At 35.4% G+C, this 144,179-nt stretch overlaps 8 protein-coding genes and 1 long non-coding RNA gene across 11 annotated transcripts; 3 read left to right on the forward strand and 6 right to left on the reverse strand.

Annotated features, from left to right (window-relative positions):
- Positions 1 to 18,571: 18,571 nt before the first annotated feature.
- On the reverse strand, positions 18,572 to 20,177 carry LOC120079794 (photosystem II reaction center W protein, chloroplastic-like). Its single transcript, XM_039034191.2, has 2 exons — positions 19,936 to 20,177; positions 18,572 to 19,090 (listed from the first exon to the last, which is right to left on the reverse strand). Exons 1-2 carry the CDS (start codon positions 20,018 to 20,020, stop codon positions 18,774 to 18,776), a joined length of 402 nt encoding a protein of 133 aa, XP_038890119.1. The 5' UTR covers positions 20,021 to 20,177; the 3' UTR covers positions 18,572 to 18,773.
- Positions 20,178 to 21,107: 930 nt separating this feature from the next.
- On the reverse strand, positions 21,108 to 27,604 carry LOC120079792 (E3 ubiquitin protein ligase DRIP2-like). Of its 2 annotated transcripts, none has more exons than XM_039034190.2 (7): positions 27,103 to 27,604; positions 25,352 to 25,448; positions 23,822 to 24,158; positions 23,196 to 23,698; positions 23,061 to 23,111; positions 22,481 to 22,553; positions 21,108 to 21,474 (listed from the first exon to the last, which is right to left on the reverse strand). In XM_039034190.2, exons 1-7 carry the CDS (start codon positions 27,215 to 27,217, stop codon positions 21,301 to 21,303), a joined length of 1,350 nt encoding a protein of 449 aa, XP_038890118.1. In that variant the 5' UTR covers positions 27,218 to 27,604; the 3' UTR covers positions 21,108 to 21,300. The 2 variants fall into 2 exon arrangements, with proteins under 2 accessions (XP_038890118.1, XP_038890117.1); XM_039034189.2 differs by having other exon boundaries at positions 23,061 to 23,117.
- A 2,865-nt stretch (positions 27,605 to 30,469) lies between these two features.
- Positions 30,470 to 32,048, forward strand: AIP3 (ABI3-interacting protein 3). The gene is made up of 3 exons (XM_039034560.2): positions 30,470 to 30,591; positions 30,704 to 30,814; positions 31,585 to 32,048. The coding sequence occupies exons 1-3, from the start codon at positions 30,583 to 30,585 to the stop codon at positions 31,843 to 31,845; spliced, it is 381 nt and encodes a 126-aa protein (XP_038890488.1). The 5' UTR covers positions 30,470 to 30,582; the 3' UTR covers positions 31,846 to 32,048.
- A 4,831-nt stretch (positions 32,049 to 36,879) lies between these two features.
- PRA1.E (prenylated RAB acceptor 1.E) lies at positions 36,880 to 38,278 on the reverse strand. Its single transcript, XM_039035311.2, has one exon. The coding sequence runs from the start codon at positions 37,943 to 37,945 to the stop codon at positions 37,304 to 37,306; it is 642 nt and encodes a 213-aa protein (XP_038891239.1). The 5' UTR covers positions 37,946 to 38,278; the 3' UTR covers positions 36,880 to 37,303.
- A 1,439-nt stretch (positions 38,279 to 39,717) lies between these two features.
- On the forward strand, positions 39,718 to 41,137 carry LOC120080104 (uncharacterized). Its single transcript, XR_005482422.2, has 4 exons — positions 39,718 to 40,096; positions 40,188 to 40,253; positions 40,338 to 40,381; positions 40,962 to 41,137. It is a non-coding gene; the product is annotated as an uncharacterized LOC120080104 (long non-coding RNA).
- A 1,741-nt stretch (positions 41,138 to 42,878) lies between these two features.
- LOC150035758 (uncharacterized) lies at positions 42,879 to 46,166 on the reverse strand. Its single transcript, XM_090314806.1, has 5 exons — positions 45,442 to 46,166; positions 45,213 to 45,362; positions 43,634 to 43,957; positions 43,525 to 43,561; positions 42,879 to 43,443 (listed from the first exon to the last, which is right to left on the reverse strand). Exons 2-5 carry the CDS (start codon positions 45,255 to 45,257, stop codon positions 43,433 to 43,435), a joined length of 417 nt encoding a protein of 138 aa, XP_090170932.1. The 5' UTR covers positions 45,258 to 45,362; positions 45,442 to 46,166; the 3' UTR covers positions 42,879 to 43,432.
- A 1,545-nt stretch (positions 46,167 to 47,711) lies between these two features.
- TPR10 (ankyrin repeat family protein) lies at positions 47,712 to 66,970 on the reverse strand. Of its 2 annotated transcripts, XR_016530176.1 has the most exons (14): positions 66,772 to 66,970; positions 66,572 to 66,634; positions 66,280 to 66,450; positions 65,586 to 65,717; positions 64,981 to 65,120; positions 59,266 to 59,352; positions 52,485 to 52,610; positions 51,663 to 51,815; positions 50,988 to 51,056; positions 50,151 to 50,252; positions 49,857 to 50,027; positions 49,631 to 49,710; positions 49,003 to 49,111; positions 47,712 to 48,407 (listed from the first exon to the last, which is right to left on the reverse strand). XR_016530176.1 is itself a non-coding variant. In XM_039034420.2 (13 exons), the coding sequence occupies exons 1-13, from the start codon at positions 66,800 to 66,802 to the stop codon at positions 49,057 to 49,059; spliced, it is 1,380 nt and encodes a 459-aa protein (XP_038890348.2). In that variant the 5' UTR covers positions 66,803 to 66,969; the 3' UTR covers positions 48,827 to 49,056. The 2 variants fall into 2 exon arrangements, 1 of the variants encoding a protein (XP_038890348.2); XM_039034420.2 differs by lacking the exon at positions 47,712 to 48,407 and having other exon boundaries at positions 48,827 to 49,111; positions 66,772 to 66,969.
- Positions 66,971 to 86,913: 19,943 nt separating this feature from the next.
- ANX1 (Malectin/receptor-like protein kinase family protein) lies at positions 86,914 to 90,336 on the forward strand. The gene has a single exon (XM_039035140.2). It carries the CDS (start codon positions 87,485 to 87,487, stop codon positions 90,050 to 90,052), a length of 2,568 nt encoding a protein of 855 aa, XP_038891068.1. The 5' UTR covers positions 86,914 to 87,484; the 3' UTR covers positions 90,053 to 90,336.
- A 19,788-nt stretch (positions 90,337 to 110,124) lies between these two features.
- LOC150035759 (uncharacterized) lies at positions 110,125 to 110,595 on the reverse strand. Its single transcript, XM_090314417.1, has one exon. It carries the CDS (start codon positions 110,593 to 110,595, stop codon positions 110,125 to 110,127), a length of 471 nt encoding a protein of 156 aa, XP_090170543.1.
- Positions 110,596 to 144,179: the final 33,584 nt, after the last annotated feature.

The following is a 144,179-nucleotide window of genomic DNA, read 5'->3' on the forward strand; positions in this document are numbered from 1 at the left end:
TTTATTTTAGTTAGGTTATGCGTTGATCCAAGCGTTTTACCTTCGTTGCTTGCCCCCATGGATGTCATGCGGACATCCAACTATGAGCAAATCACCTTTCTCATACTTAACTCATATCTTGGCAAATTTTTCTTTGAATCATAGGCAGTCAAGGTGTCATCATTTCGACATTAATCATGATTCCCACCTTCATTTTGGCTTGCTCCAGGGTGTCATGCGGACATCCAACTACGCGAGCTCTAATCTCAAAGCATTCTTATATGTATGTATGCATGTATGTATGCATGTATGTATGTATGTATGTATGTATTTTATTGAAAAAATACGACAATGAGATATTTAAAATTAACACAAATTTAAATGCATTAAGCTCAAACCTCTCCCACCCCCAAATTTACAAAGCAGCAAGGTCCTCATTGCTGAAAAATTAAATTAGGCGATGACTTCAGAAAGTTATTGCAAAAGAGGTTTGAGATAAAGCTTGCTCGCATACTATTGTCAAAAAATATTTCCTAAGGAAAAATCCTAGAGCTAAGTACTAAAAATTAATCATAACTAATCATCACATGGTTTAGCATGAGTATCATCATTAAGGTCATTTGTTAAACACACAAAGCACATAAGAATATTAAGAATGCAGTAAAGATATGCTGGAGACAAAGGTAAAGAAAAGGCAAAGAAAATGGAGAAATTGGCAAGAATTTCAACTATTATTAATTAATTACTGTGATTAAAGCATACAAAATGTGAAACTGAAATTCAAAAATTCATAAAACACCCCCAAATTTAATTTTCACCCATATCATTGTTTGGTTCTAGAGGGGGTACGTCATCATCCTCTGGCAATTGCAAGGGATTCTGAACATGTGGAGAACGAATGATTTGACTATAAGGCATGCAAGAACATCCTGAAAGAATTGAATCATCAAGTGGAATTGTCGTGTTGTCACTGGGTATGTTGGCGAATAAAAGTTTATGTGGTGATCTGTTGACGCTGAACCATTTGAACTTGATGCTAGATGAATCCGCGAAGCTCTTTTTTTTTTTTTTGTTAACAAGCTCTTGTTGTTACCGCCTTAAGTCGTTAATTGACTTATGATCTCGTGTTGTTGTCGTGCAACTCATTGAAGCCTCCCACGAATGGCTCTCGGAGGTCATCATAGAGGAATCTGCACCATTCATCATAATCCCAATTTGTTTGAGTGTCTTCAGTTCTGTTGGGATTATGGCGTTGACTACTATCACCAGCTGAACTCCCACCGACCTCACTGATGCCAGATCTGCCGCCTATTTCATATGCAAGAAGTGGATGGCTCAGGTCATTAATGGCAGGCTTTGTTGTGTGGACTGCTTAGGCTTTAGGCTCGTCAAGAATCAAAGTCTTTCCTTGTTCTGGGCGGAGGTGGAGGCCTTGATGGTTTGGGTGCGATCAGAAGAGAGGATAGAGAAGTATCGTCAAGAGGAGGAGAGCATTTATTCAGATCAACGCCTAACTTGAGGGCTCTCTTAGTGTTGGCAATGAAAGTGCTTCTACTTCAGAGTTGACTTGATGTGAGGAAGTGTTCTACCCATGCAGAAGCGGGGAGAATTCATTATGGCTGGGAGAAGGTGACCTCTCATCTTGAGATGTGACCGTCTTTGTTGGCGTGGCGATAACTTTATCATCATCCGTAGCACTAGGCATTGTGGTCACCTTTCTTCTCTTAGGCTTCGAGAGCTCGACAAGAGACGGAGGCTGTTTTTGCTGGGCACTTAGCTGGATGTTTCGGCTAGTTTGCCTCAATTTGAGGTGTTGACAATCTCATCAAGCGGCGGAGGGATTAACTGATAAAAACTCCCTTCACCGCCATCTCTTGCTTATCTGCGAAAAGGTCTTGAGCATCTTACAACCTTGTTGGGAAGAAGAATTGTCCCCTTGGTTTGAAGAATGAATTCCATATTTGCAGAGTGATTGTGCAACCGAAATCAATGGGGATGTGCTTCATGATGCAATAAATTGTCATCACGCGATCTCTTGACACTGATTAGTTATGCGTCTTCGAAAGCAGCTTCTTTTTTTATGATGTATAACCACACGTTCGCTTCAAGCATCAGGTTGTGCAGCAATAATGTCTTCATTCCTTTAGTGGAAGTAATTCACTTCATTCCAGGCTCGGCTACCAACTTCAGTGCTTCCCTTTGTTCCTCGCTAGTTGGCTCCTCAATGATTTTATTACCTTCTGCATCATGAGCGTCTTCTAACTTATAAATGGGGTTGATTTTCTTAACTCCAAAGGAGACCGTCTCTTTGCCGATTGTGCCCTGTATTTTGTGGTATGTGGCTTTTCGTCATAAAATGCCCTCATTGAAGGAACTTTATGATGAGAGAACCTTGAGCAGAAGAAAGATCGTCCCAAATCCATTTTTCATTGAATGTAAGTTTCACAGTAAATCAAGAACAATATATACATTTACATAAACTATAGCATTCATTAATAAAGGAAAACTTAGGGTTTCAGAAACCCTTATCTTTGAAGACTATTATTCAAGAATCCTTCGAACAAATCTCCTTCTCCAAAAAAGACACCACCAAATGGAGCCTCCTGTGTTCTCCTTAAGGATTGAGAATGGCAGGAGGTGTGGGCTCTGCCTTAGGGTTTTGGAAGAGGGAAGGAGATGGAGAGGAGGAGAGGGAGGAGAAAAACTTTTCTTCTCTTTTTCGTTTTTTCTAGAGAGAACTATTCTCTCAATGTTTCATGGAGAAAGATGAATCAACACCATCTCTCTCTCTGACCCCTCTCATCACGTATTTGGCCGAGAGAAATTAAGGGGAGAGAGTCTTGAATTAATTAATATTAATTTAATAAATTTAAATTAATAATAATTATACATATAATAACAACTTTATTGTATGTATATAAATTATATTTTATATCCTACATAACACATAATCTATAGTTACATATTGTATCAAATACAATATAACCTATAGATGTATTTTCTCTCAACCATGCATGACATTTAATATACATCACATTTATAGTAAACTCACTTATATGAATCTCATTCATATAATTGATATTTGGATCATATCCAAATATTTAATTCCTCTCAACTTATTTATGATATTTAATATAAATCATATTTATATTAAATTTAATTATATGAATCTCATTCATATAATTAGTATTTGAAGCATATTTAAATTCCTCTCATATTACCTTATATTATAATGTATCAAATATATTATATTAATTATATCACATATATAATTAATTTAATTAATTATATCATATATAATTAATTCTCTCAATTACCTTCAAATTAATCCAAAAATAATTCTCAATTAAATCTCTGTTGAGTTACAGAGAGGACCTTATGGACATGTAGATTGAAGTTCCAACAGTAATTGGATAATTAATTAACCTCTTTAATTAAATTACCCAACATTTGTTAACTGTTGGTCATTCCACTAAAGACCGACAGCTACACTCTTCGCACTACAGATAAATTTTTGTGTCCATTGGATGTAACCAATAAACAGTGCGAAGACCCTTCACAAATTGCTCGTAAGAACAACTTGGTCAAAATTATCATTTTTCCCCTACAGTTACATCTAACTCCTTAAGTACCATTGATTCCTCTAATGAACAATAAATCATAGTCCAACTATGAACAAGTCCCTCTCGGGCCAAGAGAGGGTGTGGCTACTATGTTCAAACCCCAGAATCATCCCTTAAGGGAGCAATTTATCTATTTGCCCCTGCATCGGGGAATGAGTGAATTCTGTCTCGTGTAGTTGTGTTCCCAGCTCCTCAATCACACGAATCCCTAAAATGATAGGCTTGGCAATCTGGCCACACTCACCCATATAAATCAAAGGATCGCCTTCATGAGTAAAAGTTCACAACTCACTCAAGATTCATGTCATGTCACCTATGGTCATCCTAGTGAAATGTAAGTCTCTATTTTTAACGACGTTATATAAAGAGACTAATCATTTCGTGGTCCAATCTTATACAAACTTTTTTGTATAGGATACCCCGGCTCACATGTCTTTATATGAAAGTTCAGGATCAGATCATTTGTAGCACTTTACAATACTTGTAACACCTACAAAGTGGCCCATATTAGTAGTGTCACTAAGATAAGGTACCCAGCCTTATCCATCTACTACAACCCATTTAGGTTATTATTTAAATAAGATCCACTTGTATGTCTCTACATATTTGTTTAAATTACATAAAATAACCTAGGATCTTAGTTTATTAGATTAGGCTTATAAAATAACACTCATTTTATTAACAACAATATACAAAGTTTACAAACTACGAGATTACAAGGAGATTTAGAACACCAATCCCAACACTCACCATGCTAGGCTTTACCACTTAGGAACCTTTACAAAATTCCCTCCACCTCATCGCATCGAATACTTCAGTGTTGAAAGTGGGTAAGGGTGCGCTCTCAGGGAAGAATCCCATTTCGAGGAGAATTGGTGATCTTCTCTTTGGTACCTTCTCCCCATTTTGCACCATGGGTGCTTTTCCTTTATCTTCTTTTCTCAGCACCACTTTCTTGGGCGCCGCGTCCTTCTTTGTCGCCTTTTCCACTTATTTCTCTAGTTGTTTTCTTTTTGTCTGTTGCTGATGCTTGATTTTATGAAGTGAATTATGGATGATATGCGATGGTAAAATTGCGTTGTGTACTCAAGTTTCCTCAGTGGAATCCAAGTGTAAATTCCACTGAGTTTCCTGGTAAGTCTAGGGTCGAACTCAAGGACTTGTGAAAATAGATTGCGATGGTAATTTTTATGAAAACCTTGCGGTAATCGGTAACTCAATTAATTGGGGGTTTGTTGTTGATTGCGTTGATGAAAAATATACAAATGCAACGGATTTGAAAAATGTTAGTTGTGTGATAGATGCACTGAGTATGCGGATGAACGGGTTGAGAAGATCTTTAGTTAGCGTTATTTGGGAATGCATCAGACTATGCGATCATGCTACAACCATGCACAGCAAGTCATTTTCCAATGCAAATGCAATGCTCCTAAGTCTAGGACACATATGTTGAATGCAAAAGTGTCCATAGAGCTTATCCCTAAGTCTCTATTCTTTTCCTATGCAATGATGCAAAATGCATAAAGGCAAGGTGACCGCATACAATCATATCCTATCTCTAGGATGATGCGATGCGTTGATAACAAATAGTGCTTATTCTTAAGCTTCTATCTTTTGATTATGCGTTCTAATCTGACTCTCCCGAACCTAGATTATAACCTGACCTTCCCAAGCCTAGATCACGTCCTTAGACTACCTTCCCGAGTATCTTTAATGAACGAACGAAGCATACATAATACAAGATAATCGCATAGAATGATGATTCCCTAGTTGTGCTAGCTAAATGCTTCTCAACCCATTCAACAGATTTAGCTACTCATGCGTAAATAACAGAGAGTGAATAGATATAGAGAAGGAAATTCCATTTTTATAAATGAGTTTAAGTAAAAAAATAACAATGGAAAATAAAGGCAGAGAGCCTGGTAGCAATTCCTTCCTGACCAAGGCTGTTACACTGTCAATCTCTATTCAGTTCCAAAGATATTCCTGCTTCCACAGACGTCGACCCTCTCTCTATTCTAGCAGCTTCCAGCGCTCTCCCAAGCTTACCGGAACTGCTGAACACCTTCCTCTCTCACGTCCGCCTTAAAACGAAAGGAAAACTATGAACAAAGACGTGTGAACTAAAGTATGAAATTTCGAACTGCTGAACCCCTTTTCTGAAGGTTGCCTCTGGTATTTATAGAACATCCAAGGTGAACGGCGGCTTCTCTCTCATGATTTCACCGATGGAACGGCTTTAATTCCCCTGAATGATGCATTGAATATTTGTCACTGAAAAGCTGAATGTACTTGTTATCGTTAATCGGCTGTCAACTTAATTCGGATTCGACTGTCATCAGTTTTCTGTCCCATCGCGATTAATTAGCCTTTCACCCAGATGCACCCACCATGTTATGCTGACTAAGTTGCGGCAATCCTTCTTGGGCGAATATTTGCGAGCATGATCACTACAAAGCCTTACAGTAATGCTGCCCTCGACCAATGATTTCCTATGATCGAAATTTCTGCCTTGCGTCATCGCATATTCTGCACAAAAATACAAAAATCAATTGTTCTAATGCGATGAACGCATGCGACCGCAATATTATGAAATTGATGCTTAATGAACGCAATTTAACATGTTTTATCAACGCAAGCCAATATTGTTTAAGAACTTAGCACTATGATAACATGCATTTCTACCCGTTATCATGCCCTCAAATTTAAACAATGCTTGTCCTCAAGCATAAGCTAAAGATTTCTTTTAGCAAATCGACCGCAATGTTCTTTTCCTAGATTTCTCAAGGATACTTCGTTCAATTCCTATATACCAAAGTTTCCTTAAGTCTCGTTCAAACCTCCTCTCAAAATATTTCTAAGACCTAGGGAACTCAAGCTTAACTTTCAAAAAGACTTACTAATTTTTGGAACATCTCATGATTTATTTCAAAAAGAAAATTTTCTACCGGGGTGTCAAATGATTTTATCCTTGCATATTTCTTGACATTATTATTTTTTTCTGACCTTGCGCTGATCCAAGTGTCTTGCCTTCGTTTTGGCTTGCCCCCACGTGTGTCATGCGGATATCCAACTACAAGCAATGCACTCTTTCTCAGACTAGACTCATACCTACTTGGCAGTGGAGTTGCGGTCATTTATTTATGCATTGTTCCTGGTGACTTACTTTCGTTTTGGCTTGCCCCCACGTGTTCATGCGGACATCTAACTACGGGTAAGTGCCTTTCACAACTTAACTCTTATCAACATGGGTTTCCTATTGCGTTGACAGTGGAGTTCTTATTCTAAAATATATATATATATATATATATATATATATATATATTACTTTTATTATTATTATTATTTATTTGACAAAATAGCAAGGTCGAAAATAAATACCTCACCCCCAAATTTAAAATGCGGCAATATCCTCATTGCCAAAAGATTGAGATAAGTCATGCGATGTTCGTAGAAAGCTTTGTAAAGAGAGTTTGAAAGAAAGCTAGTAAACCCCTAACTTCTAGAAATATTTCATGAGGTGACTTTCTTAAAGTTAAGTTGACTCTAGTATATATGAAAGAATTAGAAGCATATTTTTCATCATTGAAATCATAATTGGCAAAGAGACAGCATGCAATAACTTACTAAATTTATCTATGTCAAATGATTGCGGTAATCAAAGAGGATGCGGTGATAAAACTTTTAAAACTAAAATGTGATGCAATAGTGCGAAATTTGAAAAAAATATATAAGGAAGAATACACCCCCAAATTTGCATTGTCGCCCGCATTGTGTATTGACACATCCATCTTTGCGGCAATCTATCTTCTTTGGACTGCGGTGATGGAGTGGGATAATTTGTTGCTTCATGTAACATCTCCGTAATCCTGTGCCTTAATCGTTGTAAACAAACAGAGAGAGGGTCAAATTATTTTAAACAAAGCAAAATTTGTTATCGCAAAAAAAAAAAAAAAAAAAATCTTTTTATAGATGGAATAAGACCAGTAAGAATAGATAAAGACTGAGAAGATATAGTGAATTGAAAATTCTGAGTAACAGAGAAGAATTGAAGATTCCATGATTCCTAAAACTTACGTCTCTGCTGGAGTTGAGTCGTATAATAATTCAGGGACCACTTATTCCAGGCTGGCTTGTTCACGTCCATGGTGGCTTTTCTCTCTTTTTTTTGTCCTCTAGGATCTTTACTACCTTAATCTGGAGTTTTTCCCCATGAATGCTCATTACAATTTCTCCCCTGCACACATCAATTTGAGCGCGACCGGACGAAAGGAATGGTTTTCCTAATATGATGGGTGCATCTTCGTCCGCTTTATAATCCAAAATGAGGAAGTCTGCCGGCAGGATGAATTTATCGATTGTGATTGCGGAATTTTTCAACTCTCCTTCAGGGTGTATTCAAGATCTGTTTGCGAGCAGGAGAATTTCCTTTGTAGGCATAAGTGTAACGGCATTCAATTGTTTGAAGATTGATAGTGGCATTATGTTTATACTTGTCCCAAGTTCGCATAGTGCTTGGCCACTGTAGGACCCTCCGATAGAGCATGGTATCGTGAAGATTCCTGGGTCACCCATTTTAGGTGGGATCATAGCATTTTGCACTACAGCCAATATCGCGATCTTTTCTTCCTCATTTTATTCCTCTTTCAATCTTTGCGGAGTTGTTGGTGGTTGGACTTCTTCTGTTTCAAGATCTAGAGGCTTAAGGGTGGACGCAACTTCAGGGTCTATTTTCTCGGGCTTTTCTAAACTATAAGTCAATGTGTCTTCGGTTGCCACCGCATTCAAGTTAGTCACAATGGGCTTCTCTCCTACTTTCGCAGCCATGTTTTTGCTTAGCAGAGAGACTGCTAAGCATTGTTCCTTCCCGTTACCCCCAGCATTGCGAGGGAGCTCAGTTGAGCTCGACAACGCTCCTTGCGATCTATTTTTCAGCTCGCCCGCAATTTTTCCCATTCGAATTTCGAGATTTCTAATGGATGTAGCTTGATTCTAAAGCACTGATTCATTTTTCTCAATGTATTGCTTCAACAAACTCTCTAAGGATGAAGATTGCGGTGGTCATGAGCTGCTAGCTTGGCTATGCGCTGGACCGTTTGTTTGCAGGAAAAATCTGGGTGGCCCTCCTTTTTGTGCCACAGGTTAAAAGCTTTGTTGTTGATTTTTTCCAAGCAAATTTTGGGTGGTTTTGCCACCCGGGGTTATATATATCGGAATAGGGATTATTTCTCATGAAGCATACCTACTGCAGGTTTGTTGCGTATTCTTCCATCGGGTGAGCTTCTCCGCAAATGACACAACTTGCGGTCGTTTGAGTAATTACACTGACCTGCCCTTTCTTCGCTCCCGTATTATTAATTGTGATGTCTTGTATCAAACTCATCATCGCAGTCATTTGATTTTGCAGGGATGCGATGGCCCCATTGTTTGCGTCATTATCTTTTATTCTTAATCACTGATCGCTTTCCCGCCAATCCTCGTTATTTTTGGAAATGCAATCAAGTATATTCTTTGCCTTCTCATATGTTTTTTCGAGCAGACCAACAGCGGCTGCCGCATTGGCAGCGGTCTGCGAAGAGGGATTCAGTCCTTGGTAGAAAATCTCCATTTGTAGGCAATCTGGTAAGCCATTATGTGGACAGTCTCTTACCAGCCACTTGAACCTCGCCCAGGCATCGCTGAGCGATTCATCATCTTCTTGCTCAATTTTTTTTATTAATTTTCATCTCCTAGCATTCTCAGTTGGTGGGAAATACTTCTTCATAAACTTTTCCACTACTTGTTCCCACGAAGTTACCTCCCCAAGTTCGAGAGAATATGCCCATTTTCTTGCTTGATCGCATAAGGAAAATGGGAACATAGTGAGTCGAACTTCCTCAGTTGAGATATTCGGGAATACAAAAATGTTGCAGATTTCTATGAAGCTCTAGAGGTGGGCGTGCAGGTCTTCGCCACGCCTTCCTCCAAACTACCAGCAGCTTGGATCATCTGCAATATTATCGACTTCATTTAAAAATTCGATCCATCTAATGCCGACCTCATGATTCCTGGAGAGAAATCATAGAGGTTAGGTGACGCATAATCCCAGATGGGTATATTGCGGTCATTCGCCAGAAGGATGAGGTTGGCCATAATATTGTTCGCGTTAGCGGCCCTTGCTTCCGGTTGCTCCGCATTCTTGGTGTTCTCTCTTGTTGTTGGCAGTTGTCTCTTAGTCTGCGTCTAAATGTCCTCTTAATCTCCGAGTCGTAATTCGCCAGAGATTGAGAGTCTGGAAAGAAATCAGAAAAATCATCGTTAGCATATTATTTTGCCGAAGTCCCCAGCAACGACGCCAAAAACTTGATGTTTGATTTTATGAAGTAAATTGTGGATGATATGGGATGGTGAAATTGCGTTATGCACTCAAGTTTCCTCAGTGGAATCCAAGTGTAAATTCCACTGAGTTTTCTGGTAAGTTCAGGGTCGAACTCAAGGACTTGTGAAAATAGATTGCAATGGTAATTTTATGAAAACCTTGTGGTAACCGATAACTCAATTAATTGGGGGTTTGTTATTGATTGCGTTAATGAAAAATAAACAAATGCGGTGAATTTGAGAAAAGTCAGTTGTGTGATAGATGCACTGAGTATACGGATGAACGGGTTGAGATGATCTTTAGCTAGCGTTATTTGGGAATGCATCAGACTATGCGATCATGCTACAACCATGCACAGCAAGTCATTTTCCAATGTAAATATGATGCTCCTAAGTCTAGGACGCATGTGTTGAATGCAAAAGTGTCCATAGAGCTTATCCTTAGGTCTCTACTTTTTTCCTATGCGATGATGCAAAATGCATAAAGGCAAGGTGACCGCATACAATCATATCCTATCTCTAGGATGTATGCGATGCGTTGATAACAAATAATGCTTATTCCTAAGCTCCTATCTCTTGTTTATGCATTCTAATCTGACTCTCCCGAGCCTAGATTCTAACCTAACCTTCCCAAGCCTAGATCTTGTCTTTAGACTACCCTCCCGAGTATCTCTAATGGACGAATGAAGCATACATAATACAAGATAATCGCATAGAATGAAGATTCCCTAGTTGTGCTAGCTAAATGCTTCTCAACCCATTCAACAGATTTAGCTACTCATGCGTAAATAACAAAAAGTGAATAGATATAGAGAAGGAAATTCCATTTTTATAAATGAGTTTGAGTACAAAATAACAATGGAAAATAAAGGTAGAGAGCCTGGTAGAAATTCCTTGCTGACCGAGGCTGTTACACTGTCAATCTTTATTCGGTTCCAAAGATATTCCTGCTTCCGCAGGCGTCGACCCTCTCTCTGTTCTGGCAGCTTTCGGCGCTCTCCCAATATTACCGAAATGATCTGTCAGCACCACCTTCCTCTCTCGCGTCCGCCTTAAAACGAAAGGAAAACTATGAACAAAGACGTGCGAACTGAAGTATGAAATTTCGAACTGCTGAACCCCTTTTCTAAAGGTTGCCTCTGGTATTTATAGAACATCCAACGTGAACGGTGGCTTCTCTTTCATGATTACACTAATAGGACGGCTTTAATTCCTATAACTGATGCACCGAATATTTGTCACCGAAAAGCTAAATGTACTTGTTATCCTTAATCAGTTGTCAACTTAATTCGGATTCGACTGCCATCAGCTTTCTGTCCCATCGCGATTAATTAACCTTTCACCCAAATGCGCCCACCATGTTGCGCTAACCAAGTTGCAGCAATGCTTCTCAGGCGAATATTTTCGAACACAATCACCACAAAGCCTTGCGGTAATGCTGCGTTCGACCAATGATTTCCTATTATCGCAATTTCCGCCTTGCGTCATCGCATATTCTGCACAAAAATATAAAAATCAACTATTCTAATGCGATGAATGCATGTGACCGCAATATTATGAAATTGATGCTTAATGGACGCAATTTAACATGTTTTATCAACGCAAGCCAACATTGTTTAAGAACTTAGCACTATGATAACATGCATTTCTACCCGTTATCAGCCGCCTTTTTTCATCTTTCCTTCTCTTCTCATAACTTTTTCTTTTCTTTTCTCATATTTTTCATGTTTCTACTAATGCGTTGAACCTTCTCCTTTTCTTTCCTCTTCTCCACTATCTTCTCTCATCTCTTCCTCAAATGCTATTGTGGCACGATTCGCACTGTCCATTGATTCTTCTGTTTCACGCGTCGCAGCACCAGCATCTTCAATCTCTTCGTCGCGTGTCTCATGATGGAATTCTGTTGTTACGATGAGGGATTTGGTTTCTTTCCTTGTCTCCTTGAAGCCTTCTCTAATCTTCTTTACTTTTATGGTCACCTTGGCCGCCAACTGCTTTCCAGATGAGGCAAGCAGAACTACTTCTTCCTCTAGGTTTATGTATAGTGTCGTCATCCTTTCCTCAACGCCTTCCTTCAGCCTTCTCGTCACCTGCTTTTGCTCAAATGCGATGAACATATTTTTTTTAAAGATCGTTCCTTGACCCTAGCTAGGCTTGGTGCATTGGAAGCTAACACCTTAGGACCGCTTCCAGCCATCGCCTTGCTGGGCCGCTTCACTACTCCTTCTTCATTTAAAGACTCAAATTGCTTAAGATTCATAAGAATTTCCCCATAAACTCCACGCTCGTCACTCCTTCTCTCTTCACTAGTACCCTCCATCTTGATAGTGCATGAAGTTTATTGTTCCTCTTTTCTTTTATGGATGACAATCGAGACAATGCCTACTCTTGGTGAGGTTTTGTGTCAGGCGTGAGAAGGTTGAGGTTAAACGGTGGAATTTCTCCAACCATGGGTGGTGGTGCATAGACAAGTGCGGCCATGATCGAAATTTTGATAGGGTTGAAACCTACCAACAACATTACTACTTCGTATAAAGACAATGAAGCTTCCGCAGGGTTGGATGAAGCAAGGCTGAGTTAGTGGGCCATTTCGAAGATTTTGGGAAGAAAATGAAGATGTTTGAAGGTTTGGAAGGTTGAGGGTCTTTGAAAATTTCGTCGGAATCTGAAGGCTTTAGGGTTCTATGAAAGTATGAGAGGATGAAAAGGGGAGAAATGGGGTTTAAAAAAGTTTGGGGAAGACACGTTTTGAGGCTGACATCACCCTAATGATGGATTATTTAATAAAAGCGTGATATGACGGAATTTCAGACGGCGTGCGTGATGGACATCCTTTCATGTACTATCAACGGTCAAATTTAGACGTTTTAGGTACCCTTTCAAGCGATGATGATATAAGATACGTTGAACTATGCATTCCATACTCATCGCAGCGCCCATTCATTTTCCAACCCTAATTCTAAGTGATTCCCAAAGTAATTCCAACCATGTGAAGCAATCATATTTCACAAAAGTTTCAAATAGAAATAATTAAATAAACATAAATTAAAATTCAAGCTAAGAAAAAAATACAAAAAGATGCGATACGTCCCTAAAAAGATGTCGCCTTTGCCATCAAGGGACTTTTCCACCGCACCATTCAGGTTTTCCCAAGCCGATGGAGGTCTTCTCATGATCAACATTGCCTTCATAGTATGGCTTGAGTCTTTGACCATTAACCTTGAATGGGTTCGATCTGTCCTCTTGTGTTAGTTCCATCGCTCCATAAGGGTAGATCTTCTTAATTACAAATGGTCTGACCATCGTGATTTCAATTTCCTTGGGAACAATTAAAAATATGATTTATGTCTAATCTCAAAAATTTTATTACTTATGCGTTAGTCGTGCCAATGCTTCATGCACTCTTTATAGATTTTGTCATTCTCGTACACCTATAATCTTCATTCATCTAACTCATGCAGCTACAATTTTCTTCCTTTCCCTGTTGCGTCGATATTGAAGTTGAGTTTCTTGGTTGTCCAAAACACTTTATGCTCAAATTCCAAGGGCAAATGCAAGATTTACCAAATACGAGCACGTAAGGAAACATTCCAATAGGCGTTTTGTACGTCGTTCGGTAAGACCATGATGCCTCATCCAACTTATGTGCCCAATATTTCCGTGTTGCATCAATGACCTTCTTAAGTATGGACTTGATTTCTCTATTGGACACTTTAGCTAGCCCATTGGTTCGGAGATGGTAAGCTGTCACAATTTTGTGATGGACATTATATTTGGGTAAAAGCTTCCAATAATGCAATTGATGAAGTGGGTGCCCTTATCACTTATGATGGCACACAGAGTGCCAAAGCGGGTGAAGATATTTTTTTAAAGGAATTTTGATTCTGTCGCCACATCATTTGAGGCACAGGAAATCGCTTCAACCCATTTCAAGACATAGTCAACAGCTATTAAAATGTAGCTGTGACCGTGGACGGTGGGAATGGGCCCATGAAGTTTATTCCCCAGACATCAAATAACTCAACTTCTAAGATAACAATTAATGGCATCTCATTTCTTCCAGAAATATTTCTAGTGCATTGCCAATTGTTGCATCTCATTACATATTCCCTGACATCTTTGAAAAGCGTTGGCCAATAATACCCACTTTGAAGTACCTTAGTTATTGTACACTGATGGTGACTCATAACATTGATATAAGATGCGTTGATATGCAGTCTCCGATACACATTGTCTGAAAATATGGTTTGGACCTCGCTTGTAAAGGTAAAGCTCGTCCCAATAATAGAATTTGCATTCATGTACCAGCTTCTTATTTTGTTGTGAAATGTATTCTTCTGGGAATTGCTTGCATACCAGATAATTGACAATATCAGTGTACCAGGGCAAAATGTCATCAATCTTCAATATCGCCTCATCAGGGAAATAGGCGTTAATCTCTAGTTGTAGTCGATTGTATTCAAGGTTTTTAAACCGCGATAAGTGGTCTGCTACCTTGTTCTCTAATCCCTTGCTATCAACATTTTCTGTATCAAACTCTTACAACAGCAAACCCATCTAATCAACCACAGTTTGTATCCTTTTTGGTCATTAGATACTTGATCGTCGAGTGATCTGTATGGATAATAATTTTGAGCCCAACAAATAAGGTCTGAATTTCTCAATTGCAAACACTACTGCAAGTAACTGTATATTTCATCTGTGCACTATCAAGAGTTTCTTGCATATGCGGCTGAAGAATTCTGTCTTTGCATTGTGCTAGGGCTTCCCCCATCGTATAGTCACATGCATCGCACATTAATTCAAATGAACTTGACCAATCAAGTGCGATCAAAATAGGCGTTGTGACTAGCGCTTGCTTTAGTTTCAAATTCTCTCAAACAATCATGGTCGAATTCAAAAGTTCTAGTAACTTCCAACAGCAAGTTCAAAGGATGTGCGATCTTTAAGAAGTCTTTGACAAATCGACGATAGAACTCAGAATGTCCAAGAAAGCTTCGTAGTGTCTTAACATTTGTAGGCGGTGGCAGTTTTTCCAACAGCATGTTCAAAGGATGTGCGATCTTTAAGAAGTCTTTGGCAAATCGACGATAGAACCCGGAATGTCCAAGAAAGCTTCGTAGTGTCTTAACATTTGTATGCGGTGGCAGTTTTTCCACGGCTTCTATTATCGTTTTGTGAACCTCTAACCCCAACTTGAACACCTTGTGCCCAAGCAAAATCCCTTCTATTACCATAAACGATCGTAGTGTTAGAAAGAAAGAACACAGGAGTTTAAGTAGTTCGGCCAAAGTCCTACGTCCACTGTGCAAATCGGGAGGGTCTCTTTTATTACTTCTTCTTCAAAGTTATTACAGAACGAATGCCTTGCTCTCTCTCGTTTTCTTATTCTCTCTTACACTCTTCTCATATTCGTTTTTCTTTTATATACAGGCGCAATGGTCAACGATGAAGCTCTGGTGGTTACAACACATAACAAAATGATGTCGACAACGGTTCAACTGCCTGCAACGATGTTCTTCTTGTTTTCGAGTCTTTCTGTAACACATAGCCCAAAGGACATGCGTCGAAAGGCAAATGTCCCATATGGGTAGGTAAAGGTTGTTTTCTTTTAATCCTTTGGTGCAATCATTATTTGATTGTACCCTGCATAGACGTCTAAAATGCAGAAGAAGTCATTCCCTGCTAATCTATCTAGCATCTGATCAATAAGAGGTAAGGGGAAGTGGTCATTCTTTGTCATTGTGTTAAGCTTTCTATAGTCCATATAGATCCTACATCCCGTGACGTAAGGATGAGTTCATTGTTTTAATTAGGGATTACAGTGAAACCGCCTTTTTTTAGGAATGCAATGTATGAGGCTTACCCATTTATTGTCTGATTTCTTTCTGTATAACTTCCTTCATCGTGGGATTGAGCCTGCATTGATGTTCAATAAAGTCGTCCTTTCCATCTTCAAGTCGAATTTTATGCATGCAATAAGAGGGGTTGATTCCTTAATATCTGCTAAGGTTCATCTATCACCTTAATATACTTCTTCAAAATCTTTAAAAGAGAATCTCTACTCTCTTCAGAGAGTGTGGCTGGGATGATGATAGATAGAGTGTCATTTTCACCGGGAAACGTATACTTTAAATGATTTCTTTTATCTGAATTTCTTTTACTGCATAACATGATTCAAGTTGTTGAGCGTTCATCTTGTCTTTCTCTTCTTTCATCACTTTATTGATTTCAAATTCAAGCCTGTAAGGCCAATCTTCTTCCAACTCAATTACATGACATGCATTGGTTTATTTAGGATATTCCATCACTTTGAGAATGTTAAACTTCATCTTCTGATCGTTTACCTACATGGTGATTTCTCTTTTGTATACATCGATTTGCATTTATCCTTCTTCCTCTACTACAAGTGTAAATCTTGAACTCTAACTCAAGATTTCTCAAATGGAAAACTTGGGTATGTTTTGGACAGAAATCGTGTGGTTATTTATAGGCATCGATGGGGATTTTTTGCGTCTCTCACTAATGATTACACTAACACCAGGCATTAATTTTCATACTTTGTCGTGTCGCCTTCCTCGCGTCAATAGTTCATTGGCTCTATCGCGAACCTTTCATGTAAACTACCAACTTTGATTTGACCTCCATCACTCATGCATCAGTTATATTTAATGTCTTGTCTCCTCTTATCGCATTTAACTTATGTGATTCCATTTTGGGCATCAGGATTTTCCATGTGCTCCGACGGTAGCAATCGCTTCATTGCTTTAAGTAGATTTCTGTGTTCAAAAAACTCAAATTTTATAATTTACGAGGAATATGAATTTTGCATGCTAGTAATCGTGTAATTTAATTAATTGCGTGATTTTCTTTTTAAGCTAACGCATTTTCGATGATTTTTCTTAATTGTTTTAGATAAAAGAAGTAAAATAACTTATATTTCTAAAAGTTATCATCAACCATTGTAAATCATTCATTGTGATTACCTTTGAAAATCATCCATGTATTAATTCTAAAATGTGTGTAAACTTCATCAAATGATGGTTTTACAAAATGGATTATTAGACTAAATGCATGATTTATTTTCAAAGGAAATTTTGTCTAAAAATCTAAGTTGATCCATTTATGAAAGTTTAACAGTTTAATTGATACAATTATAAGCAGGAAAAAAAAATAAAGTTTTACATTCTTTTAGTTTAACAAGGAATCGAGAGTTCCAAACTTTTTATCGAAAGTACACCTTTTATGACAGTTCAAATTCAGCTATGTTCATCAATTTTAGTGTTTTAAATTATTAATATCATGTAAAATTGTTGTTTTCAACAAAGGTCATTGTTTAGAAACAATAAAATTTAAAATGAGATGTCGAAATGTTATAATGGAGTTTTTTTCTCATCAAAATTGATGGTGACAAAATTCACAAGTGCACTTTATCATTTCAAATATCTGGTAAAAGATTGTCAATTTAACTAAACTAATCCTATTATTTCCTTTTTTTTAATACGTGGGATAAAAGGATTCAACTTCAGATATTAAATTAATAGTATAAGTTTATTTCATTTGAGCTATGTTCTAATAATTAATTTTAGTTTAAAACATTATCCAACAATAATTACTATTTTTGTGATGTAATACTATATATTAATGAAAGAATACACATGAACGAACGACGTTAATATCTTTATCATTTAACTCATAATATTACTTTCTATTTAGGTTGAATCTTCAAACGTTTATCCTATAGTTTTTTTAAGTATTATTTTTATCCTTATAATTGTAACATTATGTTGTAATTAAAAAATCATATTATAATATCATTAAAAACATAATAAATTATTATGAAGAAATTACAAAAATAAATTATTATTGAAATGTAGAAGTCTCCATTAAAATTTTTATTATTAATATTATATCCATATTAATGATATTTTATTTATATATCTGTTAAATTTTGTCTTTTTTTATATATAGTGAAAATTTTGATATATTCGTGTTGAACCATGACCACATAGAATTATCAATAAAAATATCGAGAAAAATTTAAACTTTCATTGATAAGAAATCCTAGATTTGGAAGTTAGAGCACTCCGAATGTCAGCTATGATTTTGTGAATGGTTAATGTCCAATCCTCTTAGCAAAAAATGAAAGAAAAGGACAAAAGGATTGTGAGATGATTAATAAACTTTATTGTCATCATACTCATTAAATTACAATTAATTCTCTATTAAAGATTCAAATCTCCCTATCTTTCTATCTCATCATTTTATTAAAATCAAATAAAATATTAAATATTTTATCTACAATAATGAATTCAAAATCTATAAAATAGACATTGACTTGGATACATCTTAAATTACACCTATCTTTTCGCAGATCACCCCAGTCACGGAATAAAAAGAATTCATAAATATTAAAAATATATATAATTTGTCACATGACAAACTACAGTTGAACAGTCGAATGAGTTACAAAAAGATAAGTTTAGCTCTATATTATAATTAACTCATAATTTATATATCTAGATAAAATAACAAACATTTATTATGCATTGAATTCAAAATGTATAATCTATTCTGTACCGTATCCATCTTTTCGCAGCTTAGCCCAACCATACAGCAAAAGAAATACAAAATTAATATTAAAGGGATAAAAATTGATACATGAAAAAACTATAGTTTTAGATGAACGACAAAAAGATGAGGACGACTTAGAATGCACCTCAATATTTATCTATCTTAAAACTCCATTGGATAACGATTACTACCTATTTAAAAATCATTCAATTTTTTTATTAAGAAATTTTGGTGATGGATTCAGAGTGACAAACCAGAGTCTTCATCCTCATCCAAAGATGAAGCATAGACAAAATATAGAGCCCAAATTAAAGCAAACACCCCAGCCAAAATCCACCCAAGAAGGTTGTTGCTTAAACCAAAAGGCAGCCCTGTCCCTTCTGTGCTCAACCTCTCATCCACCAGTGCCACCGCGGGTCCCGCCGCTGCCAATGCAGCCATCGCCACCGCCGCCATCGTGCCTGAAACCAGGCTTTCTTCTGACTTCTTCCCTTCTGGCTTCTCTTCCACCCTACACTTTATCCCTCCCTTCTTCATCTTTTGCAACATAGGCAACCCTGAAAAGGTTTACTCCCCTTTCAACTTTCTTTCCCATCAAACTCAAACTTATCAACTGACACATTGGTTAAATCAGTTGAGGAAATATGCTTAAACCAATTGAGTTATGTTCAGATAAAAGTGTGTACTCAAACTCCCTCTTACCTATTTCCTCGTAATTCGATGACGAATATGATGTTTTCTTGTTTTTTTTCTTTTACATAGATTCAAACTTAAACGATCAACATGACCTAAACTTCAGTTCGTCCGTCGATCGAAGAGCGACTAACAAAAGGGAAAAGGTAGGATGAGCAAGAGTCAATCCAGTTTAACCTTTTGCATATATTCTTTATCAAATCTAACCTTATTACCTGTCTAACCATATCTAATCAAAATATGACAGTTGATAAGAAATTAAAGGCGTATTTAGGAATGATTTTGAAATTGCTAAAATCATTTTTGTTGTATTCAAAATCATTCACAAACATGCTTTCAAGTTTCAACTATTTAAAATCAACTAAATGTTTGTTTTCACACTTTTAAACATTATTTTCATATCATCAAAATTGTTTTAAATTGATTAAAAATGTATTTTAAAGTGATTTTAACCCTTTCAAAAACAATCCCAAATATGCCATAAACAATGTAGAAATTTGGAAAAGCTGCAATAACTGAATTATGGGGACTATAATGCTACTTTTACCAGCAGATTCAGTTTAACCAAAAAGATAATTAAACTATAAAAACAGAACATTGAGTCAAAACCCAGTTCGTTCTTCAAATGAAGAGAAAGAAAGTTGAAGTTTTTTCTGTAATTGGGTAATAAAAAGTAGTGAAAAAGCTGTTTGGAATTGAAGAAACTTACTGTGAGCTGCCACTGGTGGGGATGGAAGAACCTTGGATGATCCTTTGAGTAAAAGCCTGGAGTGAGAAAGCAGGGTGGAAGCCATTTTTGCAGCCAATAACACCTGCTTGAGAGTGAGAAGGCTTTGTTTGGCTGTGATATTTGGATCTAGAGAATTTTCTTCTATTCTTTTGTGTTCTTAAGTTGAGGCGGGTAATGGAAAGTTTTCATTTTCATGCACCACACAATTTGGATATGGGAACAGCCAAATAGTTTTCTATACTCAATCCTTATTCATCCAATCTTTGCTCTCCACGTGTCCATCCCATCCCATGTGCATTAGTGAAATATTGAGTCGTAATCTATGACTCTATGATGGTTGTTGATTGTTTGGTTGGGAGAGAAATAAAGGGGGGGAAAAAAAGGTATTTTGTACTGATGACTTAAATTGTGCTCAACTAATATTTAACTGATTTTTTTTAAAACAAGCTTTTCTAATCATTCACTAGCGTTCTGATTTTTTTTTTTTTTTTAATTTTTATCTTTGAATTCCTCTTTTTCCTTCGTAGGAAGAAGATAGGGAGAATTGGTGACAACTAAACACGACTGAGAGGGATGAAGAAAAAGAGTCAGAAGTTTTGCACAGTAAGGCAGGAGGAGAGGAGAAAGCATGAGGAAAGAGGAGAAGAAAAGCTAAAAATTAGGTCAAATCTAAATTGGACACAATTTTTTAATCTAAAAAATTTCATGAAAATGGGGTAGAAATCCTTTCATTTCTTCTTATTTAGTACAATTGGAAGAGTGAGAATTTAGACCTCTGACCTATCTAAAAGATAGTAAATGCCACTTAGCACTTCAGAAGAGATTGATATGATATTCTAAATTATCATTTTGTTCCCTTCTTTTTATTCAGTCACAATATTTGGCAAACTCTAGATTGTGGTGTAAAAGAGCCCCATTTCTCAAAATCTATCTGCTGTTCCTTTCCATACAAATATTAACATTTTGTTGAAATACACAAACTGAGCTCAACTCTCAAGACATTAGCAGAGCCTCCAATGAGGCTTAAACTGGAATATTCTATCACAGAGAAAGATAAAAACTACATTGTGGGCAGATAAATTTGGTAAAATGAGTGAGACCTGAGACCTATGACTGAAGTAAAAGGAGTCAAAAATGGAATGAGACAGCACTGGACCAATGTTCATTCTGTATGGGTATACCGTTGAAATAAAACAATCAAAGAATTCGGATATATAATAATCACCTGCATGTTCACACAAATATGACGAACCCGAAGGGTTCGGGTCCCTACTCTGATACTCATTAAACATAACAAGAAGATGCAAACGACGTACAGAAGCAAAAACAGGATTTTGAAAATTGTCAAGGGGTCTGGACTTTTCGACAGTACGATAGGACCATAACAAAGTCCTTGGCAGATGAACCAACAGATGCTGGAATTTTCTTTGCTGTCGATGCCGTTCGAAACCACAAGTCGACCAAGTTCTGTAGCTGCTGTGTTGGTCGTACCGGCTGACCCCGACACAATATTTCCACCTGAAACGTAAGATGATTTTTAAAAATATATATCTATATAGGCAATGTATTTGGGCACTTTGAGATCAATCAAGAATTCAAGCTCATGTAAACATTTCAAGTTTTAAACACACCCCCCCCCCCCCCCCAAACAAAGATGTCATTTTGCATTATGCTACAAAAGTAAAATTACCCAGATAATATAATCAGCAACTATTGAAACACCAGGTGGACCAAGATTTTCAATGTGATCAAATCTTCACACCAAAACTAGAAGAAATTTCAATTTCTTAGTGTAGAAAAGAAAAGAGGGGAAAAGTAAAAGTGAGACCAGAAGCAATTCTAGAGACATGCAAAATCTCATTTATGTATGCCATGATTAAGTGGATGGAACATTATTTCTCAAGGATTAAACAGTAATTCCACAGAAGGAAAAACCATGCTGAAACACTTTGTTAATAGGAAATGGAACATATTTTGAGAAAAGCTATGAGGCTTTTCTAGATAAAGCCAACATATTGCATTGATAAAAGCTACCATACTCTTGAGTTCAGCCAATAGTATATATTGTATCCAGGGAAGGAAATATCAACTGCTTATATAGTACAGGTTCAACAATGAGATCAAAGAATAATTGATATTTCTATTTCATTGTAAGAATATCAATGAATTATAAAAATATATATACCAACAAAACATCGCTAATGTGAAGATGAATTGCATTTTAGTTGTGAAATGCTTATTTGTTTCCAAGACTAATACTAATAATAGTTTTGATTTTTTTTCTTTTTTTCTTTTCTTTTCTTTCTTTTTTTTTTTTTTTTTTTTTTTTTTTTTTTTTTGTTTCCATGACTTATTAAATAACATCCATTCATCAATATTTTCATCGAAAATTCAATGACATTGAGATCGACATGTTTATTGACATCGAAATTAAATCTGTGATTAAAATACATGTCCAAGAGGTTAAAATTTTATAACTTTGGTTAGTTTCCCCAACTTTTTTGGAAGGTAACAGACAACTCACCTCAGCTTCACTCTTAAGATCTAGTTTCTTTACAAGATACTTTTGGATAGAAGAAACAGGCATTTTCCCATCCCTGTAATGTAATAAATGATTAAACAAAAAGTCAGAACACCATAGTTATCAGCAAGTGAGAATCAGTTACTTCATATATCTTAGAGAAATAACTGAACTACAATTGAAAATAGAAACAGAGTTAAAAGGATGTCACAGAGATTTTGGACATTATGCCATATGAATTACATGGAAAATGATTGGTTTGACCATACAAATTCCAAAAAACTACACTACAAATTACAAAATACAAGGAAAAAAAAAACTTCATGCTTTCAAACCATGATTTTAAAACTTAATCAGCACAAAAATTAATACCGATCAAGATCATTTTCTTCCTGGGGAGTTGTAACATTAATGTTTTGACACAACATAGAAAAGTATATAAAGATATCACTGTCTATATGCAGTCTTCTGAACGTATTTGATCTAACAAGATTCATACAAGGTATGCCTTTATAGTGTCAACGTAAAATAAAATTTAATAAACAGACAAACTAAATGAAGTAATAAGACGCGAGGAACTTACTTTATTCTCAAGTAAGAAGTTGATATTTGAGGCAACGGAAAACCTCCTTTCCTAAAACTTTTAATAACAAATCAGTTGCACAAAACTTAAAAACAGATTCCACTTTACAAAAACTTGATAGTTGGAGTATAATACCTGTCTTCGGAAGCAATTAATGTGAACCAAATTGGACTATTTCTTCTACATTTAGCAGCTGATGCATCAAGCAGGACTTGTGCTGGAGAACCTAGCTCACCAGATGCAGCTGCCTTGTTACGAGCAGTTGCCCGCAACCTTTTGCGTTTCATGGATTCCGGGAGTGATGTGGTCCCGTTGTTATGGTTATCTTTTGCCTTTGGGTTGCTTCCATGCTCCTTATTTCTTGTTTTGGGCATATATAATCCATAATTTGGAGCACCAAGGGACAGTGCTTTCTCCTTACTTTCTTGTGCATCAACATCACCATTGGCAACATTGGATGGTTCTAGTTTGGCCACCGATGACCCTTGGAAATTTAGCTTGCTAGACTTTGTTCGGTTAGCCGCCTCAACCAAACAATTCAAGGGTGTCCAGAGATCAGCTTTTCCTTCTACTGCTTCAACATTATTCTCAAGATGCTCATGTCTTAGACTGTTAGACGGCTCAGCCATAGATGAGTCCTGCAACAATTTCGTACGTTTATCACTATTGAAAGTTTTCATACAGCTACAAATGTGGGAATTTTTCCAATATTCTAACAAAGTTTCTACAACACAAACCGCCCATCAAGTAAATCCCCTTACCTGTCTTCTGTGCCAGACACTTTTATTCATATAATCGGAAGAGCTGGAACTAGGTGTATGATCTTCTCCAGAATCTTCTTCTTTCTTTAGCGGTTCCTCACTGCCAAAACTACATCCTCGTAAAGCAGCAGCCTTTCTTCCCACATTCTTGGATCTTCTTCCAGTCAAGCCACCACTCTGCATTGACACTTTGGGAGTGTTTACCACCAATGAAGATAGCGATCTCTCCTTCCTTTTTACAGGCAATGAAGCCAAGGGTGAAATTTCAGGTGCATTAATCTTTCTCCTCTTGAGAGGAAATATTTTGGCCCTTATATCTTGCAAATTGTGGTCTGGCCTGCAAAAGATAAATAAAAATCTAAATGTGGCTGCTGAGCACATTTAAATCATGCATCGTCTATTCTTCTTTGTGGAATTACTCCAGCACCATATGGATCAATATTCAATAATATGCAAATCTATTTTCAAGCATATTTAAAAAAGAAGAAAAAGGCACTGTTTTCAGTCTGAGCACATTCAAGATTCTTATAAAATTAAATGCCTGAGCAGCCAAAAGAAAGTGTCTAAATTTCAAAATTACAAAGTCCCATCCAAGGAGACATCAAATTGGAGTCCTTTAAACTTGTTAATCCATATTGATTTACAGGCAAGAGAAAGGGTCTAGACGTTAGCAGTAAGAAATCAAATCCAAGGAAACAACAAACTGAAGTCCTTCCAATAGATTGTGGATCTTAAATGAGTTAATTTACATCTTGAAAGCCATCATATTAACAGCACGTTGTCTTCCTGTCTTGCAATGGTAGTATGAGAAGTTCTAAGAAAGAAGAAGACAATGAATATTTTTTCAGTTCAGCAGCGTTTGGACAAAGTGCGATGCCTCCCCACATTCAGCACAAAGTATCACATATATTTCCAGAATTCTTCCACTAAATATTTCTGTAGAAAAGTTGACATTTTCTTTGAAATCCTCTGTTACGCATGAAAACAAAGAGGTAGTGTGTAAATAAACCTATGCACATCTTGGCTACTTCAGAAAACTAAATTTTAGAAAACTTTGATTGGAAGAGCCCAGGCGATGGTTTTAAACCATGTAATACTGTTCTATTTCTGGTAGTAGTCTAGATCACACTTCACTCCTTCATTTCCTTAAGTGATTGAAGGTTGATCATTAGACAAAAGGGATGAAACCCCCTTGAGGACGGATGAAGTGAACCAGACTAACTCTTCCATAACCAATTTCCCTTTCATCGTCTGTGCTCCATTTCTGTTTTTTTCACTCTTTCTCAATTTCTCTTCCTTTAGGGTCAACCACTAAATTGTCCCGATATCTCAAGCAACACTACACTACCACTGCCGATAGTATCATCAACACTCTTTATAACAAAGAAGAGCATGGAAGCATAAACCTTGATAATTTGTTTAAGAACTTAAGGCAGCTCTTTCTTCCCAACAAAGTACTACATCTAACAGCTATATGCTCAAGAGATGTCAAATTAAAAGGTGAAAAACTGCAAAATTAATATAACAGACCTCAGTTTTTCCACAGGAAGACATCCCAGATCAATGTTGCATACAGGACAACAATCAACCTCGTCTGAGAGTTTCTCAGATATGCATTTCCTGCAAACTGGTGTACAACCAAAATTTAAATGTATTAGAAAGCAAGCATTTGAAAATCCACCAATATATGAGTTTGAGTAAGTAATGGTATGTTATTTAGATATATTCACAAAAGTCACAAACAAACACAGTATGAGAGGTGCAATTTCAGAGTTTGCAGACGAACATACACTTATTTTAGCTGGCAAACAAGATCTTTAAGAACACATTTGATGAAGTTTTTTGTTTTGGTTTTCTGTTTCATAAATTAAGTTTATTTGCCAACAATTTTCTTCTTATTCTAATAACTTTATAAAACAAAAACCTTTTTCCAATAAATTTTGAAATTATTAAGAACATTCGTTTCCAAAAATCTGTTTTTTGTTTTTAAAATTTGGCCAAAAGTAACAAAAAGTGAAAACAGAACAAACAAAACATTAGTACAACTATTTTTCATAAGAATAGGTTTTAAAAACAGAAAATCAAAAACAAAACTATTATCAAATGGGACCAATAATTTTCAAAATTGAAAAGTTACTAAAAAAATATACAGGGAAGTCTTATTATCCCATTTGTAGCAGGAGGCTTCAATAGACAGAACAAATTCGATGCAACAGCATTGTTGGGCGTGTCAATACAGAAAGTACAAAACACAATCATCTAAAAACATATGCATTATAACGTCTGACGAATAAAAGATCGATTTTGAGAATTCCAAACATATTCGATAACCATGTAGAGTTAGAAATTGCTTGATGTTCGATAGGCAAACACAGAGACGAGAAATATTAATGTAAACATCAACAGACGATATCATTGCATGCATAAATCCATTGATCTGAAAAGTTTATATTCTTAGAAGATTAGGATTAATATCTCTAGGACTTCTAATACAACACATCTTGATCTTAGTTCTTAATAATATGTGAAGATAATTATCCACCACATTAACAATAACCCACAGTACCACGCAAAAACTACAGTCAATTTTGCAATTTTTGATTCACATGTAAACAATTAGGCATCTAAGACAAAGGCTCGCATATCCTTAAAACATCCCGAGCAACTATCACAATATTAGCTTATTAAGAAACACAACATCATCTAAAAATTCCAGTATTTAGTTATTTAAGTAGAATGCAGAGCAACTGAAATCAAGTCAGTAAAGATATGAATTCAGTTAAAATTTTGAATCTTTGCAGTGTAACCAAATGATCAGCAAACAGACTTGTTGAAGGACAGAAGAAAAAACAACCAAAATCAGCTAAACCCAGCTGGAGTGAACTGTTCAAAGAAGCCATGAGAAATCAAAGAATTGGGGAAGAGAAGAGAGAACACTAAACACATATATTGATCCAAATATCATGATACGAGAATCAAAGCCATAAGATGAAAAATTTTACGTAAGAAATTTGGAATAGTTCAATCTAAAGAAACAAAAAAGCTCTGGCTATATCACATTAGTTCACATGAATCAAAATGAAAAAGCTCCAAAAAGCCATCACAAGGAGCAAAATTGGGAGCAACCCAGATCATAAAACAACTAAAAGAGACAAACCCAAGAAGGGGAAAAACATGCAGAACAAAAAGAAACAGAGAGAGAGAGACATAAATGGAAGGAAAGATCAAAAATAAAGAAGAACCATTAAAAGGGAAAAAAAGAAGAAAAGAAAAGAACTTACACGTGTGAAGGCAAAGAGATATGGTAGTAGCTTCCTTCAAGAGCTTGTTGCAAAGAGGGCACGTCATGCATGCTTCAAGAATTTCCCTCTTCACTCTCACCACTTGACCCGCCATAACCACACCTTCTTTCTTCCCTCTTTCTCTTTAAACCCTTTCTCTAAACCACATTGAAAGAAACACAGAGAATCACAAATCCACACAGAATCAAACCCAGATTGTGAAGGGCAGAGTTTTGATTGAGTTAAACGACTGAAAGCTATGGATCTGAGGTTGAATGCGAGGCAAAAGGGAATTTGGGGGAAATTCAGAGATGGGTTTTGATCCGAATGCGGAAAAATTACGTGGGGTTGGGTTCTTGGTTTGATTTCGGACAAGAAAGGTATAGGAGAAGGGGAAGGTTTGAGGTTTCGATGAAATAGCATGGTCTTTAAGAAATAAATGTATATATTTTATGTATATCTTATAAATTATATATATACGCATCAAAGGGGGAGCGGGTGCGAGCACTATTTGGCAGATTTGTGCATTGTTTTAAGGAAAAAGTGAGTTGGAGATCGAGTTGAAGAGTGAGTTGGGGTTCGAGTTTGGTAATTAGGTAGGAGAAGTGGATAAATTGCGCCGTCAATCCTTTGCCCACGTTATCCAAAATAACCCTATTTTTTCACCATTTGCAAAATTCTCTCCTTTTTTGGGTTGTAAATTCTTTTTCCTTCCATTCATTTTGGTTCTTTATGTTTATTTTAAAAAAGAAAATACAACTCTACTTAAATAAATAATAATTACGTATATTTATCTTCATATATCTCTTTCAATTACAAAAAAAAAATGATAAATTTGTCACATAACGACTTGTGATTGAACATTTGGATGGGCCACATAAACATAGTTACAGCTCATAATGCATCCAAGTAATTTTGCTACTCATTTTTGTGCATCCATCCAATTGACAAACCTTTTATTTTTTAAAAATATTTGTTAATTTTGTGTGTGTGATTTATGAGATGCATAAAGATGGGTACATCCTCATTTTGATTTTTTTTTTATCTCTGTATATATATTTTTATTGTACAATATGTGAGGTGAGAGAATCGAACTTGTGGCTTTATAGTTGATGGCACGAGGTGTATATCAGTTGCGTTATGCTCATTTTGACTATCTTTATATATTTTAGTACATATGCTTTCAAGATGTTCATTTAGTATTTTTAAGGTTTTTTTTTTCTCTACTTGCAAAATTCTAGCTCAAATGTTATACATGTGGGTTGTTGTTAATATAGAGATAGGTAATAGTTTAACATTTTCAACGAGTATCTTATTGTGTTGAAATTTTGATCAAAAAACAAGATAAAAAAGAAAATAAAATGTATTGTAATCATTATATTTTAAAATATAAATATCAAACCATTGTAGGTTGGGCTGGTGGTAAAAAGAGAGACATAGTGTCAAGTTAAAAGGCCAAGGTTCAATCCATGATGGTCACACAAGTTGTCCCATTAAATTAGTTGGAGTACGCTTCAGATGGCCTTCGACATTCATTAAACACTCATTATATATATATCAAAATAGACTTTTGGTTTTAAAAGTATGCAAGACTAAAATAGGGGGCCAATTGAATATTTGAGTTATTAAATTGAAAATATATGTCAAATTGGGATTGTTTTGTTTGGAGCTTAGATTTGTTTCCATTTTTTGTGTTTTTCAATTCCTAGACAATATTTAGCTTTGGTTGCATTTATGGTATTATGTTTTATATTTGAATGGTAAAGAAAAAAAATATTTATAATTGGTATGGTATTTTTGTTAAATTTTTAGTTAGGTTGGTAGATTTAAATTTCCAATCATATGTTCCACCAACTAAGGTCTTGTTACCAATTCTCGGCATAATTAGGTCTAAAGTCCCTTCATTTGAAATTTCTTCTTTTTTTTTTTTTCCAATTTGAGTTCAAATATATAAATCCATCTTTTGAATATTTAATGGTAATTGATGTCTTTAGTATATTATACTTAGGTTGGTCTTTCATTTGTAATGTTACACCAAAAATATAGTTTTTTAATCGAGAAAATAGATAGATAATTTTTATTTTTGAATTATCAATTATATAAAGAAAAATTAATTTTTTTTGGTCTATGAGATTTTTAGGTTAGATGGTACAAGGGTCCATGAGTTTTCATTCTCAACGATTTGCTGCCTTAAAGTTTAAGTATCGTGTCATTTTAACTAATTAACGAAAAAACTATGAAATTGTTAAAATAAAATCAAACATAAGCTTCATGGGTGAAATCGTTGAATTTGAAAATTTAGGAACCTAAATGCAACCTAATACAAACTTAAAAACTAAAAGTGTAGGGCTCATTTGGTAATTATTTCATTTTTTGTTGTTGGTTATTGAAAATTAAGCATATTTCCTTATATTTTTTTTACAATGATTTACATTTTTTTTAAGTAAAAGAGTTGAATTCTTAGTTAATTTTGAAAAATAAAAATAGTTCTAGAAAATTTTGTAATTCGTGAATTAAACTTGTAATTTAACCTAAATATATATTCAATAAAAGTTGCACATACCACCATCCCTTAATTATGGAATTTGTTACAATTAGAACTCTTAACTTTTAATTTGATCCATTAGTTCCCTATAATTTTTTAATGGTTGAGATTGTAATCAACCCAGATAATTTGTTAAATTTTAAATTTCATTCGATAGATGCTATTCCAAAATATATAAAATTTAAATTTTATAAATAAAATTGGCAAAAGAAATCGAACTAGAATAAAAATAAAATTGAAAACTTCTAATTAGAAAAAATTAAAAGTTTAAGAATAAAATTTTACATTTATCCTTATTAGTAAGCTATAAATGTATCTTTAATTTTTTTTTTTTTTATTGAAGTGGCATTCAATAAAATTTCAAGTTAAAATGTAAAAATAAAATTTAAAAATTATTTATTCAAAAAAATTAAATAATTAATAAATAACATTTAAAATTAAAGATGAAGTCGAGGTCAAGTATTGATGTAAGTTAAAATAAATTAAAATATGGACATGCAGTAAGTTGATATGTTTTAACGATTATTATTTGAAATCACTATAAAGGAACATTCAAAATTATTGATTAAAATATCAATATCAATCTCAAAATTTAAATTTTACAAATATATTGATATTCTTACTAATACAGGAATTGTACACCATTATTAAATTATCAAAGTTAATTGATGAAATTAAAAATTTAAGAAGGTAACTGTAACAAACTATATAATATATAATTTAAGTTAAAAGTTTAGAGGGGTAATACTAGCAAATTTCATATTCCTAGGGTGATTTTGTGCAATTTTTCTAGTGTAATAATACCCTAACATAGTAGGGTTAATTTGGTCATTTCAAGCAGGACTCGTCTCCAAGTGACTAGTTCGTTCCATTTCTCTCTTAACCGGGAGAGCTTTCTTTCTTATTTTTCACTACGAGCGATTGACCGTTCGAACATGCAGCAGGTAAACGAAAACCCTAATCAAATTCCTATTCAACCACAATTTTTTTTTTTTTTTAATTTCTCTTCAATTTCCGTTATTTTACAATGTTGGTCTTGATACCTAATGTGCACAGGGCGGAGGATCTGAATCGGAGGTCACATGGGAGGACCAACAGAATATTAACAAATTTAGTAGGTTGAACAATCGGTTCCACGAGCTTGAAGATGAGATTAGAACCGCCAAGGTATTGATTGCATTCGAGGGATTGGATATTTCATGATCTGCTCTTCTTGTTATTTTTACTTTAAATTTCTGACGCCCTTTGCTGAATTTCTGATGGGTTTTGATTATCAATGTGATATGAACTTAGAGTTTCTCCTGAAATATTATTAAAATTTTCAATTGGGTTGTTTCTTGATACCATTTCCTATTTAGATTTAATTTTTTTTTACTTACAAGGAGGCAAGTGGATTTAAACATGATGGAACTTTTGTCCTCTTTTTTACTAGAGGGAGAAAAAAGCCATATAAATGGGGTTGGATAAATCAAGTGATATAAATTCCCTAAAAGATTGATTAGTTTGCTTTTAATTTGTACAATGTGTTTAATTTATTCACCCCCAGATTTTTCTTGTTTTGTTCTTCAGCATAATGTGTTTTCTTCCCCACCTTTACTTTCTGGTGGTATTTGGGAGACTCTAGTTAGTGAAGCGATTCTTCAATACTCAACCTTGTGTCTCCCACAATGTGCCCTGCAACCAAATGTTTATTAGAGTGAATGAGTGTGTATGACTTTTGAGGGTAATGCTTTTAAGGGTTTTTTGTTTTTTCCAATAAGCAATTTGGAAAAAAGCACTGGTTAGTTTCTTTCTCCATAATCATCTCAAAGTGCCTTCAAGGGGAATTTTCAAATTCACTTTTGAATTCCATGAAAATTTTGTGAACTGCTATAAATTGGCTAAACACACTTCTGGTTATTCATATTGAACTCACCTTCAATAGTGACTTTTCATAGGAGACAAATGATAATCTTGAGGATGCGAGTAATGAGTTGATTCTCAGTGATGAAGATGTGATTCGTTTCCATATTGGGGAAGTTTTTGCCCATATACCAAGGGAAGAAGTAGAAGGCAGATTGGAAGAAATGAAAGAGGAAAATGTTAAGAACTTGGAGAAACTTGAGGTAGAAAGGGATTCTATTGTAGCCCAGATGGCTGAGTTGAAGAAAATTCTGTACGGGAAGTTCAAAGATTCCATCAATCTAGAAGATGATTAGCACAGATAAGTTTTCTGAAGCTGTTTTGGTTCTATGTTCTTTGGATCTTGATGTTGTATTCTTGATGTAGTCTTGGAATCCTCTGGAATTTGATTTGAGAAAGTGACCTGATAGAAGGTTGATTATTTACTCAAGATCAACAGATGTTTGTAGCAGCATTTTTGTCTCTATAATATACATGAATACCTGGTGTTCCTTAACTAGTCTTGTTAAATGGATGGATTCACTCATTGGTTGCTAATTGATTCCCTCTTTATTCTAAAACTCTAGGGGAAAAAGGGTCCCCTTGATCTGTTAACTCATGGCTATTTGTTTAGTTGCACGCACACCCAAATTCCATATTGACTCATTGATAGCTTTGCTTCAAAATTTCCACTTATACTTGCCTAAATACTCATTCTCTAAATGTGTCATTGCCTTCATTCATTTCGTCCTTATTTTTCTCCATTTCAGTCATTCTCTAAAGAGTTCGATTATACCTTTAGCAATACGAGTTTTTCTTACTAGTACACCCGTATAGTCTTATATTTATGTCAATTTTGCCTCCCTATCTTGGTTTCAGTTTCTTCCTTGTATTTTAATTGGTTAATCTCAATAGTTAGTCTGTCAATATCAGCCTCATATGTTTATTTTTTATTAAATGCAACACAATATTTTCACCAACTTGAGCATAGTTCAATTGATTTTAGGCATTTATTCTTGACTCGAAAGGTCAAAGGTTCAAATTACTCTAGCTACTTCTATTGAACTCCAAGAAAAAAAAATTTAACACAATATTCCTGGGTTCAAAAATATATGAAGGTGGAGGATTACTTTAGATCGAGGCATGTATCGTAATCAATTGAGATACTTTATTCGTTCATGATAAAAATTACATAAAATTTTCACTCAATCTATTATTTCTTCAACAAAGCTTTCAGCCACCATATGTCATGCCACCCAGCAAACTCTTGTAACATTTGATGCCATATCTCGATCCTTATCGTAGCAACCTTGTTGCAGTCACCATCTTTGCATACCCACCTTGCCTCACCACTGCCCGTTTCTCAAGATCAACCCGAGAAACCTAACCAGGAAAACAAACATCAATCCCAATTGGCTTTGATCCTAACTAATATTTAGTTTAGTTTGGTCTGATCCCTCTAATATATGATATCGAACAACTGAACCCAGTTGATTCAGCTCGGTTCAACCTGTTTGAAAACCAAACTGTATCAGAGCAACTCACATCCGTTTGAGTTGTATGAATTAAGATCTGGTGTGTTAGTTCTTACTGGGTATTTGATGGCAATATGAAAAGGTGAAATCTGCAACAATAGCACAGTGTAGGAGTAGGAGACATTCCCACTTCATCCCCACGTCCCCACCTGAGTTTATTCCCTTTGCCAGATGTGGATGTTTCCTTTTTTTTTTTTTTTTTTTTTTTTAATTTTATTTTATTTCAGATAAACTTTAACTGAAATTAATAAATCCTGAAACTTTTAACAGCATCTTTAACACAGGTTTTTTCCCCTCAGAAAGTGTTTATGAAGCTAGAGATTACTCATTGAAATCTATATCTATGAATAATAGAGGAATTTGTAAGATGAGGATGATAAGAGGGTGCGGACGTCATTAATTCCCTTCCGATGACGTCATTTTACATTTATTATAAATGGAATATGATTAATTACACATTACAGTTAAGAATGTGGGCTAATGCTAACCTTACCCACCACAGCTAATAATAATAAATAATCAATTAAAAAAAATTATGATTCTTTTGTTAGTTTGTTTATTTGGATCCAGCTGAGATTAGCAATAATTCGTGCACTCATTGGTGCCAAGTCATTTCCTCAAATTTCCCAACTCCTTTTCACATTCTAATCCAACCCTTCTTTTTATTTTCCTTAAATTTTGTGTCAGTCCCTGCGTTTTTTTTTTTTTTTATAAACTTTATTTTCTTCATTTTGAATTTTGTGTTTAGTTTTTACTTGATACTTAGATTGCCAAAGTTACTTTTACATTTTGTTTTCATTTAGTTTATAAGTTTTAAGATTTATATTCATATTTTTAATTTTTTTATTAAATACACACTTTCTTTCATTGAGGTTAATTTCTATTAATTCATTTAAAATATTTAAGTTAGTTTTCACTAATTTTCTTTTAATCTTTTAGAATAGAATTGTTTTCAAATATAAAAAAAAATTAGTCACCTTATTTATAAATATAGCAAAATATCACTGTCTATCCAACAATGAAATTTTACTATATTTAAAAATATTTTCAACAATTTTGTCATTTAAAACTATTATCCTTTAAAAAATTATATCATAATATTTCAAATAAACTTTAATACCAAAGATTAAAAGTGAGTATTAATAAAAACTCTAAAGTAATAAGGTAAAACATTGAAGGCTAGGAACTAAAGAGAAATTAGAATCAAAATTAAAAAGTAAAAAATGTAGCATGTTGATATTTAGAGACTAAATAAAAATTAAATTCATATGTAAAAATGTAGCATTTAGAAATTTTAAAATCAAATGGAAACTAGACTCAAAACTAAACATGCACAAATTATTGTTCCATATGTCTAATATAGCTTCATTAAACTTTAATCTAAATTTGGATTTTGTCTAGTGAAATCATTGTTCCATATCCAATATAGTTTATTAAACTTTAATCTAAATTTGGATTTTATCTCAAGAAACTTTATATTTTTAATTTTGTATGTAGTAGATTAAAAAAATGAAAATACAGGATTAGAAAGATCGAGACTAAATGCAAACAAACTTCAAAATTCATAGACTAATCAAGTTGATACTTTTGCAAATTGTTTTTTTTTATTATTATTAAAAGAAAATACCTAAATCTTATTTAAGTCCTATTATTTTACCAGTCTTGTTGTTCGATAGGTAATTGGATTCTATATTTTCAAATTTTACTGTTTCATGTTGTTATATGATATATTATAAATCATATGTTTTTTACAAAATAATAATTATGCAAAAAATTTTAAAATATATATTTATAAATTAATTAATATTTGATGCAGCAAAAAAAATACTTAGGTTAAATTCACGGCTAAATTAGGAAAATTCTCCTTAAAATGAGAAGATTCTCTAAGAGAACCAAGTGTTCATATATTCAAATGGATTGTCAAAAACTTTTTATTACAACCATAAATTATTTATTTATAGCCTTACAATAAAATAAGATAATTAACTAATTAATTCTAACCAATATAAATTAACAAATAAACTAAATATAAAATAAAAATATACTAATAATCCTAATTCTCCTCTTTATTATTAACTACAACTAATTTTATAGTTTATAAGTGTATATTACTAAATAAATCTTGAACGATGGTTTAAATTAGAATACAATTTTTAAATAATACCTATCTAAATACATAAAATACAATTTTTTTTTAATTGAATTCCTTATTTTCATATTTTACTCTCATCAGAGTCTTATCCTTTGCCTTATGCTCAACCCTCACAAATCAAACCCCGAGGACGTTTCATTGAAGGTATCTCCCATTCAAACTCCTAACCACCAGTAGGAACTATTGGTAGTTAAGAAAGGAAACCCTCGCTAACTACATTGCTCTCACTCTCGCGCTCATTCAAACTCTCTCTTCACCTAGGTACCTCTCTCTCACGAACTATATTGCTCATGCTCTAGCTAATCATCTTTTTCTTGCTCTCGGTCTCGTTGACTATCTTGTCTCACTCTCGCATCCACTCAAACTCTCTCTTTACCTAATCTTTTGGTTATTTTTCAAAAAATTGTCATAAATAGCATGTTTAAGTTTTCACACTCAGTAACAATAAGTCCATCTCTTGCAAGATGCCCACCGAGATTTAGTTTAAAAAAATGAATTTTTTCTAACTTATCGATTATCACCGAAATTTTTGGTAAAAAAAACCTAAATGTTACATAGTCTTCCCAAATCTTTCCAAAATTAAAAAATCACACTACCAAATATTACACAATTTAAAGAGATTTGTAACATTTGCAAGACTTTATAATATAAGATTTGGAAAATATTGTAAAAGAAAATTCGGAAAGATGTAAGATTTGGATAGATCTTTGAAAAGATTACGTGGACCTTGGTGTTAATCCCGAGCAAAATAATATCGATATTCTATATATTTTGGACTTTCTCAATGAAATCCCGAACATAATTAATACCAAAATTCATATCTTTAAGCTTTCTCAAGGGAATCTCGAACAAGATTAACATCAATATTTTAGAAATTCATATAATTGCAAAACAGTTAAAAATTCACAATATGTAATAATTTGATATAAGATTTGGGAAAATTACATACAAATATTAGCAAATCTCATCCAAAAATTAGCAAATCTCGGTGTATAATTAGACGTGAGTTAAAACTATTATTATGGGTTTTCAAAAAGCATACTAATTTTGTATGGTGAAAATTTAAACGTGATATTTCTGATAATTTCCCTTATTTCTCCCTTCGCTCTCTGCAACTACTGCATACTCCACCCGTCTTCAAAAACACCTTTGGTACACTTCCAGCCTCTCAAACTTTCATTACATGCAACTTCTGAAACATCTACAAGTACTCAGAGATAAAATGATAATGTTCGCCGTGCAAACATATAGATGAAACAAGGTCTAGAGTTGAGAGCCCAACACACATCCGCAATAAAGTTATAATTTATACAGAATAAAAGAAGATTTAAAAAACAAAATAATACAAAACTCAGTTTCATAAAGTGAAGCAAATACAATTTTGGACCCAAATTTTGAGTTTATAGGAGATTCAAATTTATGATCTATTCGTTAAAGGTATATGTTTAAACCAATTTTGGCTTTCAATCCCAAAACTTCTCTAGGTCATATTTTCTATCTTTTATCTTTCCTTTTCTATATCAACATCATACAAATGACTTAATGTTTGGTATGTATAAATGACTTTAAAGATAAACAGAAGCCCACATCATAGCATTGTTCAATCAAGCCATGGAAACCATGATCACATTCAAAAGATCAAATCAAAAAAAGCAAGCACAAGATTTATAGGACAAGGCAAATCATGGTTCCTCCAGCTAAATAAACCGAAGCCATCGTTGATCATTGAATATTTTACATATACATATGTAAAAAAGAGGCAAAAGCATGAAGAACCCTTCAAAACCCGGAAAATAAACACCAAATTCAAGAAATCCTCTGCATCCTAAAATCCAATCAAACCAGAGAAACTAAATCTCCCAAAAAAGAAATTGATGCTTCAAACTAGCATCTTCGACATCCAAACTCAAGAATCCAAACCAAAAAGCACAATGTGAAAATAAACCCTACAAATGAATTGGATTATGCATCTTCAAGAACCAGATGAATCCAAGTAAGCAACAAGGAACCAAATCCAACCTTCTTGAAGTTCAAGAAATTGAGACATACCCATCAAAAATAGCCACAACTCTGAATGAAAATCGAGAATCAAATCCGAGTGTAACCTCGTTGTTGTTGCTGATTTCCCACAACCGACAGCAATCCCCCTTCTGCAGCCGTCTCCTCATCGAGAAAATGATCCGCCGTAATCCGAAACGCCGCGTGTAGTCCAACCACAGCAACACCTGTAATTAGGGCTCCTAAAACATTCGATCCCACATCAGTCGAAACAAGAGCAATGATGGTAAAAATGCTCAGAACCCCCAAAACAACTTTATCATCGAACGTTTGGTTGAAGAGAACGAGAGGCTGATCACGAAAGAAGTAGAAGAAAAACCAAGCGACAAATATGAGCAAGAAGACGATGATCGAAAACGGGTGCCAGAACAGGCTGAAGAAAACTATGATGAGCATCACCAAGGCGTAATTAACACGGAAGTAGTTGACATTCTGGCGGATTCTGGCCATGGCATCGTCGTAGTTTAAAGGGAGAGAGAAAGCAGAGAAATCGAAGAGCTCTCGCCATGGCCGCTGTGTGGCGATTAGGGATTGCGTGGTGATTTTGGCGCGTTCGAGGAAGGAGGAACTGGAGGGTAAAGATGGTGGGGCTCCGGAAGAAGTGGTGGGGATCGTGGCGGCGGCTGGAGAGGGAACGGCGCCGTAGCCGGTGGAGAACTTTGCCGATGACATTGGGGGAGGATTTGAGGGTTTGGGAGTGGAATTTGCACGGATCTGAGGGTTTCTTGGGGGAGAATTTGTGGTTTGGCGATGGGGGAAATGGGTTTTGATTTTCTGAGGAAATTATTGAAGAATGGAGGGATGGGAATGGGTTCCCATCTCCAGTTCTTGCTTGTTTCTGAATCGTTTTTTACATTCCTTCTGTTTGCAGAGAATATAATATAAAGAAGATGAAGATGGAGACTTTTTTTCTGTTGTAATTTCTACAGTTTTCTAAATAACAATTTAATTGAAAAGTTTGAATGTCACCCAGATACACTGATATTTTTACTTAAATTTTGGGAAAATTTTGTATGTACGGTCTTTTTTTTTTTTTTTTTTGTCAAAATGTCAAATGACCCATTTTAGAAAAATAATGTCAATTGACTTCCGATATAATTACCATACCAAATTACGTAAATTACCCTCACAAGTGTATAAGTCTCGCTTTAGTCTGGTCAAACACTCTCGCTCTCGCTTTAAATTCCCTGGTTTGATGTGATTTTTCGTCGTATTTGACAATTTTCACAACTGATGCCTCAAATCACTAATATCTTAACACAATACAATGGTGATTTCTTTAAACTCTAAATTTCATTTCAACAGTGATTACTTCCCTGATTTTCAATGGTGTTTTGTTGAACGAAATTTTTTCGAACATGGATTTTCAAGACGAGGCTTTTTTAGAACGGAATAGGTTTTTCAAAACGGTGTTTCACTGTTTTTGTTGTGTTATTTATGGAAAGGTAGGAATTGAGCATTACGAAATTTTTTATTGGGAGAGAGAAAGCGAGAGATAGAACGAGAGTGAGAGAGAGTGAGTTTAAGAGAGAGTAAGATTAAGAAAGAGTGACAGTACTTCAATTGCTTGTACAACTTAATGACAAATGTTCTCTTGTTTTGTAGAATGACAGAAAAATGTCTACTTATTCGATATGAAGGTGATTGGGACAGACGTTGAAGTTGGTCAACTATTTTTTTTTAGTAAAAATGACTTGAAAATGCGATTATCTATTTTGTCCATGAACAAAAATTTTGAATTTAGGATTAGTAAGTCAACCAAATCTTTGTTCATTGTCAAATGTATTGGAGAGACTTATAAGTGGAGCTTTCGTGCATTGCAAATAGAAGGGTCTGGTATATTCAAGATCACAAAGTACTCACGTTGGTACACATATTCCATCGAAATTCTGAATCACGACCATAGACAAGCAACTGCTACAGTTGTTGGTCAGTTGATTAAAGATAAGTTTACGGCATATGACGTATTTATAAACTTTGTCATATCGTTGAGGATATGAGAGAGATTATGGCGTGAACATAAGTTATGATAAAGTGTTGCGTGCAAGGGAAGCCGCATATGATCTCACTAGAAGTACTTTAAAATACTCATACTCCATACTATATGCTTATGCGGAAGCGTTAAAAATAGAGAATCCGGATACAGTGTTTGAGATTGAACTTGAAGATAATTGTTAATGGGTCGCACTTGAAAGGAAAGTACAAATGTAACACCCCACACATTTTTTTGTAATAATATAATTTCAATAATTTTATTATTTAGAATTTCAGTAATTGTTATTAGTTTAAGGACATTTTTGAAATTTTGGATTTCAGTAATTGTTATTTATAATTTTAAGTATAAGTGCTTGACATGAAAATTATTCAATTTGAAAATTAATGACAATAATTAATTTTTTTTTGAAAATGAAAGAAATTTAATAGTGTAAAATAAATAAGAAAATGAATTAAATATAATTATAAAACAAAAACCTCTTTCTCCTTCTTCTTCCTCACGCCTCCCTACCCGAAACCCCTTCCCTGTTTTTCCTCTTCACGCAAAACGCTCCAGCCGGCACTACGTGCGTCCGACCAAGCCGCCACAATCGCCGGTCGTTCATTCGTGGGTTGCCGTTCGCGCCGCTCGCCCCTCCGCGCGCCGATCTCGCCCAGCTGGTCAGAGTCGCGTCCACGCCGCTGCCGCTCCAGCCACTTGACCGCTGCGTGTCGCGCCCGTCTCCCAACAGCTTGAGCCGCCGCCGCCTTCAGCCGATCTACTCTACCGTCCATGGCCGCGCTGCCTGTCTTCTGTTACGTGGATCTTTGTCGGACTCTCAGATTTGGGTAAGATTATTTTTCTTTCTATTGGGTCGGGTTTCTTGAAGGATTTTTGGATGGAATGGAAGTTCAATTAATCGCATTATTTTGATTTTAGATCTGAGCTTGAAAATTTTTAGAAGCGGTTGTCCAGCGGATTCGAGATTGTTCGGCAAAAGTTTTGGTGAGAGTTGTGATCCTTGTTGTTGGTTTGTGGGCACACATTGATTATTGAATTAAATTTTGACTTAACCCTTGTACCTTTAAGGTTGGAGTCGAAATCTTGGGAGTGGTTGTTAATCAAGTTTGTTGGTAAGTTGTTGGGTATTTTTTATTTGAATATGAGGTTTCGCAATTATTGTTGGACTGAAATTTAATGGTGTTAGCATGATAAATTGATAGTATGATCTGAATCAAAGTATGTTCTGGTACGAGATTTGAATTATTTAATTATGCACATAAACACTTGAATGCTAGTATGAGATGGTATGTGCTTCCATATGATTATAATTGATCTGATGATGTTGAGGTATACATGTATGTTGTAGAACCATGATGTTGAGATATATGTGTATGTGGTAGAGTCATGGTGTTGAGGATTATATGTATGTCATATATTTATGATTTTGATGTTGAAACTGTGTAAATGTCCTTACTAATTAGTTAGATGCCTATTAGATTTTGTATTTCTTTTGGGATTCACCAGTTTGTGTTTCTCTCGGGATTCACCAGAGGTAGTGGGCATACTTAACTACAGTAGAATAGGACTCAGTCTTCTTCTTGTTTCATTTGTATATGTGCCAGAGGTGGGTATCTAGAGGACATAGATACCCAGCCTGACCCCAGTAGAGGGGTTATTTACTGAGTATTTTATACTCATTCTTTGTTTCAGGTAAGGGTGATGGACAAGCGGAATTGGTGATCGAGCCACTGGGACTAATTTTTACGCTTTCGCATCATGAGATTTAGGGTTCTTTTCATGTTTCTCTTAATGTTTAGTTTTGATGTTTGAAATTTATTAGTAAAAATTGTTTTTCATATTTATTTATTAAATTTTATGATTTATGAGTATCCTATTATTGTTTTAACATTTGCATTTAATAAAGGACTTTTGAACTCCCCTTATCTATTTAGCATTTATTTCAACATAAAGGGAGTGTCGTTTTAAATGTCATGCATGCATGTATTTTAGTAACGGCCTAACTTAAGTCCTAGGGGGTCGGGTCGTTACAACAAAGGGTCATGTTGGTTGTAGTTTCTATGGATGGGAATAATCAATTATACCCACTAGCATATGCAATAGTGAACAATGAAACCGATCGATCATGAAAATAGTTTATGTCGAATTTGAAATGCAGTATCGAAGAACTCGATAATCTGGTTTTTGTGTCGATCAGATGTATCTATCAATAATGCTATTTGTGCATTTTTCCCATCGCATTTCATGGATTGTGCACGTGGCACATAGAACAAAATTTTATTACAAACTTTAAGGACAATACGATTGTTGGGATATCTAGAGATGCAACAAGAGCATTTCGCATGACAGAGTTTCAGACAAAATAGGACAAATTCCGTAATTTTTGAAACGGTGTTGTCATGAAATATCTAGAAGACATCGGTCTTCAAAGGTGGGCACGAGTTTACCAAATAGAACAAAGATATGACAACATGACGTTCAACAGTGCAAAGTGTTTCAATTTGTTAACTAAAGAGTATCGGTTATTGCCCATAGTATGCATAATTGAATATGTTAGAGGAATGTTCCAATCATGGTTCTACGAATGGAGGAGTTACTGGGCATATCTAACGACATTGCACTCTAACTACTGTGAAACCTGATTGGCAAGTGAGGCCGATAAGGGCAGATGATATCAGGTTGAGCCTATCGATTATTATCAGGTCCACGTATGAGATAATCGATCGGACGGTATTGTGAATCTTCACACGAAGGAATGCATGTGTAAGGAATTCGACTCACTTGGTATCTCGTGTTCGCATGAAATTATGGCCGCCAAGGAACGAAACATACCTATTTAGAGTCTTTGCAGATGATTTTATACAGTGGACTCGCTAATGACTGCGTATTTTTCTCGTAGAGTCTTTGCAAATGATTTTATACAGTGGACTCGCTAATGACTGCGTATGTGAAGCCTATAAATCCACTCGAGCACATATCTGAATGGAAGAGAACTCCTAGATATGAAGAAAAGACTATCCTTCCTCTAAAGTTTGTGGCACAATTCAGGCGACAGAGAGCGAGAAAAATACCATCCAAATGAGAATTTCGCAAACAAATAAAATGTGATAGGTGTGGGAATTATGGGCATAATCGCCAAAATTGTAGCGAACCATCTACAACTATGCGACGTACTGAAAATGGAAGAAATGACTCAAATGTTGGTCGAAGTTGATTGTCTAAATATAGACCCAATTATGTACTCACTCTATATATCTCGATCTCTTACAATGTCATTCATCCGTACAAATTTATGTATAAACTCTTAGAATGTCACTCATGAATACCATCAGAATGTGAAATCTTGCTCTTTCCTAAAATCTCGTTTTCTCTCAAAGTCTTGCTCTCTCGATCTCGCCCTCTCTCAAAATCTCGCTCTTTCTCAAAACTCGCTCTCTCAATGTTTGAACTTTGTGAACTTTGATGTAATGTTTTATATACCATTGATATAATGAAAAGAGCAATAGCTCAATAATACATGTTTTGATAAAATGTATCATATTAAACTTTGAACTTTGAATTTTGAACTTTGATAAAATTATTTTATACATGTTTCATATAAATAAAAAATACAATAAAAAATACATGTTTTATACACATAAAAAATACGGAGTGTTTGCCCACAATTGACACGTTGACTGCATCATATATTCACTCATTTTCTCCTGAGTGATTATAGAAGGATAACACTAGTCACCAAATGTTCTAGTAATTTTATTGCAAAGATGCCACAATCAAGCGAGCCGTGTTGTATTTTGGCGTTCATAGGTCGGGTGATTTTTCAACGGTATGTGGATAGGTCCGACTTTGAACGATCCACATCATAGTAGTGAAGTAGGGATGGTACTGTGACAGTCAATGGCTCCAGCCAAGTCCACGGCTTCGTCATTGGTGTGTATGACGGAAGTGAATCGAACACGAATATATGACCTCTATTAATGTCCATTGCAAAGACCATCCAGTGCTCATTGATGTTCATTGTCGTATACACGAAATCCACGTCTGCCCATATGACATCGAATTTATCGGTGACGTAGTCCTTGTACGTGTCTTCATCCTCCCATACTAGGGCAGCCTCTAGTCTCGACTTATTCTTCATTTGTTTAAATACCCCGCTACGAGCATTAAGGTGACTCTACAAAATAAAATGAGAAGTTAAGTAACGAAATATATCATAGTAAAATGACTCTGCACAACAAAATATATCAAAGTTTACCGTTACTCCAATTGGCAAGATGGTGAGTATTTATGGTCTGTACAAAAAATTACTGTCAGTCAAAGTACAAGATATCCAATTGTAAAGAAGTCAAGACTAGGAAACTTACATCGCACTCAACCCACGAACTCGGTTCAATCAATTCCTTGAAAAATTGCTTCAATAGTGGCTTAAAGGAATTCTCTCGAACCTCATTATCAGTATTCTCATCTATGATCCAGCCCATCATTTCTGTAAAGATATTAAGTAGAACGTCATATGCTACGTTGTACCCGATAATCGCTCTGAATAATGACGTAGGCACACCCGGGAGAGGATATTTAACCTCTTCAAACGGAAGGTATACCCTAAAATCCACACTTTTCTTCTTTAGTTGAGCTGGAGGTGTATATTTATCAACACCTTTCCTCTTACGAGTAGTTCTTCGAGATTCCTACATAAACAGATAACAAAAAATTACTCATCAAGAAATATAAAAAATATATAATTTCAAATCACGAAATATAAACAAAAATTACTAATCAATAAATTATTTACAAATGTAACTCCTTCCGTGGTCGTAACAATATTAGAAGTGTCGACCTCGGGATGTCAGACACGTCGGTCTCTATATGTGACATGGTGAGAAAGTCAGACGTGTCGGCCTCTGGATGTGGGATGTCAGTGGGTGAGGTAGGCACGTCAGACTGTGTATATGGGACATCAGCCTCTATAGGTTGGACGTCAATGGGTGATATTGTGGTATTGGGCTCTAGAGGGGAGATAAGAGTAGGTGTGGTGGTAGTATTTTGAGGCTCTAAAGGGGGGGATGGGAGTATGAGACGCAGTCGCATAGTGGTATCGGGATCCTAAGATGGGATGAGCGACATCGTGGCATCGTCATCTATATGTGGGATGGCTGACCTTGTCGTCTCCTTAATCACCGTGGAACCATTCAATTAGAAACTAAAATGATGAGTTCACGAATACGTAAAAACTAAACACGTAAAAACATAAAATGATAGTAAATGCAAACCCTGCACATAGACTGCAACAATGACAGGATGGCTGACAATTGTCCTTTCATGTCTATCATGTTTTCCTCGATCTTAAATACACAACTATCTAAACTCAATATACAATCATCCAACCTCGATAGTGAGCTGTTAATGCTCCGCATGTACGAATAAATAGAATCATTGGGATTGGCTCCCTCCCTGCGGCCAACACACTCAGGACACTTATCATCCATAGATCGCTCTCTATGGAAATCCGCAAGATGGACATCAAGTGGGTTCAACTCATCCTCATTGCGTACATCCCCCATCACATCATGGAACATATCATCACTAGGTGTGTATGTCCCTTCCTCCCCCCTTCCACATTCAGCATCCTCGTGCTCAGAATGCTTATGTTCATCCCTTCCCTCCACCCTTTCACATTCAGCATCCTCGTGTTGAGAATGCTCGTGTTCATCATTGTTACCTCCACAATACCCCCACTACTCGACTTACTGCCACTTTCAGCACTATCATCATTGACACCTAGATCGAATATAGGTCGCCTGTCCATTGGGGTATCCCCAAACTCCCTCTCAATGTCGGTCATGGCAAGATCTTCTTTAACCTTTGTCTGTATTAACATCCCAGTAAAATGGTTAATGTCAATTTAACAACCAAATAAACATATTATGCATAGAGTAAACTTACATTGTTAGACTCGAATATGTCTCTCTCGAGTACTTTGAAGGACATTGAGTGAGAGCATGATCATCATAATATACGAGGCAAAGCCACTTTGCTCCTTCGCTCCGCAATGTTCCCAACTATCGATGCTGCTAGAATCTCGTACGTCCATACCTAAATAAAATTTAACATATATTAAGAACAATAGTAATGTTAAATCAAACAACACGGTTATTATGTTAAGCAAATTTACCTGGAACGCTTGTGGAAATTCACGCAAATAGTACTTCACGACATAATTTTTATTTCCTTTCACCTTCATCTTGTATAAACTACTCTTATCATTCAATGCAATCTTTAGGGCATCAAGTGCCCTCTCCCAAATAATGGTATCCCAATTTAGACTATTGTAGTACTCTATGTTATGAACGTCCTTAAAACGTTTAAGGTCCACTGCACTTTTCTACTTATGCTTTCCCATCATTACAACCTCTGTGTAGTACGTTAATGTGATCTTAACAGCATCCTTGTCATCTTCAAACTTCAACTCCTTGTATTTTTCTTCTAGTAGACTGATATGTAAGGTGTCCTTCATCACTTGATTACCGAAATACTTGATTGCAAGTTCATAGGAGGACTGCTCATTCTGATCAACTCGCGTAGGGGATCGCCACAAACCAGTCATAAAAAAATCATCCTTCGAAAACATGACGACCTTTGCACCAATAGAGAATCTCATTGAGTCAACTCTTGTGCTCTTCACTTCTTTCAACAACATATGATGGATAATTGGGTTGTTGAACACCATGTCAATGTCTACAAATCGCCCAAAAATTGTTCTCTTGAACATTCTAACTGTCGTGGGATAAGCTTCTCCTTCATAGTCTTGTTCACATTAACAATGTGGGCTAAGCTTGTTACTTGACCGGAAAATCGATCAACTACAGGTATTCTGAAACGTGTTGACATCTTAAATCACTCCTGCATGAAATAAAGATTCAATCAATAATCTCCTTCAGAAAAAAAAAAAAAAAAAAAAAAAAACATTTTGCTTAAGTCTCGCTGGACATTGTCTCGTTAGTATCACTCTCTCTGGTGTCGCTCTCTCTAGTGTCGCTCTCTCTGGTCTTGCTCCCTCTGGTGTCGCTCTCTCTAGTATCGCTCTCGCTAATTTCGCTCTCACTTATCTCGCTCACATTCTCTCTTTTTACTCGTCTTCAACCTCAAAACACATCGGGGGAAAAAAAATATAGGTTCACAGTATTTCTAAACTCCAAAGCAACTCATCCTTTCCGGTGTCGCTCCCTCTAGTATCGCTCTCACCAATTTCACTCTCACTTATCTCACTCACATTCCCTCTTTTTACTCATCTACAATCTCAAAACGCATCGGAAAAAAAAAAAAAAAAAAAAAACAAACAAACAAAGAAACCATAGGTTTACAGTATTTCTAAACCCAGAATGACCAACTCTTTCCCTATTATCGATCAATTTAAGACATTTTCAGGCACAGATTGAAATTACTTACCAATCAGATTCAATTTTTCGAGAGCAGTGGAATCTTTTGCAAGCTCCAATGATAGATTTTAAAACGCAACGAAAAAGTCCAAAACTTATGAGCAATACGAAGCTGTTACGCTTGAAGAGTTTTTAATTTTGATTGGTTTTCAATAAAAAAAAAAAAAAAAAAAAGTAAGAAAACAAAGAGGTGAGGACAATTTATGTAATTTAATATGGCGATGATATCAACAGATGATCAATTGACATTATGTTTTAAAAATTGGTCATTTGACATTTTGGGCTCAAAATATGGATCATTCGTACAAATTTCTCAATTTTTTGTCCAAATAAATAGAAAATTATCATAAATAACCTTTAAATGTTTACATCTTCTACAAAATTAGATTTGGATAAAAAAAAAAGGTACTTTTTCAACTTTTGAGCCTTTTCAGAGAAATATCGTTGAATATCAACAACAAAGTTTAATTTTTTTAAATATTATACAATACTTCCAAATCATATATCAAATGTTAAATCTTTCTGTCTTGCATAATTTTTCAAATATTTCACCCAATTTTTATTTCCACTAAGTTTTCAAATTTCAATTTACCTATTATCCAAATAAGTTTTCCAAATGGATGTTAAGTGCTCGAATTTTAAAATTGCGAAGTGAGTCTTGAGAAATATATAAAATCAGTTAATCGTGCTCAAGATTTTACTGAAAAACACAAATATATAAAATATAGGTGTTAATCCTACCCAAAATTTTACGAGAAAAGCCCAAACATTCAATTGAATTAAGTTAATTTTTTATCAAAATTTTGGTGATCGATCTCGGACAAAAAGAACTATTTCAACAAATTTTCTAAAATTGTACTAGTTCTAAAAGATGAAAACTTTTGGGGTAATTTTGCCAATTTCCCAAAATAAATCTTTCCTACCTTCTTAAACCTTTTTTTAAGGTTTACTTGTGTCATTGTTGATTAATTTTAACCTTATTGCTCTTGCTACTATACATCCTTCCTTTTTATTCTAACTCTTGACTTTAGCTACTTTTTCACTTAAGCGAGAGCAGGAAAAAAAAAATGTTTATTTTTACCTTTCATTTGAGTATTCAAAAAGTGGTCATCCAAGAAAAACCAAGAAATGCTCATTTTTACCCTTTATTTCTAATTTCACTCAATCAAGCCTACGTTCTAGTTATTATATGTCAATTTTCGTCTCTGGATTTCCAACTTCTCAAAAATATATTGCAAATTTCAGCTTGTTTATACCAAATTTAATCAAGTGGATGAAACCATATAGGATTGCCCAATGCCAATATAAGCATAACAGGACTTGTTTGGTAATTAAAAACAAAAATAAAAACAAAAAAAACCAAAAAAAAATCTCAAAAAGAAAACAAAATCAATTAAACAAGGCATTACCAAAATATTCAAATTCCTACTTGTTGGACCCCCAAAAAAAGGGAAAAGAACATATTTTCCCTTAAATAAGTAGCCGTATTATATATGATGGAAGCCTTAACAAAGTATAATTAATAAACTAATAGAACGTTTAGAACAAAGAATTGTAGAGTTTGTTCCTAATTTAGCCTAAATTCTTAAGCTGTCGTTGTTGGCCACGTCTTTCATCTCCTTTTTTTCTTCATTTAAAATTGTCACACGTCCTCTTCCATATTATTATCATATATCCAATATCAACACATTTTCTCACGCAACTATTAAAACAAACAAGCTTAATTAATAATAACCACCAACTAATCTAAACCACACGAGGCCGAAAGACATTTTGGTGTAATCTATTAGATTTAGGTTCGTTGTTTATTTGATCTCGAAGTTTCAAGACCCGTTTGACAACGATTTTTTAACTTTAATCTTTGTAAAACTAAAAGAAGTAATTTCTAAAAATTGTTTTTGTTTTTAAAATTTGACTAAAAATACAACTTTTGTACGGACTTAAATAAAATACAAATCATTGTAAGAAATAGAAAAAAAATATATACTTAATTTTCAAGAACAAAAAACAAAATAGTTACCAAACGGATCATAAGCATCCCTTTCAAAACTTAACCTAAACTTCAATACCAACGGCTATTGATACTAATTCAACATTAGAACAGATAGAATATCAAATAAATTGAATAATAAAGAGAAAACGGTCACTTTTAAGTTATTCTATTAGAGGGTCTGATCATCATGAATTCCACACCTCAATTTCTCTCTATCAAAGTCAAAACTTTCATTGCTGCCATCTATAACACCCACCCCAAAAAGAAATAAATTACAAGACAAATAAAAGTAGAAGAAAATAACCTGGTCAGCACTATTAGATCTGATCATCTCTAAAATCAGACCATGGATGATGGATTATGATTTTTGTTTATCTGTGCCATGAAACTTTCTACCTGCTTCAACTGCTTCCCTGCAAAGCAAGCAAAATATTGTGATGAGTTGTGAACTTGGTACTAAATTCCAAACAATTTTCATGGATTCGACATCGGAGTAAATTAACATTTCCATTATATAGTAAAAAAAAATCTATGAAACATATAAGAATAAGTAACAAAATGTCACTATTGTAATTATAATATAAATAAACATTTTAACTTGTTTAAAAAGAATAAAATGTTTATTTATTAATTCAAATATTTTCTTTTTTACTTTTTTATTTTATAATTCTTCCAGAAATATCCAGGAGCATCTTCAAACAGATTGGGGGAAGGAAGCATATACCAACCCGAAAGGACTTCTACTGTTATCATCAAGTCATTCCATTTTTGTAGTTATAATAAATGATGACTTTCAACAAAACTGAGTAATTACCATAAGGAACTACCAAAAGCAAACAGAAATGCATAACATAGGCTATCTAAAACGAAACCTTCAAATCGAAATGAAAACAACACATGGGTATAAGAAACAGATTGAGATTAATAAGAACCTGAAAGCATTAACTAGGGCCATATTGTTAGGATCAAGCTGGACGCCCTCGTAGAAAGAGTTTGCTGCTTCTTCAAACCTCTGCAGTTATGACCAATGAGTTCAATGGCATAATAAGAAAAGTCTTCCAATTTAAACTTAATATTGAAAAAAAATGAAAATATTGAGTAGTGATGTTGACGAAATCAATGCCCATGAAATGATTCACAGTGAAACTGAAGACTTGCCTGCAATAATCGTAAAGCTGCACCTTCGCGATAGCAAGCTTTAGGCCAATCTGGTTTCAATGCTCTGCATGCCTTTGCATCTGCTAAGGCATGCTCCGCTTGACCTAACCGTATCCAGCAAAGACTTCGATTGGAAAATAACGTACCATCAGTTGGATCCAGGTCGATGGCCTACAAAATTCACCTTGTATCAGTAGTCCGGTAGCATCATCCATGCTTTACTTTACAATTCAGTCTTTGCAAAACATCTCATAACTTCAAAAGAATAGCCCACCAAGAAATTTGAAGATCTACCTGTGTATAGGCATCAACCGCTGTATGAAAATCCTTTGTATTGAAAGCATCATCCCCTCTAGATTTGGCCTCTGCGGCTTTCTTTTTTGCTTCGGGTGACACCTAGTAGTTAAGTACCATTTGGTGTTAAGACTTGAAAGCAGCAGTCACAACGGAGAATTGTCATACCATTTACCACTTATAAACATCATTTTAGTTTCTGTGCTTCATAAGCATTTTTATTTTATCATTTGAACAAAAAGTTGATCGTTATGGGAGAGGAAAGAAGTAAACTATTTCATGAAACTTCCAGGCACAAATTTATCAAACCATTATGACCAATTTTGGATATAATTCAAACCACCACATCAAAATTTAGTAAATATCCTGTTGATAGCTAATTTCAAAAACTTATGGCAACATGCATATTTTGATGAAAATAAAACTTCCACTGAAAAGAAATGGGAGAAACTTCCATATTTTGAATAATCCATAACATAAATAATTTGATTTTCCATTGGCAACCTACAGAGTACAATTCAATTCACAAACTGCCCAATGACTCATCTTAAGAAAGGTTTGATAGCCCTTGATGCTTAATTTCCTCCTAGTGAAATGTTGAACATCTAAACCAATATTTATTCTTTCCTCAACAATGAAATTGTAGTTGTTCCTTTCTCTCACACACACACAACCAGGAAAAAAATATTTTCCCAACTAATCTATTCAATGACATTGACAAATGTAAGTTACCATTTTACGTAGCCGTTTTATTTCATAATCGTCATCGCTTATCGATCATGTTGGAGTTTAGAATGGAACATATATGAAAAACGTCAGACAGATGTATAAATGCACCTCAGGTAAATTTTGCTCTCGTGCTGCAGAGTCTTTATGTTTATTAACCTCCAGATTTCTGGCAACCTCCTACAAAAGTTAGTCCTTGCAGTTAAGTTATGAAGCAGAGCAGAGAAACAAGAAACAATATACGGGGAGATTCAAACGCTGCACTTGATAGAAACGTAGTAAATACAATCCCTCTGCTACTATATTCCAACTTAAAGGGTGAGAGTAATGTATTTCCACTAGTTAAAGCAATATTTTTTTCATTATCATTATTTTCATTGCACTCTCCATTCCGTAGTTCAGATTTCTTTACATAATCTTTTTTAATAGATAGTCTAATTTGCGATGCAACGGTTAAGTTATCAAAAATAGAAACCTCATTTCACATTTTTGGCTAATCTTAGATATATGACTCAGCTTCTTCCCTTTATTTTGAACAATTTCCTGGTTCTGATAAAAGATTTATTTCCGTAAAGAAAAAACAAACCTACTACCAATAGCAGGAGACTATCCGAGGGATGCTGCAACCTAAAGGTCCATATGGGAGCAGAGACTAAATCAAGTGTATAATTTGATAACGAAAAGCGGAGTGTTTCAGAAACCTATAAAAGCTAATGGAAAAAATGAGGGTATCATGAATAACCTATCTGCTATGTAGACAGCCAAAAAAGAATTACAAGATCATACCTGATCTTTGTTGGTTTCATTCTGCATATACTCGATTATACTGTCAGCGGTCCAATTGGGAATTTCCTTGACTGCTGAAGTCAAGGGAAGAAGAATCTCGACACCTGCCCGACTACCTCTAGCTCCTGCAACCTGTATTGGCTTTAGCCCATCCTACAATACAACAATAACAATTTTATGCTTGAAAGAGTTTTTCTTTTATATAACTTTGTTCATTTCTTGATTAGCAAACAAATTACCCTGAAGAGCAAACAAAAAAACCATAATGATCACAGCAGAAAACTACACAGCTTTTAGCTGATGTATAAGTTAAAAACACGGAGTAAAACCATTAAAGTCTACCTAGAGTTTGAAAAAGATCTAGCACAGATTCATAATCACTACAAGATGTACCAATGAAATACTTAAAAGTTAAAATGCTTGAAAGTAAGCAACCATTTGTTTCTATTTTCTTAGAGTGGAGAATTCAAATATCAATGAAAATTTTCCATTTTCAGTAGCCTGTAGGGAGGCGTAAGATATGATATATTGATTATTTCAATTTTTTTGGTGTCCCTCTCCTTACTACCTTTGTAATGACCTAAAGTTGGTGTGGTTTTGTAAGCTACTTTCCATAAAGTTTAAAGATTTCATTGCATTTTCTACTGCAATTTTTTCATAACTACCACTATATCCAGAAAAGACCTGAGAAAGAAGAAAAAGATGTTACATAGAAATCTCATCCCATAAATCAGCAAAAGTTAGGGTAAGAACAAATTGAAGGAGTAATAACTGTTAGTGCCTAGCTGTAAAACTTTGTCCATGGACTATGCTCCACACTACCTCATCAGTGGCATTAGGATCGGCCCCAGCTTGTAACAAACTATTAATAATTTCAAGGTTCCCGCTATCAGCAGCAATATGAAGAGGGGTTGCTCCACCAGCACTAATATTAACTTTTGCACCTGCCTGTAGATTAAATGCAAAGGATGCCAAAATGTCAAAATTCTACAAGAAATGGACAGAGCAATCCTTGCTGATTCAAAATTTAGCATAAAGCAAGAGAACTGTCCAACAAATACACCGAATAAAGCACATTTCCCCTCACTCGACAAATATGGATTTCATTTGGATAAAATACACTCAAACAATTTTCAAAAGGAAGAAAGACAAATTAGGTAAAAAGGATAATCAACTTTCTTATTTGCTCCTTTCCCTAACATCCTAATCCCTAATTGTAATGTGTTCTCATTAATAACTTTCAAGTCCCAGTAGAGACTGCCTTTTGCCAAGTTTTCAGTCCAGTCTTAATTTTCTCAAGTTTGAAAAAAAAAAAAAAAAAAAAAGACCCAATGGACACTTTCAAACCATACAATTCTTTCTTCCACTGCTCTTCTACAGCAAGCATTTAGAAGAATGTGTTCAAAATGTTTAGATTCCAATGATGATCCCCCAATAAACACCCGTGCTCCAAATGGTTTTTTTTTTTAATGAAATAACTTTCATTGAGAAAAATGAAAAAAAAAAATACAAGGGAATTGTTAGACCCCCAATCATACACACTTATAGATGGAGGGACAGGAAGGGAATTACACCTCGAATTGTGGGTGAAGGAAGAATTAACGAAGAGAATGAAAAAGCATGACGAGGGGGTGGGACCACAGATTCGGTTATAAAACAGAAAGGAGAGAGAGGCAGAGGGAGGAATCATTTTTGGGAAAAAGCTAGAGCAGCGTTTGGAGGAGAGAATTCTGGCCCTCTCGAATTGGCTGGTTCTTAATTTCCATTCTTGTTATCTCTTTTAGTCTCTTCTTGCTTTTTGTACTGTTATTTCCATTGTAATTTTCCCTTGAAGTAGATAAATAAATAATACAAGAGCTTTGCTCTCTTTTCTGGGAATTGTCTTATTGGGTATTTACTGTTGGCAGATTTGGATACCTAACAAATTGGTATCAGAGCCATCAACCTAGGGCAAACAAAGCAAATAGCTCAAAAACAAATCGATGAAAGAATGGAGGCGAACGAGACTACGAGAGAGAGGTTCTGGGAATGAAGGAGTTGATCTTGGGACTTTGTAAAAGCGTTGAGAAACTCTCTGAAGACTATGCAGAAATAGCTCTGTGAGGAAGAACGAAGAATCCAGCGTGGTTGATAGGAAAGGGAAAGGAAAACCGAAGGTTGATTCAACCACTACTCAAGGAATAAGAGCAAATATAAGAGACTGGAGATGCCAATCTTGGCTGGAGAGAATCCGGAATCATGGATTTATCGTGTTGAGCATTACTTCGAATTCCATGAATGAACGATGCTAAGAAGGTGAAGGTGGCGGTAGCGAGCTTCACCCCTGATGAAGTAGACTGGTTCCGATGGAGCCATAATCGAAAGGCGATCAGCACTTGGAAGGAACTAAAGAGGGGATGTTCAAACACTTCTGACTTACGGCTGAAGGGAATCTCGGAACGAGGTTGCTTCGTATCAAACAAGAAGGTAGCTACACAAATTACGTGAAGAAATTTGTGACCTATTCAGCACCGTTGCTGGAGATGTCTGAGAGTGTCCTTGTGACCGTCGATCCGGGCCGAAGTTATTAGCCGACATCTTGTGGGCTTGGATGATAGTATGTGTGAGGCCTAACTCATCAATGATCAAAACTTGGCCCTTAAATTGGCCTTTAATGAATTAGGTATTAATGGGTTAAGCAAAGGGGAGGCCCAAACGAGTACAAAAACGAATAATGGGATGGCGAAGGGAAACCCTAAAGCAGCAGAGAATGAGGGAGTTTGATAGGTGACGATTCCCGTCAAGGGAAATGCCGTGAAGAAAGACATGCCAGTGAAGAAATTATCAGACAACGAATATAAGGAACAGTTGGAGAAGGGTTGTGTTTTCGTTGCAACGAGCAGTGTACGCATGGACACTGTTGTAAGATAAAAGAAAATCGTGAGTTAATGTTGTTTATTACGAACGAGAGTGACTGGGAGGCAGAAGCGGTTGTCGAAGAGAACAAGGAGACTCCGGAATTAAACGCAATGGAAGTAATCGAAGACGCTAAAATCTCTCTCCGCTCGATGATGGGTTTCTCCAAGCGAGGTACTATGAAATTGAGAGGAGCCATTGGGGGTAAGGAGGTAATAATTATGGTGGACTGTGGAGCCACTCATAACTTCATCCACCAGAGATTGATTGACGAGTTAAAACTGCCAGTAACACGAACAATAAGGTACGAAGTGATAATCGGGAATGGCGAAGAGATCCAGGGCGATGGAGTTTGTAAATCAGTGATAGTCAAGTTACAAGAATTGGTGGTTAAGGCAGATTTTCTTCCGATAGACTTGGGAAAAATGGATGTAGTGCTAGGAATGCAATGGTTGTTTACGAACCTCGTGGGCGTACATTGGCCCTCACTGACGAGCTTCATGGAAGGAGACCGGATTGTGACATTGATAGGTGACCCAGTGCTTACACGATCGAAGATTTCCTTGAATGCTTTAGCCAAGGTCTGGGAGGAAGAGGATCAAGGTTTTTTTTATTGAATTTCATAATGTGAAGATACCTGATCATCGAGACATGATCCTTGAGGAGCCCAATTAGGAAGAAGAAGAATTACCTATCATGATACAAGCCTTATTAAGTGAAACCGAGGACATCTTTGAGATCCCATATGAGCTCCCACCTAAACGTGGAATTGATCATGAGATCAATACGAAAGGACAGTTACTTGTTAACATGAGACCATATAAGTATGGGCACCATTAGAAAGAGGAGATCGAAAGGCTTGCAGGAGAGATGCTCCAAGCAGGGATTATAAGACCAAGTCGTAGCCCATACTCGAGTCCGGATCTGTTGGTTAAAAAAAAGAAGGGGGATGGAGGTTCTGTGTGGATTATAGGAAGTTGAATCAGATTACCATTACGGATAAATTTCCCAAACCTGTCATCAAAGAACTATTAGACAAACTCGGGTCTGCTGTCTACTCAAAACTGGATCTACGATCAGGCTGTCATCAAATCCGAATGAATGAGAGAGATATTGAGAAGACAACATTTCGAACTCATGAGGGACACTACGAGTTCTTGGTGATGCCCTTCGGTCTAATCAATGCTCCTGCAACATTTCAATCATTGATGAATCATATTTTTGGGCCACCTCCGAAGGTTTATCTTAGTATTCATTGACGACATCCTGATTTACAACCCAGACATTACTATTCATGAAACTCATTTGGTCGTGGTGTTTAATATCCTAAGGGATCAGAAGCTATACGCTAACCGGAAGAAATGTACCTTTCGCCAAACTCAAATACAGTATCTAGGCCATTGGGTATCGCAAGAAAGGGTAGAAGTTGATGAAGAAAAGGTAAAAGCAATGGTTCATTGGCCACGACCAAAGATTATAACTGAACTCAGAGGTTTCCTCGGTCTCACTGGATACTATAAGAGGTTTGTACAGAGGTATGGACAAACTACAGCTCCTTTAACTCAACTACTTCAAAAAATCCATTTATGAGAGCCCCTTGAGCACAGAAAAAATCCATTTATGAGAGAGAGTTCGTGTCTGTGGTGTTAACAGTACAAAAATGGCGGCATTACCCATTGGGAAATCGATTTACAGTGATCTCGGTCCAGAAAGTCTTGAAGTTTCTAATAGAACAAAGAGAAGTGCAACCACAATTCGAAAGATGGCATACTAAATTAATGGGATACGATTTTGAGATATTGTACTAGCCCGATCTTTAGAACCAGGCAGTCGATGCACTATCTCGATTACCACCAACAAAAGAGTTATTTGTGTTAACTACTCCGACACTACTAGATGTGGAACTAGTATTAAAGGAAGTGAGTGAGGATGAAGACTTACAAAAGATCATTGCAATATTGAAGGAGGATCCAGAGGGAAAGCCAAAATATCAATGGCATAGGGATAAGTTGTTGTATAAAGGGAGGTCGGTTCTTTTGGAACATTCGACTTTAATTCCCTCCCTCCACACATTTCATGATTCAATTTCTAGGGGGACACTTTGGATTTCTTCGAACTTATAAAAGGATTTCGGGAGAATTCTTTTGGCAAGGAATGAAATTGGATGTTAATAGGTATGTTGAACAATGCGAGATCTGTCAACAGAATAAAACAAATTCTTTAGAACCAACAAGTCTACTCCAGCCCCTTCCAATACCAGAACAAATTTGGGATGATTTATCCATGGACTTTGTGGAAGGCCTACCAAAATCAAAAGGGTATGATTCTATTATGGTGGTAATGGATCGATTAAGCAGATATGCTCATTTTGTTCAGCTGGGACATCCACCTTTAGCAAAACATGTAGTAAAGGTTTTTACTCAAAAGGCGATACGACATCACGGAGTGCCAAAATCAATTATGACTGACCGAGATAAGATCTTCCTTAGTAATTTCTGGAAGGAGTTGTGGGAACGTTATTAAAAAGAAGCACATCATTCCACCCTCAAACTGATGGTCAGACCGAAAGGGTAAACTGATGCCTTGAGACTTATGAGATGCTTTTGTAGTGAGCAACCATCTAAGTGGAGCAAATGGATACCGTGGGCTAAAATTTGGTACAATACCACATTCCATACATCGATTAAGACAACCCCCATCAAGCAGTCTTTGGAAGGAAACCTCCACCTCTTGTTTCATATGGGGAGAAGAAGACCTCGGACGACTTAGTAGAACAACAACTGATAGCTCAGGATGCCGCTTTGAACACTCTTAAAGAGCACTTGGTGATTGCACAAAATCGAATGAAGAAGCAGGCTAATTCAAACATAAGGGAGCTACAGTTTAAGGTGGGAGATAAGGTATTCTTGAAGCTCCGCCCTTATAGACAGAAGTCCTTAGTAAGGAAGAGATGTGAGAAACTAACCCCCAAGTACTACGGCCCATATCGAGTCCTGGAACGCATTGTAGAGGTGGCGTATAAGCTAGATTTACCAGCAGAAGCAAACGTCAACAATGTGTTTCACATTCCACAGCTAAAAAAGAAATTGGGAAGGTTGGCCCAAGTACAACAGCACCCCCCAATTTTGACGAGGAGTTTGAGTTGTAGGTGGTACCAGAAATGATTTTAGGGATGAGATGGAATAGAGATTTGGCTGCCAACAAATGGCTTGTGAAATGGAAAGGATTACTTGATAGTGAAGCTACATGAGAGCTGGCCTACTTGATGAATGAACAATTTCCCCAACTCCATCTCGAGGACAAGGTGCAATTCGAGGCGGACGGTATTGTTAGACCCCCAATCATACACACTTATAAACGGAGGGGCAGGAAGGGAATTACACCTTGAATTGTGGGTGAATGAAGAATTCACCGAGAGAATGACGAAGCATGACAAGGGGGTGGGACCACAGATTCGGTGATAAAACAGAAAGGAGGGATGGAAAAAGTTGGAACAATTTTTGGAGGAGAGAATTTTGGCCCTCTCAAATGGGTTGGTTCTTAGTTTCCATTCTTGTTATTTCTTTTAGTCTCTTCCTGCTTTTAGTACTGTTATTTCCATTATAATTTTCCCTTGAAGTAGATAAATAAATCATACAAGAGTTTTGCTCTATTTCTTGGGAATTTTCTTGTTGGGTATTTACTGTTTGTATATTTGAATACCTAACAGGCATACAAAAAGAAAGAAAAGACATGCCCTCAAAAGGGAGCCCAGGGAACCCTTCAGAATAATTGCACTTATAGAGTAATTGCAAAAGCTCTTTGAAGTCAAAATCCAAAGAGAAACATAAAATCTAACTAAAAATTTAATCATTCGAAGGATCCCACTCCAAACCTCGAAACACTCCATTATTTATCTCACACCAAAGATCCCACAAAATAGTACATATCCTAGCAAGCCATAAAAACTGGTCCTTTTTACCAAACGGTTGATGGAGGAGGATATCACTAGTATTCCTATGTCCAACAAGTCACATATTAGAATTTAAGTAAAAGCTATTATGAGGACCAGCTGCTTGATAGCTATTGTTCAGTAACTTCAGCTATTTATTGTGAATAGGGAATAAGATTCCTCATTAGCTTGAAGGGATGTCGAGAATTTTGAAGGAAATTTTTTATTCTTAGCCTCTAGGTGGTGTATACTGGATTAGATATAAATTTTCCAACTATTCATCACTTTTTACTCATACCAACTGGATTTTTTTTTTTTTTTTTTTGCTCTACAATGGTGAATGCACAGATTCTGATGCCTTGCGCATCAATCACTTTTTGTCATATTCTCTTCTGTAAATGAAATGCTTCTGATACCAAGAAGATGAAGAAGCAAAGAGTTTACCTCTACGTGGTGTACACTAGACTAGATATAAATTTTTCTAATTATTATTATTTTTATTCATACCAACTGGATAGCTTTTTGGTGCTCTAGAGCGGGTGGATGCACAGGTTCTGATACCTTGTGCTTCCATCATTTTTTGTACTATTCTTTTCTCTAAATGAGACGCTTCTGATCAAAGAAGCAATAAGGTAGTTTATTTACACATGTCAGCTTGAAGTGATCAGAATTTGGTAAAATATCATTGGTATGTGACAACAAAGGACCAAAAAAAAAACCACAAAAAGAATAATAAAAATACACACGCACACACACGAGAGTTGACAGAAACAAAACCTGAATCAACAAATCCAAGCAAGCCAGAAAACCAGCAGCCACTGCTGACAATAGGGGGGTAATATCATCATCAGTTTCAGCATTGGGCTGAAAGAGATTAGAGAATATTTATCACATTAATCCATGTTTAAATTATTTAAAACATGTTATTGAAAAAATAGTGATATGGCAAACTAGTGAATGTAAAATAAAAGAGATGCTGAAAGAAGAAAAGTTAAGAATATAAATTGTAGCTGGAGATAATCCACAATCAATGAAAAAGACCCAATAATAAATCTTTGAATTCTTTTAAATGGAGGACCAATACTCTTCTCTACAGCTAAACCATTACCGACCTCCCACAAGTAGAGATCTTCATAGAGAAATCTGTTAGGCTTCCAATTATATAAAACGTATGTGAGAAAGAATAAGAGAGGACAGGGGAGTGTGGTTGTGGAGACCGGGTCAGATTAGCTGAAGTGAGAATTAGGTGATGAGGGGGGACCACCGGGAAGGAGGTATAGGTTTATATTGGTTGTTTACCGTGGGGAGGAAGACATTGGAGAGTCTAGTAAAACCTTCTCGAGAGTGAGAGGTTGAGGGGGAACCAATTGCACATGATCGTGCTCTAGTGTCTTTGCATATCTTGTACTGTTTCTTTGAATAAAAAGAATCGATACCTTTCATATTGGTATCTCAGAGCTTCACACTAGGAAGGTTTGGAAAAATGGCACGAAAGAGAATGGAGGAGAAGATTGAAGCGATAGATGCGAAGATCTCTGGAATTAGAGTTGAGATTCAGAAATTATCGGTGATGGAAGAAACAATGAAATCGTTGGCAAAAAGCATTGAGTGACTGAATGTTTAAGCCGATTTACAACAACAATCTTCAGAAGAGACGTGGACGTTATTAGCGAACTTGCTAGCGGAAGTTTCTCAATCTAGATCTATGACGATGATGCCTTCAAGAGAGGGAAGTTCCAGTGGAACTGTGAAAGCAAAAGTGGAAGGAGTGATGTTAGCGAAGTCAAATGAGTTGTCGAAAATGGGAGTTGGAGATGTCAAAAATGAATTCAATAAGTTAAAGAGAGTTGAGATGCCAGTGTTCAATGGAACAGATTTAGATGCCTGGTTATTTCAAATGAAGAGATATTTTCATATTCATAACCTTACTGAAGCGAAGAAGACGATTGTGACTGTTATTAGCTTCGAATATGTGGCATGGATGGTATCGAGCAAAGGAAGAGCATGAATTATTTTCCTATTGGAAGAATTTGAAGATGCAGCTTCTTCAACATTTCTGATCTCCCCGTCAAGGTACGGACTGGTCAATTCTTAGCAATAAAACAAGAACTACTATAGAGGAATAGATTGGTGGCGCCACTACCACATCTTACGAATGAAATATTATAAAATACTTCTATGAATGGGTTGAATCTGTTGGTAAGGGCCGAGGTTGAATGTTGGGAACCGGTTTGGCTTGTGAATATGATGAAAGTGGCCCAACGTGTGGATAGTAGAGATATTATTTGTTCAGAAGTATTCGTGGGAGATATCGATTCAAAGAAGGTGCAAAATCCGAAGGAAAACCATAAGGCGGTGAACATTGCAACTCCGAAGGAAGTTGTTAAGCCTCTGGAATTTGTTTCGATGAGAATGATTACTCTTTGAGGAGTAACAATGACTGGAGTGAAGCAAGAAGGACCGACTAAACATTTGTCGGACGCGGAATTTCGATTGCAAAAGGACAAAGGGTTGTGTTTCCGTTGTGACAAACGATACACTGTTGGTCATCGATGTAAAATCAAAGAACAGCACGAGTTGAGGGTTTTGCTGGTGCAAGATAATGTTGAGGAATTAGAGTTATTCGAGGATGTTAAAGAAGAGCTTGAGCCTGTGGAACTTCAAGTAGTGAATGTGGAGTTGTCGATGAATTCTATAGGAGGTCTACCTAATTCGAGAATGATGAAAGTAAGAAGGGAAGTTTCAAATTGAAGTGTAGTGGTATTGATAGACTGCGGTGCGACTCATAATTTCATGGCTCAATGCTCGGTTAAGGAGTTGAAGTTGAAAATAAATTATACTGATCGTTATGGTGTGATTTTGGGATCGGAAACTGCAGTCAAAGGAAAAGGCATGTGTAAGGGAGTACGGTTGAAGATAGGAGATCTAGCAATTGTTGATGAATTTTTGCCTTTGAAGTTAGAAGGAATGGATATGATATTGGGAATGCAGTGGCTTCATACATTGGGAGTGACAAAGATAGACTAGAAAACTTTAACTATGAAGTTTATGCAAGGCAATAAGATGGTGGTCTTGAAGGGTGATTCGTGCTTGAAGAAAATGTAGGTCAGTATGAGAAGGATAATAAAATCCTGGGATGGAGGAGATCAGGGATTTTTGGTGGAGTGTCAAACATTAGAGAAGGTTGAAACTCCGGAAGGATTTTATGGAATTGATGAAATTTTTAATCCGATGGAGGCATTGACTAAAGTTATTTTGAAATATGATGATGTTTTGAGTGGCCTAGAGATTTACCTCCATGAAAGGGGTGGAACGTCACATTCATTTGAAATCGAGTGTTGGACCAGTAAATGTGAGACCATATCGCTATGCACATAACCAGAAGAGTGAAATGGAAAAGCCGGTTACAAAAATGTTAGCTTCAGGAATTATTAAACCTAGTTCTAGTCCCTATTCAAGCCCAGTATTATTGGTAAAAGAAAAAAGGATGGTGGTTGGAGATTCTATGTTTACTACCGAGCTTTAAATAATGTGACTATTCCTGACACGTTTTCGATACTTGTTATTGAAGAGTTATTTGATGAACTGAATGGGGCAGTATGGTTCTCTAAGATTGATCTGAAATCCAGATATCATCCAATTTAGATGAATCCAGCTGATGCAGAGAAAACTACGTTTCGCATGCATGAAGGGCATTGTCAATTTTTGGTCATGCCTTTTGGTTTGACAAATGCCCCATCAACTTTCCAAACATTGATGAACAAGGTATTTAAGCCTTAGAGGAAGTTGTGCTAGTGTTTTTCGACAACATTTTGGTGTATGGTAAAGACTTGGAGGAACATGTGAAGCATCTAGATTGTGTGCTAGCAATCTTAAAGGATAATATGTATGCTAATCGAAACAATGAGGGGGAAGATTGAGTATCTGGGGCATCGAATTTCAAGCAAGGAAATTGAGGCTGATCCGGGAAAAGTTCGAGCCATGCTCAAATGGCCAACCCTTACTTGTATACGGTAAGTGAGAGGATTTTTGGGCTTAACAAGATATTATAGGTGTTTTGTGCAAAATTATTGGAGTATAGCTGCTCCATTAATTCAACTGTTGAAGAAAGGAGCTAATGAATGGTCCAAGGCTGCTCAAGAAGCTTTCGAAAAACTGAAAAACGCTATGGTAACACTTCCTGTGCTTTCTTTGCCAGACTTCAGTAAATCTTTTGAGATAGACACCGATGCTTGGTTTTGGTCTCAGAGCAGTGTTAGTGCGACAACTGATTGCATATTTTAGCCATACTTTGTCTACAAGAGACCGTAGCAAGCCAGTTTATGAGAGAGAGTTTATGGTTATAGTTATGGTAGTAACTCCAGCGGGACTATTGTTTCCATTGGGTATTCTATATGCTATTTGGGAGGATATATCCATGGATTTCATTGAAGGAGTACCTAAGTTGTAAGGCTTTTCTTCCCTGCAACAAACAATCGACAGACAAACAAGAAAAAGAAGAGAAAATAGAAAACAGGGGAAAAGAGAGAATGATCTCTTTATTTATAGAACATTCTCCAAGAGTCCTTTCATAGTCACTGAAAAGTAGAAATTAAGGCACTCCCCAAAATGTAGCAACACCTCCCTTAAAACAAAACAAGGAATAAAGCAAAAATGGAAAACAAACATCCCAGCACTTTTGAGAGAGCTGGGTGGTCCTCTCCTATAAAAAGCCTTCTCAGCTTCTACCCAAAATGTTCCCTGATTTTCTCCCCTCCTCCTGCTATCCTTTATAACCGTTTCGTGGTCCCTAACCGATATTCCCTTCTTCTGCCACCTTGGTTGCTTGTCCAATTCCTTTTCTGCCATTGCGTTTATAAGTGTAAATGATTTGTGGTCTTACAGAGTACCTAAGTAACAAGGATATGATGTTATATTGGTAGTGGTGGACCGATTGTCAAAATATAGCCATTTTATTGGGCTTAAACATCCATATTCAGCTAAGCTGGTAGCAGATGTGCTTGTTAAGGAGGTACTTCGTTTACATGGTTATCCCAAATCCATTATTTCTGAAAGGGACAAAGGTACTTCATTTACATGGTTATCCTAAATCCATTATTTCTGAAAGGGACAAAGTCTTTCTGAGCAATTTTTGGCAAGAATTATTTCAGGTAGTTGGCACTCAGTTGAACCGTAGTACAGCTTATCATCCTCAGTCAGATGGACAGATGAAGGTTGTGAATAAAAGTGTGGAGGTATATTTAAGTTGTTTTTGTGGAAATCGACCTAAACAATGGTATTCTTGGTTGCATTGGGTCGAGTACTGGTATAATACAACGTTTCATATTTCCATTGGAATTACTTCGTTTCAGACGATGTATGGTCGCCAACCTCCAGCTATTGTCTATTATGGTGAACAGTCTACTTCTAATTCCAGCTTGGATCAGTAATTGCGAGAAAAGGATGTGATGTTGAGGGTGTTGAAGGATCATTTGGTAGCAACTCAAGAATGTATGAAAAAATTTGATGATAGGAAGCAGAGGGACGTTGAGTGTGTTGTTGGTGATATGGTTTATTTGAAGCTTCATCCTTATCGACAAACCTCTGTAGCCTCGTGAAGGAATGAAAAGTTGTCTCATAAGTATTTTGGACCATATCAAATTGTGCCTCGTGTAGGAATCGTTTTTTGTTGCCGACTAGAGCAACCATTCATCCTATGTTCCATGTTTCACAATTGAAGAAGGCTTTGAGACCTCAAAAAGAGGTACAACTTCATATCCCAAAGTCCTTTGATAAAATGGAATGGCTTACTAAGCCAAAGGAGGTCTTTGGATATCGCAAACATCCTTCTACTGGGGGCTGGGAAGTTTTGGTTGGTTGGGATGGTCTGCCCCAGCATGAAGCTACATGGGAACCAATTGATGATTTTCAACAACAATTTCCTGATTTTCACCTTGAGGACAAGATGCTTCTAGAGGTGGGGAGTAATATTAGGCTTCCAATTGTACATACATATGTGAGAGAGAATAATAAAGAGCAGGGGAGTGTGGTTGTGGGGATCACGGGTTAGATTAGCTTAAGTGAGAATTAGGCGATGGGGGACCACAAAGAAGTAGGTATAGTTGATAGGTTTGTATTGGTTGTTTAGCGTGGGGAGGAAGGCATTGGGGAGTCTAGTAAAACCTTCTCGAGAGTGAGAGGTCGAGGGAGAACTGATCACCTGTGATCGTGTTCTAGGGTCTTTGCATATCTTGTACTATTTCTTTGAATAGCACGAATCGATACCTTTCAAAATCTTATAGGAAGAATACAACTTTACAAATGTTGTTCTATGAATATCATGCCAAAGTTAAAACACAAAAATTCCCAATAAGCAACATCTTCATACGAGGAACTTTCATAGTAACAGAATTCAATCAAATAGCGACCTTGGAGTGCACAAGATATTTCAATCAACTGAATATTTAAGAATAAAAAATCTCAAAATGGAGATAAAATTGTGAGCTTATATACATTAGCATGGTGCTCAAGAAGCAGTTTTACAGCTTCCTGTTGGGCATGACCAGCAGCCCAAATCAAAGGGGTGCCCGCATCACTCTGAGAATTAACATCAGGACCTCTTGAGAGTAAAAACTTGAGCAGCTCAATATTTCCTGCATTAGAAATTAGAATTAATAAAAGCTACACAATGTTCTACAAAACTAGTCCCTAATGTTTCAATCTGTTCTAGGCATGGCTTGGTTAAACATTCTCCCTTCCCTCCCACCAAAACCATTAACTCTCACCCCTACCTAAGCAAGCAGTGGGAGAATTTCATGTCTTCAAACAGACACTTGTAGTTGTAACTATTTAAGCAGCCAAGCCACATGATACAAGTCCTAGATGTAAGATGTTCAATGATAAAGCAAAACAGTTCCCTTCTAATAGCCAGACCTATGAAGTAGATGTACAATGATGCAGAACTTGGTTCCCAGAAAGGAACTCTATTGTTACTCAAATGCTTTTTTCTATTTATGAACCATTGCTTACTCAAATGAAAATGCTCATAAACAGAATCTCATTGCCCACAAAGAGCAGGGGCGTGAGAAGAAAGAAGAAGGATAAAAAATTGAATTTACCGATGCCTGCAGAATGATGAAGGGCTGTGGCTCCCAAATCACTTGCTATTGCAGGATTAGCACCACTCTCAACAAGGTATTTTCCAGTATCGGTGTGTCCTTGTCGAGCAGCATGAATAAGTGGGGTTTCACCTGTAAAAACTCCAAATGTTGTCAAACATTGTACTTGGGGGGGGAGAGGGGAGGTGGGGAACACTAGTTGTAAATGAAAACAAGTACAATCCACCTAAATCTGAATGCTAGCAGGGATTCCAAACTAATCTAAGTCTAGCATCCAAACCAGCACCAGTTGTAAATGAAACTTCTTTTTGGGAACGTTTTTCTTCAAGACCAAGCTTGGCAGTTCAGTTATTTACCTTGTTTTGTTTGTTAAACAAAATATAATCATTTCTACAGCACGAAAAGTCCATCTAAAAAGCAAGTCGGAATCCAACTTCATTGATGTGCAAGTGGAGACAATAAAAAAAAAAAAAAAAGTATATCATATGCATAAAAGGGAATATCAAATTCATTTTCAGCTTTCCTTTAATTAGTACTCATACAAAAGCTAACTAAATTTGAAAATAGTTGAACATTAAGGCAAAAAAAAGGGGGTTAAGAAGGTTTATAGTTCAACAATTGCCAACTCTGATGACTTAACACAAAATTTCCCTTATCTATTAATCCAAATTCCTCCAACAAATAAGTAACTTGCCATCTTCATCTCTTGTATCAACGTCAAGCTTCAAATCCTCAATCAAATACTTGCACACCTCAGTCTTTCCCTCTCTTGCCGCAAAATGAAGTGCACCTCGCTTATTAGCATCCTTAATGTCAGCCACAGTTCCCGACAATCCCTTCCCATCATCAAGCCTAGCAGCCAAATCTGATTGAACATAACGAAGCGTTAAGAAGTCGAAAAAATATATAAGGGAAAAATAAAAAAACAAAAGAACAAATTCAAGTTGACAATTCACAATTAAGAACTCCGCTAATGAAAAACTTACTCTTCAGAAGATCAATGTTTCCAATACGAGCGGCGTTGAGAAATTGTTGGACTGTCTCCCTCGCTGGATAGGATACAGGATTTTGCATTGTATAAATCGTCAGAATGTAAGCAAGAAGCGAAGATTTTTTTTTAATTAAAAAAACACACACACACACACAAAACAAAACAAAAGGGCACAGATGCGAGAGGAGGAAGAACCTGCGAGAGCGTCTGAAGCATCGGGGGCCATGTTGATGCAAACCTTGTGAGAGTGGCTCCTAAAACCCTAGAAGAACAAGAAAGTGGAGTCCTGAGACTGGTTTCTAAAACCCTAGAAGAAGGAAGTGTCACTTTAACAACGACAAGGCAGTAATGACGAGGAAGATAGTAGAAGCTTGGGTCTCTGTTTTTCTTGTTTTTTTTTCTTTTTTTTTTTTTTTAATTCATGAACTTTTAATTATGTATCTAATCGGATCCTAAAATTGTAATAGAAAGTATTAAAAAATATCAAAATTAGATGTGGTCGAGACACTATTTTTATCCAACTTAATTGTTGGAGATGTATAATGTTTCAACTAAAACAATATTTATTAAATAATAAATCAAACCATAGAGATTGGAGATTTGATTCCATCCTTAGTTATTGTATTTATTAAAAAATAATAATAATAATCAAATATATAGTACTAATTACTAGGGTATTCATGGATTGGGTTAAGTTGAATTGAAATCCACCAATTGTTCGAGTTATAAATTTTTTCAACCTAGATAACTCTTATTAAAAAATGAACCCAACCCAACCCAACCATGAAATATTTGGGTTGGGTTGGTTCGGGTTAACAACTCAATCTCAATTTATACCGTGAAAATTTTCTTTCTAAAGTGCAAAAAAAAACTAATTTTGAGAGTTATGGAAGAATAAATTATTAAAAAAATATTGAGATCAAATAAAATTAAAATCAATATATGTGTAAATAATTGTGTTATGAGTAATAAAAAAATATATTTTAAAGCTAATAATAAATTCGGGTTGGTTTAGGTTATATTAGGTGAACCCATGAACTAATTCAACTCATAAATTTTCATTTATTTGAACCCAACCCAACCCAAACTGCACAGGTTGGGTTGGGTTGATCGGTTTTTTCGGGACATCGAGTTTTTTTAATACCCCTATTAATTACACTTTCACTCGAGAAATAACAACCCACGGATTCTTTTGAAATATAGCAAATTATCTGATAAACGTGGGTCGATTTTTCGTTAATCCTAAAATACCTTCCCGACCTTTTTAATTCCATTGTAATTAATTCTACATCTTTCTAATTAATTTATCAAATTTATAATGTGGGCTCTATTAAATTCCTTTGAGATTTTCATTATGAACTAAGTGTCTTTTTTCATGTGGAAAATTTAACATAAATTTCGCAATTTAGTTTGAAAATAATTGAAATATGTATCTCAACGATCTCTATTTTCAAAAACATGTTAACATGTTTTGAATATTTCTAAATCCTTTCCTACAATGGTTTTTTATATCTATGTTATACTTTCTCTTAATCCTAACTAAATATGTTTTAAAATTATTTTTGTGATTATTTTATTTTGAATTTTCAAATCTTATATTATATTAATTTTTCTAACTAACTTTTTATACATATATTAGATTTTTTTAATCATAACTAAATCATAGGGTTTTTAATTTTCTTTACAATTATCTTTATTATAATTTTGTTCTAAACGTGAAAGAGTAGAAAAACATCTCATTTTTATTAATTAGTATTATTTTAAAACTTTGAATCATATTACTTTTTATTTTAAAGATTTTGTTCGAAAGAATGGCAAAATAGAAATTCAATCTTTAACCTTAAAATGTCCAATTTTAGTTAGAGTGTAACTAATTCTCCCATATTTTTTTTTAGCATGAATCCTGATTTTCTCTTAAATTATCTCTTACACTTTTCGAATTTTAAAATATCAATGCAATTTTTTTCCAAATATTAGATTTGATGGTATCTTCAACTTTGAATTTTATTTTATCTAGTTTTCCAATTTTCATATTTTTTTATTGGTTTTATTTTTTTTGTTCTCAATCGATGACAAGTCTACTTTTGAGGTTTGACTTGATCGATCAAATCCACCTATACATAGATGGAAGGCTCGAATTAATTGACCATCGACTGAGAGTTCAAGTCACAAAATATTCTTTCCAAAGTGATTCTCATCGAGCCATTGTGAAAAGGTAGATCGGGATCTTAAACCCATCTTGACAAATTCGATCAAGAAAGGATATACCATCGTCGAATATTGTTTGTTTCTATTATGTTCATGAGATATCCACAATTGACATCAACACCACATCATAATTGGATAGTAGTTTCAACTAAATATTTTTAATTGAGATTTTCATTATCCAATCTAAATTGGTCCAATTAATTAGATGAAGTCTTTATCATTCCCGTCCTCACTTTTTAAACTGATATATTGGGTCTAAAACAAGAAAAAGTATTGTTAAAGAATTTTGGATAAGTTCAAGAGCGATTTAGATAATTTGGTTAATTGATTTTCAATTGCAGTGTATTTATTTTTAAATTGATATTTTGGGTCTAAAACAAGAAAAGAGTATTGTTAAAGAATTTTGGATAAGTTCAAGAGCGATTTAGATGGTTTGGTTAATTGATTTTCAATTGCAGTTTTTTTTTTAAAAAAAAAAAAAAGTTTAGTGTATTTGTTGAATGTAGCTTTGAAACCGATTACAATGTATTTGTAGGTCACATAAATATCTCACCGAAAGTGCCAAAAACTTTTGCAGGACCTTTTATGACTACAAAACCCTCATTCGAATTATAGGGCAACTAATTTTTTCCTTTGCATGTTTCTTTTATCGTAAATCTTTATTTTCTCCTAAAATATCTTTCATATTTTAAATTATAAAATCATATTGTTATTTTGTTTCAAATATCAAAACTAAACCATTTTTTCAAATATAATTTTATTTATTTGTTTTGATTTAAATATTTTTCGACTTATTTTATGTTTTTGCATTTTTATTTTTAATTAGTTTGAAAAAAATTATACAATAAAATATCAACCCACAGCGTTCCACGCCCTCTCCCATCTTCTTTTCATGCCAATTGCTTCCTTAGAGTAGTAGAGCAAAGAGTGAAGGCAGACCAAACGCATTTAAAGTAGTAGTGCAGAGGGAATTATGGTTACAATGATAGGTTCATAGATAGTGATTTTATTTACGACAGCACCATTGTTAGGGGTTGAGGTTGACGACGGAACCTGTGTCGGAGGAGTTGAGATAGAAGAATATGAAATTGGAGTGATCACTGGTGGTTCCGAAGGAGCAATAAACAAGACGGTGGAGAAGAAGTTGAAGTCGAAGCCGAAGCTGGTGGTGAAGTTTTGGTGGAAGAAGAATGAGTCACACCCGACGGAGCAAGGGATGAAGACATAATTGAAGTCGAAGATGTCACCACTGTTGCTGAAGGGGCCGATTTCGGAAAGGAAAATGGCGGTGACTTGGTTGGAGAAGAGGTCAGTGCGGTGCTCAGAGCCTGACCAAGAGAGACACCAATGGTCTCTAGATGTTTGTTTTAATTATAGTGTAATTACGACTATTTCTTAATAAGTCAATTGCAATCTCATTTGTATGGTTCAGGGTAGTTTAGAATTTTATACATTCGTTTATTTTTATTTTTAATTCATTTTTCCATTTTTACGAATGAAATGTTTGATTTGCTATTTTTACAAATGAAAAGTTAAAATATGTTATTCCTCCTGATAACCTTAAAAAATGAATCCAACCCAACCCAAATATGTCATGTCATTTTTTCAAATTTTCGTTTCAAAGTAAAATGATCAGTTATTGAATTTAGATTTGCAACTCAATTCATTATATATTTTGAAAAGTTACATTTCATATATTTAAAAAATAAATGTTTCTAGGAATATTTGGATAACAAATAATCGAAAAATAATTACAAATTTAAATAAAATTAAAATAAATATATGTATATGTAATTGTGTTACAAATAAAAAAAAATTAAAATAAGTTTGAGTTGTTCAGTTCGATCCAAATTAACTCTAGTCGTAAATCCAATAATTAACCTAACCCATAATGTCTACACTTATTTCAATCAGTCGAGATCCATAATAAGTTAGTAGCCCAACTAGAATGTACATGTTAAGTTAGGTTGATCATATTCTCTGGGCCTTGAGATTTTTTTAACACCTTTAGGTTTAGTGACTAGACTTATGTAAAACTTGAAAGTTGAGGAATCAAGTAGAGACAAATTTCAAAATTCAAGAACAAGATTTGTAGTTTAACATTTTTTTTAAAGGTTAGATTATATAAAATACCCCTAACTTTGTACTTTGTATCAAGAATACTATTATCGTTAGGTTTTTATGGAAATTGCTAATGTTTTTGTGTATACCTTTGAACTTTCAAAAGTTTTTTTAAAAAATACCCTTGTTCCTTTAAAAAAAAAAACAAAAAAAAAAAACACTCTCATTGTCAATACCGCTTACTTCAATTGGGATATCTATACTATAAAAAAAGAACAATAACAATTGAAGCACCGAGAGTTAAATGTTTTAACAATGTTGTGCGTTAGTAACAGAGTGTATATCAATAGTCAAATACCAAGAGAACTTAGAACTTAGGGGGTGTTTGGCTCACCAACATGACTTGAGTTGGTATAATATACCAACTCATTGTTTGGCCCACCAATTTTAAATGTTGGTGGGGTTGAGTTGGTATATTTTACAAACTCACCCCAACTCTCCTTTTCTTCCAATATTTTGACTGACTTCACCCATTGACCACTGTCACATTTCATGAACTAACTTTGGACTTCGACAACTACCTCCGATGAAAACTCCGACGACTAACTCCAGGCTCCGACGACTAACTCCAGGCTCCGACAACCATCTCCGATGACAACTTCGACGACGGAATCCAGGATCTGACAAACCACCTTCGATGATAGTTCCGACGACTAACTCCGGGTTTCGATAACCTTCGCGCGACCAACTCCAACAACCAATTCCGAGCTCCGGTAACCACCTCCGTTGACTCAACTTTGAAGACCACCTTCGTGCTACCAACTCTGATGACCAATTTCAAGCTCCGACAACTACCTCCGACTTCAAACTCCAATGAAAAACACATTTAATGACCACCTTTGAACGAGCAATTTCAATGACCCACTCGGAGCTTTGACAACCACCTCCGACAACAAACTTCGACAACCAACTCTAATACCACCTTCATGCGATTCACATTCGGGCTCCGACAACCACCTTTGACTACAAATCTCTGACAAAAAACATCTTTGATGATCAATTTCGACGACTACCTTCATCCGACCAACATTGGGATTTCAAAAACACATCCGATGACAAACTTCAACAACCAACTCCAATACCACCTTCAACGACCAACTTTAGGATCCGACAACCACCTCCAACTACAAACTTTAGTGAAAGCATCTTCGACAATCAACTTCGACAACCACCTCCGACTATTATGAGATTGATAATTGTTAAAGTATGTTGTAGGGTTGTTGATTATATTAAAAAAATATTATTTTGTCTACATTAAGTACAATATTTATACGTAAAAAATTGTAAAAATTATTTTTATTTAATTGAATTCACATATCAAATGAGTGTTAAGAATATTTAGACGAAAAGTAATATGTAGTTGAAAAGTATGTAACATATTAAAAAAAAAAAACATAAAATGAGAATTTTTTTCTTGGAATGTTTTCCATCAAGAATTAGTGAAAAATAGAGACTTGTTCTCTGATAATTCTCCAAATTTAAAGGAATTGAAAATGAAATTATTGAAGAAATGTGGTGACATTCCATTGACTGTTAAGATGATGAGAGAGATTTATTTTTTTTTTTTAAAAAAGAACTCATTACATAGTAAAAGTATAGAGCAACAACATGAAGAATAAGAAAAAAAAAAAAGAAGATGATAATGAAATTCATGGAAAAAAAATAGGAATCAAAAGTTTTGACTTCTCTTTGGTTCCTCATTTTATTTAATTATATTTCTACAATAAATGTAATGAGTTAATTGTTGTTCATTGACCAAGAAAGAAAAAAAGAAAGAAAGAAAAGTTTTAACAATTAAAAGTAAAAAAATTGCAATCTATATTTTATTCAAACAAAGATAGGTAAAATTACTGAATAAAAAAGTTACAAAACAAAAATAGTAAAAGTATATTACTTAGAGTTCAAGAAACTGCACCAGATATCCCAGACATATGAACTCATACTCAACCTTACACCCTAAACATAAACATATGAACTCAAGCCAAATAACTCTGCACCCTAAACACAGACATGTAAAATCTACAGATATATAAACTCTACAGACATATGAACTCCAGACATCCTATCTCAACTCAGTGTCCCAAACAGCCTCTTAAATGTTTGACAATTTTGTATTTGGGATATTTTAATTTTAAAATTTTGTGAGATTTTATGTTTAACTTGCTAAAAAAATTAGTGTAAGAATTGGACAAATAAGAGAAAAATGGAAGTATCTATAAGGGAAAAATGTGGTCATTTAAATAATTTGTTTCGAATTTGGTTATTTTCAAACTCATGAAAATTTCTAACAAATTGATTATTGTCTGTAGGTACATTCTTAAAATATTTTATTTTGAAATTTGAGTTATTTTTGCAATGAGGTATTAACAATTTATATTCATAAACTAATATTGAGGGTATTTTTTATTTTTATTTTTTTAATTGAAGGATTTTTTTTATACTTTTGAAAATTCCTGGTATTTTTTAAACAAAATTGATGGATGGATAAAATGCATGTTTTTGGACATTGTTCTTGATACTTTTCTCTAGTAAAAGACATCAATTTAGTGTTATTTCCCCCCTTAAATGGTATTAATTGGATAAATGACTAAGTATGAGTCATTTGGCTAGCTAAAGCGTGTTATGAGTGATTTTGGCTAATTATACGAACTATACAATAAATATTGACTGTTTTGCAGATTTTGTCATTGATGTGCTTGCATCGCCTAAAATGATGTGCCAGCAATGAAGCTTTAATATTATAGAATCATGCCCAATCTTCTGAAGTTGTTATTTCCTCGGTCAATAGTTGTTGGTCAACAATGAAATTACCTGGGAGTCCTTCTAGACGTAAAATTCGACCATTTCTCAACCATTTTGGTCTATATAAAGGAGTGGATGCCTCATTTTTCAACCATTTTCAAAATCCATCAGTTCAAAGGATAGACCTCATCGCTCCACCCAGAAGTTCTTCAAGAACGAGAGTTCCACTTGAGAACCCTAGGTTTAGATCATCTCTACCTTATGAGAATGAGTGTAGAGAAAGGATTCGACCTTGAGAGAGGTGAATCCGACCTAGAGAGTGCTATGAGTGTGAGGTTGATTCAGTGGAGTCTTGTTATGTACATTATCCAACATGACTTTAGTTATATTTTCGCACTTTGTCATTTCCTTTGTTTTTCCTTTGAAACATTGATATTGTAACCATGACTTTTGAATAAATGAAATCCATTCATTCTTTATTAGTTATGAGTTAAATTTCAAAGGGATTTAGTCATGTGGATATCTTAAAATATTATGGCTGATGTTAATGCATCTTTTTCTACTTTGATTTATACATTTACGTTGTTAATTTTAATAACAATGTGTTAAGTAGAATTAACTACTTAACATACTATTGAAGTCTTAATGCTGAGAAGGTTGGGATATAAATTGATTTCATAAAGAAGTACTAGACTATGAGCCTAAAGATAAGACTGCGATGTATGCTTATAGATAAGGTACATCATAGGATAGAGAATTGCATGAAAATGATAAGATTCAGTTAGTTATAGAGATATAGGTCTAACGACTTAGGCTCCTAAAGGAGCTTGATACAAGATTGAATAGGAAATGTTTTCTGTCTATGTTAAGTCATTGTCGATCTAACGCGGTCACATAGCTCAAGGCATAATGCCCTTTTGGTTGAAGCTAGACTTGTTTACTGTTTTTATTCAGCATTCATTTCAACCATCACTTATTTTACTTGGTTACCATCGGTTTCGTTGTTTACATTGCTTAACAACAAACTAAACATATCAAGTCTCATGGGATACAATACCTGAAATGCTCCCAAGTTTTATTACTCATTAATAATGTATACCTACACTAGAACATTCTTGTTTATATTTTTATCACACATACACATTTGGTCAATAAAAAAACACTAACAATCTTTCTTTTAACGGTAAGGGTATTTTTTAACCTTTTTTTTTTTTTTTTGCAAGTTTAAGTGTATTTTTTAAACTTTTTAAAGTTTGGGTTGTTTGACACAAATTACAAAGTTCAAGGGCGTTTTATACAATCTAGCCTTTTAAAAATACACTTTTGATTAAATGGTTGTTTCCGTATATAGCAAATAGGCAAATTATGTATGTTATGATGTATTAATCAGTAATCTATATTGTACAAAAGAGTATAGGGGTTTAAATACAAAGAATATAGACCAGACCAAAAATATGACCTAAAATCTCTTTTTAACAACCTAATTTACACAGTAAACGTCCACATCCTCCCTCAAACTCAAGGTGGCAAGGTAGAAACCAACTTGAGTTTGTTAAGCAACCGATGGAAGCATCCAAATGACAACGCTTTGGTGAAAATATCAGTTGGTTGCTCAATAGTGGTAATATACCATAAAAGAAGAATTTTACTTAGGAGATGATGATGAACAAAGTGGCAGTCATCCTCAATATGTTTGGTACATTCATGAAATACATCATTGTGAGCAATTTGGATGGCACTACAATTGTCATAGTGAAGTATAGTTGCATATTGCTGAGGAACTCTCATATAAACAAGAAGCCAACGAAGCCATAATAAATCTGATGTAGCATCATCCAGAGCGTGGTACTCATATTCAGTACTAGAACAAGAGATAATACGCTGTCTCTTACTCTGCCAAGAAATGAGAGAGTCCCCTAGGTAGAAACATTCATTCGAGGTAGAGCACCTATCAGTAGGATCACCAGCTCAATCAGCATCAAAGTAGCCAGATAATACCAAGGCCGATTGCAAAGAAAACTAAAGGTTGTGCCCTATGGTACCCTTGACATAGCAAAGAATACAGAGGACAATAGTAAAATGAATGGTCAACCATGAACTGACTAACAATATGAACGACATATGCAATGTCTAGATTAGTTACTGTCAGATAAATAAGGCTACTAACAAGTCAATGATAAAGATTGACATCTTAGTGGAATCCCATCAGACGGAGTCAAGCGAACACTGAAATCAAGTAATGCTGGTGTTATGGCAAAGTTAGTGATGCCTGAGTCAGCCAATAGATCAGAGACATATTTTGCTTGAGACAACAAATAACCAACAAAGCTTATTGACATTTCAAGACCAAGAAAGTAACTAAGTAAACCCAAATCTTTCATCTCAAAGTATTCAGTTGAATGATGGTAGAATTGAAAGTCGCAAACTAAGCTTGTAGAGCCTAGTTTAAACCATACAATGCACGACGAAGTAAACACACTTTTTGGGGTGGAAGAGAAATACCTGGCGGTGGTTGCATGTATACTTCCTCATATAAGACCCTATTAAGTAAGGCATTCTTGACATTAGGGTTGGTAATGGGACCGAGGCGGGGCGGGAGAGAGTTCCCCATCCCTGTCCCCGCCATTTGAAGGCGGGACAGGGCGGAGATTCCCTGTCGGGAAAATGGGTCCCCGCAGGGACCCATTCCCCATTTTCCCTTTTGTTTTCCCATGAGAACTCCCCCCTCCCTTCCCCCCCAAAAAAAATCCTATTTGGATTGAGCTTGGACACTTTAATTGGGCTTAGATTGGGTTAAATTAAAAACTAGGCTAAATGTAAAAAGTTAAATACCTAATTGAAGGAACTCGTTTTACAGAGATCTTTGAGCGGAAGCGGAACGTCCAATTTTTTTTTTTTTTATTGAAAACTGAATTTACAATAAACATACAAGATATGCATTCATAAACAAATTACAACATGCTTTTTACAAGGAAAAAAGGATTCAAAAGATATCACCTTAAAAGAACCTTTCTTCATGTATATCCCTTGAACGGTCATGAACCTCGAACTCAGCAACTTCATGATGACCTTCTTCAAGAACTTCACGAACCAAATAAATTAGACACAACCACAGTGAGCCTTTGGTATTCTCAGGGTTAAAACCCAAGAGTGGTGGACTCTGACTATTTTGGTTTGGAGGATTTGTTTGAGTTTGGAGGAGGAAGAAGATTGAAGAAGACAAAATGTTTTTGTGAAAAACTCTATCATATAGACAATCTCCAATTGTGTAGTAGTTTTGTCGTGTGTCTTAGAAGGAAGAAAAGAAACTAATTTCTTTTATTCATTCTTGCCACAAAACCAAATAACCACCAACTAAGGTGGTTGGAGAGAAAAAAATGAATTTATTATTCAAAATAATAAAATAATATAAATAAATATGATAACTAACAACTATGATATTATATTATATTATATAACCACCAACTAAGGTGGTTGGAGAGAAAAATATCATATTATATTTATATTAAACTATATGTTATATCAGATATAACACATAACCTATAGTTTTAATATTGTATCACATACAATATAAACTATAGTTTATTTTCTCTATTTCATGACATTTAATATAAATCATATTTATATTAAATTTAACAATTATGAATCTCATTCATAGAAAATATATTTGAATCTCATTCAAATATTTATTTCCTCCAAATAAACTATAATGTATCAAATACATTATAACAATTATATCATATATAATTGAATCAATATATAATTAAATTCCCTCTTATTAATTTGAGCAATTCAAATTAACCCAAAAACTTATTCTCAACTAAATCCCTTTGAGCTACCACGGGGACCTTATGGACCTATACCTTGAAGCTCCAACGGTACGTGAATAATTAATTAAACTCTTTAATTACATTATCCACCATCTGTTAACTATCGGACACTCCACTAAAAATCGACAGCTGCACTCTTCGCACCATATATATATTTCTTTGTCCATTAGATATAACCAATCAACAGTATGATGACCCTTCACTAATTGCTCGTAAGTACATTTGGGCCAAATTACCGTTTTGCCCTTGTAGTTACATTTAACTTCTTAAGTACCACTGATCCCTCTAATGAACAATAGATCATAGTCCCACTATGATTAAACCCCTATCGGGCCAGGAGATGGTGTGGTGCCACATTGTTCAAGACTCGGAATCAGCCCTTAAGGGAGCAATTTATCTACTTACCCTTGCTTCAGGGAAGGAGTGAATTTCATCTTGTGTAGATGAGTTCCTAGTTCCTTAATCAGATGAATCCCCAAAATGGTAGGCTTGTTGAGTCGGCGATCTGGCCACTCTCACCTATACAAATCAAAGGACCGTCTTCATAGGCAGGAGTTCACAACTCACTCAAGATTAAGGTCATGTTGCCTATGGCCATCTTGTGAAATGAAAGTGTCTGTTATGAACGGTGTTATATAATGAGACTAAATATTTTGTGGTTCGGTCTTATACAAACTCCTTTGTATAGAATATCCCCGCTTGCATGTCTAATACATGAATGATTAGGATCAGATCATTTGTAGCACTTTACAACAATTGTAACACCTACAAAGCGGGCCATACTCGTAGTGTCACCAGGATAAGGTACTCACCTTATCCATATACTACAGACCATTTAGGTTATCATTTAAACATGCACCTGTATGTCTTCATATACATGTTTAAGTTACAATGATAACCTTGGATGTTAGCTTATTGGTTTGTGGTTAATGCAACTAAAATATCACATATTTTATAGACAAGGTGAATAAATATCATATATCATTAATCACATAAGAGTTTGTTCATACAGAGTTTACAAACTATAAGACTCTACGAGATTTAGAGCATCAACCCCAATTTACGCCTTATCCCCGATTTGACCCTATCCGCGGTCATGTTGAGGATTCCTCACCCCGATCGAGGTGGAGCCCCACGAAAAATTTTGCCAACCCTACTTGATATCTATTTGAAGGAGAGGCCACTGCTTGACAGCAACAACTGCTAAGAGACTCCGAACAGATGTCATCTCTGCCATAGGAGAAACCGTCTCTTCATAGTCGATGCCATACTCTTGAGAATATCCTTTCACCACAAGTCGAGTCTTATATTGTTTGATAGAACCATCAGAGTGAGTCTTGATCTTGTAGACCCACTTGCAACCAATGGGTCTTTTACCATGGGGCATATCAACATAGTTTTATGTGTGCATCTTTTCTAAAGCTTGGAGTTCTTCATTCATTGTTTGCTGCCACAAAGGGTTAGTACTTGCCTTATAAAAGGCAGGTTCAATCAAGGAAACGATAAAGGAAAAACAATGAAAATCTTGAAGATGAATGAGAGGTGCCCTTACCTGAGTGGATGACCGAATAAGAGAAGCAAACAGGTTCAGGTTCAACAGTTGAGACATAAGTTGATCGGGATTGGCAGAGACTGGTCCAGATTGCTCAAGCTCAGTATCATGAACGGACTCAGATGAAGGAAAAAGATCGATAGAAACATTAGTCAGAAAGGGACGGAAACTTGAGAGAGAAGAATGAAAGGATGAGAGGTTAGAGAACATAGTATGTGTTGGGGTTGATGGCCTAAATCTCGTGGTCTTGTAGTTTGTAATTGTATTTGAACAAACTTTTATTTATCTAATAAAATAAGAGGTATTTTATTTGACATTTAATTGTATTAACCCAAAAACCAATAAACTAAGATCCAAGGTTACCTGCTGTAACTTAAACATGTATGTTGAGACATACAGGTGGATCATGTCTAAGTGATAATCAAAACGGTCAGTAATAAATGGATAAGGTTGGGTACCTTATCTTGGTGACATTACGAATACGGTCTGCTTTGTAGTTGTTACAATTTTTGTAAAGTGCTACAAATGATTAGATATTGATCACTCATGTGGAAACACGTGAGTCGGGAATCCTATACAAAGAGTTTGTATAAGACCGGACTACAAACTGAACAGTCTCTCTTTATACACCGCTGCTAGAAAGGACTTACATTTTACCAGGATGACCATAGGTGACTTGACTTGAATCCTGAGTGAATTGTGAACTCTTGCCTATGATGGTGATCTTTTTATTTGTACGGGTGAGAGTGGCTAGATTCGCCGACTTAATAAGCCAGCCATTTTGAGGATTCATCTAATTGGGGAATTGGGAACGCAGCTACACGAGAAGAAATTCACTTATTCCCTTCTGTTAGGGTAAGTAAAGAAATTGTTCCCTTAATGATTGACTCCAAGGCTTGAAAAATATGGCGACACACCCTTTCCTGGCCCGGGAGGGGTTTGGTTATAGTTGGACTATAATTAATTGTTCATTAGAGGGATCGATGGTGCTTAAGGAGTTAGATATAACTATGGGGACAAAATGGTAATTTTAACCCAACTGTACTTACGAACAACTTGTGAAGGGTCAATGCATTGTTGATTAGTTACATCCAATGGACACAAAAATATATCTATAGTGTGAAGAGTGCAGTTGTCGGTCTTTAGTGGAGTGACGGGCAATTAATGAAAATTGATTAATTTAATTAAAAAGTTTAATTAGTTAATCATATATCATTGGAGTTTCAATCTATAGGTTCATAAAGTCTCCTTGTTAGCTCCATAGGGGTTCATGAGAATCAAATTAATTTTGGATTAATTTGAATGATTCGAATTAATTAAAGATAATTAATTATATATGATATAATTAATACATTATATATGATATATTATAATATAAAGTTTTATTTGAGATAAATAAATATTTGAATATGATTCAACTATTAATTTTATGAATGTGATTCACATAAAAACTATAGGTTAAAATTAATATGAATGTAATCCATATTAATATTATAAGTTATGTAGAGAATAATAAACTATAGGTAGAGGTGAGCACGAACACCTGAAAAATCGATCAGAATGATCAAAATCGGTTGAACCAAACGTCAGAAGTCGATTTTTTTTGTTAGACCAGTCAGGGTCGATTTTTTCAAAACATTGAAGAAAATTGACCAACACTGATCAAAGATGGCTCCGAACACGATCGCTGTCGTCCGATTTTTTAAATGTAGTTTACTTAAATATAGCCCTTACCCCTCAGCCCAACCCACTACCCATGAGCCTATAGGCCACAATCCACTAATCTCCTAGTCTAGCTCTCACCTCTCAGCCTGCCTCACAACCTTGCCTCACGTCACACATTTCACAATTCACATCTCATGAACAAGAAAAAGGAAAACGAAACAACAAGATTCTTCATTCTTTAAACTCATGGCATAGGCACGCGACACTCGGTAGAGAAAACAGACGAATGGCCATATTACAAGTTTACAACTAATGACCAAACATGAACCTTTTTTCATCTTCGCACTTGAAGCTTGAAGCTTTTTCATCTTTCAAACTACCCATTAGTTTTTTTCATCTTTCAAACTTGAAGCTTCATTATTTTTCAATTTTGGTTTGCTTTGAAGTGAAAGTTTATATTATTATATATTTATGTGATAAATATGGAAGTGGAAAAAGAAAAAGCTATGAATACAATGGAAAAGATAGATGAGGCTACCGTTAAAGTTGATGAACATGAAGAAGAAGTCATTTAGAAACCAACAAAAAGGCACAAGATTGTGAAAAAAATCCATAGTTTGGGAATATTTTGAGCGATTGAAAGGTGATCCTAATGACCCTTATACTAGTTGTAAATATTGTGGAGCTACTTATGCATGTCATAAGTGTAATGGTACCGGGACGATGAAAAATCAATTGGATAATTGTAAAAAATACCCTTACTAAAGAAAGAGAGATCCAACTCAAAAGACTTTAGCTTTCAAACCAAAAGAAGAAAGGGTTGAGGATGGTCATTCACAACTTGCATACGAGGAATTTAATTTACAAAGTTGTCGTGAAGCTTTGGCTAAAATGTTAATTCTAGAGGAATTACCTTTCAAGTTTGTCGAAAGTAAGGGTTTTAAGAATTTTGTTAGTACATTAACATGTTCCCAAGATTCTAAGTTTGTTGTTCCATCACGATTTACCATGGCTGAGGATATTTTGAAGATGTATGTTAATGAAAAACAAAAATTGAAGAACATGTTTGCTAAAATGAAATATAAAGTTTGCCTCACAATTGCACAATTTGTTGATTGTGATTGTAAATTCATAAAATAATTATTAGATTTAGTATTATTGGAAACCATGGAAGGGACACCATTGGGAGGAATATTGAAAAGGTTTTAAAAGATTGGGTCATTAAGAAGGTCATGACTTTAACCGTAGATAATGCCAGTTCAAATGATATTGTTATTGCTTATATGACTATGATGTTCAGTAAGGGGTTGATATGTAATGGTGAATATTTGCATGTTAGATTTTCTGCAAACATAATAAATCTTATTGTATGTGATGTTTTGAAGGAACGTAATGAAAGCATTAGTAGAATTTGAAATGTTGTTAGGTATGTAAGATCTTCTCCTTCACATATGATGAAGTTTAAAAAGTGTGTTGAAAATGAAAGGATGTCTTGCAATGGTGCTGTTGTTGGGGTTGATGCCCTAAAGTCTCGTGTCCTGTAGTTTGTAAACAGTATATACGAATACTTGTGATGTTAATATATGATATTTACTTCACATCTTGTATTTTGCTCAGTTATTTATTTTATTTGCTTTACCACAAACCAATAAACATAAAATCTCTGGTTATCTGTATGCGACTCAAGCATGTATGTGGTGACATACAAGTGGATCATGTCTTGAGTGATAACCAAAATGGTATGTAGTAAATGGATAAAGGAGGGAAACCTTATCTTGGTAATGCTACGGACGCGGCCTGCTTTGTGGAATGGTCACAAGTGTTGTGACTTGTCATAGATGGTTTGATTCTGATCATTAGTGTTAGGGACATGTGAGCGGGGGCGTCCTATACAAAGAGTTTGTATAAGACTTGACCACGAAGTGCTAATGTCTCGTTATATAACACCGTTCATGGCAGAGACTTCACTTCACTAGGATGACCATAGGTAACATGACCTCCATCCTGAGTGAGTTGGGAATTCCTGCCATTGAGGGTGGTTCTTTGAATTGTATGGGTGCAAGTGGCCAGGTCGTCGATTCAAACCTACCATTTTGGGGATTCGTCTGATTTAAGAGTTGGGAACTCAACTACACAAGATGGAATTCAATCCTTCCCCGAGGCAGGGGTAAGTAGATAGATGGCTCCCTTAAGGGCTGATTCCGGGGCTTGAATGATGTGGCGCCACACACCTTCTCTTGGCCCGAGAGGTGTTCACACATAGTTGGACTATGCTGTATTGTTCATCAGAGGAATCAATGGTACTTAAGGAGTGAGATGTAACTACAAGAGCAAAACGGTAAATTGGCCCAAGTGTACTTACGAGCATCTGTGAAGGGTCATCGTACTCATGATTGATTATATTCTATGGACACATAAATATATCTGTGGTAAGAAGAGTTCAACTGTTGGTCTTTAGTGGAATCACTGATAATTAATGGATGGTGGATCTCGTGGCTAAAGAGTTTAGTCAGCTATTCACGTACCGTTAGAGCTTTGAGTCACAGGTCCATTAGGTCATCTGAGTAGCTTGGATAAAGTCGAGAACCAGTGTTTGGGTTAATTTGAAATGTTCAAATTGACAAGAGGAAGTTCAATTATATATGATATAATTGGACTGGGTAATTATATATGATATAATTGGCTAAATATATGAGATACATTATTTTGGAGGAAATTAGATACAAATATGATTTATATCAAGTAGAGGAGAAAATAATATAGTAGATATATGATATCAAGCTATAGGATATAAATATAATATGATTATATTTATTAATTAAATTAATTGATTAATTATTTGATAATTAACGGATTTATCCACGTTCGGACGTGGGAAGTGGGGTTGCGATGGTTATGGTAATCGACAGATTAAAACATTGAAAATCGTTTTCATTTTACTCATACGTGCATTTGTATTATCGCGCGCCCAAAAGAATCCGTGAAAGCGATCGCGAGAGCCTATACGATAGAGTCTCGCCCGTCTAAATGATCGTCTACCTCACGTGTTCTCTAAACGATCGTATACATTTTTCCTAAATGATCGTTCAGTCTTTCCTACACGATCGTGTAGCTTTACTATACGATAAGCATTTCTGCTATACAAAGCAGAGTTTCATCTCCCACTTGCTTATCGTCTACACGACGCATTCTCCTCCATCCTCTACCAAACTCACCAAAGCCCACTCTTTGGATTTTTTACGTCGAGGATACCCAGGTTTCTCTTGTGGTGGTGTCGTCCCTGTTGCATTGTTCGTGTATGTTCTGATTATGCTGTTGCAGTCGACATACTTGTCGGGTGCTGGTAGATCGGTGGGAGTTTTTCCGCTGCTTAGGGTTCAGACGTTCGAAAAGTATCTTCATCTGGTATGAACCCTTTCCTTTCTAATTATTGTATTCTGAGCATGCCAATAATGAGTTTTATATGTATAACTGTATGTGTTGAATGTACGTCGTTTATGTTTCGGTCACTGTGAAATCGGATCGATCTAAACCCGCTCATGGAACTTTCGGTATGAGATCTTTCAGCTGTGTGTCTTGATGTTCCCACTAGATGGAACTCCACGTATTTGATGCTTGAGGCAGCTACAAAGTTTGCAATAGGTTAGAGCATGATGATGATTCTTATAGAAATGATTCACCACCCATTAAAAATTATTAGGCAAATGCTAGGATGTTGCTTAGATTTTTTTAAAGTTTTTTATAATGTCAAATTAGAACTTTCAGGATCTTTGTTTACAACTTCAAATTTGGCTTTGCATGGGATATGTAGAATTCAGAATTGCATACAATTGAATGCTATAGTGGAATTAAAATGCTTTATACTATGGCTAATAATATGAAGGCTTAATTTGACAAGCATTGGGGGAATAGTGAGAAGAAAAGCAAATTTCTCTTGTGTATTGTTGTGGTGCTTGATCCTCGTTATAAGATGAAGTGCTTAACATATTGTTGGAATGACCTTTTTGGACCAGAGATTGCTAAAACAGAGACTAGGAATGTGGAGAATGTTTTGAGACGTATTTTCCATGAGTACAACAATGGATTTGGTAGTGGTAGATGTTATAGTGGCAGTGCTAGTGTTGGTGCCAGTGCTTATGTAAGTGTTAGTAATTATGAATCCACTAATGATCCTCATATTCGTGGTCATAGTTTTCCAAATGTTTTGGAAACAATTATGGATATGGATGTGGAAGATGAAATGGAAGTGCAGTGGATCCAGATTATGGCTACACAAATGTGTTTCAAATCACTAAGACCATGGGAGTCAGGGATTGATGTATACTTATTGGATTCTCTTGAAAATAGTAAACATGATAGTACTTTTGACATACTTCATTGGTGGAAGCAAAATGAGGGTTTGTGTTTTTTAGTCGTATTAGTAGAGATACTTGAGCGATTTCAGTATCTACTGTAGCATCTGAGTCTGCTTTTACTATAAGAGGATGAGTGGTTAATTCAAATCGTTGTTTATGTTGGGTTTTATGTCCTAAAACTCGCAGTTTATAAAAGTTAAGCATATTCTATATCAATAAAAGATGTTATTCAACATTTCTTCAATAAAGGTATCGAATCTATTAATTGCATTCATAAAGTCTAAATCCAACAAACCAATATCCATGGATATTATATGAATACTTGAACTTTATGTAGAGACATAAAGATGGATCAAGTTCAAGTAAATAGCCAAAACGGTCTATAGTACATGATTAAGGTTGGGTACTTTATTCTGGTAACACTATTGGATGCGGCATACTCTGTAGCTGTTACAAGTTGTTGTAAAGATACTACAAACGAACTGCTCGATATATAAAGTAATATTAACGTCTTAACTACTAAATTATTAGGGAAGTTAGAGTGAATAACCAAAAATCTTGATGCCAAACTACAAAATAACCTAAAATATAAATGTTTGGTTTTTTAACTAAACTAACATCGGTGTGACGTTGAAATTACATTGTATTTGCCAAATTTGTCCCTGCAATTTTACAATATTTGTTGATATTGCCCCTATGGTTGTAGTCTGACCATTATTCGATTCACGCCTAATTTAGTCTGGATTATCTCTTAATTCACGCTTTTTTTTTTTACTTCAATTATAATTTTATCAATTAAAATTCTAAATTTTTATAATTTGGACTCTCTATGAAGATTTTATTTAAAATTTATTATACATTAAACCTAACCATCCTCTATGTTAATAGGACATTTCAAGAAATTTACACAGGCATGCATGATAGCATTTATTAAACTCAATGTGAATCAACTCCAAAGTTAAAAAGAGGTATTTTGTTCAATTTTCTTTTTGTATAATTAAACCATTATACATAGAGGCTAAAATTTCATTCTAGTCTCCATACTTTGGATTGTGTTCCACTTTAATATAGGAAATTTCAAATATTTAATTTTAATCTACCAATAAATCTTAAATTTATGGATAATTGCAATGAGTAGCATTTTAGGGATAACAACGATATAACAACATTTTTTTTTTAAAAAAAGATGCAAATATAGCAAAATCTATCAGTGATATAGTCCATCACTGATAGGCTCCTACCAAAGATATGGTTTATGAATGATATACCATCTAAATTTTTTCATATTTTTATTTTTTTTTAACATTATGATATATTTGCTGGTACTTTAGACCTAAATTGTTATATTTGCAACTATCTGTCTTTTATTCCCCAAAAGTTATTTTTCTCTAGATTTATTAAATAATAGTAATAACTTCAAGCAAGAAGATATCATACATGTGTGAATATATTTCTAAAAAGAAAATACATGGTGTAATCTGGACTGCATTTGATAAATTAATATCTATCAATTTTGTAAAAAAAGTGATATTTTTTTATTTTTTTTTATTTATTATTATTTTTTTTTTGTAGGAATAGAAAATGAGAGTATGGAACTCAATGCACTATTAAATATTACTCTTTCTAAAATTTACAGTGAAAATGATAATAGATAATAGAAATTTGAAAAACATCACTAATAAATTAGGAGTAAGAACTAAATTTGAAATTTATTAAAAATATAGAAACTAATATTAGACCTTTGAAAGTAGAAAATAGACCTATTTTCAAACATAGGACCCAAATAAGAATTTATCCAAAATTATATCAATACTTTCTCAAAAATAAAATAAAACAACAAATTTCCGGCATTTTGTTTACACTCCACGTGTTTTAGAGAGAGGTGGGAAGAGAGAGAAACTCGAAACAGAACAAGATTACAGAGAAGACAACGATGGAAGAAGATGAACCAGGGAAGTCTTTTCCTTTCTCCTTACTTTCTTTCTTTCTTTCTTTCTCATATTTAATGTCAAAACACAAATCAAAAAAAAGAAAAAAAAGAAAAAAAGAAAAAAACCCCTTTATCTCGAACAGAAAATTTCTTTCAGAATCCAAAAATAGCAAAATTCTGTTTTCATTGTCTGTTAGAAATGAATGGTGGAAGAAGCAATCTTAAAACAACCTTGTAGCTTGAAGCCTCCTTCAACCCAAGAATCTCTCTTATACCATTAAAGCACCTTCTCCATTGTTGATTAGAGATGGTTTAGGCTATGATTCCTAAAGACAAAACCTAAAGTAGCCAACCCATTGGCCATTATTTTCCTCTGGCGTGCAGGAAAACAGGGCTTTCCTCCATTTTTCATCCCCTTCTTTTCTTTTCTTTCTTCCACTTTTTTCCTTGCTCTGTTTTTTCTCCTTTTTTCTTTTTCCTGTACGCCAAACAGAGTAATACCCACATGAATGCCAATACCCATGTGATGTTATCTCTTTTCTTCGTCTTGTTAGAACTTTTCAATGGCGTTTATTCTGCCTCTGTTCTTGCTCCACCTCCAGATCCGCCATTGTTGTTGCGTTGTGGTTCTAACGATGAAGCTACTGATGATAATGGCCGAAAATGGACCTCTGATTCTAAATTCCTCGACCCCAAAAATACCTTAGCTGCACCGGCTGGATTTCAAGATCCATCCATGACTTCCCAGGTTCCGTATATGGAAGCTAGAGTTTTCACCGCCGTGACGGCGTATAAATTCCCGATCAAACCCGGTAATCGTTACTGGCTACGACTCCATTTTTACCCTTCCACTTACGGACCTCATGATTCTGCAAATTCTTATTTCACCGTCGCGGCAAATGATTTGATCCTTGTGAAGAATTTCAGTGTTTACTTGACTTGTCAGGCCTTCACTCAGGCCTACATTGTTCGAGAATTTACACTGGCAGCTTCGGAATCGGAATCTTTGAATTTGACTTTCACCCCTGTTTCTGGATTTGCTTTTGTGAATGGGATTGAATTGATTCAAATGCCGGAAATCTTTGGGGAGGCTATAATGGTGGGAGCAAGGGAGCAAACTATGGATGTTACGGCATCTAATATGCAGACGATGGTGAGATTGAACGTCGGCGGGAGTTACATTTCTCCGGCGAACGATTCGGGGCTGAGTAGAGCTTGGTATGGTGATTATCCTTATCTTTTTGGTGCTTCTGAGGGTGTTGTGATTGAAGCTTCTAAGAGGTTGATGATTGATTATAAAGATATGCCAAAGTATATTGGTCCTGTGGAACTTTACAGGACATTGAGATCAATGGGGTCATCTAAGGATGTGAATGCTAATTACAATTTGACATGGTTGTTTCCTAATATTGATCCTGGCTTTATGTATCTTGTGAGGTTGCATTTTTGTGATGTGTCTTTGAGTAGGCCAAATCAGGTAGTTTTTGATGTGTTCATCAACAATCAAACTGCGGACGCTAACGGGATTGATGTGATAGCTTGGGCAGGCGCTCGAGGGGTTCCAAAATTCAGGGATTATGTTGTCTTTACGAATGAAGCACCAACAATGCAGCAGATTTGGCTGGCAATGCATCCTAAGATGTCGGAGGCACCCGAATTTGCGGATGCTATGTTGAATGGGGTTGAGATATTCAAGCTTGAATCCGGGAAGAACTTGGCAGGGAAGAATCCTCAACCGTCGGCCTTTAGGATGAAAGTTGAGACTGAAACAGAGAGAAGTTTTGAAGCAAATGGCAACAAAGCTGAAGTGATTGGTGGGGCTGCAGGGGGTGCTGCAGCTTTTGTTGTGGTGGCACTTTGCTTTGCAGTGTACCAAAGGAAGAATCGAATGCCAGGGACTGATTCACACACAACTAGCTGGTTACCAATCTATGGGAATTCACATTCGAGTGGGAGCAAATTGACGGTGTCTGGGAAGAGTACGGCGAGTAATTTGGCTCAAGGTTTGGCTCGACATTTCTCGCTTCCTGAGATTTTACATGCTACGAAGAACTTTAGCGAATCTAACGTGATTGGAGTTGGAGGATTTGGGAAGGTGTACAAGGGAGTGATTGATGGAGGGACGAAAGTTGCTATTAAAAGGTCGAACCCATCATCAGAACAAGGAGTTCACGAGTTCCTTACGGAAATCGATTTGCTTTCGAAGCTGAGGCACAAACATTTGGTGTCCTTGATTGGTTTTTGTGATGAAGAGAATGAGATGTGTTTGATTTATGATTACATGGGTTTGGGAACTCTGAGGGAACATCTGTATAAGACCAACAACAAAACTCGTCTCTCATGGAAGCAAAGGCTGGAGATTTGTATTGGAGCAGCTAGGGGACTTCATTATCTTCACACAGGAGCACAGTACACCATCATTCATAGAGATGTTAAAACTACCAACATTCTCTTGGATGAAAACTGGGTTGCAAAGGTTTCTGATTTTGGGCTCTCGAAAACTGGTCCGAACATGGCTAATGGTCATGTTAGCACCGTAGTTAAGGGCAGCTTTGGTTACTTAGATCCGGAGTACTTCCGAAGACAACAACTGACTGAAAAATCTGATGTCTACTCATTTGGAGTTGTTCTATTTGAAGTGTTGTGTGCAAGGCCTGCTCTAAATCCAAGCCTGCCAAAGGAACAGGTCAGTCTTGCAGATTGGGCGTTGCATTGCAAACGGAAAGGATTTCTCGAGGATCTCATTGACCCCCACCTCAAAGGGAAAATCACCCCTGAAAGCTTGAAGAAGTTTGCAGATGCCGCTGAGAAATGCCTAGATGACCATGGAGCCGAGCGACCATCTATGGGCGATGTGTTATGGAACCTTGAATTTGCTCTCCAACTTCAGGAAAGTGCCGATGGTGGTTCGAGTCATAGCTCGAGGATATATGAGGAAGATAGCCAGAGAAGCCAAGACATGGCTGCACATTACAACAACCTCAGCCTTGGAAGTGAGCAAGAATTACTTCAATTTGACGAACAAAACAGTACTGCAGTCTTCTCTCAACTTGTCCATCCGACAGGCCGATAATGCGCGGAAACCTCTTCGACATGGTTCCTGCTCCCCTGAATAGGGGGCCTAACCAGTGAACAAAAGAAAAAAAAAAAGCCTTGGCCAAGCATGTTGAACCATTGCTATTTTGTCAAACTTCAGGGAGTGTTGTTGTATTTATGTTGGTATTAGTTATTGGGTCTTTCTGATTGTTTTTATTGGACAGTATATGCATTGCAATTTGTACTTTACACACAACAAACTTGATCAGAGTCAAGTTCAACCTGCTGCCTATTCCTTATGATAAAGTTATATTTATAGTACATTTTAGCTCTTTGCAAAGTACAATTAATATGCATATACTATCTTTTAGGAAATATCTTCAGATGATCATGTTAGTTTTTTTTCCCCATTCCAATTTTCGTCTCTCTTAAATGGGGTTTTCTTTCTGAATCAGAGTCGATGCTTATCAGTCTTCTAGTGCTATTCTTTCTGCATATGATTTTGTAAGGTTACAGGAATAAGTACTTATGGCCAAATGAAGTTCTAAATACATAGATTCAAAGTTGTCAAGGCTTTCTACTCAGTCAAATAATTGTTCCGTTTTCTACTCTAATTTAGTAGTATTAAGACAGTAACAAATAGAACTCAGGGAACTTTTGATCTCTCAATTGAAATGTAAACTAGGAGTGCAATAAAAAACTAAAAAAAACAAAACCAATCCAAATCGATCCACTGGTTTGGTTTAGTTTTTTAGTATAAAATTGGACATATTAGTTGTATTTGGAGAGAATCGGAAAATATTGGTTTTGATCGGATTTTGGCTAATGATCATATATATTTATTGTTTAGAAAAAGGACCAATTATTATGGAGTTTGTATGTTTTCTTAATTAAGAAAGTGCCAAAAGAAAAAAAAAATGTCCAAGTTCAATCTATAAGAAAAGAAATGGACCCAATAATTATAATTTAAAATTGGCAAAAAAGACTAATTTAAAATAAATTTGGAAAAAAAAGAAGAAGAAGATGTCAAAAACAAAGAAGCAAACCAATAATAAATCGAATAAAAAAAAAACATGTCCATTGGTTTTGTTCTTTATTAGACATTGGTTTGAATAACTTCTTTATAAAACTGATTGGTTTGATTTGGTTTTTGGTTGGCCCCGAAACTGACAAAACCAAATTGACTATCATCCCTATAGTAAATGGTCCATGGTAACAGAGGGGGGATTTTGAAATTGGTTGATACAATAAAAGTAAATTGCACGAAAAATAAACAAAATTCAAATTCAATAATTAAATGGTCTAGCTTATGCTTTCAAGTTGTTCCCCAAATTATAACTTGATCATAGATTCATCCAATTATTCTCCATTTTATCTAAGCTTAGCATTACAAATAAGGATTACGCTAAGGTGAATATCAACTAGGAATAGCCTAAATAAGTATTTATCATGTTTCTTCCTTGGTTGATTAGAACAATATTCACTATTATATGCAATAGTTTACGAAGCTTATCTATTGCAAAGTTGATACCTAGCTAATGATTAGACAACCTCAAGCAATAATATAATCATAAGCATACAATACATAAAAAGAACCCAAAGACAAAATCATGGATCAAAATTGATCGATCTAAATCTCATAAGTTAGGGAAACAAACTCTGTGCCTAAGCTCAATGAGTACCTTAGCTCTTCATCGGCATCATCATCAATGAGGTAGAGTTTGGATACATCAACGTGAAGGAATCAATTCCCGATACAGAAGCGATTGATTGCCTTTGTGTCATTTATTTGTTTTTTGAACAAAAATTAAAAGCAGAGAAAAAATATAGAGAGGATAAACATAAACAAGAACTCGACCTAAGCATGCTTTCTAATTAAATTACTGAGAGGAAAGAGAAGAGCATATATACACTTGAAGAAACCTACTTCGCGTATTCCTCTCCTGATACTCACGAACAATGAACTTCTGTTCTTCACAAACATAGCAATGTCACAGGAAATCTGGACACCACCACAATAGAGGAATAAATTATCTTGGAGAGAGTTTTTAACTATGTATGACATATCCAATTTTCTTCCACTGCCTCTGTGATCCTGTATATGAGAGGGATGAGGGGAGTTATTTTCATAACTCCCTTCATAACATTAAATAACTCCCAAGAGGTTATTTTACATTTTAATTATATTAAATAATATAATTAAAACAACCTTATATTATATCACATATTGTTGGGATTGGTCCTAATTCTCCTAGAGTCTCGTAGTTTGTAAACTGTACACATTGTTATGAATAAAATAAAAGTTATTTTATTTGGCATTTACTCACATCCAATAAACAAAGCTCCATGGTTATTGTATGTAAACTTAAGCATGTATATGAGATATACAAGTGAATCATGCCTTAAGTGATAACCTAAATAGGTATGTAGTATAAGGATTAAGGAGGGATACTTGATCCTTGTGACACTATGGATACGATCCACTTTGTAGAGGGTTGCAAGTGTTGTGAACTACTACAGATGGTTGATCCTGACCATTCATGTGGAGACATGTGAGCGGGGGTGTCCTATACAAAGAGTTTGTATAAGACCAGACCACGAGATGACTAGTCTCTTTATATAACACCGTTGATACTTGAAACTTACATCTCACCTAAATGACTATAGGTGACATGACCTTAATCTTGAGTGTTTTGAGATCTCCTGCCTTTGAAGGCGGTCCTTTGATTAGTATGGGTGAGAGTGACCAGATTGCCAACTCAACATGCCTACCTTTTTGGAGATTTGTCTGATTTGGGAGTTGGAAACTTAGTTGCACAAGATGGAATTCACTTCTTCCCCGAAGCAGGGGTAAGTAGATAGATTGCTCCCTTAAGGGTTGATTCCGGGTCTTGAACATAGTGGCCATAACTTCTCTTTGGAAGAGAGAACTCAGTCATAGTAGGACTATGACTTATGTTCATTAGAAGGATCCGTGGTACTTAAGAAGTTAGATGTAACTACAGGGGCATAATGGTTATTGGCTTAACTGTACTTACGAGCAATCTATGAAGGGTTATCGCACTATTGATTGGTTAATATGAACACAAAATATATCTGTAGTAAGGAGAGTGCAATTGTCAGTCTTTAGTGGAGTACCTGACAATTAATGGATGGTGGATCCCATGACTAAAGAGTTTAGTCAGTTATTCACGTATCGTTGGAGCTTCAAGCTACAGGTCCATAAGGCCCCATTGGTAGCTCAATGGATCCAAGTTGAGAATCAGTTCTTAGTGTTGATTTGAAATGTTCAAATTGACAAGAGAAAATTCGATTATATATGATATCGGTATGATGTATGAGATACAACAAATGGAGGATCAATGTAAATGAGATTTACATTAAGTACCATGAAATAGAAAAAGAGCTATGATTTATATGTTTCATGAGATGAAATATTAAAACTATAGGTTATAAATATAATATAGTAAGTTGGTTATCATATATATTTATAATAATATTAATTATTGGATAATTATATCTTTTTCTCTAATAACCAATTGAGTGGGAGGTTATTGGTGGTATTATGGTAACTGTGCCATAAAAGGAAAAATGTTTTCCTAAATTTAAGAAGAGTTGCTTTTCTTGGAAAGTACTCACGGACTTGCTGTCAAGTGAATTACTTTCACTAAACAATAGCTGAAAAAGAGACTAGACAATCGTGGAGTGTTACTATACGATAGTTCACTCAGTTAGTTGTAGTTAAACGATCGTAGGGCTTTTTCTATACGATAGATTTTCGTCTTCTAAACGATTGAGCATTCATCTATAAGATAGACTCTTCTCATCTCCCACTTGCTCAATCGTCTACAGGATTGTTATTTCTCCGGTCTCTTCCTCTAACCAAGTCCACACAGAGCCCACACTTCTAGATTCTCACATCGAGAATACCAAGGTAACCATTGTGATGGTGTTCTTACTCAACTAAACTGAGTTCGAGGTTTTGGAGGCCGTTTATTGGGTTTGTGATCTTGGAGATCGTTGAGTTCAAGTTTGTTGTTGATCATGCTGTGGTGCGTTCATTGTGTTTGAGCGTTTGTGTATTGCCGTTTTGGAGATTGATCAAGCATTCGTGATTAAGGGAGTTTGAGGCATGATTCTTCAAAGGTATGTATTTGTTATCCCTTGATTATCTAAAGCATGCTATAATTTTGTATTGTGCATGACCTATAAGTTTCCATTTCTTGACTGTAATTGTTGATATTCATTTTGAATGGAATTTGGAACGATCATTCCTCATGGAAATCCCATGTTTGATTTCCTTCACATATAATATAACATATAGTTTATATTTATATAATATATAATAACATAAAATTCCCTCATATAACCTATAGTTTTAATATGAATTATATTCATATTAATTTTAACCCTATAGTGTTTATATGAATCTCATTCATATAATTAATACTTAAATCACATTCAAATATTTATCTCTCTCATTAAACTTTATATTATAATGTATCCATATACATTATATTAATTGCACCTCATAAAATTAACTCCCTTTAATTAATTTGAACAATTCAAATTAATCCAAAATTAACTGATTCTCATTTAACCCTTATTGAGCTAGCAAGCAGACCTTGTAGACCCACAAATTAGAAGCTCCAATGATATGAGATTAATTAATTAATCTCTTTACTTAAATTAATCAACATTCAATTATTGCTGGTCACTCCACTAAAGACCATAGTTGCACTCTTCGCACTGTAGATGTATTTTTGTGTCCATTGGATATAACCAGTCATTAGTAAGTTGATCCTTCACAAATTGCTTGTAAGTACAGTTGGATCAAAATTACCGTTTTACCTCTATAGTTACATCTAACTTCTTAAGTACCACTGATCTCTCTAATGAACAATTAGTTATAGTCCAGCTATAAACTAGACACCTTTCTGGAAAGTGAGAGGGTGAGACGCCTCATTGTTCAAGACCTTGAATCGGTCCTTAGAAGAGCAATTTATTACTTACCTGAATGACAGGAAGGAGTGAATTCCATCTTGTGGAGCTGTGTTTTCAGATCCCCACTAGGACAAATCCCCAAAATGGTTTGGCCACTCTCACCTATCAGATAAAAGGACCGCCTTATAGGCAGGAGTTCACAACTTACTCAGGATTAAGGTCAAGTCACCTATGGTCATCCTACTGAAATGTAGGTCTTTTCAAGTAACAACGTTATAAAGAGAGACTAATCATTTCGTGGTCTAATCTTATACAAACTCTTTGTACAGGATACCCCCACTCTTATGTCTCCACATGGATGATTAGGATTAGATCATTTGTAATACTTTATAACAATTTTAACAATTATTGTACCCAGTCTTATCTATATACTACAGACTATTCAGGTCATTACTTAAATATGATCCACTTGTATGGCATCACATACATGTTTAAGCTATAATAAATAGCCTAGTGATAGCTCTAAAAAAGAGCTATTATTCCTAGCTTAATTTGGACTCGTTATTGGATTTTATGTGTTCATTTTTCTATTTTATAGATATCGAGCAATCAAAAGGTAGATTTGGTAAAGAACGAGGTTAATTTGAAGTAATTTGGAGGTGATTTGAGCATTTGGGCTTCAAAAGAGCAAAAATTATGAAAATACTACTGTCACAAGGTTGCAACCCTAGCTTGATGCTTGCCTGATGCTATAAGGCAGAATGTGCAGCATTGCAACGCTACCTATAACGTTACAACGCTCCGAAGTTGAATAACGCCAACGTTGCAACGCTCTTCCTAGCGTTGCAACACTACAATTTTTTCTATAAATACCTCATTTCATCTTTAGGACAAAAGATGTTAACTTTTGGGGGTTGAATTGATAGAGGCCGAGGTTAAGCTTCAATCTTCTTCTTTTCCTTTCAGATTTTAGTATTTTTAGATTAGTTCTTCTTTTTGTTTTAGGTTGTAATCACGGATTAGATGTGTATCTCGGATTTGTCTATGAATTAAAAGGTAACTCCTATCTAATTTCTTTGAACAAAAGCCCTATATTTAATTTCTTGAAAGATTTCTAGTTAATTTAACTGAATTGTTGTGAACTTTTTGGGATGATTTGATTGAATCTTAATGGATTTTTTATAAATTGATTTGACAAATTAGTTTATTGAAATTCTTGTTTGCAAAATCGTCATAGCCTATGCATATATTGATTGATTTAGTTGCGCATATTATCGCATATGTAAAGTCTATACTTTTTCTGACCAAATGCATGTATGCCCTAATATAATCTTTTCCAAATAAATCATGTTATAAGATATGACTTTTCCGGCTTATAGTGTGTCTCAACAATTGAACCCTTTTGTAATGCAATTCAATTTTTACTTGTATGCTGCTAAGAAGGAAAAGTTGTAAATTGAATTGGGGCTAATTTGGTTTAATATAAAATTTAGCTAATTGGGCTATTAGATTTTCTAATAGGTTGAGGGGTTGATAGATTCAGTGTAATTAATTGATGTCTAATGAAAGAAATTGCATAGGAAACTCTCTCTTTCTCTATAAATTAGATAGAATCCTGTTCTAGATTACATTTAATTCTGTTCTAGATTACATTTACACACTTTATTTTAATTTCACGCATTGATCTTTTTCACACCAAACCCCCACATTTACCACTCTAGTAAAAAAAATTAACTTAACGAAATAAACCGCGCTTCCCTGCGGATTGATTCAGACTTACCACTGTTGCTATGTCTTTGTAGTGATAAAAGTAGTTCGGTATATATAAATTTTCTTTTAATCAAGTTTGAAGCTTATTAACGACGTAAGTTTTGAACTTGTAAAAAATGGCATTGTTGCCAGGGAAGCCATTGACGTTTCGTTAGTTTAATTTCTAGTTAGAGTATTCTTTTGCTTTTGATTTGTTTTTCTTTTTATGTCAGTGTTTTAAGCATGAACAAATATCATCAATAAGGATGAGAACAATTGAGTGGAGCCTCTCGACCTAGTGACGAGGTTCGTGACTTCTTGAGGTCAACTTGCTGAGTTAACTTCTTTAGTTAGTCAGTTTATTCCATGTAACCCGCAGCAGGTGCAAGCATGTAGGATTGATCACTTTGAGCAAGCATGCCCAAGTTTGCAGTGGAGCCCTATGCCACGAGACTACTCCATGGGATGGTATCCTAGTTATATAGATGATGATTTTCATCAGCCTAGATGAGAGGAGTCTTATGACTATGGAAACCTAGGATGGGATTAGTTCTACTATGGTTCACACCCTGCCATATCCGACATGACGATGCATGCTCACACCACCGACTTAGGTATGCCATTAGAAGATGTGATTAGACAACTTGCTATTGACAATATTGTTTTTGAGCAGGAGATCTGCGACCTCAGGGAGAGCTTTAGTCTTCAGACTGAGGTTGGAATTAATCTTTAAAGTTTGATAGACTCAGTCACTCAATCTTTTGATTCAGTTGAGAGAGGATGTGAATCCACGCTACTCACATCTTATGACATAACCGAGGCGTGCATTGATGAGGTAATCTATATCGACATCGAGGATAAGTTGGAAGATACCATGCCATGTTTAGAACCAGTTTGTGAGGACTATAGAGAATTTGAGCCTAAACCTGCCGATTTCCAGGTGATAAAGTTAGGAGTTGAAAAACCTCGTCCTGTTCTACCGTCTAGTATATCATATATTTTTTAGTTTTGTTCTTCTTGTCCTCAAGAGTCAGTTGAGTCGGAGTCTTTATTTTCAGTTGAGACAATCCTTGAGTCTTTTGATTTTGATTTTTCCTTTTTTTCAAACAAAATTAAAAATCCAAAATTTGACTTGTTTGGTTCTTTCAAAAGATGGGAACCCTTATGGCTTTACCTGGCCATATCGACTCATCTAAGAAAGGACCAGAGAAATATGAGAATTTCTTTGTGCCTTGATAGGGGTAGGCCACGTCGAGCAATCGACGTTAAAAATTTGTCCTTCCTGAAGGGAGCCAATGAAAAATTGATTGCTTTCTTTATTTTTGTTTTTGTTTTGTTTTGTTTTTTAGGGACGACCTAGAGGAGATGGGCATCTTTTTGAGAGGCGAGCCCAACCACAACAATCCCGTACGCGATTATGCTTTTAGGGAGGTTTTCTGTTCCCTTGAACTTTTTCTTTTTTGAGCTTTATTTGAGATACATTGGGGACAATGTATCATTTTAAAGTTGGGGGTGAGGTACCTATTAGGTGGTTTTTATTTTAGCTTGGGGTCCTCGAGCGTTGTGCTCAGACTATGTTGTGTGCTTTAATTGCTTTACCAGCTTGTTTGCTCTGTTGTTATCATGATAGTTTATGACACGCGCTTCCTGTAATAATATTTGCATTAAAGAACGTTAGGAAAACATGATCATGATTTTAGCCCAGTTTTTTTTTTTAAAAAAATTCTTGTCTCTTATGCATCTTTAAGTCACTGTTTTGCGAAATTAAAGCCTTGCGGGCTTAGAATTGGGTTATCTGGTTTTTATTTCTGTTGTCACCCCGAAAGGTCCACTTTTGACTTAGGAGTAACTATACTTGTTGTAGAGCAAAACTAGATAAAGTGGATAAAATAGGGCCTACGGTGAATAAAGAATAACATAAAAAAAAAAGAAGAGAAAGTCAGTTGAAGAAAATAATAATAATAATAATAACTATAACAATGAAAATATTACAAAATTAAAAAAAATAGGCATTAGTCGACATGTCTACAAAAAAAAAAAAAAAAAGGAAAGAAAATAGTGTGTGTGTGCATATATAGAGGCGAAAAGAGCTACCTCCGCCATGTCTAGTTAGGGCCCACGAGAAAAGAGTGAATGTTCCCGGTGGTTGAGTATGAAAGCTAGCCCTCTAGGTAAAATAAATGCCCTCTATATTTATATATGTGTGTGTTTAGACACCCTTATCTTAGTGTTGCACTCACTTTGCAAGTTTGGTATGTCCGGGGTTGATAACCGAGTCAGTGTAGGGAAAAACAGGATGAGAACCTTATAAAAGTTTTCTGGGCTGTGCAAGCTTAACTAGCAAGACTCTAGGCTCACTCATGCATGAATAGATTAAGAACCATTCTTAAACTTGTGCTTTATTGATTGATCATAATTGAATTTTGTTCTTGATTACAAATTTCATTCAATTTGACTGTTGAGACTGGAGTAACAACCTTGCTAATTAAGCTAGCATATCTTTAATTATTTTATATTCTATTTGATTGTGTGCTTTTACCTTGCTCGGGACGAGCAAGAATTAAGTTGGAGGTGTTTGATAACTCTTAAAAAAATTATTATTCCTAACTTAATTTGGGCTTGTTATTGGATTTTATGTGTTTATTTTCCTATTTTGTAGATAAAGAGCAATCAAGAGGTAGAACTAATCATTCGGTGAAGAATTGGTTAATCTGAAGCAATTTGGAGGTGATTTGAGCATCTAGGCTTCAAAAGAGCAAAAATTACGAAAATGCCACTGTTACAAGGTTGCAACGCTAGCCTGACGCTATAAGGCAAAATGCGTAACATTCCAAAGTTACACAACGACAACGTCAATGATACACTTTTTTCTATAAATACCTTCCTTCGTCTTTAAGTCAAAAGATGCTAACTTTTGGGGGCTAAATTGATGGAGACTGAGGTTAAGCTTTAATTTTCTTATTTTCCCTTCAGATTTTGTATCTCTAGGTTAGTTTTTCTTTTTGTTTTGGGTTGTAATCGACGGATTGGATGTGTATCTCGGATTTTTCTATAAATTAAGGGGTAACTCCTATTTAATTTCTTTGAGCAAGAACCCTATGTTTAATTTCTTGAAGGATTTCTAGTTAATTTAACCGAATAGTTGTGAACTCTATGGGATGATTTGATTTAATCTTAATGGAATTCTTATAAATTGATCTGAAAAATTAGTTTATTGAAATTCTTGTTTACAAAATCGTCATAGCCTATGCATATATTGATTGATTTAGTTGCACATGTTAGGATTGCATGTGTAACGTCTAGATTTTTTCTGACTAAATGCATGTATGCCCTAATATAATCTTTTCCAAACAAATCATGCTATAAGATATGACTTTTCCGATTTGTAGTATGTCTCGACAATTGAATCCTTTTGTAATATAATTCAATTTTAACTTGTATGTCACTAAGAAGGAAGAGTTGTAAATTGAATTGGGGCTAATTTGGTTTAATATCGAATTTGGCTAATTGGAATATTAGATTTTCTAATAGGTTGAGGGGTTAACAGATTCAGTATAATTAATTGATGCCTAATGAAATAAATTGCATAGGAAACTCTCTCTTGCTCTAGAAATTAGATAGACTCCTATTCTAGATTACATTTACCCATTTTATTTTAATTTCACGCATTTATCTTTTTCACACCAAAACCCTCCATTCACCACTCTAGTTAGGAAATTAACTTAACAAAACAAATCGCGCTTCCCTACGGATCGACGCGGACTTACCATTGTTGCTACGTCTTTGTAGTGATAGAAGTAGTTCAGTATATACAAATTTTCTTTTGATCAAGTTTGAAGCTTATTAACGACGTAAGTTTTGGGCCTGTCACAATGCATACCAAATGTCAAATAAAATAACACTTTGATTTATTAAATAAATAATTCGTTATATAAATAATTTATAAACTATGAAATCATGAGATTTAGGGCATCAACTCCAATAATCTCTCACTTGTCTTAAAGCTAGTAGGGTGTATAAATAAAAAGTATAAACAAAGTACATTACACAAAATAATAAACTAGGGCATACATTATGTGTCCAGTAACACCTTCCACTTGTCATAGACTAGATGATGCATGTCTCGTAGATCTAGACTCCCCTTCAAACACTTTAGCTGTGAGAGCCTTTGTAAATGGATAAGCAACATTGTGCTCCGAAGCGATCTTCATGACGATCACGTCTCTCGATGCACAATCTCCTGAATAAGATGATATTTACGCTCAATTTTCTTCCTTCTCTTGTGGCTCATAGGCTCCCTGGAATTAGCCACAACACAACTATTATCATAATAGAGAGTGATGGGTTTTGACATTTCAGGAACAACTTCTAGATCTATAAAAAAAATTATGAGTCATGCAGCTTCCTTGGCAGCTTCACAAGTTGCTGCACACCATGCCTCAATAGTAGAGTCATTAATGGAACCTTACTCTGTGCTTCTCTATACCACACCTCCTTTGTTAAGAGTGAACATTGATCTCGATGTGGATTTTCTAGAATTCCTATCAGTCTGAAAATCAGAGTCAGTGTATCCTGTAAGGATCAAATCCTTAGCTCCATACACAAACATATAGTTTCTCTTTCTTCGAAGATACTTAAGGATGATTTTAACTGTTGTCCAATGATCTAAACCTGGATTCGACTAATATTTGCTTAAAATTCCCATTACATAGCAAATGTCAGGTCTAGTATATAACATTGCATACATAAGGCTGGCAACAACTGATGCATAGGAATTCGTCTCATTTCTTCAATTTCATGAGGTGTCTTAGGACATTGTTCCTTAGTCAATACAATTCCACGCCTGAAAGGTAATAAATCCCTCTTGGAATCGTGCATCGAATATTTGATAAGCATTTTGTCAATGTACGATGCCTGTGATAAGGCTAGCGTTTTGTCTTGCGATCCCTGATGATCTGGATCCCAATAACAATCTGTGCCTCTCCCAAATCTTTCATTTGGAATTAGACTGCTAACCACTGTTTAGCATTTTTTAGTAGACCTATATCATTTCCAATGAGTAGGATATCATCCACATACTGAAGAAACTCATTTATAAGAGATCCATGGGCGGAAGCGGATCGTCCAAATTCCATTTAGGTTGAAAATACAAATTTATAGTTAACATACAGTTTATGCATTCTAAATAAAATTATAGCATGCTTTTTAAATAAGAAATAGAGATCAAGTGATTATATCTTTGAAGAACGATTCTTCTTGTACAACCCTCGAACATAGCAACCTTGAAGACTTTCTTCAAGAATCTCACGAACGAAAATGAGACATAACCACTTGGAGCCTTTGGTATTCTTAGGGTAAGAACCCAGGAGCGGTGGGCTCTGACTATTTTGGTTAGGAGAGAGTTTGAGAGTTTGAAGGAGGAAGATGATTGAGGAAGAAGCACTATCACATAACAAGATTCTCCAATTGTGTAGTTCAAAGCTTCTATCGTATATGCTCTGTGTTTGTTGTGTAGATTCTCTTATGAAAAAATAAAAACTTATTTTAGTTATCCCATTTGCCACAAAAACTATAAAACCACCTACTAAGGTGGTTAGAGAGAAAAAAGGATTAATTATCCAAAATAATAAATAATATAAATAAATATGATAACCAAATTATCATATTATATTTATAACCTATAGTTTTAATATAACATCATATACAATATAAACTATAGTTCTTTTTCTCTATTTTATGGCATTTAATATAAATCATATTTATATTAATTTAACAACTATGAATCTCATTCATAGAAAATATATTTGAATCACATTCAAATATTTATTCCTCCAATTAAACTATAATGTATCAAATAATTATGTCAATTATATCATATATAATTGAATCAATTTAATTATATCTTATATAATTAAATTCCCTCTTATTAATTTGAACAATTAAAATTAACCCAAAAACCGATTCTCAACTAAATCCTTTTGAGCTATCAAGGGGACCTTATGGACATGTAGCTTGAAGCTCCAACGGTAAGTGAATAATTCATTAAAATCTTTAATTACATTATCCACCATCTGTTAACTGTCGAGCACTCCACTAAAGACCGAAAACTACACTCTTTGCACTACAGATATATTTCTGTGTCCATTGGATATAACCAATCAATAGTATGATGACCCTTCACAAATTGCTCGTAAGTACAGCTAGGCTAAATTATCGTTTAGCCCCTGTAGTTACCTCTAACTTCTTAAGTACCATTGATCCCTCTAATGAACAATAGATCATAGTTCTACTATGACTAAAGCCCTCTCGGGCAAGAGAAGGTGTGGCGTCATATTATTCAACACTTGGAATCAGCCTTTAAAGGAGCAATTTATCTACTTACCCCTACTTCGGGGAAGAAGTGAATTCCATCTTGTGTACTCGAGTTCCTAACTCCCCAATCAGACAAATCCCTAAAATGGTAGGCTTGTTGAGTCAGCAATCTGACCACTCTCACCCATACAAATCAAATGACCGCCTTCATAGGTAGGAGTTCAAACTCATTCAGGATTAAGGTCATGTTACCTATGGTCATCTTAGTGAAATGAAAGTCTCTATTGTTGGGTTTTATGTTCTAAAACTCGTGGTTTGTAAACAATAAAACTTATTTTGAAAATTCAATAAGTTGTTATTGAATATATGAATTGCTTAGAAATAAATCCAATAAACTAAAAGATCCATGATTATTATATGAGTACTTGAACTTTATGTGGAGACATAAAAATGGATTAGGTTCGAGTAAATAGTCAAAATGATCTATAGTATATGAATGAGGTTGGGTGCCTTATTCTGGTAACACTATTGGATGCGACCCACTCTATAGTTGTTACAAGGAGTTGTAAAGTGCTGCAGATGATGTGTTCCCAATTCGTACATATTATGACATGAGGAGTGGGGGCATTCTATGCAATGAGTTTGTACAAAATCGGACCACGAAATCAGTCACTCTTACTTTCTAACGCTGTTTACTATTTAAGATTGACTATTTCAAAGTGATGACCTAGGTAACTTAACCTTAATTCTGAGCTAACTATGAACTTCTGTTTATTCAGGATTATCCTTAGACTTGCATAGGTGAGGGTTGGCTCAACAAACCTCCATTTCAGGGGTAAAAACGGGCAGATAGCTGGGGACATAGGGTACAAGATGGAATTCACTCCTACCCGCTATCAGGGATAGTAGAGAGGTTGTTCCTTTAAGTGTTGACTATGGGTCTTGAACAAGGGGCACCGCCCTCTCATTGGCCCGAAAGAGATTCGGTTTATTGATTGGATCACAAACCAATTGTTCATTAGAGGATCAGTGGGAATTAAGGAACAAAAGATAATCTCGGGGTTAAAATAGACATTTGACCTAGCCGTTATTACAAACAACCTGTGAAGGGTTAACTTACTAATCATAGTTATATCGAGTGGACATAATATATCTACAGTGAGGGGAGTGCAACTATGGGCTTTAGTGAAATGACCCATTAGTTAACGAATGGGGGTTAATTCGGTATAAAGAGTTTAGCCAATTAATCTTGGATCGTTGGAGCCCATGATCTGTAGGTCCACGAGGTCCCCCTACTAGCTCGTAAATGAATTAGCCCTAGAGTAGTGTGATAAGTTAATTTGAAAAGTTCAAATTAGAATTAAGGGAACTAGTAATTATATGTGTTATAATTTTAGAATTAAATGGAATTGAAAAATCAATTAATATTTAAATATGATTTAAATATTAAATTCATGAATAGTGATTCATGATGGTAGAATTTGTGTAAAATTAATTTAATATTTGATATTAAATTAATTATAATTAATTATTTATTATTAATTTTATTAGAAAATTAGTTAATGAATTAATTTTGTAAAATTAATAAAGATTTTCAATTTTGAAAACAAAATTGATTTTGGAAATCAATTTTTAAAATAAAACAAAATTGGAAAAGATTGAAAATGGAAAAACTCAATAGTGGGGTTTTTCCATTTTCTATCAAGTTGCTCACACATATTTTCACTATTGCTTGAGTCAATCTTTCAAGCATGAGCTGCTTTCCATGTACCTATCTATTTTGCATGATGAATTTGCAATAAATAGAGAAGATTAAGCTGAGAATCAAGCATGCATTAGTTGAGTTTTTTCTAAAAAACTTAAGTTGAAGAAGGTGTTCTTAATGGTGCATTGGTGAGCTTCTTATCCAAATTCCATTCATTCAAGCTTATTTTGAGTCCAACAACTCAATCTAAGGCTCCAAGAGAATAGTGGGGAAGGCCTTGAGGTGGTTCATAAGAAGATTTGCAACTGAATTTGAGTTTCAAGAGGTTTTACAAAGGTACGTCTTGAAACCCTCTTATTATTGTATGATCATGCTTTATTTATAGCCAAAATTAATGAATTAGAATACTTATTGATCCTTGTTGCTTCCATTGCATGCTGATATAATCCTACATCTATTATGAACGATGTTATATAATGAGACTAAACATTTCATGGTCTGATCTTATACAAACTTCTTTGTATAGAATATCCCCATTCGCATGTCTAATACATGAATGATCAGGATCAGATCATTTGTAGCACTTTACAACATTTGTAACACCTATAAAGTAGGCCATACTCGTAGTGTCACAAGGATAAGGTACCCAACCTTATCCATATACTACAGACCATTTAGATTATCACTTAAACATGATCCACCTGTATGTCTCCACATACATGTTTAAGTTACAACGATAGCCTTGGATGTTAGTTTATTAGTTTGTGGTTAATGCAACTAAAATATCACATATTCATAGACAAAGTGAATAAAATATCAAATATTATTAATCACATACAAGTTTGTTCATAGAAGGTTTACAAACTATAGGACCCTACGAGATTTAGGGTATCAACCCCAACAATCTTCAACTTATCCTAAAGCTAATGGGGTGTACGAGATATAAAATTACAAGTACACAAAACAATAAACTAGGGTATAACACGTCTAGTACAAGATCTCCCACTTGCCTTAGTCCAATCGTGGTCTGTCCCATAGACCCATACTCTGCAGATGACCCTCAAACACTGTAGCCGTGAGGGCCTTCTTAAACGGGTCAACAATGTTGTGCTCCAAAGCTATCTTCATGGTAATCACGTCCCCTTAATGCACAATCTCTCAGATGAGATGATACTTCCGCTCTATGTGCTTGCCACACTTATGATTCCTAGACTCACGGGAATTAGCCACAACACCACTATTATCACAATAAAGTGTGATGGGCTTTGACATGTCTGGAACAACTTCTAGATCCGTCAGGAATTTCTTGAGCCAAACGACCTCCTTAACAGCTTTACAAGCCGCTACATACTCAGCCTCCATGGTGGAGTCCACGATGCACCCTTGCTTGGTGGTTCACCATACTACAACCCCTTCGTTAAGAGTGAACATTGATCCTAAATTAGATTTTCGAGAATCCCTATCAGTCTGAAAATTAGAGTTCGTGTATCCCGTAAGGATCAAATCTTTAGAACCATACACAAGCATGTAATTCCTCATTCTCCGTAGATACTTGAGGATGTTCATAACGGTTGTCCAGTGATCATATCCTCGATTAGACTGATATCTACTGACTATCCCCACTGCATAGCAGATGTCAGGTGTAGTTCATAATATCGCATACATTAAACTGCCCACGACATATGCATAGGGGACCTGTCACATATTCTCAACCTTTTGAGATGTCTTAGGACACTATTCCTTAGATAAAGTCACTCATGCCTGAAAGGCAAAAGGACCCTCTTGAAGTTCTGTATTGAATATTTGATCAACATCTTGTCAATATACAATGCTCAAGACAGTGTTAGCATTTTATTTTTACGATCTCGAAAGATCTGAATACCAAGAACAATCTGAGCCTCTCCCAAATATTTCATTTGGAATTGGGTCACTAGTCAGTTCTTAACTGTAGTTAGTAAACCTACATCATTCCTAATGAGTAGGATATCATCTACATACAACACTAGGAAAACTACTGAACCATTGATGATCTTCTTGTAGACACAAGGCTCATCAATGTTCTGATCAAAGCCATAAGATTTGATCACAGTATTAAACCTTATATTCCATGATCGAGATACTTGTTTCAGCCCATAAATGGACTGATTAAGGTTGTAAATCTTTTGCTCTTGACCTTGTACTATGAAACCCTCGGGCTGCACCATATAAATGGTCTCCTCAAGATTGCCATTCAAAAAGACAGTCTTGACATCCATTTGCCATATCTCATAGTTATAATATGAGGTAATGGATAGGAGGATTCAGATAAACTTCAACATGGCAACAAGCGAGTTCTCCTCATAGTTAACTCCCTCTACCTGGGTATAACCCTTTGCCACCAGTCTAGTTTGAAGGTTTGCACCTTCCCATTAGCAACCCGTTTTCTCTTGTAGATCCATTTACAACCTATAGGTTTAATCCCTTAGGTTGATCTAGAAGTCCAAACTAAATTGAAGCGTATAGACTCTATTTCGAGATCCAGGGATTTGATCCATTCATCTCTGTCAACATCCTCCATTGCCTTCTTGTAAGACAATGGATTCTCAACCTCACCTTCAGCTACTATAGCTAGGATTTTAGTTAAACTCATATAGCGAAGAGGTGGGTTCACAACCCTCCCACTACATCGAGGTTCCCTCAACACTTGAGGTGGATTTGACCTACTAGATGAACCTACTTCAACAACACTTGTTGAGGTAATAGGCTCTTCAACAACTGAGATGATGTGCCCGGTTCCAACTCGCATCGTCATCTCACCAGCACTAAGCTGCCACTAAGAACTAATTCCCTGAAATGAAGAACAAACATGGTTAGTGGCCTCAGAGTCAATAGTCCAGTTAGAATCATCATTCTCCACTAAACAAGTCTCCGAAACAAGCAAATCATATTTACCTTGTTTGACCTTCTTCTTCTCTGCCAAATATCTGGGGTAGTTCCTCTTCCAGTGCCTGTCCTGGTTGCAATGGAAACATTTTTTCTTGTCAAACTTCACTGGTGGTTTACCCCTTGGAGCAGCAGGTTATGGGTTAGCAGAAGCCTTCCCCTTACCACCCTTCTTCTTCTTCCATTTTCTGGTGCTGGAGGTAGAATGTGCAGGCTTAGTTCCAGAGATCGAACCTTTATGGAACTTTTTGGATGATGAAGCTGAAGGAAATCTAAATAGACATCCATGTGAGTAGAAGCGGATCATTCTAAATCCCATTGAGAAAGAACAGACAATTACAGTCCACACAGAAACGATTATGCATAATCAGAAATTACAACATGCTACTTATAAAGGAACGAACAAGGGACAGAGTATGCGAACCTTTGAAGAACCTTTCTTCACGTATCCCTCGATCGTTCAACAAATTGTTCAATCAGCACGAACTCGAACACAACGAACAGAACACGATCTCAACGAACATCTGAATGAACCTCGATCCTAATCGAGTCTAACTCGATCCTTGAACGGAATTAGAACATCACCACAATGGTTACCTTGATATTCTCGGTGTGAGAATCCAGGAGTTGTGAGTTCTGTATGATTTTGGGTTGAGGAAAGCAGAAGGTAGACGATCGAATAAGTGGAAGATGGATACTGTCTATCGTATAGACGAAATACTCGATCGTTTAGAAGATAGAAGCCTATCGTATAGAATTTGCTACTCGATCATGTAGCAATGATTAAACGAGTAACTATCGTATAGTAAACTCGTTACTCGATCGTGTATGCTCTGCTATTGTTTTGTAAAACCTTTTTACTTGATAACCTTTTTGTGAGATTATTCCGAATGAATCATCAACAATTTTGGAAAACCATTTTTCTTTTATCTCAAAGTTACCATAAAACTTTCAATAACCTCCCACTCAATTCAATGATTAGAGAAAAAGAATAATTAATTATGATATAATTAATATGTTATAAATAAATATAATAACCAACTTATCATATTTTATTTATAACCTATAGTTTTAATATTTCATCATATGAAACATGTAAACCATAGTTTTTTTTTCCTATTTTATGGTATTTAGTATAAATTATATTTATATTAATTTCTCCAATGAATGTATCTAATACATCATATCAATTATATCACATATAATTGAATTAATTTAATTATATCACATATAATTGAACTTCTTCTTGTTAATTTGAATACTTTAAACTAACTCAAAATCCGATCTCAAATTGAGAACTCTTTGAGCTACCAAGGGGACCTCATAGACCTATAGCTTGAAGCTCCAACGGTATGTGAATAACTGACTAAACTCTTTAGTCACGAGATCCACCACCCATTAACTATTGTTCACTCCACTAAAGACCGACAGCTACACTCTTTTCATTACATATATATTTCTGTGTCCATATTACCAATAAACAGTGCGATGACCCTTCATAAATCGCTCGTAAGTATAGTTGGACCAATTTACCATTTTACCCCTGCAGTTACATTTAACTCCTTAAGTACCACTGATTCCTCTAATGAACAATAAGTTATGGTCCTACTATGACTAAGTCCTCTTGGGCCAGGAGAGGCTGTGGCCACTATGTTCAAGACTCGAAATCAGCCCTTAAGAGAGCAATTTATCTACTTACCCCTGCTTCTGGGAAGGAGTGAATTTCGTCTTTTGTAGTTGAGTTCCCAGCTCTCCAATTAGACGAATCCCCAAAATGGTAGGCTTGTTGAGTTGGCAATCTGGCCACTCTCATCCATACAAATCAAAGGACCGCCCTCATAGGTAGGAGTTTCCAACTCACTTAGGATTAAGGTCATGTTACTTATGGTCATTTTAGTGAAATGTAAGTCTCAATTATCAACGGTGGTATATAAAAAGACTAATCATCTCGTGTCTGATTTTATACAAACTCTTTGTATAGGATACCCCTGCTCGCATGTCTCCACATGAATGGTCAGGATCAGACCATTTGTAGCACTTTACAACACTTCATCTACAAAGTGGGCCGTATCCGTAGTGTCATCAGGATAAGGTATCTCCCATTTATCCATCTATTACAGACCATTTAGGTTATTACTTAAGGCATGATCCACTTGTATGTCTCCACATACATGTTTAAGTTACATAAAATAACCACGGATCTTAATTTATTGGATTTGAGTAAATACTTATAAAATAACATTTATTTTATTAATAACAATATGTTTACAAAATGTTTACAAACTACAAGACCACCGAGAGAATTAGGACACCAATCCCAACAAAAGCAACATTTACTTCACCCTTCTTCTCCTTGCTTTTCAACAAGGATTGGAAAATCTGCTACTCGTTGAGTAGAGTTGTAAGGGTGTAGTCAACTATGTTAAGAATAACATTGCTACGAAAATGAAGGAAGCTATTTGGTAAGAATTCCAGAATTATGCTAACCTAGCTGGCCTAATCGATGCTGACCCGTTCATCTCAGTCACGTTGAAGTGGATCATTATATTGAGAACATATTCCCAAAAAGATGACCCCTCTTGCATCTGTGAGTTGAAGATGTACTTTAAAGCGTCGTGCCTGAGTTTTGCGGATGGTTGTCCGAACATTCCCCTCAAGGACTTTATGATCTTGCTTGCAATGACCATGGGCTCATGCTTCTTGGCCAAAACTTCGTTACGGCTGGCCAAGATGTACGTTTGGGCCTTTTCATTCGCCTGTGTCCATCGCTCGTATGTCTCTCGAATATTTTGAGGTGCAGTAGAAGCTGGAATAGGAGGGAACTCCTCTGTGAGGACTAATCTGAGATCGTCGATGAATAAAATTGTGTTTATTGTATTTTTCCAACTAGCGTAATTCTCGCCAGTTAACTTATCGACGACAAGCAAACTCAAAGTCGCGGTAGCCATAATTAAATTGTTGAAAAAATGAACAAATTTAATTAAATTTACTTGCATTAAACCAGTTTTAGAAAACCAATCATGTTTTAGCACAATAGTCTAGTGTACCCTAAGTTACATCTATTTTGCAATGATGCTTCAGTGAGGTAGGACAAAAGTCACTGTAGGGTGATCAAGTGACCCTTCACTGAAATGCGAGATTCTCAACCATTAGATAGAAACAACTCATTGTAACTGAATTTAACAGTCACCATTGTTCGGTCCAGAATTTGTTAACATCCTTAACAATTCTGTGTAAGTATAACCCCTTATTTTAGATCCTAGAGTCTTGCCCTAATGAGCCAATCTTAGGGAAAAGCTGATTAGGACAAGAGACTTAAGCAACCCTATCCATTTTTAGAGATCAAATAAAGAGTTGTGCAAAACTGCCATCCTTTAAGGGGACACCCACGATACCACGAGGCGATGCACAAAACTTTATCCAACATAACGAGAGAGACCGAGAGATATGTTGTCACACGTCCCGCTCCCACTTACTATGAACACTCTCTCCATTCACCTTGTTATTAACCTACCCAAATGCCACCCGTAGGTGGACACCTATGGTGCCTTAAGATCGAGGATAGATCTCACGGTGTGAACTTTTAGGGAGATACACGTAGAGGTTAAAGTGAAGTATTATATACCCATTTACCTCCCACTGAGTATTTTACCTAGGGTTCATTAACTTAGAAAATCCAACTACTGGTTTTATCTAAGTGATTTGTTTAATTTGCTAAAAAACAACATTTGCTTTTAATGATCAAACAACTTTGATTCAAGTCTTATTAAACTCTTTAACAGACTTTCATCAAATTTGCATGCATGTAACAAATCTATCTAATTCACCTTTCCAGGTAGGTTCCTAGGTAGAGGTGCGACATTTCCATCGACTTAAGTACCCCAACCTAGCCAGAACTAGCCTTAGACAAAAGGTCCCTTATAGATATATTTGTTATATATTTAATCTTTTATTAGTAATCAATTTAGTCTTATTAAACTGATTTAAAAGATTAAACTTAGATTTCTTATCTTATTAGAAACGTGATCTTAGGTCTATCTCAATCAAATTTTAAAACACTTTTAAAAATTGATTAAAGCCTAAGGTTTTCATGCAACTCTTTATTATTGATTTTAATTTCAATTTCATTTATTATAACACTTATAATAAATGAAACAATCAAAACTAGTTAACATTGCTAAGGTAGTGTCATGCTTCATGCAATGTTCATTCATTACTAATATATAACTTTTATATAAACAAGTAATGAACTAAACTATATCATACATTCCATACATACATTCAACCTTATATTATAACATTTATAATATAAATGATGCATGGATATGCTATAATGCATGCATACAAATATTATAACTTTTATATTATATGATGCATGAACATGCTTTATGTAATTGAATTATGCATACTAATATATTATAACACTTATAATATAAAATGATGCATGAAAATGAATGCATAAGCTATGGTGGGTTTTAAAACGATATGACATACATTATGGCATATAAAATAAACATACATCACATGCATATTTAATTAAAGTTGATGGACCGGGATAGTAAATCTCAAAACCTGAAAAGAAAAGGCTAAACTATTACAAAAGTTGAGTCCACTGGTTCAGAACAAGTGAACCAGGTCTTGAACCGCTCTCCAAGAAGCCTTGCAGCTTGATCGTGTAGCAAATCTCCTGATCGTCGAGCAATGAGCACCGAGTATAAACAATCGTGTAACAGTGATCGTGTAGCTTTAGACTATGTGATGAGCATGAAAGCCCACGCGATCGTGCAACATGCATCGAGTATCACTTACCAAGTGATCGTGTAGCTAAAGACTATGCGATGAGCATGATAGTCTACACGATCGAGTAGCGTATGTCGAGTATCGTATACTATGCGATCGTGTAGCTAATGACTATGCGATGAGCATGATAGTCTACACGATCGTTTAGCACGTAATTGTTATGTCGAGTATCAAATACCGCGCGACCATTTACTCTTCGAGCGCCTCCGCGATCATGCAGCCAATGCAACACGATCGTGTAGCATTAGCTATGCGATCATTTAGTAGATGTTACACGATCGGGTAGAAAACTCTACACGAACGCATAGCAAAATCTAAACGATCATTTAGCTCTAGCTACACGATGTGACCACCGTTTCGTTTTCTCTATCGAAACGAACTACAACCTTCACTTCTGAAGCTTCATGAACGGCTTAAAACAAAAAAAAATACAGACTTGATTGCAATTTTAATGCACAAAAACGCAGGGGCCCTTACAAATTTACTTTTGTAACTTAAACAGAAATCCAAAACATAGATTACTACCGCTCCGGAAACATCTATCAACAACCATTCACATACATTTAACATTTAAACGCAATGCAAAATTTCAAAACCACCAAAACTGTAAACGATTTCAATACAAAAATGAAATTTGGAATCAGAACTACAATCTGGCTCTGATGCCAATTGAAGGAACTCGTTTACAAGAGATCCATGAGTGGAAGCAGAACGTCCAGATTCCATTTAGATTGAAAATACAAATTTACAGTTAACATATAGTTTATGCATTCTAAATAGAATTACAACATGCTTTTTAAATAAGAAATAGAGATCAAATGAACCTCTGAAGAATGATTCTTCTCGTACAATCCTCGAACACAACAACCTTGGAGACTTTCTTCAAGAATCTCACGAACCAAAACGAGAAACAACCACTTGGAGCCTTTGGTATTCTCAGGGTGAGAACCCAGGAGTGATGGGCTTTGACTATTTATGTTAGAAGGGAGTTTGAGAGTTTGAAGGAGGAAGACGATTGAGGAAGAAGCACTATCGTATAACAAGATTCTCCAATCGTGTAGTTCAAAGCTTCTATCGTATATGCTCTGTGTTTATCGTGTAGATTCTTTTATGGAAAAATAAAATCTTATTTTATTTATCCCATTTGTCACAAAAACCACTTAACCATCCACTAAGGTGGTTGGAGAGAAAAAAAGATTAATTATCCAAAATAATAAATAATATAAATAAATATGATAACCAACTTATCATATTAAATTTATAACCTATAGTTTTAATATTGCATCACATACAATATAAACTATAGTTCTTTTTCTCTATTTTATGGCATTTAATATAAATCATATTTATATTAAAGAAAACAACTATGAATCTCATTCATAGAAAATATATTTGAATCACATTCAATTATTTATTCCTCCAATTAAACTATAGTGTATCAAATACATTATGTCAATTATATCATATATAATTGAATTAATTTAATTGTATCATATATAATTAAATTCCTTCTTATTAATTTGAATAATTCAAATTAACCCAAAAACTGATTCTCAACTAAATCCTTTTAGGCTACCAAGGGGACCTTATGAACCTATAGCTTGAAGCTCCAACGGTACGTGAATAATTAATTAAATTCTTTAATTACATTATCCACCATCCGTTAATTGTCAGGCACTCCACTAAAGATTGACAACTGCACTATTCACACTACAGATATATTTCTGTGTCCATTAGATATAAATAATCAACAGTACGATGACCCTTCACAAATTGCTCGTAAGTACAGCTGGGCCAAATTACTGTTTTGCCCCTATAGTTACCTCTAACTCCTTAAGTACCAATGATCCCTCTAATAAACAATAGATCATAGTCCTACTATGATTAAATCCCTCTCGGGTCAAGAGAGGGTGTGGTGCCACATTGTTCAAGACCTGAAATCAACGCTTAAGGGAGCAATTTATCTACTTACCCCTGCTTCGGGGAAGAAGTTAATTCCATCTTTTGTAGCTATATTCCCAGCTTCCCAATCAGACGAATCCCCAAAATGGTAGGCTTGTTGAGTCGGCGATTTGACCACTCTCACCCATACAAATCAAAAGACTGCCCTCATAGGCAGAAGTTCACAATTCACTCAGAATTAAGGTCATGTTACCTATGGTCATCATATTGAAATGAAAGTCTCTATTATGAATGATGTTATACAATGAGACTAAACATTTTGTGGTTTGGTCTTATATAAACTCCTTTGTATAGAATATCCCCGCTCGCATGTCTAATACATGAATGATCAGGATCATATCATTTGTAGCACTTTACAACATTTATAACACCTAGAAAGCAAACCATACTCGTAGTGTCACCAGGATAAGGTACCCAACCTTATCCATATACTACAGATCATACTTGGATAAGGTATCCATATCTCATAGTCATAACTTGGATGTTAGTTTATTAGTTTGTGGTTAATGCAACTAAAATATCACATATTTCATGGACAAAGTGAATAAAATATCAAATATTATTAATCACATACAAGTTTATTCATACAAGGTTTACAAACTATAGGACCCTACGAGATTTAGGGCATCAACACCAACACATACAACACTAAGAAAACTATTGAACTGTTAATGATTTTCTTGTAAACACAAGGCTCATCAACATTTTTGGTGAAAGCCATAGGATTTGATCCCAGTATCAAATCTTATATTCCAAGATTGAGATACGTGTTTCAATTCATAAATGGATCGATTAAGCTTGCAAACCATTTGTTCTTGACCTTGTTTAATGACCCCTTCTAGTTGCTACATATAGATGGTCTCCTCATAATTACCATTTAGAAAGGCAACGTTGACATCTATTTGGCATATCTCATAGTCATAATATGTGGCAATGAATGAGAGAATTCAAATAGACTTAAGTATGACAATAGGTGAGAAAGTTTTCTCATAGTCCACTCCTTCAACCAGGGTATAACTCTTTGCTACTAGTCTAGTCTTAAAGGTCTGTACCTTCCCATCAATACCTTTTTTCCTCTTGTAGATCCATTTGCAACCTATAGGTTTTACGCCCATCGAGTTAATTTACAAGATCCTAGACTGAATTGAAGTACATAGATTCCATTTCGAGATCCATAGCCTTAACCCATTCATCTTTGTCCGTATCATCCATTGCTCGGTTATAGGACAATGAATCCTCAACTTTGCCATTTGATATGACGGTCAGGGTTTCGGTTAAACCCATACAACGAGCAGATGGATTCGGAACCCTCCCACTACGTTGGGGCTCCATCAATTGTTGAGGTGGATGTGTGTGACTAATTGAACCCACATTAACACTCTTGTTGATGTACTGGCCTCTTCAACAACTTTTGTTGAAGTGTTAGCAGTTTTATTAGAAAGTTCATTCAACACAATCTTATTGCGGGACTTATGCTCTATGATGTGGTTCTCTTCTAAAAATATAACATTTTTCGATGTAAATACTTTATTCTATTTAGGATATAGTAGTAACCACCCTTTGTTCTCTTGGGATAGCCTACAAATAGGCATAATTTTGAACGAGGTTCCAATTTCTTAGGATTTACCTCTAGCATATGTGCTGGACTACTCCAAATTCTGAAGTGGCATAAACTACCTTTATGACCATTCCATAATTCCAAGTGTTTCAGAAGCACTTTTGGATGGAACATAGTTCAAAATATAAACAACAGTCATTACTACATAACCCCAAAACAAATCAGGTAAATGAACATAACTCATCATAGACCAAACCATGCTCATCAATATTCTATTTCTCCTTTCTGATACACTATTTTGCTGAGGTGTACTGAAACGCATCCAAAAAGTGCGTTTTCTGGATTTAGAATTTAATTAGCATTATGCTTAATTTGAGATCTTTGATGCTTTCATTGTTTAATTGTAGGAAATCGAGCAATTGGATGCAAACAAGAAATTTTGGAAGATTAATGATCAAAATACCCCCAAGATCAAAGTTTTGACCTAGTGTAATGATCAAAGGAGAAAAAGGAAAGAAAATGTGGAAATCGGAGGCAAGGCAACGTTGAACAAGCGTTGCAACGCTGGCCCATGACGCTGCAAGGCAGAGAGCATCTAAAAATAGGGCAAGCAGCTTTGTGACGCTATGATTAGTGCTACGTGCTATGGATTTAATTGACGCCAGCATTGCAACGATTCCCTGGAGCGTTGCAATGCTGCGACTACTGTCTATATAAGCAGTTTTTAGCCGATTTGATTGAAGAAGGAACTTTTAGGGGCTATTTTAAAAGCATAAAGCAATATTTCAGTGAGGCTTCCTTGGGGAGTGTAATTCTGGAAAGAGGCGGCATCTCAGAGCTTCAAAGGATCAAAAATTTGAAGAGTTCGTTGGGCTACGATTCCGGATTCGAGGACGAGAGTTAAGAACACGACTTGCAATTTCTTCCCTCTTTTATTTTCTGTCCTTTGTGTTTGGAAATCTCATGAATGGTCTATGTTTGTGTTGTAACCATGAGTGACTGATTTGTGTTTCTAGGGTGTTGATTTAGTTTTATGGATTGTGAAAACTGATTTGGTTTTTCTTGGATTGAATTTATGCATAATTATTTTAGCATGTTTATTCTTAATACATTTGATTAACTGATCACTAATTAAATGTTTTTAACTCATTGTCTGTCTCGAGAGAGAAGGTGTTTAGTTGGATCTAGCATGTTAAATTGCTAATCGAGTATGCACGAGAGTGATAGGAGATTAATAAATATTGTTGATGGAGGAACTTAATGTTATGGCTAGTCAAGCAATAGAAGAGATTCAGGTCGATGGTTAGTCATTAGAAAGGGTTGAGCTTGAGAGAGGAGACTTGGATAAAAGACTCCTAGATCTATAATTTACATGAATCAATCTAAGGTCAAAATAATTAATTTGGTTAATCCGTCTAACGAAATCATACCCTAGAACCTATCTTTGTCTAGTTTCACCCTAGTTTTATCTTTTCTTGCTTTTTAGGATTAGATTGGTTAGGCTCTCGTCATAGTCCGATCCCCTAACTAAAATTAGAAGAATCTCTGAATAGCTAAAAAATTCAAACTAATTCCTTAGAGGACGATACTCGGTTTCTTGACCATTTTGCTATATTATAATTTGATGCGTGCACTTGTGTTACCATCAAGTTTTTGGCGCCGTTGCTAAGGAATTGTGCTTTGATTTCTTTTAATATTTTAGAGATTTGACATATTTTAATTTAGGATGTAGATTGTTTCTTTTTTATTTTATTTTGCTTCGTTTTTTTTTATTTGAGTCTTCTTTTGTGTGATTGCTTGTGGTGTATGCTTTACTATGTCTTATTATAATTTAGGTGGTCTTATGGGTTTTATCAACCTAATTTATGTCTGACACCACCACCACCACCAACTTTTTTCAACCCATCTCCATATCCCATTAGTTACCATCCTAGGAGTATATAAGTTTTTATGTTTATCCACCCCCAGTAGAGGAGAAACCTTCTTTAGAGGACCAGTTAAAAATAGTTTATCTTAGTCCCAATTTAGGAGGTTTTGTATGGAGGAGAGGAGGAGGTTGGATAGGATAGAAGCCCGTTGGTGGAGAATGAGGCAGCTCTGAAACGTGTAAGAGATCAACTTAGTCTGATGGTTGACGCATTTAGAGCCTTGTATGGGAAGCATATTTCCACTGCCACTGAGGCAGGGAGGTCAGTTATTGTAGATTCTGATGATAAGGATGAGTTGGAAACATTAGAGTCATATCAAGAGCCAGTTTGTGAGATTGAGAGAGAAGATGTGCCTAATTTAGACAAGGAAGTTCAAGTGATTAAGGTTAAGGTTGAGGTTAAAGAGCCTTAGATTCCATCACTTAAGAGTCCTCTTGCCATTAATTTTCCTCTTTCATATTCTTATGAGCTGTGTCAGTTTAAGTCTACTTTTAATTTTGAGTCTTTTTATTTTTCAAAAATTAGAAATACCAGAAATAATTTTCTTCTTTTAGGTACCCTAGAAAAGATGGAATACCTACAAGACTTTGTAGGTTATATTGATTCAAGCAAGAAGGGACCTGAAAAATGGGAGAACTTTTATATACCTTGATGGACAATCTCCCATGTCGTCTAGCTTGGATGTTAAACTCAACGCTTCTTAAGAGGCAACCCAAGTTTTTATTTTCTTTTTGTTATTTTAGTTTATTTTATTATTTTTTATTTTTAGTTCATCACTCATGGTTTGGACTCTTATCTTTTTCTGGTCCAAGTTTTATAGGAGCCCTCAAATTAAAGTATGGTTTGCAAACCTGACACACATGGATTACTTTATTAATTAGGCTAGTTTTGCTTACTCCCTATGCTTTATTTTATTGCATTTAGGACAGTGCATGTTTTTAAGTTTGAGGTGGGGGAAGTATTGCATACTTTTGTTTGTCTGGTTATTCTTATCCTGCTATGCATGTTGTTTAGAAAAATTGGCTTATGCATGATTATTGATGAATTGTTTTGAGTGGCTAAATCTTAAGGAAACTTTTAATTTTTTTTTTTTGAATTAAAAAGAGGATCTTGTGCTTAAATTGTGAAATTTGCTGAGGATGTAGTGATTATGATTGCTGATGAGTTATTCTAAATTTTCATGTTAGATGATCTGCTGTGGAAATAGGATGACATACTCCTGAATTAAATTATCTTTAAGTCCCTTTTTGAGTCTCCATAGCATGAGTACGTAGTCATTTTAATTTAAAAACTTTAACTAAAAGGAGGATTCAATGTAGTGTATTTGGTTGTTGCCTCAAAAGGTCTCACCGGTTAAAGGGTTGATGTGCATGATGGTTTGTAATTTTAGACTAAGAGAAAAACAAAAGAATATTATTATTGCCTTTGAGGAAAAAAAAATAGAGTATATACTCATGTGCTTAAAAAAAACATCTTTTTATTATTTTAAACTTGTAATGTGTATGCATGGGTGAGGGTAAAAAGAGCTGCCTTTATTGTGATCAGTTAGGACACCTGCGAATTGACTAGGTATGGTTCCCTGCTGTGGATATGTAAAAGCTAATGCCCCTAGGTAAAATTATGCAAGTTTAGGGCCCTTTTTGTTGTTAAAAAGAAAAAGAAAAATAAATATAAAAACAAGATACCTTAGTGAACATATTACTTTCTTGAATGTGTGGATGTTTGATGATTGGTGCATAAGCCAGAGTAAAGGAAAAACTGGATAAGCTCTCTTGAACCTAACTTTAGTTCTTGTGTTTTGAATTAAATGTGACTTGCACACAAAAACACGTAGGAGATGATGAGATTTGTCCTTGAAATCTTTTAATGTTGGGATGTGTTTGAAAGTTTCTACTAATGGATCTAATATGCTTATTCTGAATGATAAGGTTTTGAGTCATTTGCATGCTTGTCTAAATTTCATTGTAGTCTTGTTCTTTCTTTGCTCGGGACTAGCATCGTTCTAAGTTTGGGGTGGTGAAATGCATAAAAAAAAGTGTGTTTTCTGGGCAAAGAATTTAGTTATTTTTTTGCTTAATTTGAGATCTTTGATGCTTTTTTATTGTTTAATTGTAGGAAGTCGAGGAATTGGATGAGAACCAACAATTTTTGGAAGATTAATGACCAAAATACCCCCAAGAAGGTCAAAGTTTTGACCTAGGGTAATGACCATAGGAGAAAAAGAAAAAAAATACGAAAATCGGAGGCAGGGCAGTGTTGAACAAGTGTTGCAATGCTATCCCGCGACCCTGCAAGGCACGAGGCATCTAAAAACAGGGCAGCATTGTGACGCTAAAATTAGTGTTGCGTGCTATAGATTTAATTGACGCCAGTGTTGCAATGCTTCCCTAGAGCATTGCAATGTTGCGACTACTGTCTATATAAGCAGTTTTTAGCCGATTTGATTGGAGGAGGCACTTTTAGGGCTATTTTGAGAGCGTAAAGCAATATTTCAGTGAGGCTTCCATGGGGAGTGTAATTCTGGATAGAGGCGCCATCTCGAAGCTTCAAAGGATCAAAGATTTGAAGAGTTAGTTGGGTTGCAATTCCGGATTCGAGGACAAGAGTCAAGAACATGGCTTGCAATTTCTTCCCTCTTTTATATACTATCCTTTGTGTTGTAACCATTAGTGACTGATTTGTGTTTCTAGGTTGTTGATTTAGTTTTATGGATTGTGAAAACTGATTTGGCTATTTCTTAGATTGAATTTATGAATAATTATTTTAGCATGTTTGTTCTTAATACATTTGATTAACTGATCACTAATTGGATGTTTTTAACTCAATGTTTGTCTCGAGAGAGAAGGTGTTAAGTTAAGTCTAGCATGTTAAACTGTTAATAGAGTATGCACGAGAGTGATAGGAGATTAATAGAGATTGTTGATGGAGGAACTTAATGTTGTGGCTAGTCATGCGATAGAAGAGATTCAGGTCGATGGTTAGTCATTAGAAAGGGTTGAGCTCGAGAGAGGATACCTGGATAAAAGACTCCTAGATCTATAATTTGTATGAATCAATCTAAGGTAAAAATAATTAATTTGGTTAATTCGTTTAATGAAATCATACCCTAGAACGTGTCTTTGTCTAGTTTCACCTCAGTTTTATCTTTTCTTACTTTTTAGGATTAGATTAGTTAGGTTCTCATCATAGTCCGGTCCCTTAAATAAAATTAGAATAATCTCTGAATAGCTAAAAGAGTCAAACCAATTCCTCAGAGGACGATACTCGATTTCTTGACCGTTTTACTATATTATAATTTGACGCGTGCGCTTGCGCTACCATCATGTACTAGGTGCTGAGAATTGGGATGCAATTCCATGTTCTATCATGTAGTCCTGAAATCTTAAATCCATATCTTTTCCACCTTGATCTAATCTAAGTGTTTTAATGATTTTTTTTTAATGAATTCTTAACCTCAACCTTATACTCTTTGATATTTTCAAGAGCTTTAAACTTATGTTGCATTAGGCAAATATACCCATATCTTGAATAATCATCTATAAAAGAGATTAAATATTCAAATCCTCCTATTGCCTTAACATTTATAGGACCATATAGGTCTGAATGTACAAGTTGTAAGGGTTCTTTGACTCTATGATCTTTTTCCAGTAAAAGGTTTTTTTTTTGTCATTTTACCTTCAAGGAATGACTCACATACTGGTAATGAATTTTCTTCTAACTCTTTTAGAAGTCCACTCTCAACTAATCTCTCAATCTTATTGAAATTTATGTGGTCTAATCTTAGGTGCCAAAGTTGGGCATTTTCTTTACGATTAATCTTTTTTCTTTTATTTTGGGTTGTTGCAGTTCTGAACATTTCAGTATTTAGAAGTGCCTTAGTTGCTAACGACCTTAGCACATATAGATTATTTTATAAGTTTGTGTAGAACAAATGTTAACACCATTCTTGTAAATAAACACTTTATCTACATTGAAAGAAAGATAATAATGTTGTTCAAACAAACACTTTATAGAAATCAAGTTTCTCTATAAACTAGGAAGTAGTAGACATTGCTCAATAACAAATAAAAGATTTCTGAAAATTATTCTAATGCCTCCCACTGCTGCTACTGAGACGACTTGCTCAGTTCCAATTCACATCGTCATCTCGCCAGTCTTGAGCTACTACCAGGAACTAATTCCCTGAAAAGAAGAACAAACATGATTACTGACCCCTGAATCAATTATCCAGGCCGAATCATCATTCTCCACTAAACAAGTTTCCAAAACTAATAAATATATTTACCTTTTTTAATCTTCTTTTTTTCTACTAAATACTTGGGACCGTTTTGTTTCCAGTGTCCCTTCTGATTGTAGTAGAAACATTTTCCTTTGGCAACTTTAGCCTTCTCGCCCCTCTGGGCTGCAATAGGGTTAGCTTTATTTCCTTGACCTAACTTCTTCTTCTTTTTAATGGCAGATGAAGTAGGCACACATTTTGTTCTAGAGGTCGAACTTATGTAGAACTTCTTGGAAGAAGTGGCAACATTTGCCTCTCCCTTATGTTTCTTGACTTTCATCAAGGATTGATAAGTCTGTAGTTCATTGAGGAGGATGGCCAGGTTCTGTAGTCTAGCTTGTTCATAACAACGTTACTATGGAACTGAAGGAAACTCTCTGATAGAGTCCTCAAAATACAACTAACTTGATTGGTTTCATTGATAATGACCCTGTTTATTTCAGTCACATTAAAATGAACCATCATGTTGAGAATATGTTCTCTGATATATGTCCCCCACTTTCATACGGGCATTGAAGATGAACTTCATAGCATTATGTTTGAGTTGTAAGGACGACTGTCCAAATATCTCTCGCAATGGATCTATAATTTTGCATGCAGTGACCATGGATTTGTGCTTCTTTGCTAAAACTTCAGACAAACAGGCAAAAATGTATGCTCAAGCCTTCTCATTTGCTTTTACTCATCTCTCGTATGCATCCCAAACATTTCGAGCTGCATTTTGAGCTGGGACCTGAGGACACTCCTTAAGTAGGAAAAACCTTAGGTCATCGATGACTAAGATAGTATTGATTGTGTTTTCCAACTTATGTAGTTATCACCAGTTAACTTATCAACACTTAAAAGATTGATTACAGCTTTAGTCATATTTGAAATTTGCTGAAACCATAGCAATTATTTATATTAGTTATATGCATTACCCATTAAAAAATCAATCAAATTTAGCAAAATTATAATGTATCCTATATGACATCTAATTTTGTAATGATGCTTCGGTGAGTTAGGATAAAAGTCACCGTAGGGTGAACAATCACTCATTCACTGAATTGAGACATTCTCAACTAATCATCACACCAGAATAACTCTTATTCCTACAATGATTAGTCACCATTGTTCGATCAAGAAATCATTAACTTATTTAATAATTTCTTGTTAGTGTAAACCTTCATTTTAGGTTCTAGAGCTTAGCCCAAATGAGCTAACCATAGAGAAAAACTTATTGGGAAAAAAACTAAAGCAATCCTATCCGTTGCTGGAGTTTTGAGTAAAATTCTATGCAAATATCTTCTTTTGGGAGACACAAGAAAACGGTGCCACGAGGCAGAGCATGAAACCTTATTGCAAACTAATGAAGGAGACTGTGGGATGCATTGACACACGTCCCTTTCCCACTTACTATAAACAATTTTTCCATTCACCTTGATATTGATTTGTGCAAATACCTTTCTTGGGGGACACAAGCAAATGGTGCCATGAGACCGAGCATAGATCTCATGGTGTGAACTTTTAGGGAGAACGTGAAAGGAAATTGACATATCATATACATCACTTTCCTTCCATTAAGTGTTTTAAACCTAAGGTTCTTTACTTAGGTAAATCTAACTACCATTTTATCTAAGTGGATTATTAAATTGGCCCAATATAGCTCTTATATTGGATAGCTTAACAATATATATATTGTTTATTAAACACTTTAATAAACTAAATCATTTATTACATGTTTATAAAATACTTGTCTAATTCACCTTTCAGGTTGGTTCCCAGGTAGGGGTGATCCATTTCAGTCAGTTTAAATGCCTCAGCCGTAGACAGAAACTTCCTTAGACAAAGGTCCCTTATAGACAATCATTTTATAAATTTAATCTTTTATTATTTTCAATTTAATCCTATTAAAAAGAGAAGAAAATATTGATCTATTTCTAATCATATTAGAAATATTTTAACATAGGTCTAGGTGAATTGATTTTAAACCATTTAAAATTAATTGAAACCTACATTTACATGCAACTCTTGACTATAGATTTTAATTATAATCATCAAACTTAATGATACTTATAATTTAATGAAATAATTAAAACCTATAATCATGCATCTAATGACATTAATTAAATATAACATTTATATTTACTAAGTAATATCATGCTCAATGCAATTTCATTTTCATTATATAATATAACACTTATATTATAACCTAATGCAAAAAATAAAATATCCTTCATACAAACCATATAATATAACCTTTATATTATAGTAGGATGCATGGACATGTTAAATATGCATGCAATCATATAATATAACATTTATATTCAATATGATGCATGAACATGTTTATTCTATTATGCAACTATATAGTATAACGATTATATTAGGTATGATGCATGATAAAATGTTTATCCTATGGTGAAATTTTAAACTATATGGTATACATTAGGCAATATATAAAAATTAATCATACATCATATGTAAAATTAATTAAACATCAAAATTGGACAAAAAATTGGCACATTTATATTAATTTAATTAATTAAAATAAAGAAAATTACAAAAAGGGGGAAAAATAGGGAAAAACTTCTCCAAGCCTTGAAACTGCCTCAAATGCACGATCGGCCAGCCAATGACATGCTCACATCATCCATTTGAAGCATAGCAACGCTTCTGCCGAGTGTAACTACACTGCGTTGCAATGTTGCCATAGCATAATGCTACACTTGGCTTCAGTGTTGCAATGCTGTTGCCGAGCATAGTTACGTTGGGCTTTTTTGAGTAGTAGTGTAAAGCACAATGTTGCAACACTATGCCTTACACTTCAACACTGAATACAAGTCTCTACTTCATTATTTGTCTGTTCTTGCTCCAGGAAGCTCAGAATCCAAGCCTCCTTCATGGAAAACTCTTCACCACGAATGATGCAGACTGACAAACTCGATAGAAAGACTTTAAATGCTTAAAACAATGGGCCCTTACAACTTTAAACCATTTAAAGCAGTAAATCTAAGTGACAGATTTTTGAAAATATTCAATTTGCAAACCACAATCACAATGTAGTGCAAAATCTACCATTTCTCTATTTTTACTTTAAAAAAAAAAAAATTAGAGACACGATTTGGCTCTGGTACCAATTGAAGGAATCAAATTCCCAATGTAGAAGCGAATAATCACTTTTGTATCAATGAATTTATTTTTTAAACAAAAGTTAAAAACAGAGAAAACAAAATATAGAGAGGATAAACAATAACTCGGCCTAAACATGCTTTCTAATTAAATTACTAAGAGTAAAAGGAAAAATATACATACCCTTGAAGGAAACCTACTTCAAGTATTCCTCTCCCTGTGCTCATGAAGATAGCAATGTCACAGGATCTCTTGGACACCACCATAAGTGACTTCCTCATTATTTTCAAGGTGAGAATCAAGAGAGAGTTGTGGGCTTGTTTTGTTAATTTTGGTGAAGGAGAAGAGAAAACTTTTTGAGAGAGTTTCATAGAGAGGAATAAATTTTCTTGTAGAGAGTTTCCAACTGTGTATAACGTATCCAATTTTCTTCCACTGCCTCTCTCTGATCTTGTATATGAGAGAGATGAGGGTAGTTATTTTCATAACTCCCTTCATCATGTAAAATAACTCCCAAGACATTTTAGTTATATTAAAATAATATAATTAAAACAACCTTATATTATATCCCATATAATGTAACCTATACTTTATATATCATATATAATATAAACTAACTTTGTATTCTCTCATAAAACCTATAGTTTGAATATGAATCATATTCATATGAATTTTAACCTATAGATTTTATATAGATCTCATTCATATAATTGATATTTGAATCATATTCAAATATTTATCTCTCACTAAACTTTATATTATAATGTATCCATATACATTATATTAATTGCATCTCATACAATTAACCCCATCAATTAATTTGAACAATTCAAATTAATCCAAAATTAATTGATTCTCATTTAACCCTTATTGAGCTAGCAAGGGGAACTTATGAACCTACAGATTAAAAGCTCCAACAATATGAGATTAATTAATTAAACTTTTTAATTAAATTAATCAACATTCGTTAACTGTGGTCACTCCACTAAAGACCGTCAATTGCACTCTTTAAGCTGTGAATATATTTCTATATCCATTGGATATAACCAATCAATAATAAGTTTACCTTCACAAATTGCTCATAACTACAGCTAGGTCAAAATGACCGTTTTACCCCTGTAGTTATATCAAACTCCTTAACTACCACTATTCCTTCTAATAAACAATTAGTTATAGTCTAACTATAAACTAGACTCCTCTTTGGCCAGTGAGAGGATGAGGTGCCTCATTATTCAAGATCTCGAGTCAGTCCTTAAGGGAGCAATTTATTACTCACCCCAATTATGGGAAAGAGTGAATTCCATCTTGTGTAGCCGTGTTCTTAGATCCCCATTCGGACGAATCCCCAAAATGGTAGGCATATTGAGACGACGAATTTGGCCACTCTCACCCATATATATCAAAGGACCACCTTCATAGGTAAGAGTTCACAATTCACTTAGGATTAATGTCAAGTCACCTATGGTCATCCTAGTGAAATGTAGGTCTCTTCAAGTAATTGTGTTATAAAGAGAGACTAATCATTTCGTGGTCTGGTCTTGTACAAACTCTTTGTACATGATATCCCTACACTCGTGTCTCCACATGAGTGATCATGATCAAATCATTTATAGCACTTCACAACAATTGTAACAATTACAAAGTGGGTTGTATCTGTAGTGTTACTAGGATAAGATACCCAACCTTATCCATATACTATAGACCATTCAGGTTATTACTTAAACATGATCCACTTGTATGTCACCACATACATGTTTAAGCTACAATAAATAACATAATATCTTAGTTTATTGGTTTGGATTAATGCAGACTATATGTCAATAAAATAAGACTTTATTTTATTAAATAAACAATTCATTCTACAAATAATTTACAAATTATGAAACCACGAGATTTAGGGCATCAACCCCAATACAAATATAAAAAAGGAGGAAAAGTGGAGAGGAAACTAATAAAAATCGGTTGGGATCGGATAGGGGGAGAAGAAGTGACCTAAAATCAGGTAAAAATTAATATATATAAATGTTGGAGTGCTGCGACACTAACGGGAATCAACATGCAAAAGGACATTGGAACGCCGTGACGCTGTGCGGTTTGCACAAAAACGCTGTTCTCTGCCTTGTAGTGCCGAGCACAATGCCTAGTTGGGTGCCACTATGTCATCTTCAAGCACAATTTTTTCATTTTGGTATTCTTTTTTTCGGATGGTATCATTAAGCTCCATTTTGGCTTATTTTAGTTCCATTTCGTCATTGGTGCCTCATTCTACCCCTAAGGTGCTCAAAACCTACAAAGTAATCAAATAAACATATAAAGTATAGGAAGAATCTCGAGTTAAATGGAATATGATAGCGCATTCTAATTGTTATCATCACTCCCAACTTAATTCTTGACCGTCCTTGAGCAAGGTAGAATAAAAGATACAGTCACACAAAATATATACTCGTTTATGGCAACATGAGTTTGCACATCATCATGCATGCACACTACACACTCATCAAATTCAAGTCATCAAGTTTATGGCGCTGTTGCCGGGGATTGCTAACGGTTAGTGTTGAGTACTTTTGTAGTATTTTGCAGGACAAATATCTTTGTACTGGCTGTTTATCGCGAAGAGCAGTTTGATGGTTTATGAGTATTGGACTTGATCCAGAAATTCTAAGCCGACCCATAGATCAAGTGTATTTTTCACGTAGGAACATATCAGAACTAAATTAAGCGTTGGACTTTCAAGACCTACGGTTGCGGAGAATGCAAGGGTTGAGATAAGGCTGGTCATGCTTCAAATGATCCAAAATATGGGACAATTCGGATACAAGAAGAAGACTGCACGCTCATTTGACTAGCTTCGTAGAAATGTGCAAGGCATTCTCCATACCTGGTGTGACTCTCGAAGAAATTAGATTGCATCTCTTCCCGTACACACTGCGGGATGAGGTAAGGAGGTGAACAATGTCCTTGATGACATTGCGCATGCAAGCTTGGCTGCCTGCAGGGGATGCTATTGCGGTAACTCTGAAAAACTCTTTCAATCAGCATCTCTATATCTATGTTTATTTGCTTTCTTTACAGCTTTCATTTACTGCTTTCTAAATTGCGTTATTTACTGCTTATTAGAATTAACCTTTAATGCTTTATGTATTTCCATGTCGTGTTTAATTTCTTTAATTTGTATGCATTAGTAGCGCTATTCTTAAAATTTCTATGAATGACTGAATAAAATGATGAACATCGCAAAGTCTTCCAGACTTGTGTTATTAATGAATTCAAAAGGAAAAATAAAAATTGGTATGCAACGCGATGATGGGTGCATTTCATGATAATAGATACACTTTGCGTCCCTTATACACAAATGCATTGCGTTGAGGGGTGTGTTGCACTTGTATGTATTGTTAGCCCGTCCTTAGCGAAAATGCACTATGTTGAGGTAGTGTTGCGCTGGTAGAAAGACCGTGCACCTGTCCTCCAAAAATACATTGAGTTAAGGGGTGTGTTGCGGTGATACATGCGTTGTTGCCCGTCCTCAGCAGAAATGTATTTGTGTTAATGGAAGCATGGTGTTAATTTTTAATCGTGCACCCGTCTGAATAAAAAAAAAAGATAATTTCATTCATTGTTTTCTAAGTATAGAAGCTGATTACTTGATTCTTTGTACATGATAAAAGTTTTGTATTGCGTTAATTGTAATTCCTTGTATACTTAGTTAATTTTTAATACAACTAAGTAGCAATTCTTTCAAGTACGCAATAGCCTCTTCTTTATCATCCTTTGTCAATTATTGTGATGTTCTTGATCTTTTATTTTTGCGTTATTCATTGCGCTGCCATGATGAGTTATATGCATACACTTAGAAACATTTCCCACACTTTGTATTTTCTAACTAACACTTAGTTAATTCGTGGCTATAGCACTATTTTACCTTTTATCCTCAAAATTCTGCTCAAAACTTCTTTTTGAAATTTTGTCTAAGTGTTTGTCTATTATGTCCAAACAACGCAATGAGAACCTTGCGCATCTCTAAATTTGGGGGTGGGGAAGGTCTGAGTAGATGAGATCAAGTGATGCGGTCCTTAAGAAAATGCGTTATTATTTTCATAAAAAAAAATTCATATAAACTCCAATGTCAGTGCAAGAAAAAACTCAAAAACAATCCCAACCTGATAAGAGTTAAGTTGTAAAAGGAGTTTGCTCATAGTTGGATGTTCACATGACACTCGTGGGAGCAAGCCAAAACGAAGGTGGGTTTTCAAGAACAACGTAATATGAAAAGAGAAAAATGAGAAAAAGGAAAAAATAAAAGAAACAAGAGAAAACTTCTCTGAAATTCAAGAGTTAAAGTTGAGATTGGCACACAACCGTAGTTGGATGTTCGCATGACACCCATGGGAACAAACCAAAATGAAGGGTGTAACCATGATCAACAATCTCTAATAAATGACGGAAATTTGACCATCGCATCCAGACGCATCAAGTTGTTTTGACAAGAAGAGGTAAACATTCTTTTTAAAACTAGAAAAGTATTTTTGAGCAGAAATTTGTGGTATAGAAGAATAAAGTAGGGCTTTGTTAGGAATTATCAAGGATAGAAAGAAATTGTTCTGTTAAGTAATGTTGTCTAGGTGGAGCATTTGAAGCAACCAATCGACGCAAAATTTAGGATAGAAATTGAGCAATATGCACTCTCCTCATTGTAGATATATTTTTGTCCATTTGATTTAACCATAATCAGTAAATCGACCCTTTGGTTGTTCGTAACAGCGGTTGGGTCTAAAGTTGTTTTACCCCCGAAATTATATCTTGCTCTTTAAGTCCCACTGATTCTCTAATGAACAATTGGTTTGTGATCCAATAACTAAACCGAGTCCCTCTCAGGCTAATAAGAGAGTGGAGCCCCTTGTTCAAGACTTGAAATTAGTACTTAAGAGAACAATCTCTCTACTACCCTAAATCGGGTAGGAGTGAATTTCATCTTCCACCCTATGTCCTCACTATCTACCTGGTCTTACCCCTGAAATAGGAGGCTTATTAAGTCGACGTTGTTGAGCCAACCCACACAAATGCAAATCTAAGGATAATCCCAAATAAATAGGAGTTCATAGTTAACTCAGGATTTAGGTCGAGTTACCTAGGTCATCGATTTGAAATAGTTAGTCTTAAACAGTAAACAACTTTAATAAAGTAAGAGTGACTTATTTCTTGGTCTTGGTCTTATACAAACTCATTGCATAGGTCGCCCCCACTCACATGTTTCTACATAAACGATTCAGGATCACCTCGTTTATACTATCTACAATGTGGGTTGCGTCTGATAGTGTTACCAGAATAAGGTACCCAACTTTATTCATATACTATAGACCGTTTTGGTTATTTACTCGAACTTGATCTATTTTTTATGTCTCCACATAAAGTTCAAGTATTCATGTAATAGCCATGGATCTTAGTTTATTGGATTTGGTTTATACAAGTACAATTTACCTATTCAATAACAGTTTTATTGAATAAATGTCAATAACATCTTTATTGATAATAGAAAATGTTTAACATCACAAACTGTGAGTTTTAGGACATACAACCCAACATTCACATTGTTGTTACACAAGTCATAATAGTCTCCTAGGATTAAACTTGCAATCAACAACAAAGTTAATTCCTAACCAATCAATGAAGCACAAATTAAAAATTAATTGTAGACTAATTTATATGAGTAAGTTCAAAGTCCTTCTAATTAACTCCTAGCAACCTGAAATGGTCTTAAATGGCTCTCAATTTGTTTTCTTCCTACACTGGCTTAAAAACTAACTATCAAGCATCAAAACAATTAAGATGACAATATGTAAACTAAGGTACCTAAAATTTAATTCTAGGGATCTCTAAACTTGCATTTATTTTACCTAGGGGCATTAGCTTTCACACATCATTGCAGGGAACTATACTCACTATTTTGTCGTGAGTGTCCTTATTAGTCATAGAAAAGGTAGCTCTTTCTGCCCTTAATATGCATAACATTACAAGTTTAAAATTTCTTTTTTCTTGATATAATCTTTTCAATGAAACATTTTATTTGCAAGTTTTTAAGCATTCACATAAAGAACAGGGACAAAATGGAAGGGAAGCAAAAAAAATTCCATGAAATTTTGGCACAAAGGATAGATGTGATATCTGGCTCATGAAATGAAATCCTCTTAATCTCCTCAATCAGCTACAAAAAACCGAAAATCAAGAAAGATGGAAAGAGTTAAGCTCAATCAAAATAAAAGTAACAGAAAGGAAATCTATACTAAGAAAGCAAATAAAAAGTAAATCTCGACTGCCTCCAGGTAGCGCAATTTTTTAAGGTTGTTATGCTGAATCGGGCTTGACTCTTTTCATCCATATTCTCTATTAATTGTCGTATCTCCGTCCATCACCCCCAACTTAAGAGGTTGTCCACTATCCTGAAAAAGATGTGTACTCGAACATACATGATTATCAATAGTAGGAGTGTTAGAAATTATATAAAAGTTTTCAAATTTTTCTTCCTGCTCAATTTTAAAGGACCCTTTTATCCACATCAATAGAGCCTTAGATGTCTTAAAAAAGGGTCAACCTTAAAACAGATAGCAAAAAGGGAGGGGGATTAACATTCACATCAATCACATAAAAATCGGCAGGAAAAGATAAGCCATTTATTCTAACCAGAATGTCCTTAACCAATCCTAATGGCCTACAAAGAGAGAGATCAGCTAATTGCACTAAAATATCAGTAGATTGTAGGATGTGAGACTGAAATTCATAATAAATGGTAGTAGACATGATATTAATAGTAGACCCTAGATCTAACATGGCATGCTCAAACTTCCTAGTTCCTATCTAACAGGGCACAAAAGACGTACCTGGGTCTTCATGCTTAACAGGTAAATTACCTAAAAGAATTGCCTCCTGCTTGACCTTATTTTCTTTCTTTTCCTTTGATGGACCTTCAACCCAATCCTTCTTGCTCTTTGCAATAGGGCTCTTGTCCTTAGAAAACTAGATAGATTTCACCTCCTAAACAACAGTAAACCTACTAGGAAAAGGAGCACGGGGGATATTAACTTTTAAATTCAAAGGTGGATCGAATCTTACCCCACATCTTTTGGTAGGCTGAAAACCTTCTCCTTAGCTTCCTCTTCACTCACCACCTCAACTAGTAAAAAAACAGGCCTAGGGGAGCTCTTAATGCAACAAACAGTGGATATGACGCTGACGTTACGAATATCAGACACTAGTTGGAAAGGAATCTTTTGATGCTAAGTATTTAATCTACTGACCTTCTTGACAAGCTGGGAAAGTTGATTCACCATACTCTGCATGTGGGAAAGAATCATCTCTTGATTTTTCTTGAGATGCATAGTCATGTCTGCCAGGTTCTTGACCACATCTTCAAGAGCATACCTGAACTGCTTTGTCCCTGGTTTCCTTGATTGCCTGAACGGTTATAATTGTACATCCATCCACTTTACTGGTTGACAGCATAGCTTACCTTAACTACAGACTCCTAGGGCTGCTACTCTGTTGCAAAGAATGCCTATTTCACAAGAGTAGCTAGTTTAGGTAATTCAACTCTAAGTTTTTTTACCTCTTATGAAGATGTTTGAGGGTAGAAGGATCATGTCCAAGTACGGGTAAGTGCCTTTCACAACTTAACTCTTATCAACATGAGTTTCCCCATTGTGTTGACAGTGGAGTTGTTATTCTCAAAATTCTCTCTCTCTCTCTCTCTCTTTTGTAGAAATGATCGCAATGTAGTGAACATAATTCTTCGGGATCGCTGCCACCCCCAAACTTAGAGGTTGGCAGCGTTCTCACCGCAAAGCTAAAAAAAAATCAACAGGAATGCGGTAACAAATGTTTGAGTAAAGGTTTGCACATAATAAAACTTAGACTGTCAAATTTTGAGGAAACTATTAAAAGTAAGGTGAGCCTTGTGATGCTTAGTTAGCGGATGTAGTGAATTATACGTACCATCATAGATGCATTGCAAAGGAACACAATCAGACAAGGAAAATTTCAAAAGGATAATGCATAAAAGATAACAAGAAAAGAACCTTAAGTAGAATAACGCTTGCGACCATGCTTTGGAATTCATCCGATCGAAACCATGCGTTTAATGATGGGGAGGATTCTTCCATTGTAACTGCGCACCAAGGAGAATTATTGCCGCACCTACAAGGAGCATATGCACCACAACCAAGGAAGCAGCTGCATATCCAAAATAATAATAATAATAAACTAAACTAAGAAAGCAAGGTAAAGATAGAGTAGAAGACGTCCCTGGAGAAATTGGAATGATGTCACCACAAGGAGTCTCCCATGCAGGATATTTCTCTCAACTACTTAGGTCAAGGGACTCGCCTTGACCATTGGAACTTCTGGCAATTGGTGGATGCAGGTTGTTCATCACGTGCATGGAATTACCTTCAACTCATGCGACTGATTGCCCTTCTATCTTGGGATCAATACTGGCTTTCGGTGCATCACCTACACTTCAATATTGTTTGCAGCTTGGTCGCATAAGATACAATACTCCCAAGGAAAAAAGGTTGCCTGCAAAAACACAAAATGCAACAAACAATTAGCTACCAAGTCCCCGACAACGGTGCCAAAAACTTGATGACGTAACTTAGTGGGATGCAATATGTGATGCATGTCTTAGGTTATGCATTGGTTCTCATGCGTCGGTGGTCATGCATTGGACTATGTAATATGTGATTACGAATGTATGCGATGACCATGCGTTCCTGTCATAAGTTTTCTTGCACTCACGCCAAGTATAACGCGAACGCAAGTTTCTCAGGTGATCCGAGGTCGAACTCAAGGACTTGTAGCCAAATGTATGTGGTAATGTGTTTGCGGCGGATAAATAAAAGAATGATGGGGGGTATAAGCTAATAACTACTCCTACTCCTAATTAACAGATGAAGCGGTGAGAATACGAATGAGAGGTAGAGAATGGGCAACTGTTGACGCGTAGTAAATGCATGGAAAAATAGATGAAAAGGTGAGGATGTCTTCATCACAACCCTAAGCTTGACCGCAATGGCAACCCTAGCCAACGCAAAACTATGCAGCATGCTAGACACACTTATGCCTATTTCTAGGACGCATGTGATGTATATGCGATAGTGTCGAGAGGCCTTATTTCTAAGTCTCTATTCCTGCTCATGTGCTTCCACACGTAAACAAGATGACCGCATACCACCGTATCCTACTTCTGGACACATGCAATATCTTATCTGTAGGGTGCATACGCTGTGTAATAGCAAACGGAGCTTATCTCTAAGTTCCCCATTCTTGCTTATGCAATCCAATCCGCTCTCCCGAGACTTAGATTTGGTTTTTAGACTACTCTTCCAAGTATGCCTAAATGATGAATGATGCGCTCATAAGACAAGGTAATCGCATAAACCTGGCTGATGTAAGATTATTCCTATCTCTAGTGAACACTTGCTTACATTGCTTAATGCGACCAACCACTTACCCTCCCAGGTAGTTAGTCGTTGCTGATTTTACTCATAGACAAGCATTGTGTCTGCTTATAGACAAGCGTTGCTGCAACTTCACACTAAGCAAATAAGGTTTTCTCACGACACCCACGCAACGCACACCTCTCGGTGTTTTGCTACATGCTTCATATTTCTATGCTGCATGATTAAGTATGCGATACTCTAACAGTCTCACTAAGTGTTGCAATGAAAGTTAAGGATGCTAAGTAAAGGAAGATGAAAATGGAATTGAAGGAAATATAGAAATGCAATGATCACAAAATGTATTAATTTCTTAAGCCAAAATGTAATATAATACAATATAAGGAAAGAAGAGAAAATGAAAGGACCAGTTGAAGCAACGTCTTGCTTTCAGCAGATGTGTGTCAAAGCTGCTGGTGGTGCCATGGATGGGCGGTGGAGCAGACTCTCTCGAGCTCTAACTCTGGAGAAGGCTCCGATCGTCACTTGGAATGGATGAAGGAGGTGAAGAACTCTCAAGCTTTCTTCTCACTCTTTCGTCTGGATCACAAGGATCCACCCGAAGGTAGAAACATGGATGATTTGAAATTTTGCTCAACGACTTCAATTTATAGAGCTTGATCGCAGATAACATTAATGGACCTGCTCTGATTCTGACATTCATGGCGTGATGGTCCTCTTCTGAATCTCTGCTGCTAACGACGTGGTAGGTGAAATGTCAACATCATCTTTTGAATCTCCTGAGGTATGCGCTCATGTTGCATTCCACCAATCCTTGCGTTCATCCCTCTATTATGGTTATCATCATGTAGCCGCAAGCTTTTTGCGATGGCTACATTCTCTTGTTGACTGCAACTTCTATGCGATGACCGCATTCGTTTGTCGACCGTAACATCCATGCGTCGAGCGTATGCGTTCGCCTTTACGATGGAGAGATTCCCCGCATGCAGTCGTCTTTGCGATAGCCCAGCTTCCGCATATGCGATCGCTTTCTGTGTTAGCTACAAAGATGGACAATTGAATGTATAATAACGCATATGTTAGCTGAGATTCTTAATGCTGATGGATGCAAGCTCATTTTTTCATGAATTCTTAACATATTCGCTGCATATTTTACTTAACAACTCTCATAATTCTAAATAAAAGGCCTAAGATGACGTCCATTTTTGCTCGTGATCAGATATAAATCTCATAAGTTACATGATCGACCAAATGTATGAGTGGCAAAGTATTTCAGGTAAGTGAGGGTTTAAGTGCAAGCATACACTATAGACAAAGTAATAATCTTGGAGTATTCCAAGTATCGAACCCACAAGACTAGCTTCTAATTTAAATTGCTTGAGACTGTAAACCTAATGAGACTGAAGGTAACCGAGAAGAATTTGTGTTGTGAATGGCAGAAAGTTTAGAATAGAAACAGTAAATAGTAGTAATCGTACAGGAGCTAACAATGCTTCAACCTTTCGGGTTCTGTTTTGTAAGTGATGCGGCCGCATTAGACCAAGAAAATGAATTATGCACGAACATAATGCTACTCCTATTCAGTCTTGTGTCAAGTTCATTTGAAGATCTAAGCAGCTGCTACCTAAGGTTTCCATAGATAAATGAATCTTAGATTACTTCAAGCTTAGATTCTTTATCATACCGTGTTTCTTATTTATAAGGTGACTGACTCTCATATTTCTAGGCTCCTAGTCTCGTATCCCTTTGTGACATCCACTTACACTCTAACATTCTTAGCATTAGAGCTCGCTAAATTGTTGATTAAGTAGTCAGTTTAATTTACCAATGCTATCCTTAAATTCAACAAAGAAAATGCATAAATTAAGTTGGTGTGAAGTGCACCCTTACTTAAGCTATAAAACCTTAGGGTATCCACATTTTCAAACCCCTAAAGAAATTTAGCTTATGATAAATGACAAAATTTTATTAAATCAAGAATCATAGCTACAATAGTTCGATTGGTAGAAAGAATGAAAATGAAATAACTATAGGAATTAAATGGAAAGAAAATGCTGAAAAATTACAACTCAAAAGAACTTGCGATAAATCATCAAGTTCCAAGCCATTCCCTAGGTTAATTTTCCCTTTTTTTTTTCAAGGTGAAATCGCCCTCAACACACACTTTTGTGGGATGAGATAACCTAGAGCTCCTACGCCTCAGAGGAATTTTTGTTCTTGGGGCTACTGACCTGAAACGTTGAGAAGAGACCCAAGGGCTGCTATAAAAATGACAAAAACTATGAAGTATGGCGATGAAATCGACCAATGGAGAGTTGTATATGAAGTAAAGGTCTTCCATCCTTTTTATAGGGACCATAGTAGTTTGGGGGTGCCGAAATTTGTGCTCTGGACGATTCCCAGGTGAAATAGGAGCTACCCAACTGAATAAAATGTGAAAATTGCAAGTGCTTCTAACTGAGTTGAATTCTAGAATTCTAGGGCTCAATGATGTGGGCACATCAGCTAAAGATCTGCAGAAACAACAAAAACCCTGTCAAAATTCACCAATTTGGCTCTAAAACAGCAAATAACATCTCTTAAGCAAAATTATTCCCTAGTGAGCTCATTTTAACGGATTATGAGTAAAATTAGAGGGAAAGTCATGCACGAATCTAGTTTTCAAAGTAAAAGTACACAAAGAAAAGCTTACAAACTTGCATTTCATGGCTTGTATCATACCCCCAAATTGAAATCTTTTCTTATCTTCAAGAAAATATCAGAAACATCTTTCATAACCTAATCATGCATGCTTGGTTTGATAAAACGCAAAGACAATAACTTTCAGAAGGGGTCTCCAATATAATACCTTGCATAACTACAAACTTCCTAAGAATCCGCACAAGAGTTTTTATTTGTCCAATGGCTCAACATTTCCAACTAACCACCAAAACATATCGAACTAACTTAGCGATCAATCATTGATCTTAGAGGGTCCAAACACACTACAACCTTATCGAACACCAAACTAATCTCCCCCGATCTTGAACTTCTGCTAGGATTTAAGGCTTACATTTTATAAGTCTTCACGTTTTCCTTTTTTTCCTCCTTTTTAGTCTAGGAATGATCCTTATGTCATTCTCACCTTTGTTCCAACTTGTCCCACGAGTTACCTACGAACATCTGACCACGAGCAAGATTCACACTTGAGGCAAACACTCACTTTCCAAGCTAACCATTTCACGTAAAGAAAGCATAAATATATCATGCTTCACTTTTAGTTGCTTTTTGTGGCTAACTCGGAAAGGAGAAATGCCCTATCTTTTTCCTTTTATTCTTTTTCTTTTTTCATAGACCTAGCATATGTACATGTACACCTTCTCACAATAAATATTACATTAATATACAAAATGCGAAAGTCCCCCCTCCCCCCACCCACCCACCCACCCAAAATAAGCAATGTCCTCAGTGCTTGAGAAAGAGAAACTACAAAAAGGGCAAAAACAAGAGAATGGCATCTTGGCTTGATTGCAAAATATAAGGCTAAGGTCTCTTAGTACATAAAGCTGGTGGGCATACAGGAGACTAGCCGAGAAAGGTTTTGCACAAATAGACAAACATAAAACTCTTGATTCTATATTCTTTTGGAGTTGAAAGCAAGGTATGCAAAAGGAGATATGCCCTAGGTATCATCATGAAGAGTTACTTTGCACAACAAAAAAAACAACATGCTCCGACCATTTAACATAATTGCAGCCACACAAAAATAAATTTCAACAAAACCAAAAATCAACTAACCTAATTGCACATAAAAGAAGCTAATAAAGCAAAACAAAATAAAATGAGTTTTGAGATTAAAAAGGGAAGAATAAGTGAAGGACACGATACTCCCCTAATGAGTTGGAGCATCATCATTGACTTCTGGATCTTGTTCCTCGTCAACACAATCATGAAGGATATGAGAATTAAAGTAAACTCTTCTTTAAGGTAGGTCAAATGTCAAGTGTGGATTAATTAAGGACAAGTCAACCTATTTATAGGTAGGTCTGGCCCATTAAATATAAATGAGATCACCAAACCCTAATTTTTTCTGTTGATGTGGTCGCAATACTTCGTTTAATGCGAGTGCATTGCCCTTCTCTTTCTCTTTTTTTCCTTACATGCACAATCAAGTGAAAAATTAGAAAGTTCATCTAGCTAAATAAACTTCAAGGTAGGTTTCCAGTTAGAAGTGTTCCCTATGGTCATCTTAAATATCTCTTCCTTAGACAAACCATCCTAGACAGAGTTTATTTATTGAAGCATAAAAACTCAGAACCTTTTTTTTTTTTTGAAGAATTAATGAACTAATGATGAAAAAAAATAACAAAAGTAAATTAATGAAAAGAACGTACCTATACATTTAGAGCTCGATCTTACTCTTAGACCAAGACAAAGGTTTTGTCTCGGCTTAACACCTCTTTCCAATATGCCTTCACTCGTTGTCTAATCATTTTGAAAGCATTTTCACTGCCTTGAAAACTGACTGCTCTATCACATGAGCTAAATAGTTGTTTTTGTCTCCCATCCTTAATACTTGCGGTACAAATTCTCTCCTTTTCTTATCACTCTTTTTTTCTTCTCTTTCTAAAGACCCTAATTTTGCATCTCAGCTTTTTTAGGGAATACTCGGATATTTTAGATGAGAGAACACTATCGATTTGAGTTGCATATTGATAGTTTCCATCATATCTTGTTTTAGTTGTTGGATATTTTCCTCTATGAGCTTAGATGATTTGGTGTTAGGTTCCTTGAAGAGTGTTTCTGGCGCAGTGTTGGCTACATTTTTCAAGTAATTGACTTCTTCTACCACATCCTTCGTTTCCTCATCCAGTTCATCTATCAAGCTTTCCTTTTTTTTGAACTCATGTATCTCACGTGGGGTCAGGCTATAGAACTCTTCAATTAAAGAACATTCTTCCATGTCTCATGAAAATTTCAAAGCTTATAACACATTAAAAGTGATCTATTGGCCGTTGGCTCTCGTCGTCATCTCTCTTTTCTGCACATCGATTATTGTTCGTTCTGTTGCTAGGAAATGGGTGCCCTAGGTTTATAGGCACTTTTCTATTTGCTTCACAATCTAGAATTATGAAGTCTAAAGGAAATATAAGCTTGTCTACTTTCACCAATACATCTTCGATCTTCCCTATTGGCTTGGTGGTTGATCTGTTAGCCAACTAAAGAGTTACTGTGCTTGGCTTTACGTCCTAAATTCCTAACTGAGTGAAAACTGAATATGACATTAGATTAATGCTTGCTCCTAAATCGCAAAGTGCTCTTCCAAAACTCGGTCCTCTAATTGAACATGAGATTGTAAAATTTCCTAGATCTTTCAGTTTTAGAGGGATGTTGCTGCTGACCATAGCATTGGAACACTTAGTTAGTGCAACTGTTTCATATCAGGCAACTTCCTCTTTTTTGATAGGATATCCTTTAAGAACTTTAAATAGTTGGGCATTTCTTCTAATGCCTCAACTAATGGAATGTTTATGTGTAGTTGTTTCAAAACATCCAAAAATTTATTGAACTAAGAGTTCTAGTTCTTCTTCGTTGTCTCTTGGAAAATGGTATGGGTGGTTTATATATTGGCATTGTATTCTTTTCCTTTGCATCAATCGATATCTTTCTTTCATCCTTCTTTTTGTCTTTTTGACCATCTTTCATCTCTTCTGCAGCTGGTGGAGTAATTTCTTTCTTAGACCTGACATCCATTGATATTTTTTCTTGGCATTCTTTGTGTTCTCCAGGCATCTTTGGTCCTTCATACTAAAGCTCACTTCTTAATGTAACACCCTTATGTTAATTTATTCCATTCGTCTCAGAGCTTCTATGTTGCTGGGCAAAGTTCTTGGAGGTTTTGCACCTATAAATTACGTAAAGCTGCATAATTTCTGGTCATATAATCATTCAATAGATCTACCATTGTAGGACTCTTTTCAGGGGGAGGTGCTGGCGGCTTATCTCGTGGTTGTTATTGCGCTGCTTGCGGGAATCCTGGTGGAGCCGTTCTTGCCTGTTGCTATGATGTATTTACACTGTTTAGACTTTGCCCCTGGAAAATTCGGGTGTGATCTCCATCCTGTGCAAGTATTGGAATAAGGATCCCAATGCTATTACGCCTACTGGTAATCTACATAACACACCGAATAGGGGTTATACATATATTCACTAGATAAATGATTAGCAATACAGAATTTACAAGTTTGAGTTTGAGAATTAGCTTGGACAACTGCCAATTTTTATGGTCCCAACATAAAAGTTTGAATCATATTTTCTATGGTTGTTATGACTCATGGACGCAAGTGTATCCACTTCTTGTATTTCAGCTACGGTTTTTGTGATTAAGTGTTTTCTACGTCTCCCAAATTTTGGTTATTATTCACAATCATATCCATAATTTCTTGAGCTTCGTTTACAGACTTTTTGAGCAAAGATCCTCCCTTAGATGCATTTACCATTATCTTTGAAGCTTTATTCAACACATTATAAAACTACTCCATCACGATGCATGCTGTAAGTCCTTGATGTATGCATTTTCTCACCAACTTATGGAATCTAATCCATGCTCCATCAACAAATTCAGATGGAGATTGCCTAAATGCAATGATGTCTCCTTTGTATTTGGCGTTCTTGTCAAGAAGGAAGTATTTTCCTAGAAACTTATCTAGGAGGTCATCCCATGTGGTAATGGAGTTAGGAGGCAATGAGTCAAGCCACACTTCTGTATCTCCCTGCAAAGAATAGGGAAATAGCTTAAGTCTCAATGCATCTTTAGAAACACCATTAACTTTGAAAGTACGACAAATTCTCATAAAAAATGTTTTAGATGTTTATGGGTCGGGTCTTCATTGGATAACCCAACAAATTGACCAAATGAGTTTAACATTTGAAACATCAAAGGTTTCGTTTCAAATGTGGGAGCATCAATCGGTGGATCTAGAATGCTAATGTCTAAGGTTTGAAATGCAGAAGCTACATAATCCCTAATGGCTTTGTCTCTATCTTCTATGATGAAGATAGGATTTTGGGGGTTAAGTTGTTATGGTGGACGTTGGTCGCCATTCTGTTGAACTCCATTCATGGGAGGAATAGAAGGATCGTTTCCAAGAGGGAGATCCATTTAAATTTATCGCACAAATATGGCTTTAGCAAGACTCTCTTGCGTGCTCAACTCCTTTTACTCATGACGCTTCCACCTTTGTTATTGTCTCTGATGGCAAAAGGTCATTTCTATTTCAGGATTTGGTTAAAAAAGGTTGGGCCTTCTTCTCATGCACCAACTCCTCCTCCAAAAACAAACAGGAACAAAAAGGAGTTAGATTTTTCTTGAAACAAAGTCAATGCAGTCGCATTGATTAGTCATGGTTAACAATAAACTAAAAATTCTGCTAGTTCCTGCAACAAGGCCAAGAACTTGATCGACCAAATGTATATTAATTAAGTTAATTAAAAAAATTAGTTTTTAATTAATTAGTTATTCGGGAGGGAGTTTTTTTGATAACCCTCCTATTATTCTCTCATTGAACATATGTGAGTGGAAGGAGGAAGAGAGAGATCCTTTTATTTGATCTGCAGTTGTTGTTTGAGGAGAGATAAAACACTCAATCTCACATAACTCTTTCTGCATTTTACTCTCAAACAAAACATTTCCCTCTTCCTTCCAAATTATTGCTAAAACCCGCATAATCTCCATAATTTTCTACCCTTCGAGAATATTGAGGACTCCGTGTGGTAGTGCCCAGTTTTTTGGTTGTTGCTATGATCGTGAGATCAAGAGGAAAAGAAGATTGAACAAACTGTTTGTAACCGGAAAGGATTTCATGAAAAATTCGGTCTTCAAGGGTGAGTGTTCTTCATCTCCCTTAGTTTTCACTTTTTTTTCCTGAGATATGCATGTTTAATTAATCATGTGAATCCTATTTTCATCCTCTATATGAATTAAATGTTCTATAAAATAAAATTGGGAGATCGATCCTTCTGCAATGGGTATTCACATATCCTTTCAAGAGGAACTTTTGTCCTTGGGGCTATAACTTGAGACACTAAGAAGAGACCCAAGAGGCTACTGTAAAATGACAGAAACTATGAATGATAGTGATGAAATCGGCCAATGAAGAGTTGTATATGAAATGAAGGGCTTCCTTTTATAGGCACGAAAGTAGTTTGGGATGGTTGAAATTTGTGTTCTAAACGATTCCCAGGTGAAATCGAAGCTTTCTGACTAAATAAAATGTGAAAATCGCAACTTCGTTTGACTGGATTGATTTTGGAATTTTAGGACTCACAAATGCAGATGCATCACTTCATTGATGCATCCTTCATAAACAACAAAAACCCTGCCAAAATTAGCAAATAACATCTCTTAAGTGAAACTATCCCCTAGTGAGCTCATTTTAATAGATTGTGACTAAATTAGAGGAAAACTCAGGCATGAATCCATTTTCAAAGTAAAGGTACACAAATAAGAGCTTAAAAACATGCATTAATGACATGTATCATTATAATATCGGGAAAATGAACTCTACGCCTAAGCTAGAATAAGTACCATAGCTCCTCATCGACATCATTATCAACGAGGTAGAGTTTGGATACGTCAAAGATCAAAAAGAGGAGGAAGAGTGGAGAGAAATCTAATAAAAAACGCATGGGATTAGATAGGGGGAGAAGAAGTGACTTAAAATCAAGTAAAAGTTAATATATATAAATGTCGGAGCATCACAACTTTAGCGCAGAGCACCGCGACGCTGATGGGAATCAACACGTAGGAGGACATCGGAACTCCTTGATGTTGTGCGGTTTGCACAAAAATCGTAGTTCCCTGCCTTATAGACGAGCATAGCGCCTAGCTGGGCGCTGTAGCTCCCCGCCTTGCTGACGACATAGCACTTAGTTGGGCACCGCTAAGTCATCTTTAGGGGTAATTTCATTATTTTGGCATTCTTTTTCCCAGTTGGTACAATTAAGCTCTGGTTTGATCTATTTTAGCTCCATTTTAACACTAATATCCTGTTCTACCCTTAAGGTGCTCAAAACCTACAAAGTAATCAATTAAACACATAAAATACAGGAAGAATCTTGAGTAAAATGGAATATAATAACACATTTTAAGTGCTATCAGTACACAAGCAAAGTAAAAAGTATATGAAAAGAGAGAAAACATCAGCTCCCGAACTCAAGACTACGTTTACCCTTTTGCGATCACAAGTTTGTTTCTTTTTTTAAACACATGTTAGTCAATTGGATAAGTGAATCAATCCTACCATAAAAGTTAGGTTTATATATATATATATATATATTTCAAATAATTTGAAAGTTTGAAAAAGAACCTAAGATGGGTGTAGTTCTAAATCAATGGATTTAAAATAAATCTAGAGCATTTGAAGAGGTTTTTTTTTATTTTTTTTTTATTTTCTTATAATATATTATT

Source organism: Benincasa hispida, chromosome 6 (assembly GCF_027475165.1).
Source record: "Benincasa hispida cultivar pf3 chromosome 6, pf3_genome.v1.1, whole genome shotgun sequence".
Taxonomy (NCBI): Eukaryota; Viridiplantae; Streptophyta; class Magnoliopsida; order Cucurbitales; family Cucurbitaceae; genus Benincasa; species Benincasa hispida.

Coding starts and splice junctions, on each gene's coding strand:
- LOC120079794 (XM_039034191.2), bottom strand. CDS start 20,020: ATGGCTTCCACCCTGCTTTCTCACTCCAGGCTTTTACTCAAAGGATCA. Junction 19,091..19,935: donor CCCACCAGTGGCAGCTCACA/GTAAGTTTCTTC, acceptor AAACCTTTTCAG/GGTTGCCTATGTTGCAAAAG.
- LOC120079792 (XM_039034189.2), bottom strand. CDS start 27,217: ATGGCGGGTCAAGTGGTGAGAGTGAAGAGGGAAATTCTTGAAGCATGC. Junction 24,159..25,351: donor CTTCCTGTGGAAAAACTGAG/GTCTGTTATATT, acceptor TATCTTTTGCAG/GCCAGACCACAATTTGCAAG. Junction 21,475..22,480: donor ATCTTAAGAGTGAAGCTGAG/GTGAGTTGTCTG, acceptor CTTACGTTTCAG/GTGGAAATATTGTGTCGGGG.
- AIP3 (XM_039034560.2), top strand. Junction 30,815..31,584: donor ATGAGATTAGAACCGCCAAG/GTATTGATTGCA, acceptor GACTTTTCATAG/GAGACAAATGATAATCTTGA.
- PRA1.E (XM_039035311.2), bottom strand. CDS start 37,945: ATGTCATCGGCAAAGTTCTCCACCGGCTACGGCGCCGTTCCCTCTCCA.
- LOC150035758 (XM_090314806.1), bottom strand. CDS start 45,257: ATGTCCTTCAAAGTACTCGAGAGAGACATATTCGAGTCTAACAAT. Junction 43,958..45,212: donor ACATATTCGAGTCTAACAAT/GTAAGTTTACTC, acceptor CTGTTTATGTAG/GAATCTCGAAGAACTACTCG. Junction 43,562..43,633: donor GTTCGTGGGTTGAGTGCGAT/GTAAGTTTCCTA, acceptor TTTTTTGTACAG/ACCATAAATACTCACCATCT.
- TPR10 (XM_039034420.2), bottom strand. CDS start 66,802: ATGGCCCCCGATGCTTCAGACGCTCTCGCAG. Junction 66,635..66,771: donor TGCTTCAGACGCTCTCGCAG/GTTCTTCCTCCT, acceptor TATCCTATCCAG/CGAGGGAGACAGTCCAACAA. Junction 50,253..50,987: donor GAGAGCAAAATTTACCTGAG/GTGCATTTATAC, acceptor CTTAACTACTAG/GTGTCACCCGAAGCAAAAAA.
- ANX1 (XM_039035140.2), top strand. CDS start 87,485: ATGAATGCCAATACCCATGTGATGTTATCTCTTTTCTTCGTCTTGTTA.
- LOC150035759 (XM_090314417.1), bottom strand. CDS start 110,595: ATGGCTACCGCGACTTTGAGTTTGCTTGTCGTCGATAAGTTAACTGGC.